The following is a 123,783-nucleotide window of genomic DNA, read 5'->3' as shown; positions in this document are numbered from 1 at the left end:
AAAACTGTCACATTTAGTAATTAAAGTTCGAATGCTACTAATTTCTGGGGAACTCTCAACGTTGGTTAATTAATTAAATTAGGGTCTGTAGAGTAAGGGTGGATTTTATCCTGTGAGTGGTGCATTGTTGCAATGCAGTTTTAATTCAGTAACCCCTCAAACACCACAAAATCCAAATTTTAATCCTCTCGGAAACCCATCTCGCAAATACGCATTCTGAGGCCAAAAACGTCATTCACTCCTAGATAAAAATCGGCCTCCTCTACAGGATGGCCACCATGGCGGTACAGGGATTATAGTACAACACCCTCCACGTCATTCTCCACGACGCACCGAACGCGGTTACAAATGGACTGGTTCTTCTTGGTTTCCCCAACAGTCTCATAATAATAAAAATGCGCCGTCAAAGAAAATGAATCAATGCTAATGTCCAAAAAGAGTGTGAGCAACCTCAGGGATTAGAACATCCACGTCAAATGCGAACGGACTGCAATAGATCTCTGCATAACCTCAGAGACAATTCTCTCGTATTGTAGCATACACTGTCCACTAAGACATAACCTGGGAAACTATACGAAATAGACCTACTAGCCGGGAGACTCGATTTTTTGTCGCGAATGTGGCGAATTAATACCTACAACCACTCTCCTGTCATTCTTGCCGTCGCTAGAAGTGTATACTTAGGGCAGCTACACCACTGGTAGGATTTAGAGTCAGACCTAGCAGTGCCCGTAACAACTAGGCAGAAGAAAAGAGATTGACATCTTCAGAGAAGTCATCCAGAGAAAACATCATGAGAAAATGCACCGCCCAATATATATCAGGTCCGTGAAGTTAGCACGGTCATTAAGAGCACTAATGACGGTACATGATCACCTCGTTAGTGCTTCGTTAGTGCCTCTTAGTGCTTTATAACTTCCATTGGCACGGCGGACCGTTAGTCCGTATTAGTACGTGTCGCACCGTTAGTGCTTTCAACGAGGGTAGGAAGTCAGCACTGCACAAGAGGGGGTCGTTTTATCGGAAACATGCGGTCCTGCTGATGCAAGTTATAAAGCACTAAGAAGCACTAACGAAGAACTAACGATAAGAACTTGTTCGGTCGTTAGTGTTTCCAACAAAGGTAGGAAGTCAGCACCGCAAAAGAAGGGGTCGCTTTCTCAGAAAGGGCCGGTCGTGCTGATACAAGTTATAAAGCACTAAGAGGCAATAACGATTAGCACTTGTCCGGTCATTAGTGATTTCAATGAAGGTAGCAAGTCAGCATTGCACAAGAGGGGGTCGTTTTCTCGGAAACGGCCGGTCGTGCCGATGGATGTTATAAAGCACTAAGAGGCACTAACAAAGCACTAACGATGTGATCATGTACCGTCGTGAGTACTTTTAATGACCGTGCTGATTTCGCGGACCTCAATATATTGGCTTGGCACAAATTAATTACTGTGTCCTTGAGGTTAGGGAGCTAGTAGGAGAAAAGGCAAAAGCGCGCAAGACGTGGCACCTGTCCAGAGGTCCAACAGACAAAACCGCACTACACTGTCTGAATAATAGACTTACAAAAGACAAAAAATGAGACTGTAACTACTATACAGTAACGCCACATGTTGAGCAACGTACAAACTACGACTGGTCGGTAAGAATGCAGTGAACAGAGCAACAGCGCCGCCGCGTGCACAGTTGACGTTTACGCTCCCCCCACCCAAGATCAAAAACCTTGTTAAAAAGGGCGCCATCCGCCAGCAGAATTTATTCGACCTCACCTCTCATAACGAGGAAGTCTCCTCCCCACCTAACTACTGGTACGTATAACGTAGGAATGTCACTTCCTGTATATTGCGATACCACTGCTGGCTGAACAGAAGCTCACTTGAGGTTACCATAGCTACGACGCTCAACGGCAGAATCCGCAACTTATGCGACCATCGCCCGTTACGGCAATAGTAACAGCGTTACCCCCAATGTCGAAGCCAACTCAGAGCAGAAGTCCGATGGAACCCTGCACCGTGACCCCATAAAGTTTCGTACACCAGTCACGTACCCCAACCTGTAGGCAGTACCCACTTCTCCAACCCATGGAGAATAGAATAGAAGTTCCAACTTGCCAAAGTACAATATAATAATAATAATAATAATAATAATAACCCCTGTGGGTTCGGGGATAGAATAGGCCCACTCTCGCCCTAGAGATCGTAAAAGGCGATCAATGGGCACTAAAGGTGGCAAATCCAACCACCTTTAGTACTTACCTACCCACTTTACTTTCCAACTCCCACGCCCATGTTCCCGACTCTCCTACATATACACAACACGCAGGTGGATATTTGCTTACGCGAATATCTTGAAGAGTGACGCCTTCACGTGTTCCTAGTCACCCCATATTCTCATGAAAATGGAGTTTAAACAAAGCCTCGGAAAAATGCCGCTACCTGAGGAGCGTCAGGGCACGTCTGGAGCTATCGCTGGGCGTTGCAGCATGCGAGCCGATAGTGACGAGTTGGTGATCAGGCGGCCGCTCGTCGGGATACCCGAAACCTTTACAGCCGAAAGAAGACCACGAAGACGACAACGACCACTTGAAGAGGACCACCAAGAAGAAACCTTTGTGCCTGCTTCTCAACCGCTTGTGGATGGGACCAGCGCAAAGGAAACCTCCAAAAGACGTATGAAATGGGACGAAGGGATGAATCGCTTCATTTTCGGTATGTATCTGGAGATCACGAAGATGGAAACGGACAGGACAGCATACAGAGGTAAACTATATCACGCGTTCATTACACAATACCCACATTTAGCACACTTAACAGAACAACGCATTGCAGACCAACGTAGAGTTATCATTAAAAATACACTCCTTACATTAGACACACAGGAACAAATCAGGCACGAAATTGAAGCACTACTCAACACAAACAACACACTCACCGTACAAGATAATACATCCGTTCTAAACAACTCTGAAATACAGACATTTGCGACACTGCAGCCATCGATAGATACAAATAATCACACGAACCAAACACTCACATCCCTTCAAAAAGAATTCGACAATGCATTATTAGAATTCTCAAACACTGACCCAACACAAAGACCACGAATACCTAAACAAAGTCACACTAAAAATTACGCACACTTTCACAAACATTAAATGACCACATTTTACCAAATTACATTAACGATAACACAAGCTTACATCAACTACACTTTGTTGTGTATTGCGGTGCGGTTGCAGTTTCTAGATGCAACGGTGCAAGAATAGCAATAAACAAACAACAGCACACAACAAAAAAACGCTCACCCCCGGCCTGGGAAAAACGCCTGGTAAATCGCATCGATGACATCAGACGTGACTTAGGTCGGATTACACAATACATACAAGGAACTCGTTCTTCAAAACTAACACGACAAGTACAACACATAACTACAAAACTAAACAATCACACCACACGAGAACAAAATACAAACTATAACGAACATAGAGATACACTGACACAAAAACTATCAATATACACAAACCGTCTAAAACGCTATAGGGAAACTGCAGATAGAAAGCGCCATAACACACAATTTAAACATAACGAAAAACTATTTTACAGATCACTAACACAAAACAGCACTAATGAAAAACTAATACCACCATCTCTACACTCACTCCAGCAATACTGGTCTGACTTATGGACCAAAGACATTAAACACAATCCACAAGCCCCGTGGATTACCACAGAAACCACACGTACTGAATACATTACCCCTATGAATAACACAAACATCATTACAACAGACATCATTCAAACTATTAATCACTTACATAACTGGAAAAGTCCAGGCATTGATAACATTCACAACTTTTGGTGGAAATATTTTACCTACACTCACTCTTACCTTGCGGAACAATTTACTGAACTTCTTAATTCACCAGATCGCACTCCTGCATTCTTTACACAAGGTATCACTTACATGCTCCCAAAAGACAACAATACGCAAGACCCATCTAAATATAGACCAATTACATGCCTTCCTACAATATACAAAATCCTTACATCATGCATTACAAACAAAATATACCAACACTGTACTGATAACAACATTTTATACGAAGAACAAAAAGGGTGTACCAAGTATTCCAGGGGCTGTAAGGAGCAACTCATTATAGACTCTGTTATACTTGAACAATCCAGACATAACAAACGAAACATACACACTGCATACATTGATTACAAAAAAGCATTCGATTCAGTACCACACTCTTGGTTACAACAAGTACTCTCAATATACAAAATCAGCAACAATATTACACAATTCCTCAATTACATAATGTCATGTTGGAACACTACGTTAACACTTACACTAAACGACACAAAACTTATTACCGACCCAATACAAATTAAAAGAGGAATTTTTCAAGGCGATTCTTTAAGTCCGCTCTGGTTTTGTCTTGCTCTTAATCCACTTTCATATTTGTTAAACACTACTAACTTTGGGTACAATATTTAACACAACCACGAAATACATCACAACATTACACACCTGTTTTACATGGACGATCTTAAATTATACTCTTCCACAAGCTTAAAACTTAATCACCTTCTACACATTACCGAAACATTCTCACGTGACATACAAATGGACTTTGGAATCGATAAATGTAAAACACAACACATCACAGCTGGAAAAAGACAACTTTTAGATTATGAGCTAGAACAGGGTAATTTAATAAATTCCATGGACGAGAATGAAACATATAAGTATCTTGGTTTTCAGCAAAACACACACATTAAACATACGAGTATAAAACAAACACTTATCACACAATACCTACAAAGAGTACGCAGTATACTTAAAACAAAATTACACGGTAGAAATACAATCAAAGCTATTAACACTTATGCTACACCAGTGCTTACATACTCTTTTGGGATTATACGTTGGACAAATACAGATTTAGAACAAATACAGAGAAACACACGTACACTATTAACAAAACACCATATACATCACCCTCACTCATCTACTATACGACTTTACCTTCCTCGTTCGGAAGGAGGTAGAGGACTTACAGATATAAAAATATTGCACCAAACACAAATACACAATTTGCGACAATACTTTTATAACAAAGCAGATACTTCAGTCCTACACAAAACAGTAACATATGCAGACAAATCTTACACACCACTTAACCTACACGAAACTAATATACTCCCACCTCCATCCAAACTTACATACATCACAAATAACATACAGACATGGAACCAAAAGCCGTTACATGGACGATTTCCGCAAGAGGTTAGTCAGGATTGTGTTGATTCTATAGCAACGCACACTTGGTTGTCTGAATGTGATATCTTCCCGGAGACTGAGGGTTTCATGTTACCAATACAAGACCAGGTCATTAATACACGCAACTATAAAAAACACATACATAAAGATAAAACAGTGACAAATGATTCTTGTCGACTCTGTTCACAAACATCAGAAACAATCCAACATATAATATCGGCATTGCACACGACTTGCACAAACTGAATACAAACATCGACACGATCAGGTAGCTAAAATCATACATCAAAAATTAGCACTTAAACACAATCTCATAACAGATAAGACACCATATTACAAATACACGCCACAGATCATACTTGAAAACAACACACACAAATTATATTGGGACAGGACACTACTCACAGACAAAACTATCCACAATAATAGACCAGACATTACACTTATAGATAAAACGCAAAAATCCATTTGTATTATAGACATTGCCATACCCAACACTAACAACTTAACTAAAACACATGCAGAAAAACACCGCAAATACACCGATATAGCTATCGAGCTTAAGACGCAATGGAGAATGAAATCTACTGTTATAGTTCCCATTGTTCTTAGTGCTACCGGAGTTATACCAAAGACAATACACCACAATTTACAACTATTAGGTTTAGACAAAAACACATACAAACATTTACAAAAAGCAGTCATTATCAACACATGCCATATTGTTCGTAAATTTCTAAACATAACACAAGATATACTACATACACATATGATCCACAACGTATACATGTAAACAACAGTACTCGCTCACAACACGGTACACAACATACTGTAATATCTCCACCTCTAACCCAAACAAACACACAAATACAACTTACCGAACAAACAAGTACAACAAATGATACAACATATACTACATTCAGAGATTCACCTCTGAAGCAAACCACATTATCACAACCCATTAGTATTCAGCCCAAACGCAAAAGCCTAAACAGCACTTTAGACTCACAACATGACACACAACATACTGTAATATCTCCACCCTTAACTCAACCTACCACACAAACACAACTTCCTGAACAAACAAACGCAATAAATACAAGTAACGCAACATGCACTACAAAGACGCCCTCGCCCAATAAAGTTACACGTCCTAGCACAGCTAAAAAACACAATACTCTTTCCTCTCAGAAACACACCTCGTTATCACAACCCACTCGTACTCAACGCAAACGCAGCAACCTTAACAGCACTAGAGGCTCACAAAATACCGTAATGTCTCCACCAATAATGCGAGCAACAACACAAACACAACCTCTAGAACAAAGAAACACCATAAATACAAGTAACGCAACTTGCACTACAAAGACAGGTCCGCCCAATAAAGTTACACGTCCTAGCACAGTTAAAAAACACAAAACTCCTTCTTCACATAAACACACCACGTTATCACAACCCACTCGTATTCAACCGAAACGCGAAAACCTTAACAGAACTACACGCCCACAACATACTGTAATATCTCCACCAAAAATCCAAGCAACCACACAAATACAACGTCAAGAACAAAGAAACACCATAAATACAAGTAACGCAACATGCACTACAAAAACAGGTCCACCCAATAAAGTTACACGCCCTAGCACACTTAAAAAACACATAACTCCTTCTTCACATAAACACACCACATTGTCACAACCCACTCGTATACAACCGAAGCGCAAAAACCTTAACAGCACCACAGGCTCACAAAATACTGCAATATCTCCACCAAAAACCCAAACAACCTCACAAATAGGACCTCAGGAACAAAGAAACACCATAAATACAATTAAAAAACACAAAACTCCTTCTTCACATAAACACACCACGTTATCACAACCCACTCGTATTCAACCCCAACGCAAAGCCAAAGAAACACTTACACAATAAACTCTATTTAATAAAATTACAGGAATTATTATAATGATATTTTTGTTTTGTTTTCTTCTTTCCTGATAGCGTTGACTATTGGGGCCATTAATAGCTATGTTGGTAAGTATGAATTACATACTATCTCTAGATTTCCAATGTGAGTGTGTATTTTATTTTTATTTTTCTTTAGAACCCTACATAACTTCACCAGACACAGACACAGACACTAATCGTTACTTGATTTTAATCCGTGCGATTAGTTAACCAGGCTAGACCTGAGTTCTCACAAGAAACACCGACAATAATAATAATAAGGTCCATCCAATAAAGTTACACGCCCTAGCACAGTTAAAAAACACAATACTCCTTCTCAGAAACAACCCACTCGTATACAACCGAAACGCAAAAACCTTAACAGCACCACAGGCTCACAAAATACTGCAATATCTCCACCAAAAACCCAAGCAACCTCACAAATACGACCTCAGGAACAAAGAAACACCATAAATACAATTAAAAAATACAAAACTCCTTCTTCACAGAAGCACACCACGTTATCACAACCCACTCGTATTCAACCCAAACGCAAAGCCAAAGAAACACTTACACAATAAACTCCATTTAATAAAATTACAGGAATTATTATAATGATTTTTTTGTTTTGTTTTGTTTTCCTCTTTCCTGATAGCGTTGGCTATTGTGCCCATCAATAGCTATGTTGGTAAGTATGAATTACATACTATCTCTAGATTTCCACTGTGAGTGTGTGAAGTTTTAATTTATTTATTTTATTTTTATTTTTTATTTTTCTTTAGAACCCTACATAACTTCACCAGACACAGACACAGACACTAATCGTTACTTGATTTTAATCCGTGCGATTAGTTAACCAGGCTAGACCTAAGTTCTCACAAGAAACACCGACCATAATAATAATAATAATAATAATGGATTTTATTAGGAAAAAAAATGGTTCCTACACCATAACCAATAGGTTCAGGGTCAGGTAAACCAGTAGGTTACCTGTTCTTCCCCCTGTACCCCTAGACACATAAAGAATATATTTATACACATAGATTCTACGAAATAAAACAATTAGCAGTTCAATTTTGATTGAAAACAAGCACAAATCTACTAAGTAACTACCTACCAACAAAGGAAAGAAAAACAAAAACAAAAAAACAAAACAATAATAAAATTATGTTAAATTATGCTAAATTTCGCTCTCTGATTAATAATTTTTTAATTTTCCGTTTAAAGGCATCTTCGGACACGGGCAATAACTGTCTATACACCGAATTATTACAAAATTTGCAGATGTTAACTGAAAAAGAGCGTTGAAACATTGCTAAATTGTGTATAGGAATGGAAGCTAAACCCCTGTGCCTCAGATTTAAATGATGTACATCGGTCCGGAAGGTGATTTTATCGTACAGGTACGGTGGTATCTTATGAGTTACACTTTTCTAAAAAGTGACGAAGCATGCAGTCGCCTTCTTTCCAAGATATTCAACCAACCAAGACGAGGTAAGGTGTGCGAAATTCTGTCATATTTCCTGATACCGAACACGAAACGTAAGCACGGTTCTGTACTCGCTGAATTCTGTCACGGTCTTTAGCTAACAAACATGGACCATATGGATATAGTGAATCAAGAAGTGACATATTCAGTTAAACAAAACCAAGTCTGCCTACAACTACTTTTTAAATAACAGGGCAGAGAGTGGGGCCAGTCCAATAACCCTCAATGGATAGCATGTGCCTAGAGCCAAATGGGTAAAATATGCCTGAGGCTACTCCTACATTGCCCCGATGCTGCCAAGCCAGAGACCGACCGTGCCAGACTCGGCGCTCCCACATTGCAGCTAGTTTTCACCAAAGCTTCCATGCAACTGAAAGAAAAAACGAACCTGTTTGATTGATTGTCAGACCAGTTCAGACCCGACTCTCCTCCCCGGAACGTGCACTGGTTTCAATGTAGGAGGGGCGACGGTGCGTCATGTGTTTGTTTTCTTCAGACCCGCGCAGGCCGTCTGGTCGGGAGAAATTCCGCTTCCAATATAGGACCGGCCTAACAGGCGGGAACATGTTATAAAAAAGAAAATCGAGCTCAACAACGAAGTGGAATTCCGTCCTTAGAAAATAAACGCCAAATCTGCAAGCCAGTGTTGGGACCTATCTTGAGTATTGGGTGGTTGTCCGCAGGGGTCGTGCCTTGAACCGATTCTGTGGATTGCCATGATGGATACATGGTTTTGGTGTCATGGGCGGTCTCGATCGCGCAGTGGTATCGACGCTGGCCATCATATTTGCTGATGACCAGGTATGAGTGCTGGCGGGCGTTGCAACCAAAAAGGTCGAGTCTGGTTGGCGGTTGGTGTAGCATGTGTGCGAGGCATGGGCACAGGCAATTACTTTAGTAAGTGTAACATCAGCAACACTGAATACATGTTCATACCGAAGGCAAATGCTATGCGATAAGAAGAGGCTCCAAATAAAATCGTCTCCTAGCACCAATAGTATTTTACATTATTAGCCAGGTAAGTGAGTTTTTATTGGCGATAGGAGAAATTGACTGGCGAGCCTGTCATCTCCTAGAGCCAGTAAAAACTATTACCTGGCGTATAATGTACAATATTTTATTTGTTACTCATTTGTAAACAATAGTAAACGTAAATAATTAGTTCTTAAATTGATCTTGAAGAAATGTCTAAAATATCATGTTATCCATGTAACAGAGACTTCGCATTAATTCTGGCCAATGAAATTACTAGATTACTAACTTGTAAAATTTTTACACGTCAGCTGTCAGTTTTACAAGTCAATAGCGTTTAAAGATGACGTTTACCCGTTTGCGTTTTGTCTTGTTAATCAACGTTTACAACTGAGTAACAAATAAATAAATATATTTGAGTCCAGCTATGCATTACCGCTACGGACTAGGGAGTGACAGAGTCCATAAATACGTAACACATAACATATATTTACATGCACTAAGATCTACCATATACGAATCAGAGGTAATGGTAAGGGCGTCATTCCTCTTACGAATGACTACAGCTTATAACACAACACTAACGTGGACCTTAGAAATCCTAACCAACATTCTTCCTTTGGTAACAGGTACGGTAACGGGTATCAAAATTGAGAAACCGGCGGCCCCTACTGACAGGGTTCATCACGCCGGAACGGGTTTATTAGGTTGCCTTACACCCACGAATTTATGTCAACGCTTCAAAAACCGAACAATCCACAAATACGGTGCAATCATTGCAATTAGGTCCTGTACTGCACAACTAAATAAGATCCATAAACCTGTATACGGCAGGAGTAACCGTGGCATTTATTTAGAAAAAAACGCCTTGGAGACCCCAGAGTCCGCAGATACCACGGCCCGCAAGGGAGATACCACATGAAACCTGGATATTCCAAATTCTAAAGCTGGAGTCAAGGAACATATACGAAAAGATATAGAGGCCCACAAGAGCCGATCCTCTCTCATTCACTTAAAATACGTTCAAAAATGACTTGAAAAAATAATTTGAAAAGAGTCAAATTCGCATTATGCTCAAAACTCTAGTATTAAAGTAGCCTCTTCATTTAAACCGAGCGGTATGACGTTAATACTGGAAAACAAAAGAACGTAAAATTGAATAGTTGTAATAACTAGTTAAATTAAGGAATAATTATTTAACATACTTTGCCAAACTAGACGACGGATAAGTATTTCCATTTCTACCACAAACTGGGATATAGTGTGGAGGATAATTGCACGGCAAAGTCGTAAATGTGGAATCATTTCCAGTAACCGAATTAGCTTGGCACTGCTTTTTCGTGCAGATGTTCTCTTCAGCGTAGCAAGTGCAGGTGTTGCACTCCTTGGTGTAGACGGACCCGTGCTCCTTATACTCTCCATTGCCGACCACGCACGGATTTAGAGGGACACAAAGAAGGGGTTGGCACGATTCTATTCGTCCCTTGTTGCACTTGCAAATTTGGAGACATCCCTTCGGATTATTCGGCATGGGTATTCTGACGAAAGTGCCGTCTGGCACCATGTACTCGGACACCTCCCCCAATTTGCAACCGGGCACGCACTTGTATGGCGAACAAGAGCTTCCCACACAATTTCGGTTGACTATGCAGACCTGATCGGTAGCGCACGGATCCCCTTTGCACGGCGACGAAACTTGCCCGCTCGGCGTTTGGTACACATTATCAGCGGGTCGCAAATAATTCTGCAGGGATATGCAGGAGACGTCCGGGTGTTCTGGCGACAGCTTATCGCAAATCGACTCGGGCGTGTGCTCCAAAGGTACGGTCGTCCAGTCGATGCAAAGCGAAATAATATCTAGACAAATATCGCGACAGATCTGATTCGCGTGTGAATGTCTAGAGCACGGTTTGATGTGGAGAGTACACGCGACAGTCTTCCACGTGTTGGGCGAACATTCCGAAATATTTTTGAGCGGTAAATTAAGTCCCGGTAAGCTCAAGTCGTTTTGGCTATTCCATATCGTGACGTCATTCCTAGCCGCTTCGTCCGCTTGGGGGGTGCACGAACGAAACAGCTCTGTCGGCCGATTATTGAAGTTCGTGCAAAAGCTGAGGCCATCGCATCCCAATTCGCACGGTTCCTCGACTAAAAATAAAAACGTGGTGTACAGCCGGAAATTTATTCCACCACAAACCTTCATCAATGCAGTTGCGCAGCGACTCTTCGGTCACTTGGCTCAAACATTTCAGATGAAATTGTTCCCAAGACGTCGACCAATCCTTTCTAAACGTTTTCGAACACAATCTTTTACAGTGGGTTGTTGTCGCCTTCTGGCAACAGTGCCATTTTGCCGAATCCATTCCTACTTTTTCTATCCGCGACACTTCGACCGATGTAGCTACCGTGTCGTCCGATTTGAAGAAGCATTGCCAAAATTGATCCTAAAAGCATTCGATTAATTCCTAACTTCAAACTACTCTCAGTCTTACCTGCAGTAATGGAAGGCCACAACCACCCAGTTCCAACATATCGATCGCCTCTTGGTGGGTCACTGTGGTCAGGAGCGCATTTTTGCAGGCTTCTCGGCATTTGCTTTTGTTGGATTTGTCGCAACAGTGGATTTCTGGAAATTCAAAGAATATTAACAAATTAATCTGAAACATTTGCAAATTACAAACTGAGATTAAAGGGTTTTTGGACATAAATATCGAGGACCCAGAGCAAGATCTTCGAAATTTCGTACACATTAGCATATAATGTATTACATTATGTCGCAAAAGTCTGCATCTGTTCAATGTACGGTAGGTAAAAATGAAAGGACAGCGCTTTATGTCCTCCTGGTAGCCAGAGGAAATTTTCCATACATTTTCAAAATTGAAGAGGCATTTCTAAAAATTTCTAACATATCACTTCTTTTCATTTCTAAAATGTGCTATACGTTTCTGAAACATTTCCAAAATTCTTTAAGAATCCCTGAAACTTCCACTTTTCCAACATTTCTAAATGTGTTTGTTTTTAGGAGAGACGCGTTTTCGTTGTACGCATACCGGTGATGAGGGCACGTTGCTGGAAATGCTCCCTGCTAACTTTATAGACCTAATTTTTCCATTTAAGTTAAGTTTAATGCATTAATTAACATTAATTAAAATCCATTTTTTACAAGAAACAGTAATTTATAAAGCCCACTGCTAAAAGCGTAAATAGGTACAGTAGATTAGACGGCAAAGCTTACTTGAACCAAAGATCATACTTGAACGTATCCCTTCTCTTTTTATCTTTCTTAATTGCAAATTAAATTTTATGGGAGACTCTTGGCCACTATTTTTTGGTTTTTGAAGACCTTCAAAAGCCCCCAAAAGCTTTGAAAGGCTCCTTGGACGTTTGAGTGGGCCGGACCGGCTCGCTGGATAGCCGCGCCACACTGGATGGTGGTGGTGGCCGTGGTGAGAGTGAACTTATGTTATGATGAGCGAGCAGGTGGTGGAGTCAATAGTGACTCCACCACCTGCTCGCTCATCCCATGTCGCCATAGCGCACGTATGATGGAGGAGTGTGCCACGGTATCGAAGGCCTTCCGGAGGTCGAGGGAGACTACGTTTAGTGCCTTCTCTCCGCATGTTCTACCTCGCAGGTACGAATCCAGTGCGAGGGTGTTGACCATGATGCCCTCCGGGTGTAGGAAGCCGCGCTGGAGAAGATAAAAGTCCGTCGCCGCAGTAATGCCCCTCGCGATGATGCGGTGGAGGAAGCGCTGAGCGCTGGGCGGCGGACCCTATGGTTATGGGGTCAGTCAGGTCCCCGTCCTTCGGAAACACGACCGTTCGCGAAGCTGTCCACGAATTTAGCGTGAAGCGCCGATAGAGGATGACTTTAGAAAGCACCTCTAGGTGGTCTTGGTAATGCTATCCGTTTCGGGTGATGAATTCCTCTTCGGGCAGCTTCGATGAGGGAGCGATCTTTTCCGTACAGTTCTTGGGCCTTCGCATAGGTTACGGTGCGACAGTCCCTTTGGTGGCGGGAGTTTCCGTTGGTGGACTCGGGGTTTCCTCCTCTGGGACGCAGGAAACCTCAGGGATAGCCGGCGGTCGGTAGCGTCCTGCAGCTCGGATAGGGTGCCTGACATGGCCCAATGGAGGAGCTCCCTGGTTTTGTCTTCCTGTGCGCGCCTATGAAGAAGGAGCAGGCGCGACAGGAAGGAGGCGTCTTCCTGTAGCGCGGCGGGAAGGTTAAGACGCCGCGCGCTGGCATCCGAAGCTGCAGGAGTTGCGTGTGTCCCCTGGGAGGTAGTCGCGGTCGGTGGTGGTTGCGTCAAAGATGGCGAGGAAATAGCCCTTGGGCTTTCACGAGGCGGGAGGGCCGGTGACGGGGATGTCGGGCTCTCGTAGAGGCCCGCTCGTATTAATTCTCCCTTAGGCGAAGTGGAGATTGGCCCGGCCCTCTTCCTTTTGGCGCCCGCAGAAGTCGGGATGACGATAGATCAGCATTCCTTCATGTACCGATTCAACGAGGACTTCAGAGCGGCGTACGAAAACACGTCCGCACGCCTCGACGGTCGGCGGTAGAGTAGGTATCTCTACCTCATCTCTTCCTGCTCTCTACCCGTTCTCTACAGTCTCTCTACCCGCTCTGTACCTGCTCTCTACCTCCTCTTTACCTGATCTTCTCTACCCGTTTTCTATCTTCTCTCTATACCTACTCTCTACTCGCTTTCTACACGCTCACTACATGCTCCTACCATTTCTCTAACTGCTCTCTACCCGCTCTCTATCCACTCACTACCCGCTCTCTACGTGCTTTCTACCTTCGCCCTACCCACTCTCCACCCACGCAATATCCGCTGTCCACCAGCTCTCTACCTTCTATCCACGTGCCCTCTATCTGCTTTCTACCCACTCACTACGTGTTTTCTACCTGCTTTCTACGTGTTGTCTGCCCTTGAGAGGATCCACCCTGTGTATCATCCTACGATGATTAATACATTTTTGAGAGTTGGCAATCACGCAATTTGTAAAAAGGGTAAAGCGGTCTGCGCCATCTTGAGAGCACCAACGGTTGCTACGTAACGCATCTTGGCATCAACTTTAGTCATTAAAGCGTCGTGCAGTTTAAGTTTGTTGATATTTTTCTGTTATTTAATGCAGGTACTGATCTTTGCATTTCTTTATTAATTATTTGTGTTTTGTATGCAGCATTTTACATTTTTTGTGAGTTTCAATCTTTGTTTTTGAAATGAACTTGATTTAACCTCAATGCAGAATCACGTATTTGATACCGTTAACTTTTATTGTTTGAAATCGCGCTCATTTTTGGTATAATATTTGCTAAATTTTTGTTTATGTATGTCGATTACATGCTCTGGGCCCCAACCTCGATTAATATTTTTGATCATCCTTTTAAACATGTCGAAATTATCGAATTGTTTGAAGTTTGATGTATGTACGGACTTGTTTGTTAACTAACAGTTTTCGCCTTGAAGTGATATTCACAGGGTGGTAAATAACTGTAACCGCATTTGGTTACGGCACCTAATGCCGGGACCGCTCCCGACTCGCAACTATCGGCTAGGAACTCCAGCAACCAGAAGCCATGTTACCCACCTAAGGGGACAGATTTTGCTAACACAAAACTCTTCGGTTTAGAATGTATGTTCGATATATGAGTTGCGATTCACTGATTACCACATATTGTATCGTCAGTTTGATGGGGCTATGTAATTTTCCATGTTGCTTTTAATAAAAGGGTTTTATTGCGCCAACGAAGAGTCGCCTGTTGTACAGCTACCTTGTTACCTGCCTGTACCTTTTTTTTTTGTTTTGCAACTTGGCTTGAAACTGGATTTGCTGTATGTGATTTATACCTATTTATCATGCATTATTAACGAGCTCCTAGCGAGTTTATAATTTTGCAGTGTCTGTCCGTCCGTCCGTCCATCGGTCCATCCGTCCGACCGTTAGCACGAAAACTCATAAACGAATGGACCGATTACGATGAAATTTTGCAGGTGGATTCTTTATCAAATTTGTAGATCGGAGTTCGTAAATTGGCAATGTAGCCCAAAAAATAATGTAAGCCGTTTTAACATCTACGTTAGTTATGAACCGAATTGCATGAAATTCAATATGCGTATAGCTTTAGCCATATGAAACACAATTCCAAAGGTTGAGCCTAATCGATCAGCATTCACAGTGCCCTTTGCGCATCTCGACCATTTACAGACCGAATTGCAAACTTTCTTATTTATGAAGGTATTTAAATGAAATTTGACACATAGCCACTTGGAATAAAAGCAAATTTAATGCCAGTTTCAAAATTTGCTTTTGCGCATGCGCAGTGGCAACTTTCTTATTTGTGGAAGCAATTAAATGAAATTTCATACATATACAAAAGCAAAACTAACATCAGGTTTAAAATTTGGTTTTGCACATGCTATAGCCATACCCAGGAGCTCGTTTGCTATATTTGTTTAATTTTTTTTATTGTACTGTGAAGTTAGCCTCATGTCTCACACATGAGGTTTAAGTGCGCTACAATCCGCTCTCTACCCACACTTTTTACGCGCTGTCTACCCGCCTTCTACCAGCTCTCTACCTGTTCTCTGCCTTCTTGTTATCGGTTCCCTACGCGCTCTTCAGGAGAACATAGTAAGCGAATATGTCTCCGTCATATCAGACCGGATTTGGTGCGCTATGTAATTTAAAGAATTAGCATTAAAACGTGTCTCAGATTAAATTTTGACACTTTTGAGGAATTTCTTTCGATTAGGAAAGTATATCGAACGAGGGGCTAATTTAAAGAATTATCAGAAAATCATAGTTCCTCATACAAGCTGGATTTTAGAAAAAAAAAAGGTTCGCTTTCCATGAGTTATAAGGAGACTACAACCCAAGAGGTATTTGTTACAGCAAATTTATAGAAAGAAGAAATTATAGTCAATAATTTGCTACGTTAATGTATATATTTCCATGATTTAACTGGGGTTGAAATAATTTCCCTAAATCTTCTCTTTTGCTTCAGATATTAGGATAACAGAACGAGCGAGGAGGTATTGATGACCCAATTTAAGAAATTTTCAGAATAACCATGGCTCTTCGTCATACCCAGGTACGTCTTTCATTTTCTCTGTACGTAATATTTAAAATATTTTTTCTTCGCCATATCCAACTATTGTCAGTGCTTCTTTTTTACTGTACGTGTCAGAGGAGTATAATGATCAAGGAAGAATTCTTATTTTTAACCTAAAGAATTAGAAAGAGAGTAAATCGGGCGCCTGTCAATGCTAGCGAGATATATCACTTATCAGGAGAACATAAGAAGCAGAGAAGGCTTCTTCATTTAAGACTTTTTTCTACTTTCTGCATGAAGACAGTACTCGTAAAAAGTTATTTTTGAGCATAATTTAAGAAAGTTGCAGGAGAATCAATACTTTCCTCATGTCTTATAACTCATCATTTTATATAGAAGTAGTTTTCTTCATATCATGTCCGTTATGTGAGATATTCTTGTTTATCACAGGAGCACATAATACCCAGAGAGAGCTTTTTCACGTCAGTCTCAGGTTTTAATACTTCAGAACTTCTTCATCATTTCATTAGGAGAGTATGATGGCGGAGGAGGTACTTTTTCTCCCAATTAAAAAAAATATCAAGCGAAAATAACAGCAAAATTGTTGATACTGGAGTACCTTGTATAGGTTTAAGTTAGTTAGAGTTAAGTTGGCAACAATGTTGAGAACTAGTGGTTAGATACACAATGTAAGTAGCGTTTCGTAGAAGCAAATTAAACAAGTCTTAAACAAAGTATTATTCTTTACCTAACAAATACCACGTAAAGAAACAGATACCTTTTTCGAATTCTGTAGTAGGAGAGTATTATTTATTTATTTATTTATTATCCCTCCCTTGTTCTGGGCCCTCAACAGGCTTGCGCCCAATTATATAGTGACCCGCATAATGCTTTTTAGAGGTGACCCTGCACTGAAGGTCTTATTGCTCTATCTATACTACTCCGGTATTTACCTTACGAATTAGGAAAACTGTAGGGGAATCTAATTCGGAGTAGCCGGCAGAATGCTCGAAACTGGTCTAAGGTGATTCCCATCTCTGTCACAGATGAAAAATTCACCTCAACCCAGGTTCGAACACCCGACCTCCGGATTTATAGCCCAACGCTCTACCATTGAGCCATAAAGCCGTTTAACTTAAGATATGTTTGGTTTTCTAAAGATAAGATAAGACAAGATAAGATGGAAGATAATCAAGTCAGTAACTTACGTTTGTGCAGATTCGTTGCTGGCGTCACCTTGGTAAAATTTTTTATGCAATTTAGAACTTTTGGACTAGAATACTCGCACTGTGTGATAACTTGGTTCCTTTGTATCTTGGAGGGGGTGAGGTGATTTTTAAAAATTTCCCTGCACGCGTATCGACAATCGTTCGTCCTGGCGTGCGAGCAACAGCTTTCCCCCTGATTCTGCTTGTCAATGCAACTGAAGAAGTCAATCTCGTCACTCTGACGGCATCCCTGATATAGATCGTACTCGGACGTGGCCGTCACACACGACCTCTTGCACGTCTCGCTTAATGGTAACGTGCAGCATACACGACCCGACCACGATTCCCCACGTGCAATTTCTGCAACAAACACAAATTAAAGTGATAATACCATAACTTTTCGTTGTGGAAAGAGTAAGGTTCGCATTGTCATTTTGCAAAGGCGAGATGATCACGAATACTACTTTAGTGCTTCTGTTACTACCACGACTCGCATTGTTCTTTCTCATTTAAGATTCGATCAAGCATATCTGCCCAATCTACATATTCCCTTAAGTTAAAATAACGTCATGCTATATTTATATTTATACCTACCAGTTGTACCTATTGTAATGTACAATTGAACACAATAAGTTATGAAGAAAAAGGACTCATTCCATTGTAACTTGTTTCATCTGTTGCATTTTCATGCATATTTTATCATAACTCAATAATGGCTATTAAAATCCACCTAATGACTAAAATATGTGTCAGTTCTTCAGGAAAATAGTGAAAACTTCGCCGTGGATGGCATTTATTTGTCTCAGGCGTGTTTTGATGTTTTATGAACAAAATTGATTAAACTCTAGCGTGGGTTTATCAAGGTGTACATTCAGATTTAGGACACGAAATCAGTGCTGCTGGTCTACGACCCGGTGAGGCAAAAGTACCCGCTGTAGTAAGGTTCCCCACCTCCAGCTTTTGTTGAGTTTTGTAAGCGAAAGTAAACAATGGAAATCGTAAGCCACAAAGAGAAAACCACCTTAATTAAAATTCTGAGCTGCATTCCAACCGAAGCGAGAAAAGTGCCTTTATCGTCTCATTAAGATAGATGCAAATTACATCCGAATGTCCTAGTTGTTGCGATTCCCCAGGACGTAGTGCGACACCAAAATATTTCACCCGCTCGTTAATTAGCTCCTATACCTAGGAAAGTATTTAATGATGGGGTTTCGGCCGTATGGTATGGGTAATGATTATAAATTTGATAAAGTACCCGACTCGCTGAAACAATGTGACACCACTTTCGTGTGTGGTAAAACGGCGATCAGTTAATGCGGAGATGTGCGATACGAGGCTACTTGAACTGCATCGTGCTATGTCCACATCGAAATTTATTACCCTGTTCGATCTTTGTGCAGTTTATCTTCTATAACCTACCCACCTTGAATTCGATTACAACTCTTGCATATCTTTAAGCAGACCGGTAATGTTTTATTCAGGACTGTACTAAATCGCAACGCAGTCCCATACGGTAAGCAAACAAAACTCTAATTTGGCTCTTCGGGAAGAATACTTATTTTGTCTACTTGCTTGTCTGTCTGTCTGGCACCTAAGACAAAATTCCCTTAATAACAAACCACAAAGAAGTTGCACTGTGCACATAATACTTAATAGAAACAATGTATACAATGAATTTGTAACTTTGTCACAATCCCGTAAATGAATTAATATACTCGAAACCACCTCCAATCTAATTCCATTTTATCACTTCTAGTAAAAAAAAGTTCATCTAGTAGCGCTGTTCCGTGGTATCCGAGCCCGAAAGATCGGCAGCAGGAATATCTATTGCTCATTTGTTCTGTGCTTATTAAGATCATCTAGATAGGTCCTCGGACCTATCACCGTCGTTTTATTAGCAAATGCCGTTTGTTATTGTATTTCGTTTGTCATTTTTTGTTTTTTTTACTCGATTGTTGTAAGAATGTAGTTAGGGTTAAAAGTAACGTTGGAATTTTATAAAATGGAAAAAACAAAGGGAAAGAATTTTGATTCGGCTCAAAAAAGCACCAATATATCGACAAATAAGAAAGTAGCGTTTTGCGCATGCGCAGTACAATTTTTTATATTATTATTAGCTAATTATATTATTAATAATTTATTACAATTTTCTTTTCCAGTATAGACGTCTGGGTACTAAACGAAAATTTTACTCTAAGACAAACATCCTCTAAGTTTGTAACATTCTTTTCTTTCCGATTGGAGTAACATTTCACTAGTGCTCTTATTCAATATCCTTACGCCATCTAGGCGTTTCGTTTTTAATGCACTGGGTTAGATGTACGTTAATTTCTGTAGTATTATCTTAGTTCTTTGTTTTGCCGTTAGAGGCTATCCTAATTTCTTATACGATACTTCGCTTTGTCTTGTCGCTGGACCTTCCTGGCTGGTGCTTCTTAAAGTTTCTCTTGCCCACGAATTGTATGGCTTACTCCTCAGTGTAGTTCCGGCCGTCCAATTGATAGAAATGATAAAAATGTCTCTCGGTACGCCATTCAGACTTCGCGTATACCTGAACAAGGACTTTTGTTCTGACTTTACCATATTTATCTTTGGAGTGGTTTCTCGTTCTCTTTGATGTCTGCGGTGGTTCCATTGAAACGTTTTTACGGATTGTATTTGCATTTAACAATACGAGCTATAGTTTGTTGTTCTATGGGTATGTTGCATTATTACCTCCACCTCTATCTTATCAATCTAAAAACGAAGCCACACACGAGTTTCTACCTTACCGACAAAATCCGGTGAAATTAATCGCACGATACGAAACTTGAACCTTCAAACATCTCAAGATAGTTCCTGTAACTGCAAGTATAACGAAATCGCCCTTTTTAATCGCTCCGATACTTTCGATCCCTTCGTACTTTGTTTTTGTCGTTACCAAAAAATGCCCCTTACCGATACTGACATCCGATTCTGTTGACGATAACTTGGTGACTCCGAGAATTCATTTCTGATAGCTTGGTTACATTATATCTTTTAATTAGTTTGTGTGATACCAATATTAGCTACTATTGCTTTGGGAATTAGTTTTTGAAGTTACCGAAATTTGATCAGAAGCCGATATCTACAAGTTTTTTGGCACGTTTATTGGTTTTACTCCGAAGAATTTGCTCATATTATCTTGGTTACCTTTTGAATTCATTACATCAATAGAAATTTAGTTATTTGTTCATCGTAAAATACTTTTCTTGAATTTAACGTCAAGTTTATGCTTTCAAACTTGATATTGTACGAGCAATCCGTGTTCCATAAAAATTTTGCTTTTTGCTAGTGGAGTCATTCGAATTTTTGAATATTAATTAGTTTTAGTATTGCTATTTTGCAATATTTTATGTGCAGCGCGATTCACTACCCCTTTTATTTGTTTGTTGTATTGTTGTCTGTTATAGATTTGCCGAACGCGCTCTTTTGAGCTCACAAGGTTGCGATCCGAAGTTCAAAGGTAAATTTTTGTTATTTTCGACTACTCCTTGATTTAACGTTTGATTACATACCGGTTTTCCACACAATCGAATTGTAATTATTACATTTACTTGATGTTCACTTAACGATTATACCTCCGTTGTTTTCTGCAGAAGCTGTCTTGATATTAATATGACTACGTGTTGATCGCCTTTTTCCTAAGAAGTAATTTGAATTTAAACATTGACAGCAGATCTATCCAGGATGTTACACATAAGTATGTAAACTTTTCCCAAATAAACCACCCCCAAGAAAGTGGTTCTTTAATTTTTTTCTCAGTATTCAGCAACCATAAAAGTTAGAAAGACTGGTGGCGCGTCTTTGAATAGGTTTTCGGGTATGCCCTTTCCTATTTTGCAAAAATGTTTTCAAAATTCCTACCACGAAAGGACCCACCCCTAAATGCGGCGAATAAAAATTCTAATTTCGACGAAATTTCGTATCTGGGGGTTTTTGAACATGAAAATCACGAATCTGAAATTAGTTTTTGAAAATTCCAAAAACAAAATTCCACTGCAATTTTTGGCCGGACCACTAAAATGGAGATAATTCCACAAAATTTGTTGTGTATATACTTGGTACTTGATGAGTTAAACAACAAGATCAGTCAGTTTTTTCACTTTTCAGACAAAAGTTATAGGCACTCATTTGAAGATTGAGCCTTCGGGTCGAATCAGGTGGAAAGAAAATCAATTTGGTCGTTCACCCCGGAAAATGAGTTCAATATTTGCCCTTTAAATAATGACCTTAAAAAGTTAATGTGCTTTACACGTTATTCATTTTTGCTACTCCCTGCAAGGTCGCTTCCTGGTGATGGCTTTGGGAAATTGGGGAAGGCGAAGCTCAAAAGTCGCTAGCTCCTAGTGGCGACCTTGCGAATTAAGTCAAGGAGAAGTTTAAGAATTCTTTCCGCGGTTTTGAAAAGTGGTTCAAGCATCGATCAATGGCCGCTCACCCCGATGGTAGTAGCAGTAGCCGTATAGGGCGGATTCTAACTGAACTCTATGTACGATATTCCAGACGGTGACTTTAAAACTAAATAGAGGTCATAACAACCCTACGACATTGAAAACCAAATAAAGGCCATCAGGACCGATTTGTTGAAGAGCAGATGGGGTCTTATGATGAATGCATTGATGCATTTGAAATAATATTAATTATGTCATGCGATAGCCAAAAGTCCAAAAGTACATGGCCGTTCAAAGTCCAAACGTTGGTTGGCGTTCAACGTTTGCTTGCCGTTCAAAGTCCAAAAGTTGGTAGTAATTCAAAGTCCAAAGGTTGGTCGTCGTTCAAAGTTCAAAGGTTGCTCGCCGTTCAAAGTCCAAAGGTTGATCAAATTACAAATTTTGTCTTTTGTTCGCCAAGGAATCCTACATGCCTACACTACAATAAAAATATTTTAATGTATAAAATACAATGTAATAAGTGATACATCAAAATTTAGAAAATTTTATGCTCCAAAATACATAGGGTGGTCCATATGAAAAAATATAGTTTAGGGTCGTATTAGAAAAACCAAACACCCTGTATAAAAACGGTGCATCGCAGTGGATCCTACAAAAAAAATGTGCTCTAAGAAAGATTTTGCCAAAATCAATTATCTTTAATATTAATAAAGTTATGGGGCATTAAGAAGATCGACTAAATTCGAGAAATGCCGATTAGTGATAGTTGAATTCTGTTTCCGCCAGTGATTTTCTCTTTAAAATTGAGCTCCAGACACCTAGGTTCATTTTTTTCCTATCTCTTAAAATAAATGCTGTTTATCATTACTAGCATTCTCCAATGTACTTTTGGTGTTAAATTATAGTAGCCGAGGCAGGAGTACAGCCACGCCATTTTGATGTGGTTTTTATATACATGTAATTTACCATGCCTTTGTACTTGATTTGATCTATCGTTTTCACTTGTTTTTATCATGTCTTTTGTGTTAAATTCTTGTTGATTTACTGCATTTGGCTCGATATCTAATTTTAACTGTACGATTTGAGATGTTTGACTTTTATAGTTTTACATTTTGTGTCGTAGTCGGTTTCTATTTAAGTGAGTTATGTCGGGTTTTTGGTCCATAAAAGGTTTTCCTGGTATCAGCTTGTTGTCTGCGTAAAATATTTTATTCGTTCGCATACCTACTAAATATACAAATCAAAGACTCAGTTTTTTGGTTTGAAAGCGTCGATCCCAAGAGAACACGGAGCTCGCGGTGTGCTACAGTAAAATAGAAATATTTCCTATAAATACAGAAAAAGTAAACGAACGAATAAAAAATATCTAAATGACATTCTAATATCTACTACTTACTTAAAAAGTGTCTGCACCTCAAGTACTCACCTTTAAAAGTGGCGTTTAGGCATTCCCAAAATGAGTTCTGAAAGCAAGAAAAACAATTACGAAATAGTTGGCAAGAATGAACACAAAAGATCAAAGGATTCGATCAATCAGACGCTCCGAATAAATTTCGACAGGTAACTTTTTGTCGTTTTACTTTAAACTCCCTCTGAAATTTTACAACACGTTACGAACTGACAAATTGTGCGTGACACAAACGCGAGTGGGATTCTTCTTTGAAGCTTATGTTAAAAAAGTAGGCCGAGCGCAGTCATTATTATCTTTCAAAATAATAAGCGACTAAATTAAGCGGAGACAGCGCGAGAAGATAATATTCTGACCGTTTTGGTCGGGCGGCTATTTCGGTTCGCGCCGTTAAAACTGAAAAGGAAAACAAACGATAAATACCACGTCTGGAACTGAATGCAAAACGAGAGCTACACTGTTTTAGAAGTTATAAATGCCTTTAATTGCTTATTTCCTCAGTTTGAAGTATTTTTAGTGAGTGTTAATATTTAAGTGTAATTTGTTCAGTCAAGCCCTACTGCAGCTATTTAGCATTCAATTCATCGTTAGGGGAAATGGAGTTACGTAGGCGAATTTTAAAATTTGCCCAAACAATATGTGTGGTACGTGTTGTTCTACCAAATCCAAGAACCTAAAAGTCCTTAACAAATCTTTGTGCTGATTTGTGCGCCATATTTCACGTTTATGCGTTGGTAATTGGATGACTTCCGATTGCCGCCTGCATTGGCAACAAAGGTATGCTGATTTGTGCAATTCAAAACTGCTTCCCGTTCCTATGATAGCCACCTAGAAAAACCGGAACGGAACAGAAATTCCGTCAGCGCCCGCACACACTCGATACCCTCCGCCGCGTGCTCCGCCAATCGCAATCTACCTACTGAAAACCGAAACGGAACCAACGCAAACTTGAAGACTCACGTCTGTGCAATACATATAAAAATTATCTCGGTCGTAATATATATGTCGTAGTCTTTTAGTGAAATCCGTCATTTCACGAAACGCCTAGTCATTTATGTGAAACTGTGCCACAGTGTACTTTCCAGGGCCAAGCGATTGGATTCCGTTCCCATTGGAAATCGATAAATGGTATCCTTATCGATCTAGAAGGGGAAGGGAAATTACCCCACACGTACAAATTTTCAGCGTTTCACTAAATGACTAGGCCTCGGACTAGGCGTTTCGTGAAATGACGGATTTCACTAAAAGACTACGACATATATATATCCCAAATAAAAATCCACAGAATTAAGTAAAGTCGTATCAAATAAAATATGATAGGTTTCCGTTTCTACACTTCAGATATTTGTTCTTCCGTTGTGAAATTTTATTAGTATTTATTGATAATATTGTAGGTGGTATATCATACTTTTAACTGTAATTTGTTAATACACGTTAACTAAGTTACCTAAATCCTTTTAATGTAGTCCATTTAAAAGAATACGTAGGGAAATTGTCCGTATTTCTCTAACTAGAGCAATATGGCTGATGTGCCGAAATAATACCATTGCTCCTCAATGTTGTACTTCACTAAATTTTCCATATGACCTTTTGGAAAAGGTTTTGAGTTTTATTTTTATTTTTCGAAAACTCAGTTTGGTTCCTTTATTTTTTGTTCAAAGATTCCCAGATGCCAAATTCCGTCGAGGTTGTAGGTACTTTTTGCAACCCCATTGAGGTGAACGCCCTCTTGGGGACATTGATCAATTTTACGGAATTTTTTAAATCTTCAGTTCTCTTCAATTTTTTGTGCGATCTTTTTAAACCTTTATCAAATTGTTTAGATTTTTGCAATTTTCGAAAATTTTTCGTTTATTTACTTGCATTTTCCTCACTTTTTATGAATTTTTATGGAGAGTGTTTGTAAATGTCACGCATCTCTTTTGCTTTTTGGAACTTGATATATTTTGATTTGTTGTGATTTTTGTTGGGAATTTTTGGACTTGAGTTTTCCAATCCAATAATTATAATTACGTTTGAGGATGGCTCCGAACCTAACTTTCTGATGGATTGAGTCATAGCACAAAGTCTCATAGTATTTTGGAATCCAAGTACACAACTTGTTTGGCTCTTTCTAAATTTTGCTGACATTTTTTTTTAAATTCTTTAACGTGGATACAGATTTTGTAAGAACGGAATTTTGAGTTGTGTTCGAAATAAAAGATAATGTATATATTATACACACAATATGATAATTTGTAATTTTCTCTCCGTAGACTTTTTTATTTAACTGATTTATTCATTTAATTACCAACCACTCTAAAGTCGCGCGTTACCCGTATTGATTGATTTACCTTGCTACGGTCCTTTACTGGCATTTGCACCTTTTAATTCGAAATGTGCACACCGCCATTAATGTTTCGCCCGCACGATTTCCGGTTGTCGCCCTACGCAGTGCTTAAAGCCATTTGCCCTTCCTGATATTATATTACTGCGACATTTAGCGGACTCAACCGAAATTCTTCACCGTTCCCGTATAATAAATCTGTGACTGTGATAGTGCTCACAAAATTTACCGCAGCTACCCGCGTATTGATGACGAAAAATTTCTCTCTACTTCGTCCCTACTTTCTCAATTTTTAAAACATACGCCTTCAAAATGGTGCTAATTACTGGGGGCTGGGGTTTAAAATTCCTAACGTAAAAGCCATAAATCTCGCATTATCTCCCGACAGACGGGCGCCCACTACTTTCCGAAGCAGTTAAATATCCTATAACGCATCCGGTAAACATTAAGTTAAAAAACAAAGAGCGGTCAAATCATTGAGAAACCATCGACTTCAAAAAATAATAAACCAACCAAATTTTTCGAGAAACCTGTCCTATAATAAAATCACCGGGTCGGGGACGGGCGAGAACACCCAATCACTTATGCAAGCCGAACCATGAGCCTTATCGAGCAAAGGTAGTGTGATAATCCACCCTGATGGTTAGGCAACACACGTTTACATCTGAAACAAAAATATAATATGCTCTGTATATAACCAACGACCGTTTTGCATAGATGCCGAATACTAGGGGATTTTCGTAACGAAGCTAGGGGAGAATGAGAAGAAGATGGCGACGAGGTCGACGGAAGGCATCACGCGTTCCGGGTTTTTTTATTCTTGATTATTTTGGTGGTGGTGTTTTGAAGGTATAATTAGGTAGTAACCATTTTATTCTTTCTTGTACTAGCTATTTAATGATTGAATTTCTTGCCACTATTTGATATTATTTACATTTTGCTGATTTTGCATAAACTACGATATCTGAATCATGGCGTACTCCATGCCTTTGTTTTCGAGTACCATTAGATGACTCAAGTTTGTTTGTTTGTTATACTGTACAGGTGATTATGCCATTATTTTGTTTAATTAAGTATTTATTGCTGTATTCACGAGGAGTTGATTATCAGTGCGATGTTGCTCTGTTCGATTGATCCGTAACTATTCCGTGAGGGAAGTACCTATAAGTTTGATTGTTCACTGTATCTGTTTCTTATTCGTGGCGCGCTGCAGTTCTTTTGCGTTAGCTATACGAAGGGGGGCTCTCTTATTTGATGTTTCGATGTTTGTGTGTGCGAGTGGTTCATTCTGTCTCCGTGGTGTAGGTACCTAATACAGTTCGACCTTTCGCTGTATCTGTTGCCTACTCGTCTCGTGCGGATTGTAGTTCTTAACATCTTAGCAATACGAGTGGGGGCCCTCTCATTAACATTTCCTCTATTTAAAATATGTTCTGCTTGAGCGATAATCGATTTTCACTTGAATACCTGCTATTGGCCAATGGCATTCTCGCATGTATTTTTCGTGTTAAATTATGTTAATGAAGGTTGGAGTAGAGCCACACCATTTTGATGTTTCCTATGTACACGCAAATTATTATTTTACGAGTTGTGTTATCTCACTTGTTCGTACAGGTATTTTGATGTGTTTTTGTACTGAAGTGATTTATCATGTTTTCCACTGCAATTATGATGTCTTGTGTATTTTGTTTTTATGAATTTGTTTAATTGCATTTGATTTGATTATCTGATTTTCATCATACAATTTGAGATGTTTTATTTATGTGTATTTTCTCTTTCATTTTATTGCTGTAGGTGATTTATTTCATGTATTTGTGTTGTGTGGCCTATGCGTATGGTTTTAGTCCCGTAGAAGGTTTCCCGGGCATGGTCTTGCTGTGTGCGTAATATATTTATTTGTTCATGTCGTTTCTTACGCACAAAAGTTCTGTCTTTTATTTAATTCCCTTCCCGGTTATGTCTCACGTCCAAACTCATAAAAGAACCGATTACACAACGTAGGAGTCCATTCGTGCCACCCGTATCGAGCCGACTGCCATCCAAATTCAAAAGTGCCGCGAAACGTCCATCGTTTCGACTTGCTCTGCTCTGCTTGTAGTTTCATGCCAGAGTTGCCAACGGTAAGTATAGAGTAAGTCACAGTTTTCGGCTTGATAGACCCCTAGGAACATTACAGTAGGTATCCTCAAATCGCCAAGACACTGGCCATAGTATGGGCGGTACAACCATTTTTTGTCTATTTATATGCACGTCATTTCACACTGTATACTGACAATAAACCATCTCTGGCAGATCATGGATCCTGAAAAATCGCTTCCCGTTCTCTGCATCAAACGCTGTACCAGTGGACAGTCTCCTGCACAACTCTTTCTGGAACGATCACTGCGAACTCTCCTTGGCCTACTCAAATAATCTGTACACAAAAATCACTGAAAAACAACGAGCAAATTTTGAATCGTCATTTGGCTTGTTTTATCCAGCACAAGCAGTTTATTTTCTCTCGGGTAACCCGCGAATGGACAAGTGGGTCCATGGTACATCATTTCGTACCTGGGTGACCAAATTGATTTCTTCGGCAAACGGTTCAAGAAACATGTCGATCAAATCCTGGTGCAACTGGGGGTGCACCTACCTAAATCTGGAATTTGGACATGATAATAATAGACATCATCATATAGACTATAGAACAACTTCTGCAACAATATGTACTTTCTAGGAGCAGTTTCTGGGAGCTCACAAGGGGTTCGACTCCCTCCACGGATGGAAGGTGCAACCCCTCGCCTGAATGCCATACCACTGGCAAGACTTTCCACCGAGAACCGGCAATGCTACTGCTACACCGCTGCAAAACACTCCACAAAGAGCTCACGTTTACGCAAACCTCCACTGCGAGTTTCTCCAGATTAAGTATGATGGTATTTCTGATGAGACAAAGACATTGAGAGAGTAGAAATTGTTGTGTTCACCAACATAATATTTCGCTCTTTTTCAATTTGAATTTTAAGTAGTTGACGTAGTGTGTTGTTTTAACGCAATTTATGAGGCATATGGAAGATATATGCGCTCAACATCCGCATTACCTACGGGCATGCATTAAGATACTTCTTCTATACAACCAGATTCGAATTTAATGACAAAATAAGCTAACAAAAAAAATAGACGTACTACACGAAACTAGCAAGCAAGGCAGCAAATTAAAGCTGTCTCCCAAGGTGTGACTGAATGTTCTACATGTTTAAGTGTTAGCTATAATTAACGTAAATAGAATAAATGTAGATGAAGGGGACAGTGGACTAGTTAATGAAATAATTACCTGAACCGTTAATCTTACCTAGGGCGACACCCTCGGAGCTATAAAATTTTATTTATGAAATATTCAAAAAATATATTATGCTTGTAAAAAACCCGGTATGTGTAACAGGATTCCAATAAAGCCATCTTGAACAACATTTCACATGTTTTATGTCGCCTGTCACCGAGCAAAGTGTTTGATTGATCGTAACCAGCAAGCCATTGAACGCAGGACATCTGAGCTCCTATTCAATATTCGAGCCAGTCGACATTTTCAAGTGTTTATTTCTAGTAAGATGTTATTCATTTGGATGTAGGTAGTTTTCGGTACCAACCTACCTGTACATTTCTTTATAGTTATTTATTGCCGTAGATAAAATGGATACGATAGCCAACAGATAAAACTCTCGACATTTTTTTTCGCCGCTCTCGGCCGTTATTAGTAACCGGCATGTGGCATTTTATCGCCGAGGCTGCAGTTGAAACAATTGAAGTTGTTTTGGATTGTTTTTTTTAAACATTTCGGGGACGCGGGAAAAGTGACTTACCAGTTGTGACGAGCAGTACGTCTGTATCTCTTGCAATGTGTTGTTTTTTACGTTGGCATCCGATGCTATTTCTACCAATGATATCTGAAACAAACGGAATGATGAGTAAATTTGCCAATACGGGCACCAAAATACACAAAAAAACCGAAGAATTCAGACTATTGAAAAACATGAAACGATGATCTCATAGTACTCGTACTATTTCATTTACCAATTACTGGGTACACAATAGATGTAAGAGGGCACATTTTTATGTAATTTAGCTAGCCATGAAAACAATGACGAAAGACACTAATTTTCAACTGTTAAACAGCTTCACCATTTATAAGTCTCCTCTTGCCTCTAGAGACAAGACTACAGAAAACAATATCTAAAGAGAATTGAAAAGAAGGCGTTGAAAGATCGAAGAATTAAAATTTCAATTACGGCAAAAAGAATACATATACAGTGTGTCCCAGATCGGGTGGGATTGCATGGGTAACTTTCTTATTATTAAAGATAGAGAATTGGTTAAATGGACAATGTTTTGCAGTTTTAGATGCTTACTTAAAATTTCCTTGTAGAAATTCAAAATGTCGAATAGGTTCGACGTAAATTCAAAAAAACTAAAATTGGTCATTTCCTTTAATGTCTTATATCATCGAAAGTATAAGAGATATTAAAAAAAATTTTATATAAAAGTTACTGTCTTTGGTACGCCTAATTTAGAATTGAGGTCAAAACAAAATTCAAGATGGCTACCTTTGAGGAACATTTACCAACAAGTTAGCTAATGGTTAAAGATGGCCGCGTAAACTAATGAGCGCCATTTTGTGGGTGGTTTTATCAAATTGGAAAAAGTAGGGATGAGCGGTATTCTGCGTTTACCTATCGAGCGGAGAGATACGTCCTTTTGGCTTGCGAGAATTTTACGCAAGAAAAGAGTAAAGTTCGTAAGAGCAAATGGCTGTTATATGCGGGCGATTTCTATGAGTTTTCGTGCGCAACAGGTAAAATTGAATCGACCCACGTCAGTTAAATCGACACGCTACAAAGACTCAACTTCGCACGTGGAATCCGTAACCATCCTAAGTCAGAGAATTGAAGCGTGGGGCTTTCAATTTGAATATCTTAAATGATTCGAGGCCAGATTGTTACCTATTTTACAGAAACAAGGAAGTTTTGTATTTTCGGTATTTAGTATGTTCCTACAGTTCTTTTTGTTGTTGATTTGCGGCAATAAAACAAACATAATTCGAATAGTAAAAAAAGCCAAACATAAAATTTTTTATTTTGGCTTTTTAGTATTTATATATTCTGTATTAAATAGGAGTACAGTTGCGCTTTAAATGCCCACACTTTTTCAATTGAAACATTTTTGAAAGAATGAGAACGGCAAATTAAATTAGCAGCAAAATGGAACTAAACCGAAAAGATACATTAGATACTAAGTAAGTAATTTATATGAGTGACACTTATTTACATGAGGCGTTGTCAGAAAAGGGCTGCCTTTCTCACATCCGATTTTAAACAGAACCAGATGGGATCTCTGAATAAACAATTACTTGTGGCGCTAATATTTACGCTCGTATCCAGAGAGATATTTCAAATGTACGTAAACTTGTCACAATATTCCCGGCCAACATTTCGCCGGCAGGTATACGGTAATTAAGTGGACACTTTTCTCCTTATTTTTAAGTTAGCAGCGGGGGGGAACGTCACTAATTTAACGGTTACAAATTTTACGAGCTAAGTTCAATGTAAACAAACACGTCTGGAGGAATTAGTAGTTTATGCGTTTTAATGGCTGGCGCTACCGTTCTTTGAACTTCAAAGCGTCCCCCAGCGGAAAAAATTATCTCCAAAAGGATATGAGAATTTATCACTGATGGGAAGACTGGAAGAGGCTAATCGTGCACGTTGAACACTAGAGAATTGAATGCACTTCTAGAAACGCTGTCTAATATTTACTTCTCATTATAAGACCAAATTATGGAAGCACAGAGGAAATACACTTTTCCTCTATGGTTATAGTTAGTCTTTTCACCTAAGTGGTAACTTCCGCCACTTCTATATTACACAATATAATTAATACATGTGTCAAAACAAAATGGGTCAGTTTGGTTGAAGCTGTTCAGTAGGTACGTTTCAGGATCAGCTCCTACAGTAAAATTCCGCAGTTTGTAAAGTTTGTACCTACAGTCTCCCATTTTTACAAGTTTTGCAGCTTTGTGAAGTTTCAAGGGGCGGTTCTCCTTTCTTGTCCATCTTTTTCCGTCTCTAGCTTTAATTGTAATTTACTAAGAAAGGAGTGAATTGAAACGAACGATTGTGCATTCTAATGACATCTGCCATTCTTATTTCAAATGCGACGCGGAGTACGAAATAAAATGAGGCAGAACATAATACAATGCTGTTTCTATCGAATCGACCGTGCCATCAGAACCTTAGAACCTAAGCTTGCTATTGTTGACGTCTAAATTTAAAATTCGATACCCAAATGCACTGAATTGCATAACGATCGCCTCAAAATATGAAACATAAAATGCAATCGTTAGAGCTCGCAAGTAATTGTAACACAATATACTTTTAAATTATTGTAACCACAATCATTGTATGTGTGGCGTTACAGAATTTTGAATCATAAGATTTGGTACTTAAGATTTAAAAAACCTGAGCCTGCACCGCCCCCACGACTCTTTTTGGTGCAAAGATCGTGCCCTTGGTGGAGGGGAATTCTCGGTGACAATACTACTGAGTGACCTTGTTTGTGGTGCAAGGTCGTATCCGTGACGGAGGAGATTCCCCGGTGACGTAACTATAATGAGTTGCCTTATTTCATTTTATAGCTCGATACAAAAAGATTAATTAAATAAAATCTTTCTATCTCTAAGATCGAAAATTTTTGTTATTTAAATTAAATTTAATTGAAAGAGTGAGCGAAGCCTTTTTGAGAACGGTTATCCGACGGCGTAGAGTTGGCGGTCACGTGTGCGAAGGAATGTGGCCCCTATAGAGTTGACGTTAAATTGGTTTTAAAGTGTCTTTACGACGCGCGTGTGACTTAACTTAAGCATTTTAGGGGTGTATGTTGGGTTGTTTGGTGTTAGGGAAAATTAGGCCCGTAACAACATCCCCCTTCTGAATAAGAGAACGTCCCGGTCCCTATTCAGATGATGTTTTCGATTTTGCGTTGGGAGTTTCGAAGCGATCGATTATTTTCTTGATCTCAGGGTCAGCCAATTGTCCTTTGCGTAGATCCTTTGCAGGTTGGACACAGGCCCGTAACCAGGGGGTGGCCAGGTGGAGCTGACCCCCACCTAGAACATGGTCTTGTCCCCACTGGAAATTACGGTTGATGGTTCTTTTACAAAAATTACAGGTCTTTGGTAAAAACTTCTCAAGCCCCCCCTAGAAAAATACCGGCCACTCCTGCTACTTCATTCTGGCTACGGGCCTCGTTGGAGAGGTACGGCGACTGTTACCGTGCGCAGGAGACATCCTGCTCGTGTGTCTTCGGTGGCTTGCTTGGATCACGTATCGGAGACCACGTTTTGCTTGCCAGGGTTGTACTAATAAGTGATATCATATGACAATATGGCTAGGACACATCGAGCAAGTTTGCCCTTAAAGGAATCAGTTTGTCACAATTTTGAATGCAAAATATGGTTACCTTTTATACAGGAAACTAATGGTAGTGTTCCCTGGCCGTCCAATCCAGAAGTATTGATTGGCCCACCAAACTAATCCAAAATTATTGATCCGGATGATTGAAAGGGACAATCTATAAAAAATCCTAGGTCTCGTATAATGAATGGCTTCTTTGATTTGAAGTTGAAACACAGTCACTCAATAGCTATGTAAATAATCCGATGGTACGCGTCAATAGAAGAATATTATCCGGTAATGGTGAGACATACACCCTGTCTTTAATGAAACTCCAAAGGAAAAAAGCGAGGTCTAGAAAATGGGGCAGCCATGCAATTGGCCCCCCTCGACCAATCCAACGACTTTTAAAGTGAATCGTGTGATTGGTGACCATCTCGTAATTCCCTCAGGTATAGTGAGGCGCTGCTCCGTCTTGCTGGAAGTAAATGTTCCCATCTGGATCGTCTGCATGTAACCGTGGGAACAGAACATTTTCGAGCATATCCAGATACACAATACCGTTTATGGTTTTCTCTCGAAAAAAGAACGGTCCCTTTGTTTTACTTAAAAAAAAAAGAATAAAAAAACATTCACAAATGTGTTCCACGTACTGGTTTTGCTGTTCACTCATAACCATGTCTCGTCTTCCCCAATCCGATATAACATATCTTATCTGCACATAATGATTCAAGTGTCTTCTTATCTGTGTCTACGAGAGCGTGTAGCAATGTCAATTTGTGTGACTGCAGGTGCAATCGATTTCGTAACACTTTCCAGGCGATAGTTTGAGGAATCCCAAGCTCTCGCGTTGCACGATACGTTGATTTCTTGGGACTGTGGACAAAACTCTCACTGATTCGCTCAAAGAGAGCCTCAGAAATACCAGGACAACCTGGAGTTTTCTAATGCCAGGTGTAAATTGTACGCCTACTAGGAGGTTCCTATTCAGAGGTTCCTATTCAGATTCAAAAGTTACGTTGAAGTATTTTGCTACACCTCAATCACATGTATAAGTCTTCTTAATAAAATTGTATATGTAAGGAAAGTTGTAAAGTCCTTTTGTAATTAGCCTGCTCTGCGATAAATTACGGGTGGCCGGCTTAACGAACCTAGCGGTTTGACGCGAATGCAACAAACACAAAATAAAATCCGCCCTATGATCATTTACAGGTGATTCACTTCGCTCACGGTTCCACTTGAAATTTTCTAGCATAACAAATGTAACACCACCATGCGCTAAATTACAGATGACATACTACGCTCACGGCTCAGCGCAAATTTCTCTCGCGGTTCGACGCGAATTTTTCCACAAAACCAAATCCACCCTACTGTAATTTGCTCTCTTTGCTGAGGCTCGTAACAAACGCAAGTTGGATGAATTTGTCGGCGCCCTATTAAATTGACAATTTCAATTTCATTACGGACGAAATTGTTGCTCATACTATATATCGACTCAAAAAAAAACATTGCAATAATTATTTTAGCGTGTTTTTTTTTATTTTTTCGTACCAAAGAGCAGCAAATTCGAGGTTTCCCTTCGTCGGTATATCGCCGCAACGAACACGTGAATGCTTCCCAGAAGTTGAAATTACGAGCCCGTCTCGTTAACGTAGTTGAATAATAAATAATAATTGTTATTCCGTATGCATATTCAACCGGAACCCCTTATAAATTATGGTAAGTCGACATCCGGTCACGTAATTACGAAATTATCGAACATCCCAATTACTATTATTTCAATTAAACGGGTAGCGGTGGGTGGTAATCCTTTAATTATTAAAAATGACACTGGGAATCAGCAATGCCCTATCCGTATATGCGTATATCAATTTGGGGATCGGCACGCGAACGCGTAATTGCTAAGTATTGGAGGAATCTAATTTGGTCTAACCGTCGAGAAGAATAAATTAATTCGTATACACAAAACGGCGATAAATAAATTTATTTTTCTCTGTGGGTGGCTAAGAAATATTGTTAAGGACATGATATAGAGACTTTACACATAAAAACGTGGGTTTACGATCAAATTATACTTTAGTTTATGACTACGACGGGATAATATTTTCCTTACAAAGTATATAAAGTGTTACTTACATTTGGTAACGTTATATGAACACCGCTATACGTAAAATTATTTATCTTTCGCTATGCCGTAAGATATACTTACCTAACGCCTCACCTTGGCGCCTAGGATAACTTCGTACCGAGAGGGTGAAATGAGTTATTACAAATTTACAATGCATTTGAAATGAAATGAAACAATTTCAAAATTACAAAAACAAGTTGTAAATCAACATATGAATGATGAAAGCGTATTTTTGGTAATACCGATCAGTATTTCATTAGCAAAGTTTAAAATTATCGATCTCACGAGTAATCTAACTTAAAATGACTGGAGCCTGCACATCTACACTATAACATAAAGCTTTTAGTGAAAATTTAAAATCTCTAACAATTGTAATTGCCGAGATCTCAGCCGGACAGCCAGCCAGCCAGCTATAACGAATATAATAGCGTATTTTTTCCAAAAATGCCCTAAAAATTGTCATTCTTTGGTTTATTTATTATCCCTCTCTTGTTCTGAGCCCTCAACAAGCTTGCGCCCAATTACAGAGTGACCTGCATAATGCTTTTTAGGGGTTCCTCTGCAGAAGGTCTTAAGTTGTTCTATACTACTCCGGTATTTACCTTACGAATTAGGAAAACTGCAGGAGAACCTAATTCGGAGTTGCCGGCAGAAAAACCTACCGCTAGAAAATGTATTGATATTTCGGGTGGGGTTCGGGTTCGACCCGCAAACCTCTAAATCTAAGGTCTATGTTTTTTTCAGCAGATCCTAAAAATAATGGATCTAAGTTACCATATAAAAAACAATTTATTTTGGGAAACGGTATATTTTCCAAAAACTAAAAAACCACAAATGATTCAAAACCCAATCAAATCAGGTTTACGGTCTCTTGATATCAACTTTGCGCCAAATTTTGCTCAGATTTGAGAAAATCAATAAAAACCAACGCGTCCCGTTGAAAATAATGTGGGCCAACTTCCAGTTGACTGTCCGACTCCGCGCTCTGTTCAGGAATATTCCGATGGCGATTCTGATCAAGTTTCGTTCTCGAATCATCTAATGTTCCAACCGGTTCGACGGAAACCCTTGGAAATTGAAGAATTTGATAGTAAACCGGAAAATTGAGAAACGTTCCGTGATACGTTTGAAGCCCCGGTACAAAAAGTGGGTACCATTTCTACCATAGAAAAGTTCTAAGGTGTAGTTTTTTCGAACGGTTAATCCTGGTGTTTATTAATTGCAAGCACACCTTTTATGACTGTTAAAGTTTGTCATTAACAGGTTTTAGACATAGGTTTGAACGCTAGTTTGACGATTTCACCACAAATTCCACTAATGACCAAACGCGAATTTTTTAATTTTAGTTTTCTCTAAAGATCACGCACTGGTAACAACCATGACCCAATAGCAAATCAATCTTTTACTATGAGAAACACTCTGGTTCCGGGGCGTGATAACACATGAATTTATTGAAGTTCCTCTCCAAAACTAAGCCCGCATATCCTGCATTAATTAATGAACGCCTACAAAATGGTTTCTTATTAACAAATTCGGACATCTTGAATCATTGATTTGTTTGCTTAATTCCTGCTCTACGAACCAAACAAGAGCAATAGATCAAGTTGTTACTGCAAATTCCACAATTAACTTACCTCACGCTGAATTCGCAGTAACCAAATGGTCCTCATTAAGATAACTGATTATGATCCAAATCCCCGACATCTAGTCTCCAGATCTCCGGAATCTATTAGTAAACCAATGCTCTACAAACATTAAACGACGCTTATAACCTACGGGCTTCATTTCCACCACGTCTTTACAACAAAATTTATAAAAAATTTAAATGCAAATTTAGGGCTACCGTTACAAAAGTTATTATTCTCCCTAAACGAAATTTTAAGTCTTAGTCAGGCCCGCCTTTTCCTGGATTAACTCCCTTGCTTTAAGAAATTTCAACCCCTATTTTCATGTTTTAAGTGAATTTCATTCCTCTTCTTTCACCTTGTACACAACTTTTGAATTTCCCGCCACCTTTTCAACTTCCCAAATTGCAACGCCGCTTTTTTTTAAATTGTCATTTTATTACCGTTTATCGACTTTAGCTGAATTTCACTTAATATGTAAGTTAACATAAGAAGAACTCGATACCTAATTTACATCAAAAAATTTTTAGAAAAGTAAAAAATAAAATAAAATAAATAACAAAACTATAAAAATAAGTATAAAATAAAAAATAATATGTAATTTAACATTAGAAGAACCAGACATCTAAATATCATCAAAATCGCTGCACAAATAAGAATGTTGATATTCTGTGAACTTTTATTCGAAAAATGCGCACATAGCACGAGTACATTTTATCTGTTATTTCAAAAATTTCAGAAAAGTCTCCTCGACTATCTGAATTTTTGCAAAATATAAGCCTCAAATAATAGGATTGTTCTGCGGATGCGCGCACTCCATATACGGCCACCATATACAAAATAAACCTGCGAACTATAGGTACCTCAATGACTTTTTTTTTAGAAGCTTCCGCCATTTTAGAACGGAAGTATGCCGGAACTTTTCAAATATGACAAGTCGCGCTACGCGCTCTGATTGGCCAACCGGGACGGCACGTGACGTGAACCGCAAGCCGGCTTTCTCAAGCCATTTGTTTGTCTTTGTTTACCTTCATTCATCTCATTAGTTCGTCGCAACAATTCGTGCGGTTTATCGCATAGTTTCATGAACTAAATTTTTATGAGTAATTATTCTGGTTTTTATCAAATTTATAATAGTATTGTAGGGAACATTCTAGATATCCCGATAAGCATCGAGGCGCCATGAAATATTAATCATCGGCGATTAAAAAAACTATGGCGGATGTGACGTATTCTTTCCAGAAAATATAATGTGTTTTGTTCCAGAATATTCGCGAGGACTCGGAAGCGTTCGAGAAAGACCCACAAATCGAATTGTGTGTCGAGTTAAAACAGCCATAAGGGGTGCGCCACAGCTCGTTTTTGATGACGGACCTACTGTCGACACACGTAACAACCGACATGCACTTTTTTTTAGAATTCCATGTTCACAACTAATTAGAATTGCAAAATTCTGTAAATGAGGATTATTCAATTTTCCATTTTTGCCGCTGGAATGTGGAAGAGCTACGCTTTGGCATCAAAGACAAAACATTTGCCTGCATTTTAACTTTTAATGAAAAACATATTAATTACTATCCCACTCGAAACGTGTCGATTAAATTAATTTAATCCATTAAAAACTTCATTACTTTAAACGCCAATAAACATAGCGTCGTACAGGCCGAGTAATTAATTAAAAATGTATGGGAAGCTGAGAAGAGTTTAATCGTTTTATAAAGTGGCAGCGAAGTGCCCGGACCATAAAAATGAATGCACTCAAACAATTCCAAGAAGTGTATTTAAATAATTGAATCATCCCACACAATAGGAATGCAACACGAAAGGCCGAAAAAATGCCTGTCGACCCGAAACTGCTTGACAGATGAACGAAACCATGTTTAGCTGGTGCTGCGCTATAGGGTGTCAGTCCTGCTGTGCGTTACTAACACGCATTTGTCTATGTCGTAGTGTTACAAGTAAAGAGTCAACCGTATGTGGTACTTTTTTATGTTATCTCTATCAAGGTACATTAAAAATTCCGTCAAAGTATTAATAAATGTCAAATTTCCCATTCGGATAATTTATTCCATCACTTGCAGATCTTGCGCGAGCACCCTGTAGAATAACAATTTTTCATTTGATCCTTAAAATGTTGCATCTTGAAATAGCAGATGCCTTCGAAGCTATTTTCGAGAGCGTTGATGGATAAATGCGAGTCGTTTCCTTTAGCGTCATAATGCAGTCGAGATATTGACTTTTTCACGTCATTTCGATTTTTCCTTCGTCCGACGACGAGAAAAAAAAACAAAATTAATTAAAATATGGCTCGCGCACGATACGCAGACTTCAATTAGTGCGTACGCTGAAAGATGTTTATATTTAGACAAAAGTGCCAACAACTTCTGGGGATATTTTTAGTGGGAAGCTGCTCGTTTCATTCGATACTCCACCAATCAACCTTATAAATAGGATAATTTAATGTAAAGACATACACCTGCTAAGCCCCGCATAAATTCCTCACATGTGCAAACTTACGTACTGAGTGATTTACGGTACTTAAGTGCTTGAAATTGCTTTTTGCTCAAGCACACATTCCAAAAGACACTTTTAAAATATGAGAAAGTAAGGCGAAGGCATATGCAATGCAAGAATGAAACAGGGTGGGATGCTAATAATTCAAATGTATAACAACAATACAACATTTTTTGGAATCCTTAAGTTGTCGCCCCTACTAACAAGATTAGCTAAAATAAACCTTTCAAATAAACCCAGTGTCGTCCTTACAAAGATCCCCAAATTGCATTTCTTTTTTAACTTTTTTGTCCAGAAAAATAGAACGCCTTTGGATAGTATATTGAGTATGCCGTTTTGTAAAAAATTCCCACCCCAAGATGGCGCACCCCGAAACGCTGGTTCGAAAAAAAATTCTATAGTTTCGAGCACTAGTTGGACGCGAAATGCAGAATCTGAAATCTGTTTGAATACATTTTTAAGATTGATTCCCATACAGAAAAAGTTTGCATAAAATCTGGAGACTTCTGCGCCCATGTTACTGGACCACCCCTCCAATTACTATATTCAGAATTTTGTCTCGCCTCTATTTAGGCACTTTGGAAACAAATTTACAAAATGGGAAATTGCATTGCAAAAACCGCCATCCTCCTTGAGGCCGTCTTCTGGTTCTCGGGAAAAATGCAATTTTGGGACTTTTTAAGGGCAACTTTCAAATGAAAGGTTTGCGAAAAATGTTTGTCGCCTTATACAACAAATGCAACAATGAGAAAACGGAAGCTTCACCTCTAAATTATGTGCTTTTCTGTACGTTAAAAAATAAACGTGAGACTTAAAGCGTCGACGTGCCCAAAAGAAGCCGACGTGAAGGAGAGAACGGCGTAAAGAGAAAACGTATTAAAAAGGGGCAAAGAGCAAACTGAGTGGTAAAAGGACATGTAACTAAAAGTGGCATGAATGATAGAACCGTGGAGAAAAAGAGCTTATCTGAATAAGCATGAAGAAGAGATAAAGGTGTGAGGGATCACTAAAAAATTCGGACGACGCCCAAAAAACGTAAAGAAACCGTAACCGTAAAAGAAGGTTCAGCGGTCAGAAAAAAGAGGCGGGAAGAGCGATAGAAATAAAGAGAGGCCAAGAATTCGCGATGAGCGTGACACTCAAATTAAAAAGTGACAGGGGACCATAGAATAAAAATGGGGGTATAGTAAGCAGACGGAGACTTGAAAGAAGAATGATCCAAAAAAGCGCGAAGGAAGAGCAAATAATAAAATGACGTGTAACCCAGGGCAATCTACAGGAATCAGCTCCGAGACTCGCCTGTCTGGGAGTCACTGGAGCCCCTAGAAACCACGCCAACTTTGACCATGGAGGCACTTCTGGGGCTAGAGCTTTTACACTTAGCTGTGGCGGAAGAGGCTCGGAAAGCTTCCATACGGCTAAACGATTGGGACGAGTGGAAGGATCGAGGCGGCCTTGAGCACGAGCGAATCTGGGAGGAAACAGTCAGATCAGATTCCCTCTTCGCAAGAAGGGATGTAATCCGGACTGTCTTACTAAGACAAAAGAAGTATAAAGTCATTCTCCCGGACAGGGACAAGTGGCTGAACTCGGATTGCCCGTTCCTCAAACCTGAGGGGCTCGTGTAGTTTACAGACGGGTCCCTAACAGAAAGGGGAACGGACGAGAGTATATTTGGTGATCGACTGAGAACTGTTAGCCATCATGAATAGAATAGAAGCCAGCTTAGGAAGATAACCGATGTCCTTACGGGGCACTGGATGGTCAACCATCACCTGCATAACAATGGGCTTGTGGAGGAACCCATGTGCAGGTTCAGTGGCTAGGTAGAGGAAACCACCGAGCAAGTGGTTCGTCACTCTGACGCCTGGATCAGAAACAGACATCAACTCCATGGAGACAGCTACCTGGAACCGGGGAGCGTGAAGCGACTTAGGCTAAACACGGTCCTATCCCTTATTTAGAGGAACGGGCTCTGAACCTAGTTGCAAAAGATAGGGGGTAGGCACAATGAACCTTTGGTGTGGTTGCTTGGTCGGGCTCCTCTGTGAATAGCATAGAATAGAAATGACGTGTAAAGGAAAGAATTAAACCAGATTGAAAAAGAGGCCTTTAAAAACTGAACTGAACCCGTGGGGAGCTAGCAATCACAAGCCAGCAATAGATTTTGCATATTTCTTGTGAGGTTTGCAATAACGATACAGCATTAAATATGCAAAAATATGCATATGAATATACATACCCTATTCAGGAGTGTTCGAATACTTGGTTGTTCTTAAGTGAACGTAATGGGAATGAATTGTAGGTAGATAGATGTCGCTTTAGGATTAGAAATGGTTTCAACTAAAATGCCGTTGTAGGAAATGTTGTACGTGTACCGCTTCATAACGAAAGAGAACGGAACTAATATGCGAGAAAATAAAGCTCGTTAAGATCAGAGTCGAGTGTTCAAGCAGATAAGAGTCGGAACGCTACAGTGTCGCCGCTCTAAAAACCTTCGCGTTGTCACAAAATGAGAAACGGTGTTTCGGCTATACCTTCATATGTATAAACAAGTAGAAATTGTGCACAACTCCTGTGCAGATAAAGCGCATTGTTTAAAACCGAAATAGCTTAATGAATTAGCGTTATAAGGTAGTAGCATGCTATATTTATTGATGTTTTCTTCCTGGTTAGATGATTAATGGGGAGATTTCACCAATATCCAGACAATGTATTTTGCCTTTCTCGGTACTTTCCCCAGACAACGCGTTTTCGAGATATTCACTCGTAAAGTTTTGACATCATCAACAGATATATTTCTTCCAGACGTGCCAAATGCCCTTTGTGAGTACCCCCTTCCGACAATCTGATATTGATGATCTTTTCGTTGAGACCATTAGAATACCATGAAGGATAAAACCAGGCCTACCCCCCCCCCCTCTCAACCCCCTCTTTTGATAAGGAGTGAGCAAGTAGGGCTGTAGTTGGTAGGAAACAGTTCCTTTTGTTGAGACCTTTAATTAGAATACCATGAACCCCTCCTAACCCACCCCTCCCGCCCTCCGGCCACCTACTTATGTCGAAAAAGAGCCGCGCGAGAAAGTTACAGTTTCTGCAAACCAATTAATTTCGGCGAGACCTTTCATTAGAATACCATGAAGGGCAGAACGTGTGTTCGCCCCCACCCTCCATTTTCCAAAATTTTACTTGGCACCACTAAAGGCATGTATATGCAAATTCTGAGACCAGTTGTCGTATGTAAAAGTTATGCACGTTTTACATTCAAAAACAGCATCTCAGGAAATAACTCATGGGGAGCACCTTGGGATAGCGAAATTTGATAACAGTTTGGCACACCTTCAAAAAATTCCAGGACTCTATAAGTAGTTCAAAACAGGAGAAGTGGGTCCGGACGGACAGACAGGCGGACAAAAAGCAAACAATAGCATATTTTTTTTAATTCTTAAAAAATGCGATAAAAAAAATAGTGAACGCTTAGGTTTCGTTGGGGTTGTTTCATCATTCGAGCTCGACGAGCACATAAGTAAAACTTGAGTGGGAGAGAGGCATTCTGAGCAAAACCTTCGAAAACTTACGTAACGTATGCGCGGAAATTTATAGATCGCGTAAAATGAAATCCTTCGCCAAGATTTCAAGGCGAATCATGTAAGGTGAGGATTTTTTAACCGAAACGAAAACCGTATAACCGCACTATATAAAAGAAGAAATTCAGTGTGAGCTGCCCTTTCGATTACAATCAATAATAAGAGGCTCTTTTTATGCAACAAGGGAACTTTTTCGGGACGGCGGATTTATCAACTGTGAATGCAGTGCAAGTATGTTACGTACGGGTCATCGCATCATTGGATTAACGAGCTCGCATTTAATAGTACATTATATCAAGGTAGAGAAGTACAGTATTATTGCCTGAGCACCAAGATTACATCTCGAGGCGCTTGCGCCGAGGGGTGGAAGGTGCTAAGGCAATAATAGACCTCTCTACCGTGTTATATATACTATTTTTTTCACTACTAGCACTTGAAGTCCTCTAAATTAACATATTATATTGATAAGAAAGTGAACGGTTGGACAGAATTTTTTGTTTATTAATTTAACATGTCAATCAAGTACGTAGAAGTACAAGTCAAACATGCCGTATTTTGTTCTGTCATTGAGATATTTTCAAAGAGTAATTTCGTTCGAATTTTTTCAAAATGTGATAATTTTAGGTATGTAATTTCTCTGGAAATGGCGGATGGTGGCAATTATTCATTTTAGAGAACTTGTCTAAACGATTATTGAGCGAAATTACGGTTAGACGAAAAAAAAACAAGTTTGTCAATCAAAATTGTGAACTTCTCTTGTGTATACGGGGTGTTATTAAACCTACATTAAACGGCAACCGGTAAAAAGGTTAAAAACAATTAATTCGTGCTTTTGTTGGCTCTCAAAACTCTAAGTTATAAGGGTAATTTTGGACATTTCCATGCTGCGGAACAATGGTCAATTATTCCAGTAAATAAACCAAATTTCGACTAATAAATTGCGAGAAACCATCTTTCGCTTTCAAAGCGTAACCAAACTTTTACCTGACGATACAAAAGCTCCGACTGTACTGTACAAGGCGTTCCAAGATCCAATTTTTCAAATTATTGTTACCTTCCAAAGGACCAAAGGATCAACTATTGATTGGACAGAAGTTATTTTGAATTTTTTGCGTTGTGTCACCATAGAATTTTTTGGGAATTTGGTATAAAGTCATTCTAACATTCCTGAAGTGACCCCAAAGTAAAGATGTTGATAATTTTTTTCTCATTAATTGTGAAGTTGAATTTTAAGTTCAGTACCTAATACCGTCCTTTTGCGTGCTGAAATTTTATTTAACATCCAGTGCCGTAGAGAATCTCTTTATTTTTGCATCTATGTTCTCATCAAATTCATCTCCAGCATAAAAACACTATATTTATTCAATGCTGAAAGGGTGAGTACTGTGAGAAGGAGAGATTTTGAAGAATGCGATCTCCAATGATCAAAAAATTGTTGAAATCATCTTTTATATTTGAGGATTTTTTAATTTTAATTTGAAACTACACGATGCGATTTGTGGCAGGTAATAATATGAACGTTTAGTAATAGGTATACTGGATAGTTTTTGTGCCGTAGTCACAAGGGATGTGACAGAATTAACAATGTGAAGCTTTAAAGGAATTAAATTCGCATTGAAAAAAATAAATAAAGCGCCAGCTGTTCCCATATATATTTCAATGGAGCGTTAAGGTAATCCTAGAAAGACATATTAATACTGAATGGAATCCATTTTCGACGCACGCTTTTAGGAATTTTTTGTGCGTCGACAGATTTGAGTGACGTATTAAATAGTGTTTAAAGACCCCATGTAGGTACCGGTGACATTAGCTGAATGCAACGGAATTAAATCGTTTACTTTACAAAGGGATTAAAAGACCATCTGACAAATTTATAAAATAGTGCAGCAGGGGTGGGTAGGGTCTTAAGATTGTCGTCGTTTTGGGATAGTATTTAATTGTTCAACAAAAAACGGTATTGATCTATAAAAATTTTAGAAAAGGGAAAAAACCTTTCACACTTTGAAGCAAATAATAAAAACTGGTCATTGATTTGAGGGGCTATATAGAGATTCCCCGTGTGAGAAAAATATGCAATACCGTACATTGATTCTAACGCAAAATGGTTTAAGTAAAAGCTTTTTTTGCGTGATGTTCATTTGTTAGTCTTGTGAAAAACAAAAACCAAACAAATTTTGCAAGATTTTCTTAAATGTTCAACAATATAATAATTTAATATCTTTAAATTAGAACTTGTGTTTAGTGATGAAAATAAACCATTTTCGTTGTATTGTGAACATTTGAAACTGACATCAATTTAATATTGTAACGGAAGTTTAATTATTTAGTTAATTGTTTCTGTATAATTACTTAATTATTACTGAATTATAGATTGATTTATAACAGTTAATTATATATCACTTATTACAGGTAACTCAATCTTTTACGTACTTGATGGCGCCTTGACGCCTCTCTAAAAAATGCGCTACATTGGTTTTTTCATGCCAACTCTTTCGAAATTCTATTCTTAATTTTTCTCCGTTATTTTGTATATCTCGTATTCGCCAATCCCACCACTTCACATAATATCCCAAAAGTGTTCATCTTTACTTGATACTTTCGGCACATTTTAGAACCTCACGTGACTTCTCTCTTATTACCTGTTTAGCGCATTTCCACAAAAATAAAAAAAAATGCGCTATTGTTGCCACTTTGTCCGTCCATCCGCTCGTTCTTTGAGACGCTACTAGTTCTTTATCTTAAGAGCTATTGTTCTACTTTTTTCGCTATTTGGTTCGTTATGGTGTCGAGGCTCTCGCGAGGCTTTTTTAATTATAAAAGTATTTGAATGAAATTTGATACATAGGCGCTTGGAACAAAAGTTTCAAAATTTAGATTTGCGCATGCGCAGTTCCAACTTCCTTATTTAGTCCAGGAAATAGAGACTCAAAATGGACCGTTTCCTGCAAAACGAGAAGTAGTTCCAATTTTTTTTGCATGTCATGAAAGAATATCTGGTGATTAAGAATCCAAGTTTTCGACCTCCCACCCCCTGTGCTTCCCCCGTACCACCCTTAAAACCAAAGAAATTTGGTTGGTTTTTTAGTTTTTCAATCATATCTTTTTATAGATTCATTTTACAAAAAAATATTGTTATCAGAAATTGTAGACTATAAAATTCTACACAACTTTCATATACACTACTTTTTTGTGAAATGTTTATTAAAACGGTATAGAGCTTCAGAGTTGCTTATATTTTTAAGAAGTCTGAAATTTCTATGTAGATGTTTTAACCAAATTTTATACTTTATCTCTATAATTAAGAGTTTTATGAGAAAATATCTTGAACTTATCGTGGTATAAATCCCCTACGCTGCACCCTTACCAAAGGGGATGCATAATAATACAACTTTCAACCCTTGCTAGTGGGGATATTTGAATCACTGTGAAATTGTAGGGCTTTCTAATATACGTTTGAAACAAAAAAATTATCTCACTTCAGTTCAGCTTCATCCTTAAAATCCTTCATCCCCGATCCCCCGTCCCCCTCCCCCCATCCACGGTAGGAATAGATATTTAAAGAGGAATAGAACACATATGTAATAAGCGTTGTACTCTCTGACTAACTTTACAAGAGCGTTTAAATATCCATTTTTACCGCGCGGGGGGGGGGTGAAACTGAACTGAAGTGAGACAAGTTTTTAATTTCAAAAGTATATTAGAAAGCGCTACAATCTCACAGTGATTCAAATACCCCATTAGCAAGGGTTGAAAGTTGAATTATTATGCATCCCCTTTGGCAAGGGTGCAGGGTAGGAGGGTTTATACCACGATAAGTTCAAGATATTTTCTCATAAAACTCTTAATTATAGAGATAAAGTATAAAATTTGGTTAAAACATCTACATAGAAATTTCAGAATTCTTCAAAATATAACCAACTCTCAAGCTCTATATCTTTTTTAATAAACATTTCACACAAAAGTAGTGTATATCAAAGTTCTCTAGAATTTTATGGTCTACAATTTCTGATAACAATATTTTTTTCTAAAGTGAACCATTAAAAAGACGTGATTGAAAAACTAAGAAACCAACCAAATTTCAGGGGTTTTGGGGGTGGTACGGGGGAAGCACAAGGGGTGGGAGGTCGAAAACTTAGATTCTTAACCACCAGATGACTGTCTATGACATGCAAAAGAAATTGGAACTACTTCTCATTTTGCAAGTTAAAACCCTCTATTCCCTGGACTACAGAAAAGCATTGAAATGAAATTCTTCTTAATAAACAGAAATTAAAGTAGCACGTCAAAAATGGATTGCACATGTAAAACGCTTTCTTTCATATTTGTGGTCGGATTTTTACGATTTATTAGAGGTTTGGTTTCTTGTAAATTTAGTTGCGTGCATTTTTGGACGAATGGTTTTTGAGTGCGGCCTTGTCTAGCGAGTGCCTGTCGCGACATAAAACAAAATTAATGGAATTGTCCGGCCAATTCAAATCCGCTATTAGTCAAGGCATGGGAACTGTTGACCTAAAGGTAACTGGCAGTAGGGGTTTCTGGCAAATCGCTTTCCTTAAGATCAGATTGGTACAAAGAAATGAACGCTATTGGTAGAACAGATGGGCAGCCAGTATAGGGCGTATTTCCTTGAAGTTGAGGATACTGGAGGTGCGTCCAGGGAAGATAACCGTGGGGTATTACGCGTTAGAACATGCTAGCATTGTGTTGCGCGGTCATGACAGTCGATTCAAATCAAACATATTTTTGCGTGCGGGAAGGACGGAGAACAGTCACAGGCCAATCCTAAAGATTGCTGATTTGAGAGGGGGAGGGGGGAGGGATAAGTAAATCAAGTTCTGGACGAGTAATATCGTAAATCATCGTGAATTTGACTGGCGGATCCCTTTCTATGAATGTGGACTGTATATAAACAGTATGATGTACTAACCTCAGATTTAACAATTTTCTCGCAATTAATTAATCTTTGAAAATTTCAGAGGAAAAAAGACAGGCTGTTCCCAGCCATTGATTTTTTCTGGTTCGACGATCTCTTGGAAATACGCTATCAAAGTAACCCGTGATTGAGTCAAATCCTCAGAAATGTTGATGGGTTTTTATTATATTTGTATGTTCAACTGATTACTGTGCCTTTAAGGATTAAAACAATTAAACTTTTGTTATTGAAATGGCAATAAAAGAACCTTAAGGAGTCGGTACCTTCATATTTTCGAAATGTGTTTATATTTTAATTTGCACACACTTACATAGAATAGACTTTATATAGTGAACACCTTATACTCGTAGTACGAATCAGAATTTTCTATATTTAAGATTGCGAATTGTGTTGTTTTCTAAAGATGGGTTATAGTAATTTTTCAAAACTGTTTTTCATTCTTCATTTTGAAGTTGAAAGAGGTTCCAAATTTAAATAAGATCAAAGTTTCCTTCCACCTTTAAAGATGTGTCTTCCTGTGTAGGAAACAGTTAAATAATTCACAAAAACGTACAATTAAGTATGTCAAAAAAACTGAGCGGTAGAAGTGCAAAATACTTCGTACATACCAAAAGCGCCAAAATTTGAAATCATGATTTTTTTCCCACCCCGTATTACCTTAGGGTAAAAAACCTAAGAAAATCCACTGGTTCTATCTTCCTATCTGTTATGATTTCTGGCTGCTGAGAAAAAAAATAATAGAATGAGCGCAAATTTTTTAACTTTTGAAGTTGTGAAAAATTGTTGCGTTCGGTCCCCTAGACCACCTCATACACCCCAAAATAGTTATTCACTATATTTTGCTGTTCCCTTTATGCCCAAAACGCTCATACAAGTCAATGAGCCGGAGGTACCGGACCCAATGTCTACTTTTGGAACGGAAGGCTAAGGTCGCTTCCGTAATACGCATATCCGTAAATAGCTTCTAAAAGCTCCGAAAATCTACAACTTGGCTTTTAAAAAAATGGGAATAAAAACACAATCTTAAACCTCCAAATAACCAACTGCGCTGAATTGGGATCCCCATTTTTGTGAAAAAAAACAGTTCATGCAAAGAATCGAACCCGAGGCGCTCGCTTGCAAGCCTATAGTACCCTTATCACTCGACCATTATGGCAGACATTCAATCGTGATTAAACTAAGTTAGCATTCGGAAATAGTGGGGAAGGATGCGTGAGGACGCATTTGCCATTTATAAATTTTATCTTTTACTTTATCAAATAGCCTTCCAATATGTACACATTCTTCATACATCTCCTCATGCTACTGTTTTTTTTTAATTCTTGTCTCTTTCAGGACAGCTTTCTATTAAGTGTGTTCTGCCAGTCTAATATAAACTTGGCTTTTCTTTGAATTACTTTTCTTAAAAATACAGGTCATTTTTAGTGGAATAACACCGTTAGAAATTGAGAGCAGAAGAACTATCGATTTCTTCACGGAAAGCATTTAGGCAACTACCCATTTCATGTTTAGCTATAATGCATGTTTTGTCATCTTGACATCGACAAAAAATCTTTACATATTACATTAATAGCATGATGAGGGAGATATCAAATTTCTGTATCAAAGGGTAATATACTCTTTGCCTTTATTCTCTTATAAGGAAAAAAACAACAAAAATACTGTCTGTAATTTTACAATGGTGTTCGACGAATCACGACATCATGCAGCGCGCTGCATGAGGGCATGAGCAATATTTTAAATTATCGACGACATTACACAACCTGAACCCCGCAGGAAATAAACTACGGCGATTTTATTTTATGCTCGCCTATCAAAACAAATTTCTTTTTTTAAGCTGCCGTTATCCGCCCGTACGTCTAACACTTTTTGTTCTATTATAAATGTTACAAGAATTACCCGAACCCCAACAAATGACATGCAAGAAACGAACATAAGACACACAATCTGCTTCCCATCAATCATTTTTTCAAGTTTGTGACACTTGGGTTGTGACCGTTTCAGGCGATAGCATTTGGCAACGATCCTTTTAACTAACAAATTAAGTGGGCTTTTATCCCTACGTGCGAGATAAGTATATCAATCATCATGGGAGAGCGTTTCACTTTTGAAGAAATAGTGTAGTACTCCAAGAAAACGTGCGGAAGTCGGGGATGGCTCGCCTGTAATCGTGCTAAATCTATTTTTGCGTCCGCCACCCATTAAAGTGTAAACGGACGGAAAATATCGTTCTCAATTTTGTTCGATGGTAATAACTCGATAAATCACACGCGTACGCGTGGAAACTTTCAATTAAAATCGCGCAAAAATAGCTTTCTTGAAATAGGACGCAGTGGCGTAACTGCAATGCCTCAAAGGTATACAATGAGGACGGACCCCGACTTAAAAGGGACCTCGGCAAAAATGTACAAAGAGTTTAATTCGTTTATACAACATTCTCAAAAAAATTTCCCGAACTCCTTCGATGGAATATTTCTATTAATTATTAAAAATTTTTCGTTACTAAAGGAAGACAAAACGTAAAACAAGTATAAATTGTGCACAACTCTTGTGCAGATAAAGCGCATTTCTTTTTAACCGAAATAGCTTTTGTTTGGACATCACCAATGGATACATTTCTTGCAGACGTCTCAATCGCCGTTTGTGAGCACCCTCTTCCGACAATCCGTTCTTGAGGTATAAGGGAATATACCCGATCACGATAAGAGGCCGAGGGGGAGGGCTATGGTTGGTAGAAATTAATTCCTTTCGTTGAGACCTTTCATTAGAGTACCATGAAGCATAAAACTAGTTCCACCCCCCCCCCCTCCCCCTCCACCCCGTACTTTGATATGAGGACAGAAAGAAGTTGGTAGTTAGTAGAAAACGGTTCCTTCCGTTCAGACTTTTGACCCCCCCCCCACCCCCCGCCAGGCCCCGTCGCTTACTGATCTCGAAAAAGAGTCGCGCGGGAAAGTTATAGTTTCTGCAAACCAATTTATTTCGATGAGACCTTTTATTAGAATACCATGAAGGGTAGAACATGTGTTTACCCCCCCCCCTCCATTCCCTAAAATTAAGCATCACTAAAGGCATACGTATGCAAAATCTGAGACCAATTGGTTGTCGTATGTAAAAGGTTGTGCACGTTTTACTTTCAAACAAAAGGTTGTGCACGTTTTACTTTCAAACACAGCATCTCAGGAAATAATTCGTGGGGGGGGGGGGGGGCTATTAGACAGCGAAATTTGATGGCCGTCTGGCACATCTTCAGTATAAGCTAGCTACTGCACAAAAAATTCCAAGGACTCTAGACTATTCCCCTAGAAGTAGTTCAAAACGGTAGAAAGGGTCGGAACGGACGGACGGACCGGACAAACCGCAAACATACCATTTTTTTTTCAATTCTAAAAAAATGCGCTAAAAATGCGTAATGCAAATGCTGGATAATTAGTCTATGGGCCAACTGGCTAAATTTAAGGAAATGGTATAATTTGGGGGTACCAATTTTCCTTTTTACCACGGTTAGACACATGCATTAGGATGTAAAAAAACGATAATTGCCATCTCAAAGTGGTAGCTAATAGAAATGGCGGCCAATCCAAGATGGCGGATGTTGAGTTTTATAAAATTAACTATACCTATCTTTAGAACTATTGGTCCGACTTCATCATTTTCTTAAATGAAAGCTTTTGTGTGTGCTACAATATTGTCATAACTACATTTCCGATAAAATCAACAATTAGTAACTAATGCATGAAGTAAACGAACGGATTTTTTTTAACTCTTAACATTTAATGAAAACTAAATTAACCCCATCGTTACTTTCAAAAGTTTCATATACACTAAAATCTGCTCCTTCTTCCTTTTCTTCAGTGACGTATCCACAAGTTGGCAGTTTGCATGCGCTTGTACACTTTAAGTTATTAGCATTACGTAATGGTAGTTGTCAAGAGCCAGCTTGGTAATTCTACGTGAGGTGATATGGAAGCCAAACTTAGGGTTATTCTTTCATCTTTTTGCTGCTTCCGGAATAGCATCTCTTTGATTTTGACGTACAATTTTCCAATGTATTTTTTGTTTTATATAATCTACTTATGTCAAATTATCGGCACAGTATACACCTTTCCATCAATATTAACAAACTCTTTGCTGATGTTATGGCTAAAAGCCGTATTTGATTCAATTAAAGTAGAGAAGTAAAGGTTTAGAAACATAATCCGCACATACCAATTTCATCATCATTTGTTATTTGATCATGGCTCTTCAGCCACAATATATCTATAGACGTAACTTCAATGATTTTTGTATTTAGTAATTATTTTTATTTTAATTCAATTGTTTGATCAGCTAAAGCTGTGAATAATCGTTTACTTTTGGTTGTTTTATGAGATTTTGTGTATCTTCGGTTTGCAATATTTATTAAACCGAATTTATTTTTGCGGATCTTGCATATTTTGATATCCTTTGCATTTACATGATAGAATTGCATATTTTATTTTTGTTAGATTTAATCGATTTTAATTTCAATTTTTAATACATTCTTTCGGATTTTTATAACGGACGCGATAATGAAACATACTGCAAAAGCCGAAAGGAAGATTTATTGATTTAATTGATGTTTAATTTCATCATTTCCAAACTATTTTATCTTTCTCTTTCTCTACGGTGATGATGGGTGATATTGTGGAAGGTTTGGAAATTGCTCCCAATAGTTTGTCCATTTCTAATGCACCTATTACTTTAGTTGATGTAGAGTATAGTTTCTCTGCTTAGTGCTTATAAATTAATTCTTAGCGACAGGAGACAATCATTTCGTGCAGAAAAGTTAGAGAAACATCTTATTGCTAGTGTTTATCGTAATTCCTTTTTTATTAGAAATTATGCAACATATATAATTTTGTATACGTGTGCATATATATCAAAACTGTTTGCATATTTTTCACTAATATTCTGCATAATATGCGCATAATTTTACCATTCATTGTGTATTAATACAGGCAGTAAAGAACATTCGGGAAACAATTTAAAAAAAACATTTTTTTAAATTACTTATTAACAGTTGATTTTATCGAAAAAGTACTAATAACAATATTTATAGCACATATAAAGAGCTTTCATTAAAAAAAAAGATTAATGAAATTGGATCAATAATTCCAGAGATATAGTTTACTTTATAAAACTCTACATCCGCCATCTTTGATTGGCCGCCATTTCTATTAGCTACCGCTTTGAGATGGCAATCATGATTTTTGGCATCCTAATAAACCTGTATAACCACTGTAAAAAGGAAAATTGGTACCCCCAAATTATACCGTCATGTCGACTGGCCCATGGACTAAATGTTTTATTTACGAAGTGCCATATACACCTGCTTTTTACAGTTTACAATTACAGTCCGAAGAAAATTCTGAATCATTGTTCAGGGAAGGTAAATATAGGTGAAAAATCTGGAGCAATATACCAAAAATTAACAATCCAAGGAAGTAACTCTTGAATTTGAATAATTTAAATCTGACTTTAATCTAATACAAAATTTAATATGCTCAAAAGTAGCCAACTCAAATAGATTTAAAAGCAAATTCACTCCTTTCCCATTTGTGGAAAATAACATTCCGAAGCCTCTTACATAAAGTAAATGAAATATGTAGGTACTTTGTTAATTAGCGGGAGCTTCTCCAATCCAAAAGGTATCTGGAGGTCCAGAATACGGTAACCTTAAACTGAAGTTGTATTTCGAGATGAATGCCGCTACTTGACTTGTTATTCTAGCTACGCACATTGAAAAAAGAGGACGTGTTTTTGTCTTCTAAGGTACATTTAAGGCTAGTATTTCGCATATGTTAAATATAGGGAAAACTTGCTTCCGTATTTCATGTTTACCTGTGCAACGAGTTTGATTATGAAACTTTAGATATTATTTTCAACATTTGAAGGCAACAAAATTTATGGAAATGGACACTTTTTCCATTTGTGTCGACCACCTGCGTGTGGGGTATGAAAAAGAAGAAACAGACTGTGTAACCTCTCTTTCATTCAGGGATGTATTTTAACTTTTTTCCCAGTGTTAATCAAAATTGTTACTAATTAATTCTTTGAAATTTACGGCAGTCGACTAATACGACTGAATCTTTCAAATTATCAATTCAAATTAATATTAGGATTTCGCCTAAAGTGTACGAGGAGAGATCAACAAAATTCAGTTTCAATTTCAAATGTAATTTATTTGAACTAGTTGGACAAGTATTTTGTGAGTGGTGTAGTTGTCCGCACGCCATTGCACACAGCAACATTTATAAACGTTGTGAAATTTAGTAGGAAATATAGGTAGATTGTTATTATTGTATAGAATTTTCGCAAGACAGTCTAGATATTGTAGGAGATTCAGATGAACAAAGAAAAATCATTGAATCCGATGACTGACAACATCCCGAAGCTGTAAGCCAGCCCTAAACTAATCAAAGTTCAAAGGGAAAAGGATAGATAGAAGGAACCAGAAAGTGGTTACGTTCACTTTGGGCAAATATAACAAAATTACCTTAAGATAAGCAAAGGGTAAACTACAAAAGGTAAAGTGGAGGTGGGTCGGGGTTAATATCTTATACACAAGCAAAAATAATCAATCAGGAAATATAGTAATCGTAATCCGAATCGGCGCCACTTAGTCTTTAGTAAAAGTCAAAAGAGAAGAGAGAACGCGTACTGGCCAAAAGGGAGAAACGACTAAGACTAAGAGATCCTTGTTCTCGTCTTGAAAGTATTTATATCAAAACAAGTTTCCGCAGAAATAATCGTTAAGTGAATCTCAAACAAAAGTAATAATCATGATTCGATTGTATCGAAAACCAGTATGTAATCAAACGTTAATCAAGGAATCGACAAAATTTACCTATGAACTTCACCTTCTGAGCTCAAAAAGGTGCGTTCTGCAAATCTGTAACAGACAATAACACAACAAACAAATAAGAGGTGTAGTGAATCGCGCTGCACGTAAGATATTGCGAAATAGCAATGTTAACGTCTGACACGGAGGCAATCGTATATAAAATCTGTAATTAATACTTAATAGGAATCAATAATTCGAATGACTTTACACTAGCAAAATTAAAACCACGGGTTTCTCGTGCAATATCAAATATGAAAGCATAAACGTGACGTTAAATTCAAGAAAAGTACTTTACGATTCACGAATAACGTGACTAAAACAGATAAATATCGACTTCAGACAAAACAACAAACTCAACAAACATCATGTGTAAGTATGTCACAAGTAATAGTTGATAGAATTGAAGTACAATTCTCGCAGCCTGTAATGTAGAAACTCATCTATGGCGTTCTTGACTTGTTAAGATGGCGGTAGACGTTTACAAATGAATTTTCCTTAGGCAATATTCAGAAAGTCCAAAATTCTGAGGTTTCCACTGACGAATATCGATAAGGAAAGCACCAATCAGGTAGGTAATAATGAAGAAGAGAGTAAGCCAGAAGTAAGAAGTAAAACGCTTTAAAAAATGATCATTCAAAGTCAAGGGTAATGCGTAATTGTTTGGTTACATACCGAAAACGACCTTAAAACTTGTAAAATACATCTGCAAATGCGTCAGCGAAGTGTTGAAAGCAAAATAACAAGAGAAAAACTTCACTAAATTTCTAACCAATAGAAAACCAAAAAAAAAGGCTGACCGTGTAACTGTTCTTGCAAGTAATGATCGAATCTCGTTTATAAGAGCGTGCGCGGAAAGAAAATAAAGAAAACTCCGCACGACCTCGAGCGACGAAACAAATAATTAATAATAAAAGATCTACTACAGCGAAAATAAAGAACTAAGGCAATGAGAAATCTACTACAGATATAAACTTACATCTAGTGAATTACAAACGAAATACCTAGATGGCGTAAGAATATTGAATTTAAATTACAAGCTAAAAGAATTTAAATAAGAATACAAATTAAGGTTTACTTAAGCGAAATTCAAATTTGTAATATCAAAGCGTAAGGGAACAACAATAAGAGGCGACCGGAAGATAACAACAAGAAACTAGAAGAATAATGAAAGGAATTCAAACAAACCAATGAGAAAAAGAGATCAAAGTCGACCAGAACAAGTTGACAGAAGAAATAAGTGAAAGCCGATTAGAAAACCACCAGTGTTGCTGGAAGGCCAGTACACCTTAATACTGGAAATACAGGAGAAGCAGAGAATTTTTAGAGAGAGGGTGAAGAATGTAGTGGAAGAAAGTGTTAAATAAAATGAAGAAAGAATGAACAAGCATAATACCGTCATTAAAGAAGTGAAGAATAAATGGTCACGAAGAGTAACAAGAAGCACTACGCCAGCCAACATACTTCCCCAGAAGCCAAAGAAGTTTGATGGCAATATTCAGATCGTCCACCATCGAAAGCCTCGAAAATTATTTAGGAAATTTTAAATCTTGTGAACAAAACAAGTTGGCTTCTGCGAAGGAGACGGCAGAGGGAAATACCAAGGCCTGGTCAGAATTGAACAGGAATAAATGAGAAAACTGCCAGAAAGAAAATTTCATAAAGCAGTATTGCTCGGATGGGAAAATTAGACTCCGACTCGCCAAAGAGTTCTTTATTTTTTTATAAAGTTCAAATAGCATCAGAAAAAATAAAATCACAATCGGCAAATTTCGGTATTTCTAGCATATCTTCGGAAATAATCGAAATTTTCTTTAGTATCTTCTATTGTTTCCGAAATCCCCTTGATAGACATCCGTATCTTGTACACAGTGTATAATTATATATAAAAATATAGGTTGTGATATCTATGCAATCAAACAAAAAAGAATGCAAACAATTTACGTTGAGATATACAGGGTGTTTCATTTAAAAAAACTAACATTGGGTCAGATTCCAGAAACGGTGATCCAAAAAATGTGTTGGTTACGCCCCTGGATTCTACGTAGGTAAAGATTTTCACCATGTATCTCGGAAACAAAGGTAGATAGATTAATTCTGTTTGTAGTATTAAAAGTTTCACAAAAGTGAAAACCGCAGTCTCTACTTTAAAAACAGCTGAAATACAATGCAATATTTTACACGTTTTGAGTACAATATTTACTCTAATTTTTTACTGTGAATGTTGAGGAATAAATAAACGAGTTATGTTCCTGATAGTAATAGATGGGTAAGTTACAAGTACTGGGAGAACATAACAGACAGGAAACCATTGCTTCAATTATGAAAACTTTGTTAAATAAATCAACTCTTGCTTGCACTCCTGCTCTCCAGACAATTGGATCATATTTTTGTAAATATATGTGGCCTCAGGAAAAATACGAGCCAACCCTCTATTTTTTAGGCACGACACGAGTAGACATCAGCGAAAAGGAACTATTCATTGCATGGCATTTAGAAAATAGAATGTCCCTAATGTATGCATGACGGGTATGTCACGAATACAACACTTCAATAACAATGTGGTAACAAAGCGGTGATTCACAGATACATGAGCACAATAATCACGCAATTAGAGAAATCGACCTCACCCTTCTAAAAATTCCTATGAGGACAATTTAGGTACGTGCGTTTAACACTCCTTATTCTAATGCGAGGCGTCGCTTTCCATTCAAATAACTGTATGAAGAACTCCCCTGGCAATTTGCTGATCTCACATCCTCATCTCTTCCAGGTCAGATCAATGAGTGAGTGCTTCAGATTTGAAGCTATTTACAGTAAACCGTTTCCGTATGCATTTGAAAAACGCACAATCTAACCCAAGATAAGGGAAAAAAAGGAAAAGATTTGGCGACGCGTCAAGCACGACGTTGGCTAACCTCCAGGTATATTTCTAACTTTTAATTTAGAACAAAAAACGGCATTAATTCCAAGGGACTCTTCGGGAACGTGAAAAATAAAGACAGCTGCCTTTAACTAGAATTAAAATTATTGTACCGCCGCCGCACAAAACCAACATCAAAACGTTGTTCAGCATATTTATGGATTCGCTTTGATGATAGGAAAAAAGAGTGCGTGTTAAAGATATTAATTTGATAATCAACACCGCCGGAATAGCTCTTTAGATCTTTAGGCGAAATAATTCAGATTTCCACAATTGTGACAATTATTTTGAATTAAAAGTGCACATGGCAATGAACTGAAATGAGACCGCGCGATTATGTAACCGAGGACGAGCATCTGGAAATCCGGAACCAACCACAAATGTTTATCTGTTTATCTTTTTAATAAACTACGTTTCCGAATTAATGACGTTCTTACCTTTTCGCAGATTGTCTTGCAGTATCCTGTAGCTTGTGAACAGCACATACACTCTGCAACAAATGGTGAAATTACAATGGTCTTCTATACTTTGTCAAGAAGCTGGTTCACCATCATATCAAAATGCACAGTTTGGATTTAAAAAATCCATAATCACGTGTATCAAGTTACCCCCCTATTACTGTAAAATTTAAACAAATAACTAACCCAATATCCTTAAACTCAAGCTTCGAATTAAGATCAAAGAATCAACTAGAAGGTATGAAGAAAGCGTTCGCTACACTTGACAAAAAGGCAAGAGAGAGAAAGGCATCTGAAAACTAGTTCCGACTCTACCAACAAAAAGGTTTTTCTGTGGGGCCGTCGAAATTCGTATATCGTGTACAAAATACCTACGTACCCAAAATGTAGGTACTATAATAGTCATTCGCGCAGACTTTTCATCTTGTTTCTTTTGTTGAAATATGAGAGGAGGAGAGTGAAATTTATTTTTAAAAACGTTCATTACAAAAACAATCAAATTCAAATTCAAAGCCGAGTTGTCCTCTCTTAATCACACGCGAATAGCTGTAGGGATTTCATTGATTACAAGGAAAGAAAAAACTTTCCAGGATATGTACCCACTTCTCTTCGAATTTGCATTTAACAGTTTTACATTATAATAGTTTTCGACTTGGTTTTCGACCTGTTGGACCTGTTGGGGTGGGTTCTAGGTTTATTTCCGTGGTTTGAGTTCAGGAGCTCGCCATTGGCGGGGACAAGAACTGTCTCACTATATTTTTCGAGATCCATTCCATAACAGGTTTCATATAGCATAAAAATTCAAATATTCAGGAGTCACATTTGGCATTAATGCAAAATAAGATGGCGGCAAACACCGTATCCAATTTCAGCAAATATATTACGCTCCCACAGAAAACAAACAAAATCCTCGACTCATCGCACAAGCCGATCACAAAAATCGTAACTGAATTTTAAAAATCGTACTTGAATTTTGAAGCCACCCTACGTACACAAAATCTCCCAAATACCATAAATGACTTAAATTATCTAAACACCCTGTATATTAATCTCAAATGAAAGTCACCCACACCTATGGAAAATTCCTTTTTTTTAACTACCTACGCATCAAAAACTGCAATATACCCTAAATTGGATTAACACTCAGCACTAATCTTCAATCTGCCCCTAGCACATGATAAGTGTAACCCTTACTTCAAAACAGGATAAAAGTTAACTAGAGAACTCGCATTTGAATTCCTATAAACGTAATTGAAGCGACATTCTCAATGAAGGATTTACATTACAAAGGAAAAAGTAAAGGATACATTTATCTATATTTGCGAATCAAACACATACGACCAAAAGCTATCTACGTTCTGCCACCTTAGCTAAAACTTCGCCACGTTCTCTTTCTCGCTAAAGCTGAAAGCTAAACCACTCCCATTTACGCGCGACCAATAGCGAAGTTTCGTCCTTGTGCATTTTGAATTATGCACTATCCTTATCTGCCATCTTGAAAAAAATTAGCACATAGTGGAGACCTACTCATAGAGTCAGACAACACCCCTTATAGCTAAATAAATAGCACTATGGGAAAAAATACACTCTGTATACAGAAATCGTGATAAGTCTTCGGCTTTACTCGTTCTGCGCAGATGCCGCGAACAGGTATTTGTTGGGTATGAAGCTTGACAGAAAAGTTGGCATGGTTTTCTTGGTTTCAGCAATGTGCACGCGCACCGGCATTTCCAATGTGATGTTCTTTGTTTTGTTTTGAAAAGTATAATTATAGGTAGTAATCATTTTATTATTTCATTAATTCATCATTCTTTAAATTTCGTGTCACAATTTGTGTTTACATTTTGCATTAGATTTTGATAAGTGTCTATTGGAGCATGGCGTCCTCCGAGCTATTGTTTGAATCATATATTTTTGTTCATAATATACAGGCCTTTTACATTATTTTATTAAGAACTGATTTATGTAGTATGGTGTTGCTCCTGTATGTTTCTAATAACCATTTATACTGTGGAAAAAGTTCCAATTCTTCACCTTGTCTGATTCTTGCTCATTTCAAGCTCGCTGTCGGACGGTGCGTAAGCAATACGAGAAGGAGGGTCCTCTAATTAACATTTGTTCTGTTTAGTATGTGGGCTTGTTTGTATGATAATCGAGTTTACCTTGAACACTGCATTCTAGCCTGCACTTTTTCATGTTAAATTAATGGTAGCCCGTGCCAGAGCATACTCCATGCCATTTTGACGTTTTTCATATACATGCAATTTATCATTTTACAATTATTCACTAAATTCATCTCTAGATGTGTTCAATTAGTTTTTGTACTAAATTGATTTATATTATCTATGTTTTGTAGTCAGCTGTATCGCGTTTTATTAAATTTCTTTAACTGAATTTGACCTTTATTGTACGATTTGAGATGTTTATTTGTGTATCTCTTTGCATTTTGTTGCCCTATTTGATTTATTGCTGGTATCTGTGTGTGATTTTTCGGTTTGCATTTGCTCCGCGGGACGAAACCTCGTGTGTAACAAATTTCATTTTTCTTATTCTTTTCGGACGCATAAAACTCGCTTTATTGAATGCCATTCCCGATTGTGTCTCACGTCCCATTTTATTCGTGCCATCCAGGTGCAGCAGACTGATATGGTAGCTACACACCTACAGGTGTTCCTGTCAATTCTACTGTATCAGGTGACCTGTCAAATCTACCTGTCAAAACACCTCTTAATCCACATTTACCTACAGATTCACCGTCTATCTGAGTTGGCTAAAAATGTTTGAGAACTGAGCAATCTACCTTGAACAATTGACAGGTCGACCCAGGAATTCATGCACACTTACAAGTCTAGGGATGGAGTCCGGCAGGTGCCTATAGACATACTATAGACAGGTACACCTGCGATCTGTCAACTTTCACAACAAGAGTCAGGTCACTTGGTAGTTACGAAAACTGACAGTTTTTGCTCATCCACATTCCCAGATCGACTTGACAAGTCACCTGCGACGCGCCAGGTAGAATTGACAGGTGCACCTGTAAGTGTGTACCTGAAGCAGAAGCGGAATCGGAAACGTAAGTGTAAAAACAGCAATGTAAATTTAATTACGTAATTTATTTATCTACAAATCATTAATTTTTGAAATGGATTAATTTATAATAGTAATTATTATTTATCACTTACAATGTATAACATAACACGAGTAACTATCTCAAAACACCATTCGATTTAGTTTTAACGCCGGTCTTTCTCGAAAGTTCTCGAACGCCTCCGAACGCGCCCGAATGTTCAAGATCAAAACACATCATATTCCCCAGAAGGAATGCATCGCATTCGCCTTAGTTTCTTATCGCCGATGACCAATGTTTCATGAAACTTTGACGCCTGTCGGGATTTCTAGAATATTCGCTATTATAAGTTTGATAAAAACTAGAATAATTACGGTTGAGAAACCCCTCAAGACTCGCACCGTCCCGCTCGGCCAATCAAAGCGTACAGCGTGCCTTGCCATATTTGGAAAATTCCGGAATACTTCCGTTATAAAGTAGCGGAATCGGAGGCGGAAGCAGAAGTGAAAAATATGCTGAACTTCCGCACTTGCAGAAGCGGAAGCAGTGGTTTGTTGCATCACTACCCCAAAGTTGCCGACTGTAAGTATAGGGTAAGTCAAAATTGCAATGCCATGGACCCCTAACTTTTCTATCATTTCTAGAATTTAATTTATTGGAAAAAAAATATTGATACTTGAGGGGAATTTGAGACGAACTTGACGCAGAAGCAGAAGGTTAGGAGAACGTTATGGGCTAAAGTAAAAGAGAACTTTAGAAAATCTTTATAGAAAATTCAGTACCTTGATTAAAATACCATGAGACCTTAAGGAGAGACAAAAATGTAAGGGGGTGATGAGAGCTTGAGTGGAGAGCGTTAAGGAAATTTGTTAAAAAATGGAAGCAAACTTAGGGAGATTTGAAGAGAATTGTAGAGGAAGTGGAGGTGAATCTTAAGGAAAAGAGAGTTTAACATTTAAGTGGAAAACGGCAGAAGGTTGAGGTTAAAAAAATAATTTGAGAAGAACTGCAGCAGAACTTTATGGGAACTTACAGGAGATTTTCTGACTACTTGAACAAATGAAAAATACAAATAAAACGAAGAATTTCGTTGGAATTTCAGTGGAATTTAAGAAGCATTTAGGGGAGATGAGAAGAACTTGCGCTAAACATGAAAGGCACTTGAGAAAAATATTGGGGGAATTGAGCAAAGTTTGAGAGCAACATGAACAGAATATGATATCTTGAGAAAAAAAATTTTTGATTTGAATATCATCTTTGAATATATTGAACAACTTGATCACTCTAAAAATTGCTTTTCCGCTAGTGCAAATTGTTGGACACAAATTAATCCTAAATTTAATCACATTCGACACAACTTTATGTACCTATATCTCGATGACAATATGAATTTCACGTGCCTTCGCAGTAGGGGTCGATTACAGATCTTTAATCCCCAACCGGGCGGCAGTAAAAGTGGCACCTGAAACGAAGGACGAAATGAGCGTAGCATGCAAAACGATCTGTCAGTCTGTCAATCAGAACGAAATTAAGATATAATTGATTACGCGAGCACAAAAGCTGTAGGCTGAAAAAATGTGCCAGAAACGATAAGAAAGAATGTTATAGCACCGTGTAATGATTATTTAATGCAAATATTAAGCGAAGAACAAAAACAGGTTTCACAACACTTCAAATCAATCCAGATACGAAGCTTATGGCTTTTGGAAAGATGAACGAAGCGAAACGATTTAAAAAAATATCCACGGCCACTGAGGTATTTCACTCATTAGCATTATTTCATTGTCGTCCCGGTTGATCACACCCACATTTTAATTCAAGATAAACGTAAAATGTAATTAATTATTATGCACGCAGGAAAACAAAAGCAGCATAATGTATTCCGAATCTAAGCTAATGCGGTTCTGAATTATTAATCAGATCCGTTTACTCGATAACTGACCTCCACAGTTCGCTTAGAATCAATGAATTTTCGACTTTACATTCCGACCATGGGAAATTTGAAATATCCATCATAATTTTATATGACCATTTTTGACATATCTAAGATATTTGTATATTTTTGGAGTAATCGCACTTTTTCATAGCAAAACCCTAGCGATGGAGTTCGGAGGGCGATGTTATGAAACGACTAGCTTTTAACTTTGTTTTTTTGGATTATAATAGCTTTCCCGAATGTGACAATTTTAGACGATATATTAGTCTTCCACATAAAGAGTGGTCTCATTATTTGGCAGGATTTTGTTCATTTGGAGTCGTCGTTATTTGAGTTGTTGCGTCGTGTGTGATTTGCAGAATCGGGAGGAAGTCGAGTTAATTTACGGCCGTCAAGAAATCAGGTAGTTTATTGGTGGGAAAGGTTTACGTCACGGGATGGACGTCAATAAAGAAAAAGGTGAAGTAGTGAGAAGTTGGTTGTTTTGGAAGAACTGTCAGAGAATTCGCGTGAAACCGCGAGAGAATTTGCGTTGAACTGCGATAGAATTCGCATTGAACCGCGAGCGAAGCGATGTGCACCTGTAAATTAGCGCAGGGTGTTTTATATTTTGTATCTGAGATTTCGCGTTGTCTCGAGAGAAGCCAAGTTAACCCCCTGTAAATTACCGTGGGGTATATTTTGTTTGTAAAAAGAAAATTCGGGTGGCTTTTAAAAGTGAGACAGGGTTAAATTAACTACCTGTAAAATGAATTCAGGGTGACACCACAATAATGGAGCATGTATCACCTTCAGAGAATTTTGGGCTAATACGGTAGCGAAATTGAGCACATGTAAAACAAATCTGAATAGTTTTAAATGCGCAAATAAGTTTTGGTAGCCCTCAGTTTCTAAAAATTAGAAACTATTACGGTAAACACGAACAATCGCTGAAGTTTTAAACCCGCGAAATTAAATCCTATGACTTTGAAAGCTAGAAAAATGGACTTATTGAATTTCATGTTGTAATTCGTCGCATATTTTTTATACTACATCTACATTTGGCTGTCGGATCACTTAATTTTGAGTAACCGCATCTTGAACGAGTCATGTGCACCCATCTAGAGGAAAGCAATTTTTTATTGAATTTATTACTAGATAACGAGAATCCTCCAGCTTGGTTCAGTGCGAGGTTCAATGTATTATTACGAATGTGTAAACGGAATAGTAGCCCCTTGTATTATTTATCAAGGGAGAGCTAAGTTCGTAAGAAAAGTAGTTGCTTTAAATAATTTCGTAAAACCTCGGTACTTGAATTTTACTACGTAAAAAATCATTCTATATTATTGTTTCAAATGATTGTAGATAAATACAAAATTTGATTTTTTTAATATATGAGAATATTTTGAAATTCCGAAAGCTGTTGTTCTTTAGAAGATGAAGAGAAATTAATATTTTACGATTTCAGTTCTCTTCATTCCTAATAACCGAATTTAGTTTCCTGTGTTAATTCGAAACCAGCATTAAAAGGAAGTAACGTGGCCGTAGAGTGTAGTTTAGGTACATAGACGACAGACGCCCTCTGCGATTGGCACGAAATTCTAAGTGACAATTGTCATTACTGGACTATCGAATTTTGAAATTTCAACCCGGTCAATTAACTGAGTCTAATAAACAGTAGCTAATTAAATGAGTTGCAGTAAACCGCATCCGATTAAGTCGAATCTAGTCTCAAATGAAGCGCGTTTAATTAACTTAGATTTTGATATATGTCCAAGATTTTTGGGATAACCAGGGGCCGAGAGGTTAAATAAAGAAGTTTTAATTTTTTTGATTTCCCTCGTACTTACCTATCCCTTGGTCTAGGCTAAATAGCTCTAAAATAATTTATTTTCCAAAAAAATTAGTTACCGGGCGAAACCGGGTTTTTCAGGCAGGTGAAATGATTAAAAATTGGGAAAAAATAATTAAAACAGCTAAATTTTTCCGCGGGTGAAATCCCGGGGGTTGAAAGGGGTGGAAAGTGGTGTTTTGCAATTGTGGCAAAACTATTAATTTTAGACGAAAATGTTAAATATAAAAGTTATAGAGATTAAAAAATGATCTGCACTATTTTCACATAAACTCCAATTTTCCTAGAAAAACCGGAAAAACTGTTTTTTTCGTTTTTTATTCCTATTTTTGCGAAAAAATGTCGTAGGGGTTTGAAATTTGGAGGAAACATAGCTTGTTTTATGATAAAAAAGAAGATAATTTTTGGGCTCATAAAGTTAAACCGTTTCCAAGATCTCACGATTTCTGAAAAAAACCACCTCTTTTTCAAGGGGATGAAAAATCTTTTTTTCATCGTACAGAGGAAGAGGGCGCGGGTAGCAAAATTTTCGTAACGACTTACATTTTAATAATCAAAAATAAAAAACATTATTCTAATAGAAAAATTTTAAGAAAAGCGGCAAAAACGGTGCGAACAGTTTTAATCTTATATCGTTTTTGACAGTAGGTAAATAGCTTTTTTTGCAAATAAATTAACGTATGGGATCCGCGCTAATAAAAAGTTTTTGAAATCTGTCTTCTTTCTCGTCTTTAATGTTGCTAAAATATTTTGTTTTGTTTCCTAGTGCCCAACGGCCTTAATTAATCAATTTTATTATTTCGTTTTTCTGCATTTTTACCGCAATAAAAGCAATTCGAAGTAAAATCGAATTCTTTTGCTTCCTGAACAATTTGTTTTTATTCACTAACTCTTCTCCCTGCCTGTTTTACAGCTGATGGGATTAAGCTGGGCCTGTTGATCGTTAATTTACAGGAATTATGAATAAAATCCTCATAAAGTTTATTCCAGGTTTTAATTCTCAAATCATTTGCTTTGGCCGGTAAAACTAACGTTCTTGTTGCAGATTTTGCAAGTTTATCAACAGGCCCAACGCAATTGCATCAGCATAAAACAGGCAGGATGAAGAGTCAGTGAACAAAAACAAATTGTTAAGGAATCAGGAAGCAAGATAATTCGATTTTATTTCGAATTGCTTTTATTGCGGTAAAAATGCAGAAAAAAGAAATAATAAAGATGTTTTAACTAAAACAGTTGAATATAAGATAACAAAAGAGAATATTTAAGCAAACATTATAGAGAAGCAAGAAGGCAGACTTCAAAAAAATCTTTATTAACATCCAACATATTAATTTATCATGTCAAAAACCGTGTAGGTATATCTTAAAACTGTTTTTACAGTTTTTAGCGATTTTCTCGAATTTTTGCTATAGGAATAATACCTACTTTTTTTTTTGGTTTATTAAAATATAAGCCTTCCCAATAATTTTGCTACCTCGCGCACCTATGTACGATGAAAAAAAATAGATTATTCATCCCCTTGAAAAAGAGGTGTTTTTTTCAGAAATCGTGAGATCTTGGAAATGGTTCAACTTTATGGGCCCAAAAATTATCTTCTTTTTTATCATAAAACAAAGTATGTTTCCTCCAAATTTAAAACCCCTACGACATTTTTTCGCGAAAATAGGAAAGGAATAAAAAACCACAAAAAACAGTTTTTCCGATTTTTCTAGGAAAATCGATAGTTATGTGAAAACTGTGCAGATACAAAAGTTGCTCATTTTTTTAATCGCTATAACTTTTATATTTAACATTTTCGCCTAAAATTAATAAATGTACCTACGTATAAACGGTAACTATTTAGCATTCTATGCGATAATTCTCAATTTTTAGACTCTTCAGAGATAGACTTTAGAGATTTACAGTTGCTGAATATTATTAAAGCCCTCTTCCTCTGTGAGGATTTGAATTCATTGAGAACTCGATTGAGAGTGAAAAGTAATCCTACACACTCGAGTTATGGATACATTTCTTGAGTAGGTACTCATTCTCATAACTAGATTTCTTAGGAGAGCACTATTGAATAAGAATCACTCTTTATTCAATGCAGGCACTAATAATCAAATATATGCAGGGCACTATTAATATCAAAATCAGGCCTGTCCTCAACTGTTTTAATTTATCATGAAGACAGTTAAAAATTTAAAAAAATCACCCCAACATACAAAAAATATATATTGCAAAGCCATATTACTTTTTTGCTATGGTTTCTTTATTCTGGCTGTTTATTAACAAATTATTATACAATTATTATCTTTCTTGTGCCTCAAGTATTACTCAAATCGATTCTCTTTGGTACACGAACCAGCAGCGCACAGAAAGGATTGTTTATTCACGACGAACGATTAATAACAACGAGATAGGGTAATTAATGTGGTCTTTAATCAAAGCTCAATAATCTATAATTGGAATATTCTTTCCTAATATAATAATTACTTGTTTGTTAGAACAAATGTGAACAAGAGGAATTAATTGAATAAATTAAGACGGGCTGACAAGTGACTTTAATTAGTCGTTATTTATGGCATTGTTAATTAAACAAGAGTTGTTAAAACACGCCTTAATAATGTATTGGGTGTTTTGAAATTTTGGTATCACACATTTTTTTTTGTAATTAATGAGTTCGATCTATACCTTGTGCTAAAATCCGTACGGAATTGGCGGTAATAATTAACAAAAGAACATAAACAATGTTGTCACGTTTAACAGTTAATAACATTGTCACGGCTGACAGTTGACAAGCACGTGGGATAAGTGTCATGCAAACAACCGGCAGTCGCTCATCACCGCGTCCGAAGGCGCACTGACGTTACTTTCGGTTCGGCGCTTCCAAGACGGCGCGTTTGGATTGGGCAAGGTAAAGCAACAGACCGATGCCGAAAGTGGCTTCTTGAATAGAAGTTTATTCAAGCCAGATAATGCCATTGGCATGCCTCCTACTGTTTTAGTTTTCCCGCCAATGTGCTTTTAAAAAAAGGTCCTTTCATTGAAGCCCGCACTTTGAACTTCAACCCGTATACCCTCAGAACGCTTTCAGTCATAATCAAATGGGATTAGTCAAATTGTGAACATTAATTTTGGCCATCTCAAACACCCAAATCAAATATGCGATCACCTTCCTTGATTACCCCTAGCCTTCTTTCAAAACGGTAGGCGGTAATGTTTACTTGTGCTTCTCAAATGCATGCAGTGCATGCGAGTAGGTAAAAATCTTGCAATCTTCTTCAATTCACTTCATGATCATTCTAATTACCGCAATAAACGTTCATTTAAGAAAATTAAAGCCCTGGCGTTGCATATGTTATTTTTCTTAATAAATGTACAGTAATAAATGTCTCTTAATAAATCAAGTAAGATAATATGCAGCCACCAGGTTCATGAACGCAATTATAAAGGTCCTTTAAGTGATTAACATTTTAGGGTGAAAGTTAAAAGTGTAGATAATTTGGATTTTTGTCGGTGTAGCTGGTTTTTTTTTCATAAATTCTACTTATTACCTAAATGTTCATTCAGTCAATTTTGTTTTTACATTTTCGAGAAGAAGAAGAAGAAAATGCAAAATCATGGTGAATTGGGAGGCACTATCCAAAAAACCGTTCGTGAAGGTTACGTGACGTTAGGTTACAAAACGGTACCTATTAAATGTCGCAGATTCCAACGTTGAATGAGATACTTACTAAGAATGGATAAATTATATTGTTGTTTCAACGTATTTAATATGGCCTCGAATACGACATTACAACGCATCTTTAACATTAAATGTTTTTTGGGCGATCGGTCATTTCTGACTATTTACCATGGGTGTTTCCATGACAGTACGTAGAATTTGCCAGTTGCTATGATTACGACGACGCCAAAATTACTTACCGATCTAAAAACAGAACAGCAAAAATACTTACCGACGCCTTTTTAAAAATCAACAGTCTTACATTACATTTAATCTTTAATTATTATTAGGTACATTAAACGTAAAATTTGTGCCGTTGTTTCCTATAGCAAGACGCTCATAAAGTCCTAAAGGAAGTGCAAAGCTAGTAAACTACATCAGACACATGCACATTTTTATGAAATTATTAATTTCAATTTTGACATTTAAACTGGTTGCCTAGTGATGTACACCATACCACTTCGATCAATTCGATTTATTCTGCTCGTTAATTGCTTAGTGCATAGTTATATTGGTTGCATAATTTTAATTTCGATGGCGCAAAAAATGTTATAAGCACGTCGAACGTTAAGAGTCTTCTTTACCCAAGCGCAACTTTTTTACATTATAGTATATAGACGATTATAGTTGCAAGAGACAAGATGATATTTTTGCTTTGTCAACTCCTGTCTTAGTCCTTAACTAGTTCCTGCCGAGACTGAGCAGCGGCGCCACTTGTTACACTGAAATTGTTGATTTACCGCCCGCCAAGATACAGACTTTATTTACAAAAAATATGATTTCATTTTTTGGGGTAATGTTTAGAAGGAACTTATCTAAAAAACTGTCGGTTTACTTTTTCCATAAATCGTCTTGATCGCGAGTAAAAAAATGAAACAGATTAGCGCAATAATCGGCGCAAAACAGGTAATCTTTAAACAATCGATATTCAGTTGCTATACACTTTAAAAAAAAATAGTCCGAACATTTTGTAGATAAAGGCCTAAATTTATAAAATAGTTCCTTGAAAAAATTTTTATTTTAAAAACAACTAGAGTTTTTATGGCGGGCAGACTACGTTTCCTGTCGCTTGTCACTGTACCGGCCGCATCGTCACTTTACCGGCCGCATTTGTGACATTTGTAAATGTCTATAATGACTCCTGTCATCACTGACAGATTGACATTAATCAAAAGTTCTATATAAAAATTGAAATTTTATATTAAAATACGATTTGGGGTAAAATTTAATACAAAACTCGGAAATTAAAGTACTCGGCCCCAAAGGGGCCACGTTGATATTTCTTGGCCAGTAATGTGTCATTTTCCTGACTTTTATCTAAATAACACTTTTATAATTTCTGGATGGTAGAACACAAGAACATAACAAGGTTTCTTTATTAGATCTGAACTTATGAACGAACAAATTATACAATGTTATTATTTGTTTTGACATCACCAATGGATATATTTCTTGCAGACGTCTCAATCGCCCTTTGTGGGGTACCCTCTTCAGGATAAAAGGAGTTCCACTCCCCCCCCCCAACTCGTACTTTGATAAGAGGACAGAAAGAAGGGTAGTAGTTGGTAGAAAACGGTTCCATTCAGGGTAGAACATGTGTTTACCCCTCCCTCCCCTCCTATTTCCTAAAGTTATGCAAGTTTTACTTTCAAAAACAGCATCTCAGGAAATAATTCGTGGGGGGGGGGGGCTTTTTAGACAGCGAAATGTTATGGCCGTCTGGCACACCTTCAAGGTATAGGCTACCTACTGCAAAAAATACCAGGACTCTAGGACCACTCCCCTATAGAAGTAGTTCGAAACGGCAGAAGTGGGTCCGGACGGACGGACAAAACTCAAACAATACCACATTTTTTTAATTCTTAAAAAATGCGCTAAAAATGCAAATATGTGCGTGGTCTAAAGGGTTTCAATTTCGTTATACAGGGTGGCAAAGTTTGAATTTTTTTCTCGGATTTTGCGCGTTCTCTCGTATGTTCTGTGATAATTGTTTAAAATTGGATCATTGAATAATTGGATACTGTTTTATAGTGAAATGGACTGTAATTCTAAATTTTTTTTGCACTTACCCTTAGATGTAGTTTCTCCGCACAAAGGGATAAGGAAAAGGGACAAGATCACGGAATGACGTTAGGGTAAATGCAAGATTGAATTATCATGAAACTCCCAGTTCGTTATTCGCTTTTTTTAAATTTCACTGAGCGAATTTTCATTGCCTTTTACACGTACCAGAAATTTAAAATTGTATACCTAAATAAACGAAAACGACTTATTTGCGCGACGGACTTAATGCGAGTGCCGTTATCTACTCGACCCTGGCAGATTAGATGGGCAAAATAAATGTCATTATTATATTATATATATGCTTTGAAAACCAAACAGATACATCAATTATTTTTTAGAATCTGTACAATCGTTGAGTGAAGGATTTAACTCAATGCTACAATAAAGTATCAAAATAGTTGGTGGGGGTATACAGGGTGTTACATTTTCGTTGCCACCCTGTATAAAGAAAACGACGCCTTTTAGACGAGGCATATATTTGCATTTTTGTCTTGTTTTGACCAGTAGGTACTATCACCCCCCACATTTATTACCTAACGGCTTGTATAGAGGTTCATATTTAAAACAATTATTGCTAGCAGACCCGGCGAACTTCGTACCGCCTATCAAATCCCGCCAATTCCTATTTTTTGAAAAGCAAAGTTTTCCGAAGAGAACGCGTCTGCTATTTACATAAACAAATGAGTATTAGATGTCTATGGCTATTTACGAATATGACTTCCGTGTATGGATTTTATGCCCTTGGTCGGTCAGTCATTTTTGCACCCCTTCTTGTCTGCGGCGGGTTACGCCGCTTACGCCTAAAGCCGGTCCTGCCTGTTGTACAGCTACCTCGCATTTTACCTGCTTTGTATCCCAAACATAACTTATGCTTTTAACTTGTTTTTGCAATCAGTTATCATGTGGTGATCTTAGTGGTCCTTCATCGAATCGAATACTGCAATCTTAACTTAGGTACCCGTTGATGGTCTGTGACTTACCTAATACTTTTTGGCAACTCAGGAAAAATTACACGCAGCGAGTCATCACTAACTTATCTATCTCGAAATGTTTTGTGCGTAAGAAAACACACAAGACAAATGTAATATATTAGGTAGGTACCATACATACCGTGCGATCAAAAATGAGATACAAGTTACACGAGCGAAATACAATAGGTATGGAAAACAAGATGAATCGATTCAGCACAAGAATACATCAAACAACTGGTAAAATGATAAATTGCATGTACATAAACCCAAACCAGTACATCAAAATGGCATGACTCTATAGGCGCGAAAAGTACGGTTCAACACGCAAGCATATTTATGGTAAAATCGACTATCACAAACGGCTATACCTATAACCACATACTAAACAGAAGAAAAGTTAATTAGAGTCCCCCTTTCTTGTAGGTACCTAATGCTAAGACACAAGAGCAGACCGCACGAGATGAGGAAGCAACATACACATCAACGAATCGAAACTCTATAAAGTCTCGATCAGGAATACGCTTGCTACGTAAGCGTGATGACGATATCTTGTTTTTAATGGCGGTTCCGTAAAAGTTGGATATTATTTTTGTGGTATTTAATGCAAGTTTGGGAATGATTGCAACATTTTATATTTTTTTAAATTCTCTTTGATATTGTGATGATTTAATCTAATATTCTTAATGCATCACGTGTATGTGAAAAAAACGTGGTGTAAATATTACTCAATTTATGCTTTTGTTTTATATATGGTCTTGGCCAAAGTTAAATTTATAAATTTCGATCATTCTTTTAAACGTGGAAATGTTTGAAGTTTGATGTCTGTATGGACTTGTTTGTAAAGTAACTATTTTCGCCTTAAGTCACGGGAATAAAAAAAACTGTAACCACATTAGTTTCGACACCTAATATTGCAAGGACTTGTAATTTTCCATTTTGATATTAACAAAATGAGTAACCTGTTGTACAGCAAGGTACCTTGTTTTCTGTTTGTACCCCAACCAGTTTTTTGTATCGAATTATGACACATGGAGGCTGCAGATGCTGACACTGCTTATCAAGAGTTAGGTACCTTTTTTTTGATAATATTTAATAAACGATGGGGTAAAACAAATCCTTGCAGTTTTGGTCAATACTACTTGGTGTTCTACTGGAATGTTTGGTTTTGCGATGTAAATTTGAAAACAATCTCAATCTTGCCAGTTTCATAGGCCTAGGCCAGCGGATGCAATACTTCCGACATATTAATAGTAAAATCACTAGATATAGAAAGTACCGCAATCATCCGCCATTTTTGGGCAAATTTGCTGCCAACTTAAAAAAATTGACAAATAAAATCTGAATAGCTGTCATTTTTTATAACCTAACTTCATAGTACTGTCATGTTTTATAAAAATGTATACAGATATCTCCAAACAGGTGGAACAATCCCTAACATTAAAGTTACTAGAATCTGGTAACTTCCGCCATTTTTGGGCAAAAATCATGCGTTCTCTTTCTAACACACGAGCCCAATGGATTGCGGTACAGTGACTTTATAAGGACAGTGGCGACAACTTATCATAATCCGCCATATTGGAGCTAAAAAATTGATTGTAAGATCAATATACCTTGTCATGTCAAATTGTGAGCGTAGAATAATAAATGTCAGTTTCATTTAAGTAAAGATTCTTGTTCAAAACGAACGGCGCAGAAATGATCGTTTAAAGCTTTGCAGAACAACCTATGGGAAAACAAATGCCTCCCAAATTCAAAAAGGTATGGGTATATGGAAAACGGTATAATAAGTATGAAATATGGTGCAATATCCAAAATGTACATATAAATAATCATTAAATTGTGTTTGACATTTCAGTGTCTTCTGTCACTTCTTGTCCCCTGTCGCGTGTTGCTCCTTCCGGACTTAAAAGTATTTCTTTAGTCTCTTAAATGGAAGACAAAACACGTTGATCTAGTCCACGGAGTACAAGAGATCAATATTCCATGTGCTCCAGCAAACATGAAACCAATTCAAACGTATTTACGATCACAATTGAATTTGCTGCTAAATTTCGGATAAGCTGCTTCTCTAACCAGTTTTCTATCTAAACTCATTAGGTATTTAGGGCTTCTGAAAAAAATTTTACATCAATTACCAGTCGTAAGGTTAGGCACAGTTTTACATCTAAAAACACTAAGCGAATTACATACCTTATAATATCGTAATAAATCCAAACTATATGTATGCGTCTTTAAAAATCGAGTTTATATAAAACTGGAGACGGAAAACGTAAAATAAAGCAAATACAAGAAGCAAAGTGTAAACTAGTAACATGAAGCCGTGACAATTACAGGTGACACTGTCAAAACAGTATAATTAATAATTATAGCACGGAGTGCACCGCGTCGTTTTGAAGGTTTTCTATTGGCCAGTTTGGAATTTAGCTCCAATATGGCGACCGGAACCAACGACCAATCAAAAACGAGATACCCTGTTGTCGCCACTGTCTCTATAAAGTCACTGTAGATTGCGGTACTTTCTATATTTAGTGACTTTAATTAATAGTAAAGTATGACGCCACCTAGTGTTCGTTTGTGCTACTTCCAAGATAAAATCAAGCTAAAAAATCTTTTTATATTCTCCACCAAAATACTACTACCTTTGCCTCCATTGAGAATTTCCACATTTAAACTCCCAGTTACCTGCAATAACGCAATAGATCTTCCAATCCCACTCTTGAATTTCGATCGCCAAAACAAAACTATTGGTTGGAAGGAGTGTAAGAAAAACGACACAATATAAAAAGTAAACATTGATTTTAATGTCTATTATAATGCACACTCAAAAAAATATCATTTCCTTTCTACTGTTAAGTAGGTAGTATGTCAAATTTAACAATGCTTAATTGTAGACGTTATCAACAAAAACCAAAACATTTTCTTCAGTGTTCTGTTAAAACAAAACAGGATATTTTTAAAGACTGAAGCATTTGAATTTCATAAAGTCTTCCATTGTGGCAGGAACTCGTTAAAAAAGGAACTTACTCGGAGCACACTAGTTGCATATTTCCAATCATTACAGACTGCCGCTATTTGTGCATTACATAACCACTATAACAAATCTAAATATTGTATTGAAATACAGACTGCATGCCTTCATTAATACCTGCAACACATAGACCAACTACATAAATGCCAATTTTGTACTACATAGGACCTTTAGTAAAAGTTTGCGCCATTAACCTAACATAAAAAACTTAACTCGTAACAGACCTGACGAAAACGAAAGGAAGTCATCTCATATTCCTACGTGGGTTACTTTATTAATACAAAATTAACAATCAACATTCAATGTCGATTAGGTATATTAAATTTTTTGCATATAAAAAATTCGGAGATGAGTTATATATCGTAATATATTATATATTAAGTGGGTAATCCAGTTCTCTATAAAACTACAAACAACATCGTTATTATTACACCACTCTATTATCGTAAAGACTCAGTCATTGTAATCGAATGGGTACAGAATAACATACATTATATATAGACAATTAAAAAAGATCTCTCAGCTAAACAGCAACAAAATTATTCTTCGATGTTCAATATTTCAACACTACAAAGGGAGGTTAGTGTTCATGAGCCAAAATAATTCAAAAACCTCCTTTCGCGTATTGCATTGCAGATCATCAAAAATCTGGCGCGACCCATTCTGATGACCTATGAACGATGAGTTGAGGTTATGTGTACAAAAATGAACATGAAAATAATAGTTACAATGCTATATTTTAATTAGTGATAGTTTGGTATAGTGTACACTTTATAATAATCACATTATCAGTATCATTCAATAACCCGCTCGGTATTGTTACCACATTACTAATAACTTTATACACCTACAGTTACTTGTGTAATTAGTGGAAGTTATGATTAAAAACAGGAAAACCAAACTCCCTCGCTACAATCTGGACGTGGAAATGTAACTTTTGAAAATGTATTTACGATTCTTAGTAATAATGATGTGCCGATATTATACACTAATACAATATTACAAACAAATCAGTCTCAATATATACAAAAATTTTTTCAAGAATCATTCTTAAACTTAGCACTAACCAATCTCGATCACACTTCAATAACATAGAAAGTGTATTATGTGCACTGCTATTTCTAAAATATCCTTAGTACAGTTGCGTACAGTTTTGCTGTACTTATGTTCCTCTATAAATTTATAGTTAGTTTAAATTTCACTATTCACACTGAGTATTTAATCAGATTTTTTTTGTAATTTACACAACCAAAATTGTATAATACGGATCATAATTTTATAGACGAACACTACCAGTATTGAAGTCATATATAAATAAATTGCAGGAGAAAATGCTTATGTACAAAAACAGTTGAAACATCACAATGTTCTTTAATTTCTAATAAGATACACAATATAAATTGGTACCACCGACGACACTCTTACTTTTTGAGCCGGGTAGGTGGATCCTTAGAACCGCTGCCTCTTCTAGCTGGCACGACCTGGCACGTTGCCTGGGTTGGGGGCACCGTTGCCACTCCGGAGGCGCTTCCAATACAAATAAACATCACACATAGGTTTGGAACCGCACAGCAAGGGTGATGAGTGATGAAGAATGAATGGACATGAACGGAAATAATAAGAGAAAAAAAAAGATTTAAAATCATGACCTTTTGAATAATGGATACAAGACATGTACGTATTTAACAGTCACCGTTATCGCTGAAGTGCTCGTGCGAATTTGAATGCAACAAATTACAAATTAACTTTTTTAAACGCCCTTTCAATCATATTCAGCTGCAAAAACAAGTTTGTTTTCTTTGAACACTGTGTATATAGATAAATGTCAATTTTATTGTTATCTAATATAAAAACAGTACGTCAATCACAACAAAACTTATGTCTTTTTCTTCGCATGGGCTAGATAAAGATGAAAATATAATAGCATAATTTGTGTACACCTCACAGACGACCAGTTTTTTATACTAGACGACGCCTAGGAATTAAAGTGGGAGCTATTCCTACGTTTCGTAACATACGTACTTACTTTCATTAACCAATAGGTTAGAAATTTGCGGCTATAAGAAATGTGATACGTGTACCGCTTCATAATGAAAAAGAACAAAACTAACATTAGAGAAAATAAAGCGCGTTAAGATAAGAAACAAGTGTACAAGTAGATAAGAGTCAAAACGTTACAGTGTTGCCACGATCTCACAGACCTCAAAGTTCCATTTTGCGAAAAGCTGAGTACGTGATGAAAATACGGGATTTGTATAAGAGTACGAAAAAGGGAGTCGTTTCGTATTTGGAATTCAGCGAGGTACATAAGTGAAAATCTGGTGGGAGAGCTTACTAGAATCTTCGAAGAGAATCCATGTCGGTCGAGCGCTACATTTTTCGATCGTGTATTAATCTCTGAGCCAAACCCTTGGGTGCAAAATTACATATCGTGAGCGTAAAACAAAATTCCTCGCTAGGCGAATATTGTGATTTGTGCTATTTTGGAGTGAACATTTTTCATTTCGATGCATTGTTAGAACAAGGTGTTCGCCCTTAAATAAGTTATTATCACGAAAGAGTTGGGGTCCAAGGTGCAAAACATTGCGTTGCGCTATTTTTGTGAGTGGCTATACTCTATTCATTTTAAGAAGGTAGCGGTAGAAAGCATAGGGAAGCTTTGACCTTCACTGTGATTGGTTAAACCACGAGTCTGTATTACGCCGACAAATAAAATGTGTGACCAAGGAAACTAAAATTGGAACGAGAAATCAAACAAATCAATTTATATGAGTATTTATTTGAAAGTGATCAAACCAGAGCATCAGGTTTTAATTTTCAGATCAGTGGAGATAAAGAACAATGGAACACTTATTCAGTACGGAGCTAGGTGTGGTATTAATTATTTCACGCAAAAAATTAATTGTTACAGTAAAATTTTTACCAGTACCATAGAGAATAACATTTATTTTCTACAAGGAGGGTTTCTAACCCCTGTAAATGTAACTATCCCGTTACACATGGTAATTAAGAATCCCAAGTATTTGACCTCCCGCCCCGTGTGCTTCTCCCATACCAACCCTAAATCCCTTTTCAATTTAAAGTCAACCTGATAACCGTTACGCCATCTGTGCATTTCTCGTGCAAGTTCATTGTAGTTAGTTTCGTTGGTAAAGTTTTCACTTCCTAGTTTTCTTATTCTCCCGCTAGAGGTCACCTGAATGTACCTTTCTGTACTATTTGTATTATTAAGAAAAACCCCCAGAGCAAAATTGTCAGCGATTTTTCCCTACAAATGGCAGGATAAAAATGATTCTGAATACAAAAGAGAAGTTTATTCACAAAATGTTCGTTGTCTAAGTTCACAATTTAAAGGAACTGAACAAAAATCATTTCTGGCCCACCTTCTGCTAGAGAAAAACAGACTCGGATGAAACGTGACAAGAAATAAATGTGAGCGAAAAATTAATACACTGAAAATAGTATAATACTCACTTGGCTTGTTTGGAATTACTAATATCGGAAGTTGAAGCGTTAGGCGCCGCCTGACCAGCTCTTAATCTCATCGATATTCTTCTCTCTTGACTAAAATAAATGCGAGGTGAATCTACAAAATAGATAAAGTTTTGTTGTTCAACGCTTTATTAAATGATTCTAGAAAAACTATGCACACAGCTAGCAAATTTGTTTCGGTATAATGTATTCTGATTTGTCATTTCTACACTGTTTAAGAACGCATTGGTATGCAATATTTTGTGTCTGCTTGCATCAATGAATAGAGTGGAAACACAATCGGTGATAAACCCACACAAACCTTTAAGGACATACGTGTTAGAACTAAATTTAAACATCTGGAAATATTTGTATAGGATTTGTAAAAGTTTTATCTCAGGTCATTGCGATAAGAGTTGTTTTTCGCTGCGTAAAAGTTAATTAGTTTCAAGATAAAAAACGCGGGTGCAGTTTATCGTTCAGCGACGCATTAATTTATTAAGTGGAGGTAAAAGTTAAAAAGAAAAGGAAATGGTTTTTAATAGAGGAGACCGACGTCAATTGTAGCTTGTCTGTTTTGGTGGGCGCTGAAACGTAGCCGCTTATTGTTTTGGTGATTGACAGTTTGGCGTTATTTAAGCGTATTATTGCAATACAGTTCGTCTTGTCAGTTTGAAAGACAGTCAAGTCTTTATAATCGTAAAGTTCATGAACGTCAGTTGAGCGCTTTAAGAGATTTTTACTTGGTAACAGGCATTCTAATAGATGCTCTTGGACTTGCTTCAAAATATCTATTATTTATTGTTGTTCTCGATTTTCCAATAAATACAATTGTATTGGCATGTGATCTGGTTCCTAATCTTCGAAAGTATCTATGTGATGGCACTTCTCTTTCAGGATATTTCTCCCGATGCATTCTAACCGCAGCAAAGGTATTTTTTCTTGCCAAAATGTACACTTCGTAGATATCAACTTTTCCATTATGAGTAAAATTATGTATTTTTCTATTAAATTGAGGTTATTCAGCATTCCCAAAACAATAATAATTTAATAATAGCAACCGACAGGTGTTATAAACAACACAGTGTTATTGTTTCGGTCACACCACCCTTAAATTTGAATCCATATTCAACTGGTTTCTTCCACAGCACACTTATTTTAGGTAATTACAATGAAATAAATCTAAACATGCAAACAAAGTTGATACCTATCCACAGTTGGCGAACCACTGGTTAGGAAATTTTTTTTCGTGCTCATTAAAATAATCTTGTAACATAGAAATTGCTTGCTAATTTAACCGACCTTGTACTCATTTACTGCTTGAGATAGCAATAGTGGACCCAATACAATGAACACCCTGCGCGCCCTACATCCCTCGACGCAATTGGTCCTCAGAAAATAATACTAGACTTCCCTACCTTGTTATATAATGCCCTATAGTAATAACTTTGATATACATAAGTATACCTACATTTTGGTAACAAAATAATTATTGTGTTTTCACTTGTTCTTTTATTTATGTGCCAAGGAGCTCAAAAAACAATTTAACAAGGAAAAGTTCCGATTGATGAACTATATCCTACCTACCTGAAGCTGTAGCTTGTAAGCTACTGGAGCAACAGTATGACTCCCATTTTAATGCACTATTTCAAAGCAGTGGAAAAATGGAAAGCACTATAATCATTTCACACATGCTCAACAAAACTGTTCAACATGAAGGTGGTCTTGATATCTTTTGGTATTTTATGGAAAATGGAAAATAATAAAAGAACTTCAGTCAGAGCGCCCCTATGCTAAGTACTGGAGAGAATCTAAAATCACTATAGGTATAGGGTGTAACAATTAAATGCGTTAAACAAGTAATCCTTCCCACTAGCGATTGGATAAAGTGTATTTTAGGTAGATCTTCTACCTATTGTAATGGTATCAGCGTATTTATAGGTTTACATTCCGCCATATTGGAACAAACATGGAACAAACTGACTGACACTTTTATAGAAATCTACCTACACCTGATCGGCCGAACCGAAAGGGATCTTTTTAAATGTATTTTACGTATTTTGCAAAATATAGACAAGTAAAAAGCGTTCAATCAGCGATTATAAAGCATCTGCCATATGTTCCATTTTTCAGGAAGTTTTTCGGATAGGTATTCTCTCACAATTAGACTAGGTACGCCATCCTGCTCTTTTTTTTTGTGTCTTACATCGTTGCATTCGAAATAAAAAAATGCCACTCAATACAGTGTGTACTTTTTTTACGGGCCATATAAAAAAAATGTTGATGATGATTTCTCCGAAACACAACATTTATTGAAGACAAATACCTTGATATATTAATACAGGAAACTCACATTGCAAACCGGTCGCAAATTACAGCGCCACGACGTCGCGGTAGGAAGTGTCAACAGTAAGCTGTCATACCTACTTTGTTTAAACGTTATTGATGGTTTTACGTGCTTTGTGACAGATATTGTTATGGATAAATTGATAATATTGAGGTATTTAGTAATATCACATACCTTGGATATTAAATAACCTTGTTTGCTTCTTAATTTTTCGTCATTCCACACCGGACCGTGTAGATGGCGCTCTTTTCCGTGTCCCGCGTTACGCAAATGCAAATAGTGGCGAGTTTCCTGTATTTATATATTAAGGTATTTGTCAAAGATCTCTCAAAGTCTCTTGTACAGTTCAAAAAGTGGCAATGAGAGAAATTTTTTTTGTACCTGTGCAAATAACATCAGAAAAAAATAAGAACGTGCAGCAAATCTCGGATTTTCTGGCATACCTTTGGAAATAATCGCAATTTTAAAGCATGATAATAGCTGTTTAATTTCGCAACTTTTCCCTAATTTGACCATTGTCGTATCTTCTATGGTTTCCGAGCTCCCCATGATACAGGAGACATCCTTATAATAATATAATAATAATGTTTATTGTTGTTCAACAGAGTCATAATCCATATATGAACAATCGCAAAAAAAAGATAAATGTAAAGTCACTAAATATAGAAAGTACCGCAATCATCCGCCATTTTTGGGCAAATTTGCTGCCAACTTAAAAAAATTGACAAATAAAATTTGAATAGTTGTCATTTTTTATAACCTAACTTCATAGTACTGTCATGTTTTATAAAAATATATACAGATATCTCCAAACAGGTGGAACAATCCCTAACATTAAAGTTACTAGAATCTGGTAACTTCCGTCATTTTTGGGAAAAAATCATGCGTTCTCTCTCTAACACACGAGCCCAATGGATTACGGTACTTTCTATATTTAGTGACTTTAGATAAATGAATCGTTAAGCGCATACTGCAGTATTAAAACTATAGTAGGAACTAATATTTAAAATAGAAAACATAAAAATCAATATAAATATTGCAGTAAGTAATTGTAACTATACTTCATTCACTATAAGAAGGTAGTAGATGGCGCTGTGTTTGAAGATAAACACACACAGGGAAAATATAAAACGGCACCAAATTATTGTAGAGTAGAAATATTCAGCACTGCGAACAGAAATAAATCTTTGACAATAACAACTAATGACACTTCGGCAGTTTAGTTGGCAACATAAACTACCACCTTACAAAATTCAGCAGTCGTTTTATGTTTCATTGTAATACTGACTCGTGTTTTAACCAATCACAGTAAAGGTCAAAGCTTCCCTATGCTTTCTACCGCTACCTTCTTAAAATGAATACAGTATAGTAGAATAAATAAGTACCTTTGACAATTAAGTTCTAAACTAAAAATAGAATATCGATAAAAAGAGAATTAACAAAAAAAAAATAAATAAAGAAAATGAAGCAAAAAAAAAGGATGATGACACGCTTTTAGGATAGAAAGCACAAACCAAAATTACAATTTTCAGTTAACTATAAACAAAGCTTAAAACAGTGCATAATGAGTTGTAGGTAATGAATGTCACAGTTCTGGCAAATATTATAATTACTGGACATTATTAAGGAGGGAGTTCTGCGAAGGAGATTGGATTTGGGAGTAGGATATGTGAAGGTTTTTAAGTGCCTAGTAGAATGCGTTGGAATGGTAAAGGATAGCTTGTGAAGTAAGTAGGGACAATCTAAATAACTGTTGGTTAGTTTGTAAAGGAACTTAATGCTATTCGCAACTCGTCTATGGACACAGTGTATAAAAATTCGCTTATAAAAAAAGCTTTGAACAATCTACAGAATAAAAATATTTAAAAACAAAGCTGCCAAACAGTTTTTACATTTGAATTTCTTTCCTACATCAGTTTTTTTTAAGAATAAGTAATGTGGCTCTAGGGGTTCATGGGTATGAAGTAATTTATGTATGGTTCTATATGAAGGAATATCACAATTTTTTTTTCTCGTTGGTCCAAGATTTACCGAAAAATTTTTCTCACATCACCGTTTAGAAGTAATCCATTGTGTGGTAAGAATTTTTGAAAATGGTTGAGTGAAGTTATCCCAAATTTCTTAACATTGCAGAGAAAAAAATAATGAAACACCAATGTCGCACTTTTTTCTTCCTTTTCTCATTTACTCACATATCAATTACCTAAGTAATATTAGATTGTCAAGTACATACATAAATTTTTTTTAAGCGCCCTAACACAACATTTTGAGCAATCCTTTTATATGGGAAACATGTTTATTTTGGTCCCATCCGTACTTAACTGTTCTACCCCATTCCATACCTATATCTGTGATATTATTGGATTGGGAAAATGAAGAACTAGTTCATGATCTTGCTATTAGATTTCAGGAAAAAAAATAAAAATAAATACGTCAGCGTGGATAGTCTCATAATAATTATTTCTTTAAGGAAATTCTTGGTACCTGCCAATTTAAACTTAGTATCTGTCAATTGAGACTAATCTGTATTCATTTTAAGAAGGTAGCGGTCAAGGATACTATATAATATAAGGATTGCTCGATCCCTATACTTGTAATGTTGCCCAAGTTTAAGTCATATGTGACGTCACCAACGGACCTGGCTGTCAGAATTGACAGTTATAATTTGCTAAGTTGTCAACGTATTTGCATGGACGCCAGGACGCCGATGTGCAATATTAGACTGTAACAACAGCCGTGTTTGCACAAAAATCACTAACCCGGAAGTCATTTACCATAACTTCCCTAAAACCGATGGATTAATACGCAAGGAATGGATATGGTGCTGCAAGCGTTTCTAATTTAAATGCCTGCCTACAACACCCATTTGAACGTATTTTATGGTAATCCTAAAGGTCGATTCTCATGAGAGCAGCACCGAGCCGCGCGGCACAGAGCAGCGCGGCGCGTCGCTAGCAGCAAATTGTAGAGGGGTATTCCCACTTAAGCACCATTTGGAAGCGTGACGAAGCAGCGTTTCTGTTTGTGTTCAGTTTAAGGGAGTTAAGAAGAGCCATCATCGTCATCATCACCAGATGATTTCATAATATTTACAGCGGCACTATGCCATGTACACGACGAAAAAAGAAGAAAAAGAAAGCGGACGAGTACAATTAATTTTTCTATTCTTTGTCCGTCCATAGCGAATCCACTAACACACGCAAGCTCAACACAGAAGACAAATAAATCAGTGGCGGCTCGTGGATTTTTGTAGGGTAGTGCCAGAATTTTCTAGTAATTAATAACCCATACCTAAAATCCTAAAAGTACGATGTTCAATTGACAATTGGACACATTTTGAAAATATTTATTATTACGCTTGTACTTCTCTATCATCAAAAGTAATTAGATACAAACGCTAATGCAAATTACCGATAATTTTTTTGAAAGCATGTCTAAAAACTGCACGAGTTTATTTTAATATTGTGATTAACACGTTCGCTGCGGTACCGCTCAAAGTTGTCTCGTCGTTTCAGCGGCACCAGGCACATGTGTCTGGTGAGTGTTCTTTTCATTGTGACGATACCAGACAAATGTGTCTGGTATGATTGATTTTTTTTTATGATAATTTTTATCAACATGTGAAATTATTAAACGGTAATTTTTATGATCTTTACTTGAAAATTGTTCAATGAATGACGAACTTCAGTCGCAAGTGGCTAAATCAAAGGGTTGGAGAAAAATTCAACAACTAATATGAATACATTTATTTCGAAGAAACCATACAGTTATGTAACAAAAATTTATTCTAATTCACTTTAGCAATATTATTGTGTTTTTCATTAAAGCACGAGAGACACATAGCTGGTTTCTTTTCACAATCAGCACAATAACTGGACACTTTGGTAACTTTCTTGTCTGCTTCCTTACTAGATAAGGTAACTCTTAACTTTTTGTAGCAGCCAACACAGTTTCGACGGCGTTTTTTCCCTGGACCTTGTTCGACAGCGAATGTATGTATTCTTTTGGGAGTGGTTGCTGAGCTCATATTCTGTGCTCCAGAACCTTCTTCTACAAGCGCAAATGCAAGATTCTCCCTGAACTGTAGCATGTTCATGTTCTGGTTGTTTTTGTTCATTTGAAATAGAGGAAATACTATCTTGCTTCAACAAATTCAATATTTTTTTGCTACGCGAAGCCATTATAAACAATAGCAGTATCCGTAATCACCTACACATCCTGCAACACGTGCTCAAGCTGTACCGGACACATATGCCTGGTGCCGCACATGCGTAAACCTATTTTCACCGGGTACGATACCAGACACATATGCTTGGTAGACACTATGCACTATAAAGTAGATAAGTTGCGCATGAGGGTCATATAGGTACCTGTAACGCTGCTATTGGTTAAGTGTGTGTTAAGATATATCCTTCGTTGGAATGGGATAGATGGCATAATGAGTAGCCGCCGGAACGAAATTAGAGCTACCAGACCTATATGACTGGTATCGCAGCGAACGTGTTAACATTGTAATGCAGTTTTTTTACTGACAATTTGCTTGAATAAAAAATTATCAGGTCTACTTTTGATGAAGTACAACTAACGAGTGTAATTCGGGAGAATATTACTTGAATAATTCAGCTACTTTTTGATAAATTACGCTTAAAGTGTGACATTTTGGCGACTTAATTTGTGTCAAATTGGGCATAAGCACTTGTATAAAAACACTAATTTAACAATTATTTTGCGTTGTTATAGGTACTATAGATACGGAAGCTATATGGGAATTATCGCCGGGATCTATGACCTGCCGGCAAACTTCACTGTACTTTAATTGAATTGAGAGATAATTTCCCGGTTCTGCTTCATATGGTATTTATTACATTACATATGAGGGTAATATTCTACATAAATAACCTCCAACTCTCAAACGTAAAGCTAGAAATTACGTTCAAAACCAAACAAACAAATGATTGCCAAGGACGAGCCAGGCACAAGCTTCGGTTTAATTTTCCGTTTAAGTATACGTAATGTGTGTGCTACGACGCGCCTAGATCTTTGTCGCTCTCATGAGATGTTAAAATCTATCTCTCTCTTCAAGCGAGCCAAAGTGAAAATGGCTCATATTGATGATGCATCGCGGGTGGCTGATGTGTACTGTACGTATAGCGCTGCATGCGGCTGCCAAACTTTAAATTATTTATTATTTTTGAAGGAAATTATAAGAAAATTTAAATATTTCGAAAATAATAAAATATGTTTGAGCGGAATGGAGGGTAGTGCCATGGCTCAGTGGCACTACCCCACGGGCCGCCACTGAAATAAATGCTTTTCACAAGCCGCAGCACCACGCTGATCTGCTTCGCTCCTCGATTCCCACTTGTCCTTCTACACGCAGAGCGGCGCGTTTCAAAACAGCGCCGCGTATTCCAATGCTTCCCGACGCGTTTAAAATTTGCTGCGCTGCACCGCGCCGCTCTGCTCTGCACCGCTCTGCCTAGGTGAAAACGGATCTACTTATTTACATGCGAACAATTGAGAGCAGCTTTTCACCGCGCCGCGCTGCTCGATGCTGCTATAATGGGAATCGGCCTTAATCAAAGCATGCGCTGGTACTGGGTCCGCGAGTGACGTCACTACACGCGGCGAAAAAATTCAGTGATCGAGCAATCCTTATATTATATAGTATCCTTGGGTAGCGGTAGAAAGCACAGGGAAGCTTTGACCTTCACTGTGATTGGTTAAAACACGAGTCAGTATTACAATGAAACATAAAACGACTGGTGAATTTTGTAAGGTGGTAGTTTGTGTTTCCAACTAAACTGCCGAAGTGTCATTAGTTGTTATTGTGAAAGATTTATTTCTGAATATTTCTACTTTACAATAATTTGGTGCCGTTTTATATTTTTCCTGTGTGTGTTTATCTTCAAACACAGCGCCATCTACTACCTTCTTATAATGAATGCAGTATATCTCTGAAGGGACATTTCCTATCTGTCATTAGTCAATTGTCACAATTTGTCCATAATCATTTAATATTTGTCAATAAGTGTCAGTCCACAGGTCCAGTCTCATTCCTTTAAAAAAAATAATTGTGTCCTGACACTCCTGCGTAATTTACCGAAATAGCTGTTGCACAGCGTTCTACCTTTCCTACTATGTGTTCATCCACCTATAAGTGTTATTAATTAAACGAATGAGTAAATTTGCAACACAAATTGTATTTATTCACAATATTTTACAAAAAAAGAAAAGTGAAATGACAAAACAGAATATTGTCGCTACATTGCATCCGAGAACCTCAATTGAGTTACATCGTTACTTACCACTCGTAATAATATCTTCGAGAGGATTTACGGGTGCATTGTTAGAAACGGTAATTGTTCGTCTCGTCCTCGCCTGCGGCGCCGAAGGTGTGGAATCGCCCGGCGTTACGGCGTGCGACTCGTACCTCTGACCCGAACGGGTTGCGTCCTCTACGTGGCCAGCGCGCGACCCGCCTTAAACATTGCAAGTTGCCATTAACCATCAAAAAAAAAATGTCAGAACCAATTACCAAACTTAAGCATGTTCCAGTCAAATACATAGTCATATGTAAAACCTTGTTTATGAAATAATGTCCTAAATAGTTGTCTTAAATAACCATAGTCCGGCCTCTCTCCAAAGCGTAATTGTCGGCAATAATTCAAGTACGTGGGAAACTCAATCGGATAACCCTAAAATCAGGACAGGTGCCAATTGTTCGGAAAGGATCAAGCAAGTTTACGGTACCTTGCAGAGATCTTCGATGGGAGTCGACATTTTCTTTTCGGAAATTCGTTCATACTTTTGCCGCTTCGTGGCCGCCTTCAATCCCTGCCATGGTAACGAACCTCTATTGAAGTACATTAAAACGTAGCCGAGAGACTCCAAGTCGTCTCGCCTCGACTGTTCTATACCTAAATGTGTGTTTACGCTCGCGTATCGCGCCGTACCTAAAACAATAAATTTTCGATTAGTCTGCTGCAAAGGATTCAATCATAGTCAGATCTATGTATAAAACTCTTTTTTTAATTTCCCATTTTTCGTTTATAAAATGTTTCTTTGGCTATTTTATGTAACCCCCATTTCCTATATTCTTCTCTTGTCCGGTAACGAGACCGGAAACTGTATCACTTTTTTTTTGTGAAAAAAGCCGGAAGCCATCCGCCGCCTTCTTGATCCCAGGAAACCGTTCCTTTATCCACCTTAGCCCGCGGACAGGTTTACGTGACACCTCAATGTAAATCAAACTTGCTTACTTAACTAATGCTAAATTGTGCTTTGAATTTGCAGCAACGTAACCGCAAATAAAAACGACCAAACTTACAAGAATTGTAAGGAAGTGAGGCGGCGCATCCTCCAAGATTTTGTACCAATACATCGAAACAAGAAAACCTCGACCTCTACAAATAGGGACTTTGAAAATCAAGTCAAAAACTGTTACAGCAATTTTTAGCGCGCTATTGTCCGCACTTTCTCCGTCTGTCCGTCTGTATCACTATAGTAGTCCTCCAGTTTAAGCTTTCTAGTTGAGGTTTCTTTCTTATACCACAGATTAAATACGGTATTTCATCTGTGCTTATACGGTGTTCATTTCCTTCTCGAGTTATTACTGATTCTGTACGGGGAAAATGCGCTTTCGTCAGTCGCGAGTGACCTCGTTTTTAACTTGTTTTTTCCTTTTAATTTTTCCCTCGGCTAACTTAAACATGAAAGGTGAACCAATTCTACATTCGCCAGGGATTTTCAGAAATTAAGTAAATAATTTTACGAGCGCAAAACTGCTATTGAATGCGAACATTTTACTGCAGGGTAAAAGCGTAATCCACAAAAAAAAATGATTGAAATCCTGAATCTATAATCTGTAATATGTTGATTGAAAGAACACCCAGCTTCCTATTTATATGTCTAGTTTTTTTTATTCTCAAAACCTTGACTTATTTATAGCAAAAAAAATACGAAACTATTGCTCTGACCTTACAGAAACAGGTACTAATTTCTTCTTTATTTAGGCTTTTACACACATGTGAATTGCATAATTTACAATTAGTAATTATTTCATTAGCACACAACAATGTCATATCATGTAAATTGCAATGCCCATTTCAAGAGTGTGTTATGAAACGTGCCCATTGTGCGTTCACTAGAATAAAGGATCGTTTCCAACTTGCATAATTATATTTATTGGTAAATTTCGCGTTCTATATAATCATTGAATAAAAACACTATATAGTGTTTTTATTCAATGATATAATGTTTCTCTCACATAACAAAGTATCTCCCCAACGGCACCCATAAAAACGTAGCTTTCATGTTTTTATTGGTGTGAAGGGCATTTATTTAAGGATCTCAAATTCTAACTAAAATATGGAGCACATCTTACTTTATCTGGTTTTATTGTTATTAATCTTGATCATGTTAAGAACTTAAGAATTTAAAAAAATGCACTATTTATTCGTTTTGGCGATCCGTCGGTCTGTCTGGATGCACCTCTACTATTTAGAAATTGTCCTAGAGTCGACACAATTTTTTTTTAAACACGGACTTTGAATTTGACTGAATAGGGCTTTCATTGGTTTGTGACTTTGGGGAAGGGGGAAGTGATAATTATTTTCGAAAAAAATTAAAACCATTTGCTAAAAAGTTAGAATCTTCTACCTGACATATATTATATACAGTACGTTCCAATAAAAGGTTCACTATTTTTTCACCTTTCGAAAAAAGTTATTCTTTCCTGCTTGTTCTAAAACTTGAAATGTACGATTTAGTTTTCCTTTAAAATGCGAGGTTTTCGAATAAGTACAAAAAAACCTATTTGGCAACAAAAGTCCAAATAATGACAGATCAAATCATGTAATCACAAACCCATAGCGCATTTTCCAGATGTTTCCCTTTATGTTTTCCTCATGTTCATCTCAAATTCTACTCAAGTTCTTTTTTTCCTTTCATGTTCCTCAAAGATTTCTCAGTTGCTCTTAAGTTCCTCTCAAGTTCTCTTTGCAAGGTTCTACAAATGTCCACCTCAAATTCGTTTTTCTATTTCGATTTTTAAATGTTCTTATTAACGCACTGTTTTCCGCTCAAAACAGTGCGTTAATGAGACCTATTAACGCACCGTTTTTAAGTTGGTATTAAAGAGGAAAACCTAAATTCACTACCCTATTTGACATTCGATTGTATTTATTTACAAATTAGGGTTATGTTTTGATGTACAGAAAGACAAGATTCCCTTTCTATTTGATTAAAAGCGAGACATGTAAGGCTGATAAAGTGTTAATCAAATTACAAGAACAATATGAAAAAACCACTTATTACTTTCTCCCAAAACTCAAAAGGGAATTAAATATTACGGTATGTAGCGTAAGAACCGAGATATCAACAATGTGGAGCTTTGAGGTAAATTTTTACATTAATGATTAATGCCTCTTTTTGTAGCACGCTCAACATCTACGTGCAATCTGTGACCAATGATTACTAGTACGAATAGTGTACCTATCTTCCAAAATAGACCTACAGGTTATAAAGGAGCTTTCGAATGGGGAAAGGATGACAACGAGGATACCTTCGGAACACATTAAACAATATTTTAAAGAAGCAGCTTATTGCTTTTAGCACTTGTTCTGCGTTATTAATATCGTGAGCCTGATTTGTGTAGTATCGTTATGCTCCTAAGAGGAAGTGACAATCTGAAGCCGAACCTGTCGTAATGAGTGACACGTATCACGTAACAACAACCCACTAAGGACCGATCCGTTAGTGACCGTTAATGGCCAATCGCGAAAGGAAACCTTTGTTTTTCTTTTTATGTCAGTCACCAATATAAGTAGAAGCAGTGTCATAAGGGCGAAATCTGTTAGGTGTTAGCTTTGTCGTTAAATCGACAGTGACACGACTGAATTTCACATAACTTATATAAAAGGACGAAGGACTGTATTTTGCCTTTATGAATTGTTCCACATTTAATGTACTAATTTCTGAAGTTTATTAATTAAAACAAAATTGATGAGTGTATTTATTTAAGTGAAATATTTGGGACGTCGTACTGCCAACTTAATACAACCTGCACTAATACAACTTCTATATCAAAATTCCCTAGTTACAAAAAGTTACTATAACATCATTTTGATAAAAATTTCTCGAAAATATCTTCTCAATAGAAAAAATAGTATAAGAAACTTGTTTCATAAGACGCCCCATCGCACTCGTTCATTAGAAAACTCGCCGCTCGTTTTCTAAACTTGAACTCGTGCGTTAAACGCGCCACTTATGAAACTTGTTTCTTAATATACTATTAAAATTTAGATATTCCAAAAAAATATCTGCAAGTGGGTATAATTATTTGCTATTTAGTAACAATTGCAGTTTACTCTCCATTACGTAATTTTACTCTCACTGACAAATTTGATTGATTGGATTTTCCTTGTATTCCAGCAAATTTTGTGCTTAATTATGGATCTACGAGTCATGCAGAGCTTATTATCAAGAATATTTTTTTTATGAAATGTAAGATATCCTTATTCTCCATTTATATAAAACTTTTTGGAACACACTGTAAGTATATTTAAAAAAATCAAATTTTGTATATTTACAGACCTTTGTAACAATACTTTCTTAGTAGATGACTGATGGGGAAAGGACTTTAACACATAAACCGCCTGGTATCACATTTATCTGGCACTATACAAGGTGCTAGTGAATAAGTGCGACAACCTTCAGGGGGTGATTCTGCATGAAAAAATAATGACAGTTTGCTATATCTTTCGTTTTCCGAGATACAGGGTGTTTTAAAAACTGATTATTTATTTATAAAACTGATCAAGATATACAAATGAAATTTGGTTGGTTTTAAGAGTTAGGTATTTGTTGACAAGAAATAAAAAATTTTATATTCATCATTTTGCATAAAAACGGCATGCCATGCGAAAAAGAAGAAAAACACCCAGTATCTCAGAAAACGCAGCATTTGCGGACAAAAGTTATATAGCAAACTGTCATTATTTTTTCATGCAGAATCACCCCTTGAAGGTTGTCGCACTTATGCACACTGTATAATGCAAGAAGAAACAAGCAGACACTCCATTTTCGAAATATAAACATTCAAGTTTTGACATCATCAGTAGATGCATCTCGTCCAGACGTTCCACTTGCCCTTTATGAGTACCCTCTTCTGACATTTCGTTTTCCAGATATTCGTTTCAACGAATAAATATGCCTAATCCAGACGATTTATTTTCTCTGTGTGAGTACTCTCCTGCGACAAATCGTTTTTGAGATATTTGTTCTTCCAAGTTTTGACATGCCCAGTGGATCGTACCAATCGCTCTTCGTGAGTTCCCTCTCCCGACACTTGGCTGTACACTCAGCATGAAAGATGAAACCGAGGATGAAACCACACCCACACCCCCCCACTCTCCTACTCACATTGATCTCGAAAAGAGTCGCGGAGGAAACTTATAGTTTGTAGAAACCAATTCCTTTTGATGTGACTTTTTATTAAAAAATATCTTGTATGGCAGAACGTGCCCCCCCCCCCCGCGGTTTTGTTTTAAATTTCCACTTGAGGCATGCGTATACAAAATCTGCGACAAATTGGTCGTCGCATGTAAACGTTATGCACATTTTACTTTTGAAAGAAACAGCACCTCAAGGAATACTTTATACCGAAAGATGAAACCGAGGATGAAACCACACCCACACCCCCCCACTCTCCTACTCACATTGATCTCGAAAAGAGTCGCGGAGGAAACTTATAGTTTGTAGAAACCAATTCCTTTTGATGTGACTTTTTATTAAAAAATATCTTGTATGGCAGAACGTGCCCCCCCCCCCCGCGGTTTTGTTTTAAATTTCCACTTGAGGCATGCGTATACAAAATCTGCGACAAATTGGTCGTCGCATGTAAACGTTATGCACATTTTACTTTTGAAAGAAACAGCACCTCAAGGAATACTACCGCCTCCCCCCCCCCAAACCTTTAAGGCAATAAAATTTCATGGCTCTGACTCACCTTCAAGGTATGGGCCACCTATTCCAAGACAATTCCCCTAAAAGTAATTCAAAACCGCCGAAGAGGGTCTGGACGGCAAACGGATGTACAAAACGCAAACATTTAATTCTTAAAAAATGCGCTAAAAATGAGATTCCTCTAGATGGGTGCACACAAAAAAATGTTACACAATTTATCCCCTGACGCAAATACACCGTATCCAACGACTCACAGGCGCCTTAACGCATTTAAAAAGTCAGCACCGTATTTAAGGACCACTCGCCCCCGCCACACAACCAAAAAAAGTTTAAGAAATCCTGCCAAAGAATGAGATATGTACAATTTGTATACTTGGCTTCAAATCTCGTCTTTGTACAAGCATTCTTCTACGAGCCCTCATTTGCTGCCTTCCAGCCAGCCAACCAGCCAACCAATTTGAGATCAAGTTAATACATTTGCAAAAATCTAGGCAATACCTAATATTGCCCATTGCTTGTTGCCAGTTGCATATTGCTCCGGTGTGCGAGTATCCTAAGATATGTCGAATCGCATGTCACTCATAAATCTAACCCAACCCTAACCCCCCCCCCCCTTGTTTGGCCGTCTCTTGTAAAAGACAAAAAAAATTTTCCAGTTGGGTTTTGAGCTTCTGGGGATCAGCCCAGCTTGGTTGGAAACTAATTTGTGACAATTTTAGTTTCACAAAATCAAGGGTACATTTGAGATTTTTAAAAAACGTTTTTTGCATACCAGTATGTGGCATGTTATTTCCTTAACGGTTTAGAGCATAAAGGGGCTTACGGTATTGTGGTTTATACCAGGTGATCAGTCTTTTTGTACTCGAACAAATTGTAAAATAGTTCAAACATAAAGCAACAAATGCCAACATTTTTGGGTTAGATAATATACTTTCGTTCGTACCAACATTGATCTCTGTCTCAGACACTGTGTGGCGTCAGATGGTTCGTATGTTACACCTTTTAGGAACGACATAGAACGCGCCTTTGAACGTTGCGTTGCGGTATCGCGAAACAATGCGGACGTTTCTTGGAACTCTTGATCTCCGCTCTATATGCCATGGATCGTAATAAGGGTACCCACTGCTCGTTTAGTGTTAATAAGACGTCGCGTTGCACGCCAATAATTTACGCGTTGCGACGTGCGGTGACTCCCACGCCTTTATGTATGTCGGCCCTATTGCACGATTTTCTGGCAATCTTTCTTAATTCCCTGCAATCCCTCCGAATTTCCTGCAATCCCTCCGAAATCTTGAAGATTTCCACAATCCATCTACATTTCAACCGGAGTGGTTACCCCTCGGGTTACCCCCTGGTTCGCTCTTTTTGAATTCAGTAATTTATAGCTCTGGCACCCAAACCAAGAAAAATGTCAACTTTTTTAATTATCGAGATATTTTTTCGGAATGTTAACTATACAGGCTGATTCAAATTCGACGACCCCCATGGGGATCTCGGGAACTGTACGAGATACGTAGGTAGTTTAAATTTGGCAAAGTTGCGTATTTTGATGCTTAACAAAATGCATCTTTCAAACTGAAAAAATTCCGACTACTTTCGGAGATATCTGGAAAACACCAACATTTTGCCAAATCGTTTTTATTTTTTACTGAAGTTATTTAAAAGAAATAAATAACACATTATTGGCCACTTTTTTCCTTCTACAAGATGCTAGTTTTAAATCTTAAACCCGACGTTTCGTCTCCGGTTGACCATCATCAACTTTGTTTTTTCTTATGGAAATAATTTTTACTTTTTGTGTCATTTAATAAAGAATTTTTTTCAAAAATGTATCCAAAAATCAAAATAGATCTAGGACTTTCGCACGTTTTCTCAGTTTTTCATTCTGCACAACTTTTCTCAATACGATTTTGTGTGTACCTCGTCTTAGAGCACTTTATGAGTATGTAAAAACGTTTTTTGAACATTTGGAAGGCACCCTTCATGTTGTGAAACTAAAATTATGTCACAAATTTTAGTTTCCAACCAAGCAGGGCTGACCTTGAGAAGCTTAAAATTCAATTCGGACATTTTTTACCATTTAGAAGAGACGACCAAACAATCGGGGACACACTGTATACTACTCTATAAGTCTTATACTACAATATACCAATCTTTTAATAAAGTTATGTTTTTCAAAACAACAAAATGCATCTTTTCAAATTGTTTATTTAACATATATAAAAAAGAAAGACTTTTCCGCCTCAGTTCATATGCCATATCAAATACTGCACCTTCAAAATAAAACTAAAAATTTAAACAAATCAAAGAAAACAAAAATTTGAAAATAAGAATTCAAAAACTTCACAAAAACCTAAGACAATTCAACATTCAAAAAATGCGGAAAATTCCATGATGGGGATCTTAAAACTGGATACCTGAGTAATGAAAAACTTTCCTGAGAAGAACTATTGCGCAAGCGCATCCACTTGTTAGCGAGACCCCCATCTCATGGGTGATAGGCGAGGTGGTAGGTAGACAAAATGTCAAGTTTTATCATTTACATACAGGGTGCCTGCCCCTGGCTCAAGGGGAAAATCATTTCTAGTATACACTACTTGCATTTTGTAAATTTTTTTTGATATTTTAAAATGTTTTTGAGAATTTTTAAGAATTTTTTGGAATTTCCCAGAATTTTTTAGAACTTTTCTGAATGGTCTAGAATTTTTTACCATGCACACTCAATTATTATTTTATACAAACGTTAACTGTAATTTATTCTTGCTGCTGAAATATCTTTGAGAACGGGTGACGACCATGTTCCGGACATCACATCGAATGTCGCATCCAATATTTTGTCTCTTTTATATTTTAGCTGCTAAACGGACAGACATGCCTCAAATCGCTCCTTTGTCATCATACAATACTCCATTTTATCGAACAGTACACTGTACAGACAGATTGCGACACACAGCGAATTACAGTATAAATTCGTGAACAAATCCTAATTTTATTTTCTGATTTACCTTTATGGCGACATTAGGTACAATCCGTAGGTTTGGCACTGCCTCACTTGCCTCATCGGATCAACCGCCACTGATTGCTCTTGTTTCAACGCCCAAGAGCAATAATCACAATGCGAAAAACAATATGGGGCTACTCGACAAATGAATTAAAGAGACACAATTTCTTTGTGAATGGCAGTTATTTGCCACTGGATAAGTATCAAATTTGTACATAGCACTATCAGACATTACTCTCTGTTAACTTCCATCAATAAATACACACAACTCTCAGATAACCCTCTTATATAAAACAATAGCGAAAAAAGAAAAATGTATGCCTTTTGTTTTAGGCGAACACTGTATCCTTAAAATATAAAGAAAATGAAACGAGACTTACCGGTTAAATTTTTGTTCTCCCGATACGGTATGTGCTGATGTGTCCTACCATCACGATATTTCTTAGCTAGTCCGAAATCGATTATGTACACTAAATTACCCTTTTTACCCAATCCCATGAGAAAATTGTCGGGTTTAATATCCCGATGTATAAAATTTCTTGAATGAATAAAATCTACACGTGTAATTAATTGGTCTGCTAATAGTAGCACTGTTTTTAATGAGAAACGCCTCGAACAGAAGTTGAATAAGTCTTCTAAGGAGGGTCCTAACAGTTCCATCACCATCACATTATAATCACCTTCCGAGCCGCACCATTTAATTTGTGGAATACCGACTGTAACGCTACGATTAAACCCTCGATCGAATAGCGGTTTCGACTTACCTCCACCCTGCATCATTTTGTAAAATTTCGATTCGATGTGTAACTGCGGATGCCTCGTTTTTATGCATTCTAATTTGATTGCCACTTCTTCCCCCGTCGAAATGTTTGTGCCTGAAAGAAAGGCGAACGTAAATGCGACGCAAAACTCACTCGCGGATTACATGACATTTTATCTATTGTTTACAAATCAACACCTGATATGAAAAACAAGAAGACGTTCACCCACCTAAATAAATGTCGCCGAAAGAACCGGACCCAATTTTTCGTCCCAGTCTGTATTTATTACCGACTCGAAGTTCCATTCCAAAATAATTTGCGTCAATTCAATCAACAAAAGACATATGAGCTAGGATTCACTTTTTAGGCGGCCATGTTTACTAGCCAACCACTATAGAGGAAGTTTGACGTAATAATAGTTTTTGGAAATGGAATTTTTATAGAAATCTTGAAAACAACAAGCACTACGTACACTACGCTTCAAAATAACTTTCTTTAGAATTTTTTCTTATCACAGATATTTAAACAACCAATTTTTATATGATCTACCTACAAAAAATGACATCTTATCATTAGAATTTTTAGACGACAAGTGAGTAGTAGTGACACACGGTAGTCAAATGGGAAGTTTCCAGTTCATTTACACAATTTATTGTCGACGTACGTCGCTTACATTGAAACGGGAGTTTACCCGTAACAAATAATAGAAAACTGGAAATGTGGGGTCGTAGATATCGTCATGTGCGCTTTACAACTGCAACTGTGCCGAACCACAGAATAGGCATTGTTGTTTGTTATAAGTTCGTTTAAACAATGGTTCGGTCTTGTCATTTTATTTCTAATATACAGTATGTCCCTATCAAAATTCTTTACTTATAGGGCGTTCGCTTTGTCCAGTAAGCCAAAGTCATCAGGCGATATTTACTAAAATAGTAGGTATTGGTTCAAGTTTTTCAGGAGCGTACTCTGCTGGCTTAAGCAAGGTTGCCGTTGTTATCGCTTCATTTGCGGTTCATTAATCACATTATAGACAGATTTATTACTCGTTGTAGTTATGTGTTTTAACATATGATTTTTAAAATTAATTTCGATATTACTTCGTAGTCTCACTGAGCGTAATTAAGGCCGATTACCACTATATTAAGTCACTAAATATAGAAAGTACCGCAATCCATTGGGCTCGTGTGTTAGAGAGAGAACGCATGATTTTTGCCCAAAAATGGCGGAAGTTACCAGATTCTAGTAACTTTAATGTTGGGGATTGTTCCACCTGTTTGGAGATATCTGTATATATTTTTATAAAACATGACAGTACTATGAAGTTAGGTTATAAAAAATTACAGCTATTCAGATTTTATTTGTCAATTTTTTTGGCAGCAAATTTGCCCAACAATGAATTGTTGCCCAAAAATGGCGGATGATTGCGGTACTTTCTCAATGAATAAATCTAGTGATTTTAACCACTATAGTTCAGGTTACGCTACGCTCAAAGCGCGGCAAAATATTGTAACATGCTATTTCAATAGCGACGTTTCGCTCACGATACGTTCACTATCTTTGACCGCGGTCTTTCTCGCTACGGATATTTTGAAGGAACCAAGAGCGAACCGTTGCGGTATGTGCGTGTATAATGATTATAGAAGTGATGATCGCTTGAATTTCGCGCGTAAGGTTTTAGTGTTTTTTGCATTATTAAATTGACGGTTTGAAATTTGTTAGTAATTTTGTTCTGTCATGACTGTCATTTAAGAAACCAGTGTCGCCGTTAATTGTTGTGTGCCATTTGCGGTTTATTACTTTTTTGTACTCATTGAATGGAAAGATAATGTTTCCAAGCATCCTCGATGCACGGGAAAACGACTTTCCCGCATCGCGGTGTTTTTTAGTTTCCGCTGGAAAGAAGGGGTTATGCGCGTTCTTCGGTTGGTAGTACTTATTGAAGTCAACGAACGTCATGTCATGGTTAACTGTCATCTGCTGTAAAATCAATTAAACCGTTGGTTGAGGGTATTTAGTGCGATTAATCGGAAACAGACGTACAGTAAGTTTTACGTAAATATATAAACAAGAACTTATAACGCAATCAAATTATTTTTCAGAATTGGAACTCAAGAAAAAGTAAAATTTATTGTTAAAACGTCTTAAAATGTGACCAGTGATATTCTGCAACTATTCGCATATGCAGTTTAAGAAAGCACATATTAACACACACAAAGCTTCCAAGGATTTTAAATGTAACGAGTGTATTTACGCAACTCAAGATAAATCAAATTTGAGAACACATTTCTTCACACATGTCTTCTGGGAATATTAAATACGATCAGTACACTTACGCGACCAATAAGAGCACTCTTTTCAAAGCATATTTCTTAACATTGAAGACTTCCAAGGATATTTAGTGCAAACGATGCAATGTCGTGACCAGTAGTAGCACTCATTGCAAAGGCAAAATATGTATTAACCAAAGATGTGGAAGTTTTAAATGTGACCAGTGCAATGGTAGTTACAAAATTATGTTACCAACCAAACATATGATTGTGTTACCAACTCATGATTTAAAAAAAACTAATTTACAAAACTTTATTAATTTTGACCTTTTTTTACGCAATTCGTTACAAAAAATATTGTACCTAACTCTTTCGGAAAGAATTTTCCCGCATTCGCACTAAATGCAGCACTCCCTACGGTCGTGCTGCAAACAAAGTGCTCATGCGGGAAAATTAACTTACCGAACTTGTTAGGTAAATAACTATTTCATCACAATTTTTAGAGTTGATGCACTAAAATATGTAAGAAACGTAATTGTGTCTATAAGTGTTAGTTTATAATTTGTGGTAAAACAGAAGCAGTATTTGTAGATTATAAATAAGTAAACAATTTACTGAAAGCATGATGATACACCACTGCAATTAATTAAATAAATGATGATCAGTTAGTACCAACTTCATAATTTTTTTTGATTTGCGGGGAATTCAAACTTCACTTCTAAGGAATCACCCGGTACTTATCAACAGGTAGCGTTAGTTTTTCACTTTTTTTGTGTTATTACACGCATTTGCAGGATGGATGAACAATTAATCTAATTAGTCCGAAGTTATGAAGGAGCCCTTTATTTAGAATGAAAAATTTCCCTTTGATTTTACGCTTTTTCAAAATGTGATCCATCCCACTTCACAAGCAATGTTAAAAGAAACGTGTTGTAACCTTAAACGAATGTTGCATTTTGAAACAACCCAATTAAGCAAAACATCAACGTTATACTAACGATACTTGAAGGATTTTGTTTCTAAATCGTGGTTACGACGTTTTTGTACAAATCAAATACTGATTTAATCAAAGTGATCCGGTATTTGTGAAATTTTACATAATGGACATAATTTCATATTCCAAACAACAGTTTACCGTATTATTGACTGAAATCGCACTTTACCTCAACATAAAGTTACTTTTTACGATGCATTTTAACGTACCGAATGGAGCAAGTCGCTGACGAACGATAATCGCTGTGTAACGTTTTCTACAGATAACCTTCACGTTAAGTAGATAAGTATGACGTTTCTGATACATCACAGAACTGATGATTATGTTACAATAACATTTAGAAGGATTAACGTTATACCAAAATCATTTCGTTTTTTTGCAAACGTTATTGTAATGTTAATTTACATATGTTGACGGAACATTACTAGATAACATAATTACATAATATAACATAACATAACTATGTTAGTTCAGCTTAACATTAAAACAACAACATTTTGATAACATTAATTTGCACAGTTACAGTGACGATGGTGTAATATTAGAAATGTTCCTTTGGGCATTGTGCAGCAGAAAATAACTGGTTGATGCTCATCACTCAGTTCATCTCCATATGCAGTTTAACACGTTTTGTGGAATGTTGTTGGTTTTCTATGTATTGAGCGTGTGAATCGTAATCTGAAAACTGAGAAACATTACTATTTGTTGATATTTTTGAAAATAAATGAACGACAAAATTTATTGTACTTCATACACACACTGTAGATACACTAAAAAATGGGACAAACTGCAATACGTTAATGTATCAATTGATATAAAAACGCGAGTAGATGGTTAAATCGTCTTTACATAAGTACAAAATTAAATAAGGCTAAATTTCTCTTCAACATTTTGTAATTAAATAAAACATACTACGATGGTAATAGTTACATTTCATAAAGCAGTAAACTAGCACGTGATAGTTCATAAATACCTTTAATGTTTGGGTACTAGCAGATGCGCTTTGGACCGCTTTTCTTCGATGCAAAATGATTTTGGCTCCACCTCCTCCAAGCTGGTAAGGTCTATCTGCACGGACCGACTATAGAATCCGTAGTAGGCATGACCTCGTGGAAATTTTCAGTTATCTTGTTTTTCTGCGCAAATCATCCGCGGCACGGCGGCGGGTTAATGGAGATGATATCTCGCTCTTGACGTAATTTCGTTCTTTGGGATTCACCCTAAGGGAAGATTTAGCTTAAAATGCACGGCAGGCTTTGCGTCCACGACTTGCTTAGATTAGATAGATAGTTAACTCGTGCGTTTCTTTTTTTTATTGATAACAGATCCCGTTTCTTCGAATTTAGCGACCAAATCTTGGACATAGGCATGGCTTACATTTCTCCCGGGATGTCTCTCATTAAACGTTCTAGCTGTTCTAAAAGATGATCGGAGCGATAAATGAATATTATTTCTACACGTTCAGCTGTACTGTAAGTCAATAAAAAAGAAAGCAACCTGAAGCAGCTCAGGTTGAAGTTCTTGGCCAATTTGCCATAAATCCCTTCAATGTCAACATTTAGTTTTTTTTGTTAGGTAATTATTACATTTTTGTTAAATTGTCTTAATGAATATTGACTTTATTGGTACCACTGGAAAGCATTTTCCAGTAGCTTTCCAGCGATATGTCACAAACTCACAAGTATAGGGTTCCCATTTAGGATTTTTGAAGAGGGGGGGGGGGCTGGGGGGTTAAGGGGGGTTGTCACTCATAACGTCATTCTGGTTCCCCCTCGATACCCCCGAAACGGTTTTTTTTACAATATTTTGAGCGGAGCGTGACCTGAACTGTAGTATGAATTGGCCTTTAACCTATGCTGCGCTTAAATTTGTCGGTGCAAACAGCCATGTCTGTTTCGAAACTTGCAAGTTAGGAACGCAAATTATTGTTGATGTAAAACCAGCTTAACAAAATTTGGTTAGAGATAAGATAATGATTGTTGTTAGGAGTAGGTACAGTCGTAATCAGGAGTCTGTGGCCCTGCGTGATTGATTTGTGAATCAATTTTGGACATATGCAGACATACGTTAAAACACTGTAACCAGCTATCAAGTGTGCGAAATCGATAAAAAAGCGTGTCTGAAATTGATTCACAAATCAATGACGCAGGGCCACAGACTCCTGATTACGACTGTAGGTACTTGATATTCAAAAATAGTTTAGTGATCAAACAAAATACGGTTCGAGTCTACCTATTGCCACAGTAGGTGCTATAGTATAATATGTGTTATATTATGCTAGATTACGTTAGTAAACAAATTCGAAAAGGAAGGTAGAACATTATGTTTTTAATAACAAGCGGTGTGTTTGTCTTTTTGGGTGTGATATGGATAATGTTCAAGATTGCTACGGTTTTCAGCTACTGGAAGAATAAAAATGTGTACACTGGGAAACCACAATTTCCATTTGGAAATTCTAAGAATGTTGTTTTGCAAAAACTTCCACTTGGTTTCGACGTAACCGAACTTTACACCGAGATTAGGTCCAGATCGGAAAAGTATGGCGGATATTACAATTTCATGACACCAGTATTCGTTCCGACAGACCTGGACTTAATTAAGACGATCTTAATATCCAATTCCGACTCTTTTATTAATCGTGTGTCGTGTGTCACACGTTGACGAGAAGAACGACCCTCTCAGTGCCAATTTGTTGCATTCACGTGGCGATCAGTGGAAGAGGATGCGTCTCAAAATCGCGCCTTTTTTTACCAATTTAAAAATAAAACAGTTTCTTCCTGTGATGTTGCGAAAGACCGACGAGTTGATAAGGTTGATGGAAGATACTCCAAATCCACTGAATGTTAAAGAGGTATTAGATCGTTACACTATCGACTTAATAGGGCTTTATACCAGCTCAGTCGACTTGGAGACAATGAAAAATAAAGACTCCGAATTGGAACGTCAACTAGGGAATTTTTTTAACAAATCAATTGTGGATACCTTATTCCGATTTTTAATTACAATTCCGAAGGTAGTAAGGTACCTCAAAATTATGACATTTAACAAAGAGGTGACGAAATTTTTTATGCTGCTGCTCGATGACATTGTTCATGCCCGAAATCGAAGTAAATTGGAAACAACGGTTGTTCTCGATGTTTTAACCCAAAAGACGTTCAATGGTGGCGAATATTTTACACGAAGTGAAATTGTTGGTAATTTAGCAACACTTTTATTAGCAGGATATGAAACCACCAGCAATGCGTTGACATTTGGTTTGTATGAGTTGGCGTACAACATGGAACTTCAAGAGAAGCTTCGGATAGAAACCAGTACTCTGGAGACCTCTTTGGAGCCATTTTCTCTTTTAGACAAATTTGTAAAAGATAAGTTTCTGGCTAAGCTTCCAAGCTCATTGACGCACAATTTTCAGAAACTCTAAGAAAGTACCCTTTGACAACAATAAACACTCGAGAGTGCACGGAAACGTTTCGTATACCTAATTCAAACATAATCCTGGGAAAAGGCAGCCAAATTTATATACCGTTACGCGGCATTCACTGGGATCCCGAATATTATCCAAATCCCGAAAGGTTCGATCCAGAGCGATTTTCCGAAGAAAATTCGCGAGGACGACACCCGTGCGCTTCGTTGCCCTTTGGTGCCGGTCCAAGGCGTTGCATTGGTAAGTTTCACAGTTAATCTATGTCATAGCATTTCTTTCTCAAGGGGACAAGCTCGGAATGATGAACATGAAAATCACCATAGCAAGTCTATTAAAAAGTTACCGGTTTCGCTTGCATCCGAAGACACGTTCTCCATTGGATTACGATGCGAAAGCATTTCTTTTACAACCCAAAGATGGAGTATTTCTAAACGTTGAGAAAATTAGATGACAGGAACTGTAGTGGAACAGGAGTCAGTTGTAACCCCTTTTGTGCAAATCATTATTCTCTCACATCCAATAAACCCACTTTCGCATTTAAGTTTGTGTATATTACAGAAAATTAATATGAAAATATTTAACTCTAATTAAATGTTTACACTACCTGCATTACACTCTGATCCATTTGAAACCAATAGCATGCCGTTGATATAAAGATTTTTGGTCGATCTGATTGGTCTGGTATGATAACAGACGGCGGTAATCTCCGCCGAACTGAACTTCGCCTTGTAGAAGTATGATATTTTATTTCTGTGTTGTTTTTGGGGATAATTAAAGGCCATATTATTATTATTATGGTCGGTGTTTCTTGTGAGAACTCAGGTCTAGCCTGGTTAACTAATCGCACGGATTAAAATCAAGTAACGATTAGTGTCTGTGTCTGTGTCTGGTGAAGTTATGTAGGGTTCTAAAAAAAAAAAAAAATAAAATAAATATTCACACACTCACATTGGAAATCTAGGGATAGTATGTAATTCATACTTACCAACATAGCTATTAATGGCCACAATAGTCAACGCTATCAGGAAAGAAGAAAACAAAACAAAAATATCATTATAATAATTCCTGTAATTTTATTATTGTGTAAGTGTTTCTTTGGCTTTGCGTTTGGGTTGAATACGAATGGGTTGTGATAATGTGGTTTTTTTCAGAGGTGAATCTCTGATTGTAGTATCATTTGTTGTACTTGTTTGTTCGGTAAGTTGTATTTGTGTGTTTGTTTGGGTTAGAGGTGGAGATATTACAATATGTTGTGTACCGTGTTGTGAGCGAGTGCTGTTGTTTACATGTATACGTTGTGGATCATTTGTGTATGTAGTATCTTGTGTTATGTTTAGAAATTTACGAGCAGTATGGCATGTGTTGATAATGACTGCTTTTTGTAAATGTTTGTATGTGTTTTTGTCTAAACCTAATAATTGTAAATTGTGGTGTATTGTCTTTGGTATAACTCCGGTAGCACTAAGAATAATGGGAACTATAACAGTAGATTTCATTCTCCATTGCGTCTTAAGCTCGATTGCTATATCGGTGTATTTGCGGTGTTTTTCTGCATGTGTTTTAGTTAAGTTGTTAGTGTTGGGTATGGCAATGTCTATAATACAAATGGATTTTTGTGTTTTATCTATAAGTGTAATGTCCGGTCTATTATTGTGGATAGTTTTGTCTGTGAGTAGTGTCCTGTCCCAATATAATTTGTGTGTGTTGTTTTCAAGTATGATCTGTGGCGTGTATTTGTAATACGGTGTCTTATCTGTTATGAGATTGTGTTTAAGAGCTAATTTTTGATGTATGATTTTAGCTATCTGATCGTGTCGATGTTTGTATTCAGTTTGTGCAAGTCGTGTGCATGCAGATATTATATGTTGAATTGTTTCTGATGTTTGTGAACAGAGTCGACAAGAATCGTTTGTCACTGTTTTGTCTTTATGTATGTGTTTTTTTATAGTTGCGTGTATTAATGACCTGGTCTTGTATTGCTAACATGAAACCCTCAGTCTCCGGGAAGATATCACATTCAGACAACCAAGTGTGCGTTGCGATAGAATCAACACAATCCTGACTAACCTCTTGTGGAAATCGTCCATGTAACGGCTTTTGGTTCCATGTCTGTATGTTATTTGTGATGTATGTAAGTTTGGGTGGAGGTGGGAGTATATTAGTTTCGTGTAGGTTAAGTGGTGTGTAAGATTTGTCTGCATATGTTACTGTTTTGTGTAGGACTGAAGTATATGTTTTGTTATAAAAGTATTGTCGCAAATTGTGTATTTGTGTTTGGTGCAATATTTTTATATCTGTAAGTCCTCTACCTCCTTCCGAACGAGGAAGGTAAAGTCGTATAGTAGATGAGTGAGGGTGATGTATATGGTGTTTTGTTAATAGTGTACGTGTGTTTCTCTGTATTTGTTCTAAATCTGTATTTGTCCAACGTATAATCCCAAAAGAGTATGTAAGCACTGGTGTGGCATAAGTGTCAATAGCTTTGATTATATTTCTACCGTGTAATTTTGTTTTAAGTATACTGCATACTCTTTGTAGGTATTGTGTGATAAGTGTTTGTTTTATACTCGTATGTTTAATGTGTGTGTTTTGCTGAAAACCAAGATACTTATAAGTTTCATTCTCGTCCATGGAATTTATTAAATTACCCTGTTCTAGCTCATAATCTAAAAGTTGTATTTTACCAGCTGTGATGTGTTGCGTTTTACATTTATCGATTCCAAAGTCCATTTGTATGTCACGTGAGAATGTTTCGGTGATGTGCACAAGGTGATTAAGTTTTATGCTTGTGGAAGAGTATAATTTAAGATCGTCCATGTAAAACAGGTGTGTAATGTTGTGATGTATTTCGTGGTTGTGTTTAATATTGTACCCAAAGTTAGTAGTGTTTAACAAATATGGAGCAAGACAAAACCAGAGCGGACTTAAAGAATCGCCTTGAAAAATTCCTCTTTTAATTTGTATTGGGTCGGTAATAAGTTTTGTGTCGTTTAGTGTAAGTGTTCCAACATGACATTATGTAATTGAGGAATTGTGTAATATTGTTGCTGACTTTGTATATTGAGAGTACTTGTTGTAACCAAGAGTGTGGTACTGAATCGAATGCTTTTTTGTAATCAATGTATGCAGTGTGTATGTTTCATTTGTTATGTCTGGATTGTTCAAGTACAACGGAGTCTATAATGAGTTGCTCTTTACAGCCTCTGGAATACTTGGTACACCCTTTTTGTTCTTCGTATAGAATGTTGTTATCAGTACAGTGTTGGTATATTTTGTTTGTAATGCATGATGTAAGGATTTTGTATATTGTAGGAAGGCATGTAATTGGTCTATATTTAGATGGGTCTTGCGTATTGTTGTCTTTTGGAAGCATGTAAGTGATACCTTGTGTAAAGAATGCAGGAGTGCGATCTGGTGAATTAAGAAGTTCAGTAAATTGTTGCGCAAGGTAAGAGTGAGTGCACGTAAAATATTTCCACCAAAAGTTGTGAATGTTATCAATGCCTGGACTTTTCCAGTTATGTAAGTGATTAATAGTTTGAATGATGTCTGTTGTAGTGATGTTTGTGTTATTCATAGGGGTAATGTATTCAGTGCGTGTGGTTTCTGTGGTAATCCACGGGGCGTGTGGATTTGTTTAATGTCTTTGGTCCATAAGTCAGACCAGTATTGCTGGAGTGAGTGTAGAGATGGTGGAATGAGTTTTTCATTAGTGCTGTTTTGTGTTAGTGATCTGTAAAATAGTTTTTCGTTATGTTTAAATTGTGTGTTATGGCGCTTTCTATCTGCAGTTTCCCTATAGCGTTTTAGACGGTTTGTGTATATTGATAGTTTTTGTGTCAGTGTATCTCTATGTTCGTTATAGTTTGTATTTTGTTCTCGTGTGGTGTGATTGTTTAGTTTTGTAGTTATGTTTTGTACTTGTCGTGTTAGTTTTGAAGAACGAGTTCCTTGTATGTATTGTGTAATCCGACCCAAGTCACGTCTGATGTCATCGATGCGATTTATCAGGCGCTTTTCCCAGGCCGGGGGTGAGCGTTTTTTTGTTGTGTGCTGTTGTTTGTTTATTGCGATTCTTGCACCGTTACATCTAGAAACTGCAACCGCACCGCAATACACAACAAAGTGTAGTCGATGTAAGCTTGTGTTATCGTTAATGTAATTTGGTAAAATGTGGTCATTTAATGTTTGTGAAAGTGTGCGTAATATTGTAGTGTGACTTTGTTTAGGTATTCGGGATCTTTGTCTTGGGTCAGTGTTTGAGAATTCTAACAATGCATTGTCGAATTCTTTTTGAAGGGATGTGAGTGTTTGGTTCGTGTGATTATTTGTATCTATTGATGGCTGCAGTGTCGTAAATGTCTGTATTTCAGAGTTTTTAGAACGGATGTATTATCTTGTACGGCGAGTGTGTTGTTTGTGTTGAGTAGTGCTTCAATTTCGTGCCTGATTTGTTCCTGTGTGTCTAATGTAAGTGGATTTTTAATACTCTACGTTGGTCTGCAATGCGTTGTTCTGTTAAATGTGATAAGTGTGGGTATTGTTTAACGAAAGCTTGATGTAATTTACCTCTATATGTTGTCTTATCTGTCACCAACTTCGTGATCTCCAGATACGTACCAAAAATGAAGCGATTCATCCCTTCGTCCCATTTCATACGTCTTTTGGAGGTTTCCTTTGCGCTGGTCCCATCCACAAGCGGTTGAGAAGCAGGCACAAAGGTCTCTTCTTGGTGGTCCTCTTCAAGTGGTCGTTGTCGTCTTCGTGGTCTTCTTTCGGCTGTAGAGGTTTCGGGTATCCCGACGAGCGGCCGCCTGTTCACCAACTCGTCACTATCGGCTCGCATGCTGCAACGCCCAGCGATAGCTCCAGACGTGCCCTGACGCTCCTCAGGTAGCGGCATTTTTCCGAGGCTTTGTTTAAACTCCATTTTCATAAGAATATGGGGTGACTAGGAACACGTGAAGGCGTCACTCTTCAAGATATTCACGTAAGCAAATATCCACCTGCGCGTTGTGTATAATGTAGGAAAATAAGGAACTTGGGCGTGGGAGTTGGAAAGTAAAGTGGGTAGGTAAAGTACTAAAGGTGGTTGGGCTTGCCACCTTTAGTTCCCATTGATCGCCTTTTACGATCTCTAGGGCGAGAGTGGGCCTATTCTATCCCCGAACCCACAGGGGATTATTATTATTATGGTCGGTGTTTCTTGTGAGAGCTCAGGTTCTAGCCTGGTTAACTAATCGCACGGATTAAAATCAAGTAACGATTAGTGTCTGTGTCTGTGTCTGGTGAAGTTATGTAGGGTTCTAAAAAAAAATAAAAATAAAATAAATATTCACACACTCACATTGGAAATCTAGGGATAGTATGTAATTAAACAATTCTAAAAGGAAAAACACTGAGATACAAATTCAAATGAAACGAACGAAATTTGTGTTTATTTCGTAAATAGTCCTCCCGATAAATTGTAATATTCTCATATACAGGGTGTCCTGTCATTATTTTTGGTGTTTAGACCAAATTAACGTCGAAATGACGTTGTTTACACAACATTACTATAACGTCGTCAAAGAAGCTCACTACATTGGAAAGGTCCCGCTTCACCCTGTTCACTGGATGCTATCTGATAATGCGTCATACACGGCGCAATTTGGATGAATCAAACAAGGCGTTGGAGGGTCAAGCATAAGAGCGTGTCTAAATTCATTGTTGATCTCGCATTTGTGTCACATGTGATAGAGGAGATTAGAGCCGTACATCCGGTTGAACCGGTAGTAGGTTTGTAGTTGCTCGTTATTCTTCGTATTTCTTAATTTTATACGGTTCCTCCCCCAATGACAAAACCGATCTATCCGCCAGGCACGCTACAAAAGACCTACCAATCTCTACGAGGCCTACCGATGTTTGATTCCGAATGTAAGCTAGTTGTCGAACAGCTGTTGAATTACTTTCGGTAGCCGAACACTACCGAACTAGAACCACGATCACGCATTCACACTAAACATAACACGATCACTACTTGGTGCTCTCCGAAGGCGCATACACGAATCTAGCTCCGATAAATGTTGACACTTATAGAGTGCAGAGCCCTCCTTTATTGCACCCTTAACTCCAGGCAACGTTACTAGATCGCCACCTGCGAACGAAACACGCCGCAAAATACATAGACTAGATCATGTCTACCCCCTCCCCCCACCCCCTTCCAAACTCACAACTCAAAGCTCAAAGATACCCATAACAGACAGACTAAAGCCATCCAGAAGATTCCGTGAAATAAAACCGCCGCAGCAAGAACCCTGTTGATCAACCCTAGAAACAACTTCAAATTCTCTCCTTTGCTCCTTATCCAACTCCTTGATAATATTCCCTCGGAATTCGAGAAGATTTTTAGTAAGATCTTGCTGTCTACAGGCTACAACACCTTTTATATGGACAAATTTTCTCTATTCTCTTACAGCCTAGGTGGATCCAATTTAGTCACAAAATCTTCTCCAAGCGCCTGTTAGTTTTTTGCCTGACAAACAGGGAAGGGGTTGTTTGCAAACCTCACAAGGCATACATACCTGCTTGTTCGGAAAACTTCAGGGTGATGGCGGAGATATTGTAAAAGAGTCATTGCCATTAGATTGGCCTGAGCATCTTTTCCGATGCCCGAGTCAATTAATCTCTCTTGACAATTATCCATAAGTGGCGACAATTCCTACCCCAAAAATGTCGAATCCGGAATTTTGACACCCCAAAAAAAGTCGGACTCTTTTCGCCGCGAAGAAAAAGTGCCGGGGTTTGAATAGGTAACTAGAACGCACACTACGTTACGACTTTCAGCTGTGACTAATCTACCAATGCAACTGTAAACTGGTATATCCCGAATAAAGTACATGCAGTTCCCCATCCTAGGAGTCGGATTCTACTAACTCTTCAATCCATGTGCGATATAAGCGGCGCTTCGCCGGTTTTTACATAGTCCGCTGTTTAAAGCGGATGATATCCTCTAAAACACAAAGAATTTTTTTGCACCAAAGTTGAGTCAACTTTTATACAGCGATCTTTACCCTAACTTGGTCATTATTTGGAATTAGCTATTAACTTTTTCTTTGAGTGTTTCGAATTCGAAATTTGACCTCCCGAAGTTTGCTGCCGTTGCCATCGCAACAAACTTTACGACTATCGAATTTTCGATTAATTACCGTTGCTACGATACCAGGTGACTCCCGAGAGTGGTTGTCAGTTCTTCTGTTAAAATACCAGACGAAAATGGAAACACGATGGTACCTAAAGCCTGGCGATACTTTGGAAACTACAAAAATCAACGAGCGCGGCCATGCTCTACACGCAACGGCGGACGCATGGAAAAATCTAACGGCGCATTTGGACCGAAATCGGCTAATTCAAGAATCAATCGAGCGAGAAAGGGCGCACAAAGAAGCTTTGAAGAAAGGCTCCCTTGAAATGACGGCAAAGTGGGACAATTCAGTCGAGGTAAGTCTTGTACCATTACCGTTCGCGTGTCTCGCACAGTAATCGTTTAGAATATCAGAAAGCGGAAAGAGGAGGAACGTACGACAAGATTAGAAAAGGAAGAGTCGGATAAGATGGAGAGGTTCTTCAAAATTCGCGCGGAACAAGAGGGAATTCGCCAACAGTACATTTCAGACGCCAGGCGAAGGATTTATCTCACAAAAGAACATCCAAAAGCTCTAACCAGCGCGCTGATACTATCAGAAGTGATCTACGAACGGGAAAAACAACTTGAGTTTGATAAGAAAATTAAACAACACGAAGAGGAGGAACTTGCCAAACGAACTCAGAAGATTAAAGAGGACGCAATTAAGGAAGTGGAAGAGAACAAAGCAAAAGAAAAGAAAATTCGCGAAAAAAATTCAGAATTGGGCAAGGAGTACCTAAGGCAGTGAGTTTAATTTTTATTTCCATTCCCGCACTTGTGAATTTCTTTCAGCATAATTGGGAATGAAAATAGCGCCAAACTATTGAAGCAGCAGAGCATTGATCGTGAAAGGGTCGACATTGCTAACATGGAAAAGGAATTTGCGCATATTAAGAGAGTTGAAGCCGAGGAGGTGAGTGTAATTCACATTCCAGTGTTTGTTACTCTTCTAATTTGCTTCAGGTACAAATGAAGAAAGATAGCATCAAAAAGGAGTTTTTAGATTTTGGAATCGCCCAAGCTCGTGCGAAAGAGATTATGGAACAAGAAGACAAAGAACAAGAAAATATTATTAACATATACGCGCAAGCTAAACATGGCATTGAGTGTTTGAGGCAGAAGAAGGTTAAAGAAGTAAGTATTGGGAGAAAGTGCGGCAGATATTCTTAGTGAATGATTTAGATGCAACAAGCCATGGTGTTAAGGCGAGAGGCAGCTTCGAAAAAAGCCGTGGCCGAAGCCAAAGCAAAGGGGGAAAATGAAGAGCGAATTTTGAAGCAAGCCGCTGAAGAGGTCGAAAAACGGTAAGCCATAGCCTTCTCCCGCATTCCCGCGTCGCGCCGCTTCGGTTTGAGTGGACCTTTAAAATGGCGGTTCATTTTTTTTAGAGAATTGGAACAGCTCAAATTGAAAGAGCAGACACGTCGGCAGCTAATAAAAGACAGACAAGAAGATCGCGAGAGGTTCCTGAAAAGGGAGGAGGAGAGGAAACGTGAGGAGGCCGAAGTTATAAAGTGGGAAATGTTAAATCGTTTTAAGAAAAACGATGTTATGGAAGCGTATAATAAGGCAAAGGAAAAGGAACGGTGGGACGGTAAACTGGCGTACAGGAGAATTCTGATGGACCAAATTGTTGGTGCGCTCACTTGCAAGTAACGGAATGCTAAACGATGACGTTGCAGGCTGAAAACGGGGAAATAGCGAAGAGGGAGCGAAAGGAGGCGCACGATTTGTTCGTGGAACAACAGAAGAAATATGACGACGATGACGAGCGATTCTTCGGTTACGCCGAGGAAGTGATTGCCTACGCGAAGGGGAAAAATAGGCAAACGTGGCCTGTCGAGCGTGTGATACAGGTAAACTTACATGAAAGTTTCTTCACTAAGTCTGTCTTTTACTTTGCAGGAGTATAAAAGGAATAATAACTTGCTTTCGAAGCACAGACGAGCTTGTCCCGAAGAAGACGTTGAAAAATAGCCAACTTGATCTGTTGTTGAACAAAAAAAAAATTAAATTGAACATACAACACAAATAAAAGTTATACAATATAAATTCTACCGTCTTTATACAGGGAATTTTTTTAATGTATTCATATATGGGGTTGTATACTTAAAAAAAATTTGTTGTGGTCGTTCGTGTAGCCGGAAATGAAAGTACAGACGGACCGACAGACAGACAGACATCATCGAGATTTTGTTTGATTCGGATTCCTGGTGGTACATGTATTTCAGTAAAAAAATTCATTTTTTACTCCAGTGCAATACCTTTCTTACTAGCATGCGGGTGGTAAACACGGATCACATGCATGGAATAGATTGCTTTAATAGGCAACCAACTGTACACGAATTAGTTTTAAATGTTCTGCGTGTGCAATTCAAACAGTAACTTGCCTATTTAAGAGGCGCTTTCTTTCGATGATCCAAATGTATCGTTTAACAGGAAGTGCTATAAAAAATGGATATTTATAATACAATACGATAAAAGGATAAAAATTCTGTAAGTATTTAATTTAGATGTCCAAAATAGCAAGTTTATGTTCTCCCCTCGTTTCCATGGAAACCATATTGTATTCTGTTTTGAACTGTATTTTATTTCGTGCTCCGCGTCCTATTTTCAATAAGAATGACAGATGGCACTGGAATGCACACTGATTTGTGTCTATCTACCATTGCCGGTAAAATGATCACATTATCTACCCTTACTGTTAGAGACACTATCCAAACCTATTAAAACGTCAATTTAACGTCTACTATAAAATAAATACGAGTTACTCATATAATACCACTTATCAAAATTTTTTATCCATATCACCAATTCATAGCTACAGGGGTGATCCTAACTTAAGGTTTACCTACTGATCGCTTACTAGAGGTAGGTAATGCCGACCAATGAGATTCGTTTACCTATTCGATTTTCTAAGCAGAAAAAACTCAATTGCAACTTTTTGTCTCTTACAATAAACTGGAAAATATGCCGCACGGCAGACAAAAGGAAAAGAAAGCGAAAACTAAGAGGCACAATTGATCTCTATACAAATGGTAGGGAGTCCCTATAGTTTTGAGTTGCCTGCACGTACAACATAAGCTAACACCTGTGTGAAAATCTCAACAATAGCAGGTAACCGAAATGTTCATTTATTCTTTTTTTACATTTCTCTTGTAATCCACTTTGCTTAAATAGTGCACAAGAACACCTCAAATACAATAATTATATAATATCATATAATATTTATATACCTTACACAAATTATACCTACAAACGTAAAAAGTTAAAAGTGCGCCCTTCATACTTTTGCTTTCCACTTCGAAAGTTAAAATTAGAACATTTTCGCTCGCTTATGAGATACGGGGAAAATCAAAAAATTGCCACTACCAGAATGGCCCCATGTTTTCTTAGTTAAAAGCAGGGTTAAAAGAGATACAGAAAAATAATTTTCACAAATGTTTCTTAATAAATTATTGTTGAATAGTCTGCCGTTTTCAAAATAAGTATACGGGGTGAAATTTAAAAATTATCGCGCTTCATTTTTTTTAATTAGAACATTCTATATTTTATGTACCTATTTGTTTTTAATCATTTGTACTTTTTTTAATTTTCTTAGATCTTTTGAATCTTTTTAATCACTTGAATCTTTCTTGAGTATTATCCCTTGTGTGATGTATAGAAAAAATGAGGTCAGGTCCTATAACTGTTTATCTTACCCCGTATACATATCTTGAAAACGGAAGATTATTCAAAAATCATTAAGAAACGTTTGTAATAAATATTTTTTTCTGTATCTCTTCTAACTAAGGAAATATAGGACGTGATTCTGAAATTGAAAATTTTTTTATTTTCCCCTAAGCGAATATTTTCAAATTCTGATTTTGCCATTTTAAGTTGGACTCAAAAGGAACACGCATGACGCTTATTCTACTGTTTATGATAGCACTGTCGCTTACGGGGATACCATAAGAAACGTGTCGAAAACACCCTGTACATGTAGAAGCGAGCAAAGATAGGTATAATACAGTTTACCGTACCATATCTACTCGTGCTATTTTTGGGCCAAAATACAGTGCAAAATGGAGGTACCATAATTTTACCATATATATATATATATATGAATTTTACCGCCTGGAAGCATTTCAAGGTATACGTCTTTCGCTATAAAAATCGGTGCACGTCATTGATTTATGAATCAATTTCAGACAAGTTTTCTATAGATTTCGCACACTTGTTTTTTTTTTGTACATGTTGCAGTGTTGCAGCATATGTCTAAAATTGATACACAAATCAATGACGTGTAACGGTTTCTATAGCGAAAGACGTATAGAATAAACAGATCTGTCCCATCTTTTTTTTGCTGAATTTCGCCAACTGATCAATGTCGCTATTCTGCAGGGACCCAACGAAGAGAGGATTTTGGAATAGGATTTTTTACATAATCTTCAAAAATTGTACTTTTTGGCCAACAGAGAAATGCTATCCCATAAGTAGGTATCTTGTTTACTTACTTCAATCTGAAACAGGTGGCATTTGTCGTTGACATTGAAACAAAAATACCGTTTCGATTCTTTGTTCTATTTCTATTTCATTTCATATTCACGAAATCAAGTAAAGAAGGATAAATGATACCTACAAAAAAAATACATGAATAAGTCAACGCACTGCATGACTCACTACTGACCATATTTTTTAAAGTCGGGCACTATCAGATTCGAGATCGTACCATTCATTCTGATTTCTGATGGTCGAAAAATCGAAGAAACTTTATAATTTTTAAGGTATGGGTACCGGTACGCGAGGCTAATTTTTAATGCAGAAGAGTGTTTTTATGAAAATCCTGCAAAGAAATTTGAATAGGCAAATGAGAGCTTTAACCTGTTGACTATATTCCACATTTCGCAATAAAATGTTGTACATTCTTTACAAGTATCAGGGCTAGGTAAAGTCTTGATTGTGGGCCTACAGTGCCATTTTTCGCAATTAAATTAATTGATTAAATAAATCGACCGTTTTAATGTACGAGTATAGAACATTCTTTTCCGCACCCATGAATCTCCCGCACCCACCGACGGATGTGCTTCGAGCTTCGTCAACATCTATCATTCTCCCTTTGTAAGTACGCTCTTTCGACACTCCGCCACGTGATATTCGCATTTGAAGCTTTGACGCCACCGAGGGATGCGTCTCATCCACTTCTATTATTTTCCCTTTGTAAGTACCCTTTTCCAGTTTTTCAGATGTTCACAATTCTGCCCCCCCCCCCCCCACACTACACTACAATCTCAGAAAAATCGCACCACTAATATGAAAGTGAGTTCTACACATGAACGGAATATCTTTTTTATATTTGTCGTAAGAAATCGGAGGAACCAATGCTGAAATTAAAAAAAAATCGCTCCAGAAATAAGAGTACTGATTCAGTACACACTTTTTTGTTTATTTTTCAGCTATTCCCCAAAAAGTGTGTGTATGAGACTGTATCGTGCCAATATCCCATAGCTATGCATACTATTTTAGTGTAAAGAATAGAATACTATGTTTTTCTCTAACTAAAAGCATCTATGGCTAAAATTTCAAAAAAAAGAAATATGAATAACAAAGTTGGCATTGCGCAATCTGCGCATGCGCGCATCTGATATTTATAGTATGCGATGTTTTACTTTACTAGAAGCGTCTTGAAACTTGAAACTTTGACATATGCCTGGCGTCGCCGCCTCTCCCAGGATTTAGTCAACTGTCGTGAGGATGCGTCCCTGGTAGGCACTATCAGGGACGTTTCACCACTACTTTGTTGCCATCGCGCTGGGCCGCGACATATGCCAAACAATGTGGTGGAGTTTGTGGATTGGGGGGGTTGTGGGGGGGCGGCTAACTGGGTGTTATCCGACCCGAACGGGTACGGCCACAGCTTCGCCACTGGTATTCTGCCTTAGAGGGAACTCTGCTTTCTAGTGATAGCTTCTTCTCCTGGCGTTCATTGTCTTCCGATGTTCCTATCCTTTGGTATCGTTCCCTTCCCTGTTTTCCCCCGTGTTCCTCCCCTTTTTATTGTTGCCCTCTCTCTGTGTTACTTTCTGTCGTTCCCTCTTCCTCCTCCTCTTGGCTACTTGTGCTTATGTCTGATTCTTCTTCCACCTCCAATATTCTTCTGCTTTCTTTCTTCATTTGATGCTTGTCTCTGCTCCACTCTTCCCAACTTCCCATGGGAATCCCCGAGGCCATTACCGTTTGGTCTATGGTGGTGTTCCATGTGAAGCAGGGTCGGCCTACCTTCCATTCCGAGGCACACAGATTCTTGGCAGGATATGGTCTTTGTTCCTCCTGTTTATATGTCCCCAGTATCTCATCTGTCTCATCTTCAGTCTCCTGGTGATCGTCTTTCCCTCTAGTAGTTCCCTTATCTGCTTTCTTGTAAGGTTGCTGTTTTCCATCAGTATCCTGAGTGCCTTCCGCTCCGCCCTCCTCAATGTTCGTCTGTTACTTCTTGTTAGCGCTGAGGTATTAACTCCGTATAAGATTGTCGGTGCTATGATCGTGTTGTAAAGCATCATCTTCAAGCTGTCCGGTATTTTCTTCTCTCGTATAAAGTTCCGAATTCCGTGTGTGATTCTGAATCCTACTGTTTTTGCCCATATGCCTACTGTGTTCGTGATGCTTATTTCCTTTGATTTCGTCCTTATTATGTGGTCAATCTGCGATTCAGAGTTTCCCCTCCTCCATGTTGTCAGTACCGTTTTGGAGTTGCTGAATGTGTTTTCCACCCTCAGTCCATGTAGGTGTACCATGTTCCTAAGCTCGCTGCCGTTCCCATTGTCATGCTCGTGCTTGATAGCTTTGCCTATACCGTGTTCCTCGTCTTCACTTCCATCCAGTTTGCCTAGTTGCGCATTGAAGTCGCCTAGTATGATACCCGGGTTCTTTCCGCACTTTTGTTCTATTGCTTCACTTAGCTTTCTAAGTTCCGCCTGCCTTCTTTTGTCCGAGGGGATGTGGCATCCTATGATTGTTAGTCTTCCTATTCTTGTCTTGATTTGGGCCATGGATATGCTCTCGCTTTTTTCTTCAAATTTTTCCACTTCAATGCCTCGGTACTTCCTGATTACGATTGCCGTACCCCTGCTGGTTCTCTCCTTTTTCCCTCCCCCTATCCACCAGTCGTAGTTCCCTGTCGCAGCCATTCCACTTGCTAGTTTGGTTTCTTGTAAACTGGCTACGTCTATTCCTTGTTACCTTAATTCATTGTCAATTAGCTCCCTTTTCCTTGGATCTCTTGCCCCTTGCACATTCCACGTGGTTACCCTCATGCTGCTGTCTTCTTCTATATCTTGGCTCCTATCTTGGTTTTCTCTTCTCCCCTGCGAGGCACTCTTTCCGGACACCATACTCAGACTGTATTCGTTAGGGACAGCGGCTCCTCTCGCTTCTTCGTTTTCCCCTAGCACTCGTGTTCGTCGGTATTCCTCCTCTTCTTCCTCTATCTCCCCTATCATGTTTTCTGCTCTCACCACGCTATCATAGTGGTTCCGGACATCGTTACTCCCTAATCTGTATGCTAAGTGGCAGTGACCTGTGGCTCCCGTTGTTGCTCTTGGTTCTATGACATGCTTCCCCCCTCCTTCTTCGTATATCACTATCTGGCTGTTGTATGTATTGGCCGCCGCCACCAGTGACTCGTATCCTCCCCAAAACCCCTGCTTTCTGTGGTCCCTGAGGTATGCTTCGATCTTTTCCTCCATGTTGGCATATTGTTCATACCGGGGTTCTAATTCCACTACGTTTCCTATCAGCTGTGGGTAGAAATCTTCCAGGTTTTCCCTGATGTATGCGTTGGTTTCTTCTCTAATCCTTTTGGTTAATTTCCTGTGAGGTTCTGATGTCACTGGGAATCTCCTCAGTTGATGCCCAATCGCTCCAAACAGGCAGGCCCCATCCTTATTTATCCTGACGCACTCTAGGATGTACTCGTTTGTGTGTACTTCTTCGGTCATCCTGTTTGGTCTCTGCTGCTACTCGTTAAGAGAAAGTAGTTGAATACTGAAAAGTGGGCGCTGAAATAGAACGCTGGAAGAGAACGCTGAAAGATATAATTAAATTGGATTATGATTTGTCCCAGTGAGACTTGCCCATGCAGTCTAGTTTAACTTAGCCACCCTGTATAGATTGTGTGGGAAATTGGTGAAATTCAGAATAATTGGGGTCGGTCAAAGCAAGCAGACTTCTTATTTATCCCGTATAATGAATTTGTTTGAAAACTGTAATTCTACCCGCAGCCCTCGGAATGCACTATTATTGACCTTTTCCCATTATACAAAAAAATTATCAAAGTCCTCGTTTGAGATCGAAGGGACTTCAGCGCATTTTTGTGTGGCAGATCAGTATTCTATTAGCCACTTTCGATTCAACCATCAATAACAGATCTTGTCGAAGGCTACTACATTCACTAACCGCTTCCCACTTTCCTCGTGCACCCGCAATTCGCTTTTAAAGATTTGACTCCACCATCAGGAAGATCGTGTCGGGGGCTACCACATTCCCTTTGACGGTACCCACTTCCGACGTTCGGTTCACCCGCAATTCGCGTTTGAAGATTTGACTCCACCATCAGGAAGATCGTGTCGGGGGCTACCACATTTCCTTTGACGGTACCCCCTTCCGACGTCCCGTTCGCCCGCAATTCGCGATTGAAGATTTGACACCACCATCAGTGAGATCGTGTCGCGGGCTACCACATTCCCTTTTACGGTACCCACTTCCGACGTCCCGTTCACCCGCAATTCGCGTTTGAAGATTTGACTCCACCATCAGGAAGATCGTGTCGGGGGCTACCACATTCCCTTTGACGGTACCTCCTTCCGACGTCCCGTTCACCCGCAATTCGCGTTTGAAGATTTGACTCCACCATCAGGAAAATCGTGTCGGGGGCTACCACATTTCCTTTGACGGTACCCCCTTCCGACGTCCCGTTCACCCGCAATTCGCGTTTGAAGATTTGACTCCACCATCAGGAAGATCGTGTCGGGGGCTACCACATTTCCTTTGACGGTACCCCCTTCCGACGTCCCGTTCACCCGCAATTCGCGATTGAAGATTTGACTCCACCATCAGTGAGATCGTGTCGCGGGCTACCACATTCCCTTTTACGGTACCCACTTCCGACGTCCCGTTCACCCGCAATTCGCGTTTGAAGATTTGACTCCACCATCAGGAAGATCGTGTCGGGGGCTACCACATTCCCTTTGACGGTACCTCCTTCCGACGTCCCGTTCACCAGCAATTCGCGTTTGAAGATTTGACTCCACCATCAGGAGATCGTGTCGCGGGCTACCACATTCCCTTTTACGGTACCCACTTCCGACGTCCCGTTCACCCGCAATTCGCGTTTGAAGATTTGACTCCACCATCAGGAAGATCGTGTCGGGGGCTACCACATTTCCTTTGACGGTACCCCCTTCCGACGTCCCGTTCACCCGCAATTCGCGATTGAAGATTTGACTCCACCATCAGTGAGATCGTGTCGCGGGCTACCACATTCCCTTTTACGGTACCCACTTCCGACGTCCCGTTCACCCGCAATTCGCGTTTGAAGATTTGACTCCACCATCAGGAAGATCGTGTCGGGGGCTACCACATTCCCTTTGACGGTACCTCCTTCCGACGTCCCGTTCACCAGCAATTCGCGTTTGAAGATTTGACTCCACCATCAGGAAAATCGTGTCGGGGGCTACCACATTTCCTTTGACGGTACCCCTTCCGACGTCCCGTTCACCCGCAATTCGCGTTTGAAGATTTGACTCCACCATCAGGAAGATCGTGTCGGGGGCTACCACATTTCCGTTGACGGTACCCCCTTCCGACGTCCCGTTCACCCGCAATTCGCGTTTGAAGATTTGACTCCACCATCAGTGAGATCGTGTCGCGGGCTACCACATTCTCTTTTACGGTACCCACTTCCGACGTCCCGTTCACTCGCAATTCACTTCTATTGGCGACACGAGAAAGAGAGACAGCGATTCGAGATTCACGAAACGTTAAACCGCGTGAGTTCGCAACGGAAGGTAAAAGGCGCCTGACTACTTCTCGAAGACGCGCGCGCGCGCGCCTCGCAAAAGGTCGTTAATTTCGCCCCTATGACAAAAAACAAAATTCCGCCACGCAGGAGTTGTGCGCGTTTACAACATCTTTCCGACGACACCAATTTCAAAAGAATCGGACCAAAACTGTAGTAGAAGATAGGAAAAAACTGAAAAACCTTCACGTTAGTATACTACGCTCGAGGATGACGCCCAGATGTCGCCAACCCCACATCATGTAGCCATGTCCCTAAGGTTGACAAATTGCACGGCCCTGTAGATACACGTACACCCGTTGCCTTTCTACAAGAGTTCTTCTACGCGCCCACATTTGCTGCCATCCAGGTAGCCAGCCAGCCAGCCAAAGTGAGATTAAAAGCTACTTTTTACAAATAAATTTGCAAAAATGCGCTAAAAAATAAGAGCGGAGTGTCGTAGAAAGCTTCTGGAACCGCATGGCAGCAGTACGTGTCGACCATTACAATTGACGCTACAACCAATGAAATATGAAGAAAGGTTGGAGCAGGTTAGCAGTTCCTTAAATTACTCAGAAACTTTTCTTGCAAACAAAGCCAATAAGGAAGCAAATTTTGTTGACTTTGAAATCACCGGTGTCAAGTTAGCCCCCCCCCCCACTTTTTGAATTTTCAAAATATTTTTATTGCAATCGTTTGTTGGTTGTTTGTTAGTTACATTTTTACGTTTGTTGGTTGATCGTTATTTAATTATTCAAAATTCAAAAATGTTGGCGTATAGTTAGCCCTCCACTTTTTGAATTTTCTATATATTTTTATTGCATTCCTTTGTTGATCGTTTGTTGGTATTTGTTAGTTACATTTTAACGTTTGTTGGTTGACCGTTATTTAATTATTCAAATTTCAAAATTTGGGCGTATAGTTAGCCCCCCACTTTTTGAATTTTTAAAATATTTTATTGCAATCGTTTGTGTTGGTGTTTTTTAGTTATATTTTCACGTTTGTTGGTTGATCGTTATTTAATTATTCAAAATTCAAAAATTTGGGCGTATAGTTAGCCCCCCCACTTTTTTAATTGTTAAAATATTTTATTGCAATCGTTTGTTGGTGGTTTGTTGGTATTTTTTAGTTATATTTTAAGGGCTATTAAAATCGATAAAACAAATTTGAAAGTGCACTCTTCGCCTCTTGCTCATAAGCGGCTTAACGAATTTTTTTTTGTAAAGTACCTACCCAGATCACGAATAATAATTTATTCATTTGCACATTATTATGGTTCAGCAGAAGGAGGAGATTATTTTATTATAAATAAATTGTTTTTAAAATAAAATTATTAGAAACAAAACACTATGAGAACAATAGTCGCAAATTAACCGAATGTAATGATGAAACTAACAATGCAATTAACGCCTAATAAAGGAGAAATTGTACCTTTCAATTGAAACATCAATTACATTTCAGCCTCCGCACTCCTAATTCATATACAATGCACGATAACATAACGTTACTTCACAGAAAATTAACATCAATTATAATTACCTGTTCATATCGCTCGCGCGCGCATTGTTAAATGAACTGTAATTCAATTTACGCCCGACATACTCCGAGATAATTACGTAACAATCCACAAAAAAACGGCATAGCGACGTGACGCCGTTTGCGCCATTTCTCCGAAATAATGAAGATTCATCGAATTTAATTAAGCTTTAATTAATAAAGTATGTACGGAATGCGAATAAAAGTCAGGATCTCTTTCAACACGAAATAAATTAAGTTTTCCGATTCATATTTTATGGGTGGAAATTAAGGTTAGTGGGGCCTTCTGAAATGCTTCCAAAACACATAAATTAATGGTGATTTATACTTGTTTGGGGATTTCGGTTCGGTGGGTCTTGGCGCTGAATGTAATCGATGCATTGTGTCGCGACGTAATGATTTCAATGTAATTTGGGAATTTGAGCGGACTAAAAGACATTCGTGTGGAAGAAATGGTTTTCTGTCAACTCTTATGATTGAGGCATACAGTTATTTCCATGAAAGATGTTTCTCCTTGAAGATATAAACCCCATGTGAAGTCACCAATTTTAATTAGGACACTGTGTATAATGACTTTTCACATAAACCAGCAGGAGAAAACCGGCGCAGTTACAAACAGGATGTACCATAACTGATGCTCGATGTTAGAATGACATCCAGCACGGTTAGTTGAAGTAGTAGAAATGAACTACAAATTGCTCTTTTTTTTAATTACCTAATAGGCTGTAACATGAAAGGTGAATGAAATTGAATTAATTCAATCAATACAGTGTGATGGATTTTGCATGTGCAAGCGTATATTTCTTTTATTATTGGAGAAAAAATACTCTACATTCAATTTCTGATAAGACTACCTATTCAAAAAAACAAGTGATATAAAAACAAAAGAGCATCAGAAAACAAATTAATTTTTTTTACATAGAACGGTTACTTTTTTTCTGTAATATTCTTAAAGAGCTTGAAATTCTGTTCACAATGATATCAAACATGTTATAACTACCTTAGAAATTAAAGCTGCAGTAATGTTTTTAAAACCAATCGCAGTAACGGTGGAAATTTAAACAAAAACAAAAGAAAGATTTTCACTTGTCATATCTATCACAAAATCAGTTTACTGAACAATATAACTTATAAGAACCATAATAGAATAAAATAATATCATGTAATGTGTAATGATAATACATAGGAAGCAAGTGCAATGTGTTTAAATTTGTCTTAAGTTATAATAATTACTGCCGTAATTGCTTTTCATTTGTTTTCTTCGCTTCCTGTTGTAAATTTTATGTTTTTGTTTAAATTTCCACAGCTACTGCGATTGGTTTTAATCACATTACTGTAGCTTTAATTTCTAAGGTAATTATAACATATTTGATATAATTGTAAAGCTCTTTAAAAATATTACCGTTCTATTTAAAAAAATTAATTTGTTTTGTGTTGCTCTTTTATTTTTATATCACTTGTTTATTTGAATATGTAGCTTTATCATAAATTGAAAGTAGAGTATTTTTTCTATTTCCAATAATAAAAGAAATATACGCTTGGACACGCAAAATCAATCACACTGTGTATCAATTGCAGTTAACGAAGTCTGAGGGTAATTTCAATAATTAAATTTATGCATTCGAGTGAGTGCGACGGCTTAAATAAACAAGTGAA

At 37.7% G+C, this 123,783-nt stretch overlaps 5 protein-coding genes across 9 annotated transcripts; 2 read left to right on the top strand and 3 right to left on the bottom strand.

Moving 5' to 3' along the window:
* Positions 1-10,064: 10,064 nt before the first annotated feature.
* On the bottom strand, positions 10,065-71,370 carry LOC116178980 (reversion-inducing cysteine-rich protein with Kazal motifs-like). 2 transcript variants are annotated; one of them, XM_031498650.1, is made up of 9 exons: positions 71,168-71,370; positions 58,538-58,590; positions 29,944-30,027; positions 23,797-23,833; positions 17,959-18,318; positions 12,178-12,311; positions 11,883-12,129; positions 10,891-11,833; positions 10,065-10,817 (listed from the first exon to the last, which is right to left on the bottom strand). In XM_031498650.1, exons 2-9 carry the CDS (start codon positions 58,583-58,585, stop codon positions 10,760-10,762), a joined length of 1,911 nt encoding a protein of 636 aa, XP_031354510.1. In that variant the 5' UTR covers positions 58,586-58,590; positions 71,168-71,370; the 3' UTR covers positions 10,065-10,759. The 2 variants fall into 2 exon arrangements, with proteins under 2 accessions (XP_031354510.1, XP_031354509.1); XM_031498649.1 differs by lacking the exon at positions 71,168-71,370 and adding an exon at positions 68,066-68,298 and having other exon boundaries at positions 10,066-10,817.
* Positions 71,371-75,228: 3,858 nt separating this feature from the next.
* On the bottom strand, positions 75,229-97,339 carry LOC116177651 (casein kinase I-like). Of its 3 annotated transcripts, none has more exons than XM_031496674.1 (8): positions 96,938-97,334; positions 96,712-96,822; positions 96,328-96,663; positions 87,733-87,935; positions 87,518-87,677; positions 87,288-87,461; positions 78,636-78,747; positions 75,229-76,692 (listed from the first exon to the last, which is right to left on the bottom strand). In XM_031496674.1, the coding sequence occupies exons 1-8, from the start codon at positions 97,011-97,013 to the stop codon at positions 76,629-76,631; spliced, it is 1,236 nt and encodes a 411-aa protein (XP_031352534.1). In that variant the 5' UTR covers positions 97,014-97,334; the 3' UTR covers positions 75,229-76,628. The 3 variants fall into 3 exon arrangements, with proteins under 3 accessions (XP_031352534.1, XP_031352533.1, XP_031352532.1); XM_031496673.1 differs by having other exon boundaries at positions 75,229-76,688; positions 96,938-97,333; XM_031496672.1 differs by having other exon boundaries at positions 75,229-76,688; positions 96,328-96,822; positions 96,938-97,339.
* Positions 97,340-102,366: 5,027 nt separating this feature from the next.
* Positions 102,367-103,512, top strand: LOC116177653 (cytochrome P450 6a2-like). Its single transcript, XM_031496675.1, has 2 exons — positions 102,367-103,327; positions 103,382-103,512. The coding sequence occupies exons 1-2, from the start codon at positions 102,692-102,694 to the stop codon at positions 103,388-103,390; spliced, it is 645 nt and encodes a 214-aa protein (XP_031352535.1). The 5' UTR covers positions 102,367-102,691; the 3' UTR covers positions 103,391-103,512.
* Positions 103,513-108,891: 5,379 nt separating this feature from the next.
* On the top strand, positions 108,892-112,587 carry LOC116178774 (calponin homology domain-containing protein DDB_G0272472-like). Of its 2 annotated transcripts, XM_031498372.1 has the most exons (8): positions 108,894-110,872; positions 110,923-111,302; positions 111,351-111,471; positions 111,522-111,692; positions 111,741-111,862; positions 111,947-112,190; positions 112,241-112,414; positions 112,464-112,587. In XM_031498372.1, exons 1-8 carry the CDS (start codon positions 110,648-110,650, stop codon positions 112,533-112,535), a joined length of 1,509 nt encoding a protein of 502 aa, XP_031354232.1. In that variant the 5' UTR covers positions 108,894-110,647; the 3' UTR covers positions 112,536-112,587. The 2 variants fall into 2 exon arrangements, with proteins under 2 accessions (XP_031354233.1, XP_031354232.1); XM_031498373.1 differs by lacking the exon at positions 112,464-112,587 and having other exon boundaries at positions 108,892-110,872; positions 111,947-112,194; positions 112,241-112,378.
* A 3,518-nt stretch (positions 112,588-116,105) lies between these two features.
* On the bottom strand, positions 116,106-117,724 carry LOC116179415. The gene is made up of 2 exons (XM_031499207.1): positions 117,329-117,724; positions 116,106-116,111 (listed from the first exon to the last, which is right to left on the bottom strand). Exons 1-2 carry the CDS (start codon positions 117,722-117,724, stop codon positions 116,106-116,108), a joined length of 402 nt encoding a protein of 133 aa, XP_031355067.1.
* Between the last annotated feature and the right edge of the window lie 6,059 nt (positions 117,725-123,783).

This window comes from Photinus pyralis, unplaced genomic scaffold (genome assembly GCF_008802855.1).
Source record: "Photinus pyralis isolate 1611_PpyrPB1 unplaced genomic scaffold, Ppyr1.3 Ppyr1.4_LG8, whole genome shotgun sequence".
NCBI lineage: Eukaryota > Metazoa > Arthropoda > Insecta > Coleoptera > Lampyridae > Photinus > Photinus pyralis.
The sequence above is the reverse complement of the archived record's forward strand: the minus strand, read 5'-3'. Positions and strand labels throughout refer to the sequence as shown.

Bases quoted from the DNA above. Each gene is read 5' to 3' on its own strand.
- LOC116179415 (XM_031499207.1), bottom strand. From the start codon at position 117,724: ATGGCTGCGACAGGGAACTACGACTGGTGGATAGGGGGAGGGAAAAAG.
- LOC116177651 (XM_031496672.1), bottom strand. From the start codon at position 97,013: ATGGAACTTCGAGTCGGTAATAAATACAGACTGGGACGAAAAATTGGG. The intron at 87,462-87,517 runs GTAATTGGTTCT...GCAATGTTTAAG, and splicing joins CTGGAACATGCTTAAGTTTG to GCGGGTCGCGCGCTGGCCAC. The intron at 76,689-78,635 runs GTGAGTATTATA...TTGTATTGGAAG, and splicing joins AGTAATTCCAAACAAGCCAA to CGCCTCCGGAGTGGCAACGG.
- LOC116178774 (XM_031498372.1), top strand. From the start codon at position 110,648: ATGGAAACACGATGGTACCTAAAGCCTGGCGATACTTTGGAAACTACA. The intron at 111,472-111,521 runs GTGAGTGTAATT...AATTTGCTTCAG, and splicing joins AGAGAGTTGAAGCCGAGGAG to GTACAAATGAAGAAAGATAG. The intron at 111,863-111,946 runs GTAAGCCATAGC...CATTTTTTTTAG, and splicing joins GCTGAAGAGGTCGAAAAACG to AGAATTGGAACAGCTCAAAT.
- LOC116178980 (XM_031498649.1), bottom strand. From the start codon at position 68,192: ATGACACTTATCCCACGTGCTTGTCAACTGTCAGCCGTGACAATGTTA. The intron at 23,834-29,943 runs GTAAGTCACTTT...TCTTGCTTTCAG, and splicing joins CGTACTGCTCGTCACAACTG to AACTCATTTTGGGAATGCCT. The intron at 10,818-10,890 runs GTATGTTAAATA...TTTGTTTTCCAG, and splicing joins CCGTCGTCTAGTTTGGCAAA to TATTAACGTCATACCGCTCG.
- LOC116177653 (XM_031496675.1), top strand. From the start codon at position 102,692: ATGCGTCTCAAAATCGCGCCTTTTTTTACCAATTTAAAAATAAAACAG.